The following is a 144,179-nucleotide window of genomic DNA, read 5'->3' on the forward strand; positions in this document are numbered from 1 at the left end:
AGTAGAATGAGATGGTTCCTGGAACTGTGAAAATGAGCACACTTTAAAATTCTCCAATAGTGTTAGACTGCGAAAAGTTTCATTACCTTGGTGACTTGTGAAAGATTCAGGTAGTACGAATAAAGTCAAGAGAAATTACTTCCCTGTGCAAGGGTCTTACAGTCTAGTCCAGGAACATTCAACTGGTACACAACGTGAAGTGTAAATGCTACGCTTCAATTCCTGAAGTAAATAATGTGAATGAAAAACATTGTATGACAAGGCAGGTGAGTGCTTGCTTGAAGAAAGGTAATATGTTCAATCATAAAACAAAGGCATTTTGTTAGCAGCAGGAATTGTGTTCTGGTCTAATGTATGATCTGTCCTGTGATAGAAACAGTGTTTACTAAAATCAGCAGAAACAGTATAAGAGGACAAGAGAAAAAGAAGTGTTAACAGGTGATCAGTGATGTGTACTTACTGGCCACTATGCCAACTTTAGCTTATTATTATCATCGTTAGAAATGATTTTATAATACTGAAAATGCAAGATATTTTATAATACTGAAAATGCAAGGATGAGGTCTTGCATGTATGGAGTTTATTGAAACAACTATTTCTTTCTGTTATGTGGATTTGAGCATTAAGAAAAAAGCAACAATAGACTCACTTCTAGTATGTAGTCATAGTTTAGATTTTAAAGAATATTTTCCTATCTGGACTGGAAACCTGTGAGACAAGTTTTACCTTTGAGAGGAATTTTCTCTGTAAGAATAAACCTTTGAAAAGAGGGCTTCAGTGAAGAATGTTAATATTACTTTTATCTGTAAAGCTCAGGAAAAAGGAACAAGAAATGGAGATTTTTTTTTCTGCCAGACATTTTTTTTTTTTAAACATTGGAGGTTGGTGAAAAACCTTTTTTTGGACTGCTACACAGACAGTGGGGAGACAGCTATGATGAGGTGCTTAAACCTCCTACTGGGAGATGTAATAATGATGATACAGCTTTGTCCCTCAGTTAGATAACTCCTTGTAAACAGCCAGGTGTGGGATTGAAAATAAATGATGAACTGGAGAAAAGATGGCTCAGGATTCAGTCAGAGCATTAGTTTTCTGGAACCATCTAGGAGCGACAGACTGATACAAAGCAGTAATTTTGGAAATGGGACTATGCCTTTAGATGGGAATGGGGACACATACAAGGAAATTCAAGGGAGGGAGAAAGCTTGACATTGACATTTTGACAAATTATATTGTCATTTTTATTGCCCAGTAGAGGATGAGTGCAGGAATAGACACCCAAGGACCTTTTCCATGGGCCTTTTTGAGGGCAAATTCCAGGAGTGAATCTATGAATTTTGATTTATTTCCACTGAATTTTGAGGACCCACAAATTCCAAAAATGTCTAAATATTTCTTTTGTTTAGAATCCACTTTTGTAGTTTCAGCTTTTACAGTTTTTCATTGAATTGGCATGACAACTGTTCTTGATCTTGACTCAAGGAGGTGAAAAAGAGCCTGGTAGTACCTATACATTTAATATATATTTGTTATGTGATTTATATAACTTTACACATAAAAATTGGTCAAGCACAGACAGCAGAAAGTAAAACCCATGTGCATTCAATTTCCAGACATACCTAAGGATGTGTACCAAACTTAAACTCATCCCAGATAAGATTAGGGATTTTGCTTAAAAGTCTAAGTGGAGCAACTAAATTTAGGAGAGTTGAATTCAGGTCCCGCATTTGTTAATTATGAGGATATATAACTTTTCAAAGGATATTATTCAGCTAAAGAAAGGACAAGCAATTTTGTCTTTATTTAAAACAACAAACTTTTCTGTATTAATCCCATGGTAAGTATCGTGAGGCAGTTCTGTAAGTAACAGTCATTTTTGTCAAGATGAATAGGATGGCCAGGTTTGTCCTTCCAATACCATTTGTACTGAGTCAGTCATTTGAGTCAGTCCATTTGTACTGAGTCACTTCATTGTAACAAAGTGCAGCTTCTCACTGCTAGAGCTTTGCCTTTTGTTACACCTCCAAAGTCTGAAAACACAGCCTTTGAGATTACAGTATTTTTCATGCTGTGATTTGGCAGTTGATAGACTCAACTTATCTCTATCAGTAAAGCAGAGCATTATTGATTCATAAAATAGATGGTGAAACTGAAAAAAAAAACTTTCACAGTTGAGATAACCTTATAATTTCTTTCTACGTGTCTAAGTGATTTTCATTTCCTAAGGCCATTACACGTTCTCTGGATTGGTCTTTGAAGGTAGTCTTTGCCTGTTTCTGCACCTTATTGAAGTTTGGCATAAGTTTTGTATGTAACTGTATGGTAACTAATAGCCTTACCTTATGTAGTGATATAAAATCCTATCAAACAAATGAATATTTAAAGTTTTCCTTACACAGATGTCTTTTGCAACTAGAAATATACCACTGATGCAAGTACAAATTCTACTATTCTAGTGCATTGATTTGGCTTATAAAAGGGCTTTTAGAAACCAATGAGAACCAGTAAACTTTAGGTTTCTGTGGGGTTGCTTTAATATATGTGAGAGGCCGGTCCCATAAAATATGTTCCATCATCCAAGGATTTCAACAGTCCATTCAGTTTTAAGCTTTGTTTAGTCAATAAACAAAGTATTGATTAAAAGATGGATTTCATTTTTTGTGGAGCAATACAGTATTGGATAATAACAGGTTCCTGCTGTAAGATTCTGATGAGAATATCACTTTACCTTTAAACTGAATTTCCTTAACACAGCCTGCTTTAAAGTCAGGATAATTTTAAATCTTCTATATAATTGTTACAATAAACTGTTGGCTATAAATATGTATCCAAACATAATCATAGTAGATGTAAATTGTTTTACTGTCAATGGCCCATGGACAGATACCAATGAGCTCAATGAGCTGTAAGTCAATATTGGCTTTATATTCATTAGATGATAGCATTCTACAGACATTGTGTTGAGCACTAAACTGTGATATTTCCTGAATAACATTAATGGCTTATACTTAAAGATTATACGACATCGCTCCCGTTTAAAATTGAGCCTAGTTGTACTTTGGTACTACAAAATAAGTTTTGTATTACTGAAAAACAGTAAAATTTATACAGCCATAATAGTCAGTGTGGCGGCTGTAATCTGATTATAAAATAATCTGCTAGCAAACAGAGCTAAATCTGGCAGTTAGTAATCATTCATTTGAAATTCATTAACTGAGTAACACTTGTGGATGCATCAGAAGTATTCTGTATAGTAGTAGAGTTGAGTGGGATGACTACATTGTACCATTTTAATGTTGATTGCTCAATATTTCACTTATCCAGACATAACTGTATTTTGTGCCTTTTTTTACAACAGAAGGGTACAGTGGTTGTGTAATCTTGATCAGGAAGAAATAAAAAATACGTGTGGATGCTGTAATGTCAGTAGGTTTTGGTACAACAGAAACCTGTATATGAGTTTCAAGACTGGACACAGATAATTCTTTTTTAATCAGCACATCTCATTTAGTATAAGCCTCAGTATTCCATATGTATCCAGATATAATGAAGGATTGTCGCAAGTCTTTAAGGGTCAAAGAAATGTAAGAGAAGAGCACAAAGCAGCACTTCATAGAATGAGGACCAAAATTTGGTTTTGTTGAAATTAATTTATGCCCTTGGAAGTCATAGAAACTAAGGCTGGAGATGACTAACAAAGGCCATCTACTCCAGTACTCATTATTCAGTGAAATGGCAACTATTCCTTGGAATTTAAGACTGGGAGGGGAAAACAGGACTGTCAGTGGATTTTACCATTGGATCCAACACAAAATAGATGATCATTATAAAGGTGTTCATAGCTTCTAGATATATTACAGACTATAAAATGCTGCCTGTGATCCTTTAGCAACATTAAGAACTATAGTACAAAACCAAACTGTAAAATGCTAGAAAGATCTGAAGGAATCCTGAGCAGTCTTGGTCCTAAAGCAAACCATGTCCAGTAATACACAACAGATCAAAACAGTCTATTGTACCCTGTCAATCTTGTCTGGGATGCAAAATTTTATGCCGGATGAATGATACATTTTAACCTAAGTATATTAGTGGGAGAGAAATGAAAGACTTTAGAAATTTAAATGCTATTGCAAATGCTTATACATCTGTCTATACATTCTTTCTTTAGCTGTGAACACTTCTGAGAAGATGTCAGAGAAAGGTGAAAGATACAGAAAAAACTATGGAGGGGAATAAAGTCTTTTCTGACCTCCATACATGATTAATAAAAATCCCAAATTGTGGCTTAACGCAGTATAAGTATGACTAAACCCCACAGATTCCTTTGAAGATACTGGTATATTGGATATCTTAACTTCTAATCCAAAGAATACTCCTTTTTTACATAGTTTCTTTCCTAAGAAACTCTTGTTAAACTCTATTTTAAATTAACCTAGATTGTTTGCTTGTACTGCCCAGTCTGGAAGATCATTCCAGAACTTTTTGTTTGTTTGTTTTGGTAGACAACTATTTTTAGTCTGCATTTTCTTACGGCCATCTGCTTGATCTTATAATAGTATTAATATTTAATTATTTAATTTAAAGAGTTCCTTTTCATCCTAGATGTATATCACACAATCACAGAATGGTTGAGGCTGGAAGACACCTCTGGAGGTCATCTGGTCCAACCCCTCTTCTCAAGCAGGGCCACCTAGAGCAGGTTACCCAGGACCATGTCCAGACGGCTTTTGAATATCTCCAAGGATGGAGACTCTTCAACCTCCCTGGGCAACCTATGCCAGCCCTCAGTCACCCTCACAGTAAAAAAGTGTTTCCTTATGTTTACATGGCACCTCCTGTTTTTCCCTTTATGCCCACTACTTCTGGTCCTGTCATTGGGCACCACTGAAAAAAGCCTGGTTCCATCTTTTTACGCCCTCCCTTTCGGTGTTTGTACCCATTGATAAGATTCCCCCTGAGTCTTTTCTTCTCTAGTGAGAAAGATATATATCTGGCCTGTCTTAGTAGAGATGATTTGTCCCATCTCAGCATTTGTTTGTGCCGTTAAACAGGCAAAGGTATTTTAATATCTTTTCTTTAAAGAAATAGTCTATTCACTATATCTTCCCAGTAGATCTGCTTCAGGCATGTTCCATGAACCTAGATTATCAAACTTGTGCAAAATATTTCAGGTGAGGGCTGATGGATCTTTTGATCTTAGAGTGTTTTTAATAATTCTTTTTCATTATTCAAAAGCATTGGCTATAAATTCCTGCCTGATACTTGTCTAATCCACTCTTAAAAAGCATCTTGTCCTAGTGATTCCTCACCCAGCCTTCTCCACAGGTTACCAGTCCTTCCAGCCATTGACTGGAAGTTCTAACTAAAACCTTCTATAAAGCAGATTAAATTATCCTTTACCTTACCCACAGGGGACACAGTGAACCATTTCTTCCCCTTGTCCAGCTCAGCATGATGTATACCTCCTTGCAAGTTTATGTCACTACCTAGGCAGTTCAGCAGGTAACCTGCACTACTAACCAAGATAGAAATTTTAAACCTAGAGAAATTTTTATTTCTTTATTAGTCAATCCTATCTTTGAGCAATGGTCCCTCCACCTGATATATCAAACCAAAATGTTAACAGATTGAAGAAGTACCTGCAGCCCACCTCTTTTAATGATGTAATTATTTCAGTAGGGATGTGTGCATTACATTATGAAAATAATAGCAACAGGAAAACTTTATTCTTACACTTTCATGTTCGGCCACTCCAGCTTATGGGTTGGAATGCTTCTTTGCTTTTTAAGAGCACAAAATGGAAACCAAAGCTGAAAATAGTTGACATTTTAAATGGTACTTTATTGATGGTATAATAATATATTTATGATTCTAAGCCAAGCAATTAGTCCTCTCTAGTAAATAGTAGTGTAAATTTAATATTAGAGGACTGTTTATTTAAGCATACAGAGAAATTGATGTTTTCTTTAAGGATTTGCAAAAGAATTAACATGAAAGAGGATAAAGTCAGAATAAGTAGTTCAACTACAAATTCAAAGTGATTATCATATTGCAGCATTCTTCCAGATTTTTTCAGTACTCTGCCAACTGCTGTGTCACCTGCTCCTTTTCCTCATACTACATACTCCTTACAGAATCAGATTGTCTTTCCAGAATTCCTTATGCAGTCTTCCTTTCTTTTGTTAGATAAGACCTGAATCTGTTTACGGACCTGAAACTACCTCACCCACATGGACCAGATTATTTTTTACTCTGTTTCATTGGTTTAGGCACAGATCTTGCTTTTAGAGGGAATATATTAGGTTGTAGTACTATGCAGTAGAGAGCCAATACATTATATACTTCACTGTTTAGGATAATTTCTCTGATATATCCTTACAGATGAGAAAAACACAATCATTGGATTTTCTGAACTACTGGGTTGGGGTTTTTTTTTAGGTTAGTGGAAACACTAAGTCTGAAACTTTTCATTTGTGCTGTGGTTCATCCATCTTTTCTCTTCATCTTCTTTCTTATTCATATCTGCCTGTTTACACTCTTTCCCTTGCTTAAAATAAAATTTTAAAACGCAATCTCACTGTTGCATTGTTATTTCTGATTCAACTCATCTGCCGCTGGTGTTACATGTACACATTTAGAAAAGGCAGTGTTGGATTGATGAAGGGAAAGTAGGCACTTTGTCTTCATCTTTTTTAGTTAGTTAAGCAGTGTGAGGATTTGGGACAGGGCTGAATCTTAATCATCTAATCGATCGGTTTTTAGGCTGGTTCCTTTTGCAGTTTCAGCCTGGGTTGACTTGCACTCTTCCAAAGAAATCTGAGCATGGTTTGGGAGTTAGCTGTGTCGATGGATCATTCCCAAAAGGTAGTTTGCATATGGCCATCATGATCTGGAGGGTAAAGAAGTTTAACAGTATGGCTGTATGTTGCTTCTAGGCTTGTGGGTCAGAATATAGCCCTGGCACTATTTATGAGTGTAGATTTATCCCTCCCCCCCGCCAAACTACAGCATACATCTCAAAGTTGCTTCCTAAAAAAGCTGCTCCTGTTGTTCCAGGGGCACCTAAGCTCCTCTCAAAGGTACGTACACTTCCTTCTCCTATTTTACCTCTGAAGCCTCATCACAACCTACCTAATCATACATAATACAGAAGCACATGAATGTGATTCTTTCTCTAGCCCAGGTGAAGTCCTTTCACTAACTTCACTATTGTAAGACCAGTTGCCTGAGCTGTGGAACTCACATATAAAATCATTACATTTCCTAAGCAGACAAATTCATATGTCTAAGGAGTTCCACCTCAATTCCCACTACTCGGTTATTAGGTCTCCCCAGAAGAAGAATGAATGTCTTCTGGTTTTACTGGTATTATCAAGTACTCAGTGGAGCAAGTACTGAAATGCAAAATATCTCCCTCAAGAGTGATATTTTTAAAATGTGCTGTAGAATCATTCCCTTTCTTCTCCTTCTTTACCCAACAAATAATTAAATTAGTTTCTTTCTTGAAACCAAAGAGTCAGTTTTCATATAACATAGACTGGATCTTCTTTCTTTTTCATAAAAAAACCCTACCCAGACTAAGGATCAGGAGCCATTTTTTAAGATCTACTAAACCCAATGAATTTTATGTGTACAATTTGATGCTAAGTGACAATGTCTAGCATCACTGAGTTTAAAAACATTGTTATTTTGTTTTCTTTAGAAACCAAGAAGAAGAAGTCTCCTTATTAGTCTATATTTTCTGAGTTTTGGCAGGGGGGTGGAGTAACTTTGTGGAATCTTAGTGCACTGAAGATTTGAAGGCAATATGTAGGGCACAATGACAAAAAATGATACCTCAGTTAGGAATCTGATATTATTGAAACAGTCTTCCATTTTTACCAAAAAGAAATTCTTTGGTCTCTGCACAGAAAAGCAACCCTGACATTACTCTTCTCCTTTCTTCTTTCTAGTAATACAGTATTTTTGGGGGGCCTGGCACATGAAGTTAATTATATTAGATGACAGATGAAAGGGTGGGAGACGTGATACTGTCCCCTGCTGCCTGAGAATTGTTCTAGCACACAGGAAGCTACAAAAATATCTTCCAAAAGGGGATTGGTAATGTTGGAAAGTCCTATGCAAATTGCACAGAAAGGAACAGATTACTCATTGAAAGAGCACATGTATGTGGAGAGAGGTTCCTGTACCTCTCATGTCCACACCGTGGTGGTACTACTCTCATTTTTTCTTTCCAACCTTGTTTCAATTCTGAAATGCTGTCTATCTGTTTCTTTTAAAAATGAGAAAGGAGAAAGGATTTCCGAGGCAACAGTAGTCTCTCCATTTTCTTGTTATTTCTTAAAACAGAATCCTCAATTCTTCCTGGTGTATCTGAACCTCTTTCAGACACACTGTCCCTGACAGTGTTCTGTTCTACGATGATAATAATGGTTACGCCTTGGTGACCCAGTCTCAGACAACCAAATGTTGCACTGTCCCTACACCAACCGTTATCTCTATCCCCAAATATGTACTGTGTAGCAGTAGATGTAATAGTAGAATAGAAACAGACAAAGGAGAAACTATAAAATAATGTTGGCTGGCTTTTAGGCTAAGTCTGCTCATCATCTGCTTAAGAGAGCTAGGATTGACAGTGATAGTAAATATACATTCAGCAGCTACTGACCACCCTTTTAGAGGACAACTGTAACAGATTTGAATTGCTCCACAACAGTGCACCTGCCAGTGTCTTCAGTGTTTGTACTTACAGTAAAGGCTAACGGCCATTTGTTATCTTTGGAAGGATGGACTGTTCTTTTGTATAGGACAATGAAGTTGGAACCAGTCTTCTTTTAGCAAAGACAATGAACCATGAAATTGGGCAGAGATAGCAGTGAATCAATGTAGTTCATACAGAAAAAAAGAGCCCAGTACTGGACAGCAAAAATGTTTGTGATTTTTTTTTATTTTGTTTTTTAATCTTCATCCTTTCTGCTGCCTGCTCTGCCTGTGGGCACTGTTGCCTTTCAAATGCTTTACATGTATTATATCAAAAAATTTAAGGACTTTTATATCTGAAATCTTGACTGATATCTGCATTAGAATTGTTTTGTAACAGAGAAGAAATCAGTATGTAAAGAAATATTATGTTGGTGTTCTCATGAGAACTTGGGCCCCATTCCTATTTGGATAGTCATTTTGTCTTTCATATTCTTCTCCTTCTTGTCTTGTATATCTCTTTCTGTCCTTATGTTTTCTCCGTGCCATCTTCTTCTTGAGAAATATAGCTCCCATGGCTTCCTAATTCCACTGTTTCTGTTTCCTGCAGGAAAATATAAGGTTAAGTGTTTTCCAGAGTCTAGAAACAGAGAAGCCAGATGGCCATTTGAGCAGAGAGAGCATCTGATGGCTACCTGCCTATCTGCTAGCTGTAGAAAGCGACTCCAGTGTGCTATGCTGGATACTCAGTGGAGCAGAGACAAGAACAGAGCTTTGACACCAGAATGAGGTACCAGATGAGATGCTGACAAAACCAATAATGACAGGCATTTGTCCAATATGTCCTATTTTCTCAAGTGAAAATAAAAATTCAGCAAAGGTTGACCATTTGTTGAGCCCTGCAGCCAGTACGCATTTTACTTTGTTTTATTACTAGTTTTACTAGTCAGGTTCATCAGCTGACTTCTCGTATGTCTCTGCTTTTGCTCAGTTGTGGTGCTCTTTGGGCTGATTCAGTTTTCAAATGAGCCAAAATAAAAAGAAATTACATTCCTACCATTAATAACATTTTTCAGAATACTACATCCATACCTATAGGTCGACAGTAAACAATCAGAGATGAAGACAGGGGACCTCTCTTCAAAGATGAAAGTAGGCTTTGATTGTCTTTCCCATTAAAAATAATTATATATACTTAGAGGAAAAAATCACTACCTGACTTTATCCTTATGAAAAAATGTCTGTTCTTCCCTGTGTAATTGATATCTAAGTTAAATGTGGTAGGTCTTTTCCATCTTGACTTTTTTTTGTGTTATGCCTACTGTTGCATGAATTTTAAAGCTTTTTGCCTTCACTTTCTGACTTATTCCAAGTTTTGTTGTGTGGGGTTTTGGGGTTTTTTGTTTGTTTGTTTGTTTTTTCCTTGCATTATCTTTTTTTAATTTGTCAGTGTGGTTGATACGCATATTAAAAGCAATTTTTTTGCTTAATTTTCCTCATGATTTAAGGCATTACTGAGATTCCTGAGACCCAAGGAGGTAAAATTGGCTTGATTCAGTATTTTCTGCTTAAGTACAACATGGAAAATATCACTTTTATGCAATTATAAAATGTGCTTTGCATAATTCTTGGAGCATGAACAAAACAGTTACACATAACTAAGAAGACAGTCTTCATGGACGTCTGATCACAATCAGAAGTGGCAAAAAGGAAGGACCTTCTTATTTAACCATAAGAATCAAATTCTTCAACCAATTTCTCTGGAGTTTGTTCATCAAGATTTCCTCCTGGTAGATCTTGAGGAAAACATGAAATAAATTTTGGAATAAAAATAAACAAAAGAAAACCACGCCATAGATTCAGAGTGAGCAGTGAGAAGACAGTACTGAATTAAGCTAAATTAGATTTAATAAGGTGTCTGACATAAATACAATATTGTGTTTATCATTAGTGGAGACAGCATCTGTTTTAACAGAAGATGGTGTATTTTAACTGCTACATATATATTTGGGAGGTGGCAAATACAGACTTGGAAAAAAGTTCCATCTTACTGATATGTGTCAGAGTTTCTGTATGTAGTATTTAAGAAAACCTTTCATTTTGCTTCGTGAGCATTATTTTATATTCATATTTTGTGGATTGTCTTTCTTGGTAGTTCAGAAACTTCAGCAACACCTCTATGACTCTAACTGGGGCTCGTGTTGTTGGCGAGATTCCTGTTTATTGCCAGATGGGAGTGCAAAGACAGCCTGTGATACCCTCAACAGAAGGTGCTGGTAGAGTTGCATGAAATCTGATGGAACAACTGAGGCCATCTAAGAACCAGCTCTGCAAATATGAGACTACTGGGTGAAGAAAGGGATTTTTAGGGGAGAGGAAGAAATGTGCAGGGAAAAGGAAGGATCACATCAAGACCAGTCTGAAATCTGGCTGTTTGGGGGTGATTATACACTCACAACCAGCTATTCAAAGTCAGAACAGCTGTATAAATGAAGTGACTTATGACAGAATGGTCTACAGGTGTCTTTGCTGCTCATCCTGCTAGTTATAGTTGTAAAGGCCTTTTCTTTAGCACAGATTAACAACATTCTTGTGTTTTTATCTCTGCATCTGTAATTAGGAAATGTCTGTGTTGCTCAGCAAAAGTAAGAGCTGGATAGATTCTCAGTGTGGTCATGGTGGGTTGACCTTGGCTGGCTGCCAGGTGCCCGCCAAGCAGCTTTCTCCGTCCTGATCCCCCCCCCCCCCCATGGGACACAGGGAGAAAATATGACGGAAAAGCTCATGGGTTGAGATAAGGACAGGGAGATCATTCACCAGTTACCATCATGGGCAGACCAGACTCAACTTAGGGAAATTAGTTTAATTTATTGTCAAGTATTTGTAACAGAGTAGAACAGCGAGAAAGACAAACAAAACTAAACCCACCTTCCCTCTCCCCCCGCAGTGCTGTTTCCCAAGCTCAACTTCACTCCTGACTCTTCTACCTCGCCCCCACCTCAAGCAGCCCAGGGGGATGGAAAATGGGGTTGCAGTCAGTTCGTAACGCTTTGTCTCTGCCAATCCTTCCTCCTCACGCTCTTGCCTTGCTCCACCATGGGGTCCTTCCCGCAGGATCCCATCCTTCGTGCACTGCTCCAGTGTGGGTCCTTCCCATGGGCTGCAGTTCTTCAGGAACTGCTCCAGCATGGGTCCCCCATGGGACACAATTCCTGCCAGAATATATGCTTCTGCATGGGCTGCAGAGAGAGAAATAAAGTTTTCAGCTGTCTTTAAAGAAGGCTGCGGTGACGTTTTGGAGTGTTTTTTAATTCTTTGACTTGAAGGTGAAGATTTTTGTCTCAGTAATATTTTTTACAGCAGATTGCCTTGAAATTATGAATGAGGATTAGAATTATCAGACTAATAGTGTATATAGAATGACAAGAAGCATTTCTGCTTTTAGAAATGGGAGGCTTTAGATAACGTATGCTCCCATGCCACTGTTACTAGAGATCCAAACTACTCTGATCTCCTGTGATTTTTAAATAGTGAATATAGAAAGCAAATAATGAGGTACAAATCAAATGTAATTTAGGATACTGTACTGGTTTTGGTTGGAATAGAGTTAATTTTCTTTGTAGAAGCTTTTGAAATGCTATGTTTTGGATTATTGTTGATAACACACTGATGCTTTACCTATTGCTGAGCAGTTCTTGCACAGCATCAAGGCCTTTTCTGTTTCTTGCATGACCCCACAAGCAAACAGCCTGGGGCTGCACAAGAAGTTGGGAGGCAACACGACTGGGACAAGTGACCTCAACTGACCAAAGGGATATCCCGTGCCATATAATGTCATGCTCTGCAATAAAAGCTGAATGAAACCCTGCTTTCCTGGAGATGGCTGAACACCTGCCTGCTGATGGGAAGTGCTGGATGAATTCCTTATTTTCCTTTCCTTGTGCACTCGGCTTTTGCTTTCCCTATTAAACTGTCTTTACGTCAACCCATGAGTTTTCTCACTTTTGCCCTTCCGATTCTCTCCCCCGTCCCACTGGGTGGGAGTGAGTGAGTGGCTGAGTGGGGCTGAGCTGCTTACTGGGGCTATCCCACAACAGATACCAAACCCACTGTACACATGCACAGCCTATTAAAATATATAAATGTAAAAACCTGCCTGTTTCTAATTACCATTGTATAAGATGGTAACTTAATAACTATTTAAGTTATCAGAAGTTAAGCAGATTGTGTCTGAAATCCTCGTTGCCTAATGTTTGTTTTCCACTTAACTTTCCATCTTGATTTTTAACCAAAAGTTTATTATTTAGCAAGATATCATCAGTTTCAAGGCACCTCTGGTCAAAAATTTTGGAAGTCATTGTTTTATAAAGACTGCTGAAAGTATAATCCCATGCAAACAAAGATTGCTAGAAAAGAAGTAATTCTGAACTTAAAAATCTGGGTATTCCAACTAGAAACATGGTGTGTAAAATATTCACATGAGCTGAAAGTTTATTTTAAAAGGAAGAATTGAATTCAAGCTATACTGGAATGACAACAATAACAAAACAAAACAACCCCTCAAAGTAAACAAAAAAACACAAAAAACCCCCACAAATAAACAAACTCAAAACAAATAAACCCACAATGTGTTATGGAACTCTAAATGGCAAATGAAAGCATAGGAAGAAAAATAAATACGATTATAATTATATAGAGGTAGTACAGTACTTGGGGTAATTTAGAACTGAATTATTATTGATAAATATGTACACTTGAAATCTGCTGTAATTTAAAGTAATATAAATCTGAAGAAACTTTCATACTGAACCAGTAGCTTCACTGACAGATGGTGTCTGAGAAAAGAACATGCCCCAAAGATTCATTTCAATGCATTCTTTGGACTTCTGGCACCCTGAAATGAGACTATACCTTTTCAGAATTTAAACAAGATCTACAAGAAAACCTTATCTGGTTATAATATAAAACATCTAGTGCAAATGTTTCCCCAGATATGTACATTATAAATGCTTTAAATCTAACGTCTTGATTTTAAAAAGGAACATGTCATAGCACATTTTTGTTTTGGTTGAGATATTAGACGACTTTATCACATAGGTTGGAAGATAAGCTCAGATGAGTGGTTATCACTGCCTAGTGAGTACCAGTGCTTATCAGCCACTTCTAATTCATGGTAAAATGTAAATGTGACATAATTTAGCTTGATATAGTCTTTTTTAGGATTGCTTTTAAAGAGTTTGTCAAAGAAGATATTTAAAGCTGGTTTAAGCATATCTTGGTGGTGGTTTTTTTTTTTTTTCTCTTCAGGATGACTTCAGATGACATGATAGCCTAGCACATTTATATTTATAATCACAGGTTTTCACATATCCAAGAACTACGGTATAATCTAATTTTGTTTATGTCAAATAAAAAAAGAAAGACCCCCCCCCCCCCAAACCCTTTTATGCTTCTATTTTTTTTTTATTTTGAAACATAATTTTGTAGAATTAAAATAATTTGTTACTAAAAATTAAATCATATATTTTCTGTATCTGGATTGTCAACACTATGTACATTTTTTCTAGAACAATTACACTGATTTTTATATTTCAGTGGTTAATTTTTATGTTTGAGTAAATAATTCATAACCAATTATTTACGGAAGAAACTCACTTCTTTCTTTTATATATGGATGACACTGGGTAGGAAGACTTACCTTTGGCAGAAGAGGATCAGGTTAGGGAGAACTTAAAAAAACTGGACATGCAGAAGTCCATGGGGCCTGATGGGATGCACCCACAACTGCTGAGGAAGTTGGCTGATGCCACTGTGAGGCCATTCTTGATTATCTTTGAAAGGCCACGATGACTGGGAGAGGTTCCTGAAGACTGGAAGAAAGAATATGTCACTCCCGTCACTCCAAGAAAGGCAAGAAGGATCTACAGAAGTGCTGTCAGCCTCACCTTAATCCCTGGGAAGGTGGTGGAGCAACTAATCCTGGGAAATAATTTCCAAACCCATGAAGGACACGAAGGTGACCTGGAATAGTCATAATGAATTTATGAAAGGGAAATCACACTTAACCAACTTGATGGCCTTGGTGACTGTGTTGGTGAATGAGGAGAGAGCAGTGCGTGTTGTTCACTTTGGATTTAGCAAGGCTTTTTACACTCTCCCATCAGATAGTTAGGGTTAGATAAGTGCTCCTTGAAGGGGATTGAAAACTGGCTGAACAGCTGAGTCCAGAGGGTTGTGATTAGTTGCACAAAGCCCAGCTGGACGCTGGTCACCAGTGGTGTACCCCAGGGGCTGATACTGAGAGAAATACTATTTAACATTTTGCTTTATGACCTAGGCGATGGGACCAAATGCACCCTCAGCAAGTTTGCAGATGATACAAAATTGGGAAGTATGATTGATATTCCAGATAGATCTGCTGCCTGGACAGCCCGGGGAATTGGGCTGAGAGTAATTGTACAAAATTCAGCAAAGGAAAATGCAAAGTTCTGATCCTGCAGACGAATAACCCCAGGCACTAGCACAGACTGGAGGCCAACTGGCAGGAAAGCAGCTCTGCAGAAAAGGACTTGGGGGTCCTGGTAAAAGACAAGCTGACCATGAGCCAGCAATGTGCCCTCCACCTCTGCTCAGCACTGACTACACACATCTGGAGGTCTTAGTCAGGTCTGGACTCCCCAGTACAAAAGAGACTGGGATGGACTGGAATGGGTCCAGCAAAGGGCCGCTAAAATGATGAAGGGACTGAAGCATCTTCCATTTGAGAAAAGGCTGAGAGAGCTGGGACTGCTCAGCCTAGAGAAGGCTCAGGGGGATCTCATCAATGGGCACAAATTAAACCACATGAAATTCAGTCTGAACACAAGAAAACACTTTTTTACTGTAGGAGTGGTCAAACTGTGGGACAAACGACCCAGAGAGGTTGTGGAGTCTCCACACTTAAGAGATATTAAAAACCCATCTGGACACAGCCCTGGGTAACCTGCTCTAGCTGACTCTGCTTGAGCAGGGGTGTTGGACTAGAGAATCTCCAGGGGTTCCTTGCAACCTCAGACATTCCGTAATTCTGTGATTCTGTGAAATAGATTTTCTACAATAGTATTTTTTGATGTAACAAAGTTATATCAAAACTGCAATCTAAGCAACAGCAGGCAACAACAAATATAAATATATACATTAAACTACTATTTATTTGGAAAAAATGATAGCAGATAATTTAGACTTTTGTTTTTTACTATTTTCATTATTTCTTATTTCTATTCAGTTTTTTGAAGTTAAGAACTATTGAACAGAAAAAGAAATACTCAGTTTTGAAAATGTCAAAGTAGTGTACCTCTTCCTGAAACAACTTGTTGAGGAGGTGGAGATGAGAACTGTGTGAAAACAGATCCTTCTTCATAGATTTTTTCAGTTGAAATAAACTACAATAAACTCAAGGAATTCTTGTGACATATAATTTTTCACAGAACAACCTCTCTGGATAATTCCTGAGATCTAGATGATCTATGTTTAGTCACCACTTCTTATGAGATTCTGAACCATACGATAGGTTTGTACAGTGTGGTGGCCCACCTGGGTCACTCTGTTTTCAGCACAACACAACAGAGCAGGCTATACACTGCTTCCCCTGACAAATAAGTCCCTGTTAATACATGCATTCATCGACATTCATTTTCAACAATATATCTGTTTCCCACTTCTTGGACTACTTCCTTTGTCGCTTCAGGAAATTTGGTAGCTCTGATGCAATTGTACTCACGACATCACTGAAGTTGGGTGGTACCTCCGGGGATCTTCTCGTCCCACTGCTGTCCTCAAGCAGGGTCAGCTACAGCAGGCTGCAAAGCATATTGGCCAGGTGGGTTTTGAACCTGCCTGGGCAACCCCTTCCAGTGTTTGACCACCCCTACAGTAAAAATGTTTTTTTCCTATGTTTAATTGGAATTTCCTGTATTTCAATTTGTGCTCATTGCCTCTTGTCCTATCACTGGGCACTACTGAGGAATGTCTGGCTCGCTTTCCTTTACTCCTCACAAGCATTGTCTTCTCCAGGCTAAAGAGTCCCATCGCAGTCAGCCCCTTCTCATATGAAAGATGCTCCAGACCCCTAATCATCTTCATGGCCCTTTGATGGACTTGGTCCCGTTATGTCCAGGATGTCCATGGCTCTCTTGTATGGCTCTCTTGCTCTTTTTTTGTTGTTGTTCCTTTTTTTTTTTTTTTTTTAACAGTAGGATTACTCTCTGTTACGTCTTTAGTACTGTCTCATTTATTAAGTGCATACTTTGTTTTATGTTGTCTAATTTTGATACCACAGTTTACGTCACATGGCATCTTTTCACTCTCAGGTTTAATGAGTCTGATTTCTTGAGTGGAAGAGTCATCAACCAGGCAATTTTATGAAATCATTCCTCTATTTCTTTCATGCTATTAATATTTACTTAACATTCACTAATTTTCAAATGTTTCTGCAGGCAGGGGCATGAAAACAGTTGTAGTTAACATATTTAAAAATGCATGCCAATACACACACAGAAGAAAGCACTGAATATGTGCCCAGATCTACTCCTCTGGGATTCGTTAACCAGACTGAAAGATTATGATGTGTTCTGTGTAAGGACCACCATATTTTTGCACTGGTCCCAGTGCCCCTTAGGAGGAAAATGTAACTCAGAGAGACTGTGGTTTCTTTCTTGTTGGAGAGTATTTTGACAGATCTGTGTCTAGTATAGAACACACTTTAATTTTGGGATAGTTGTTCTGTCAAGTGTATAGGAATAGTGGAATTAAAGTGGTGCTCAGACAATAACATATTTTGATCAGTGGGAAGGGAGTGAATAGGATCTCTTTTGACTCCAGACTTTTCATTTTTTTCCACTGCCTTCTGAATAGGATGTAAAGAGTGTATTTAATGGCTCATACAGATGCCCTGCGAGACATGACCAAGTTAGCCCTGTATGATTTAGTATCAACAAGCTATTTTCTGTATTTAGCTATGAAGTGCTTAAAATGTTCATTTTTAAATCCAGGACATTGTCTTTTGAACATATTTTGAAGCTTTGGCTCACAGTGAATAATCCTATGTAATGAGAGCTGTCTGACTGGAGTCAGCTCATTTGCAAAATGCTTCTCATCACAGTCTATTCCGGTCCTTGTAGCCCTCAGACTTTCTTTATCTTCCTCATATCTTTAATTTTAGAGCATGTCAGCATGCCTGAAGACGTTCAGTAGATTTAACACTTTTACTAATGTTTGCTGTTTGTACAGAGTTTAGCATGTATTGAAAATCTCAGTCACCTAGTGTGAGAGTTACACTGATTTTAGTTATGGTTTTTTGTAAGTCTTTGTGTTGGTATTTTAAGAAATATATTGTTAAAAGGGACTGGTGGCCAAAAAAAGTTAGGAAGAAGGAAGAAAATCTTGAAGAATCAGTTAACGGGTATGATTTTAGTTTAACAAGACTGCATTAGTATTATTCAAGAAAATGGGAAAGGAGACTTTGAACTTCTGTTTCTGTGTTAGTCTAACAGAAGACAGCTTTCATATAATTCAGAAAGGATTTATAGCCTGCTTGAGCAATAAAAAAATGTATCACAAAGCCCTGGTTCATAAAAATTCTCAATACAAGTAAACCAGAAGGAATTATATTGATCAAAAAGTCAAGCCTTAACAAGGAAAACAATGTGAATAGCTGCTTCCTTAATGAGCAATGAAGGGACTGATAATTTACCATAACCCAACTTTCTTATTGTAATCTATCTTAGGTTATAATGCAAAGTTGATCTCATGCAGAAAATTTTAAAGGGTACTATTCAGCATGACTCACAACCACTGCCTTTTTTCAGACATTCTGTTACTTGCCACGGACTAGTGCAGAGGTTTTCACCTCTTTAGTTAATCCTTTGCCCTGTGCCTGGATGATCTTAATTCAAGGGCTGGTTCTGCTCTCAAATCTACAATGAGGCTCTCTGAAGGGTATAACAAATAAATATCCAATTTTTACTAAATAGTAGACTATCTAACAGCTTATTTTTACTACAGTTTCTCTGACTGAGGTTAATGATTTTAGAATAAGGAAAGGAAAAGGAGAGACCAGTGGAAATCCAATTACAGATCTCATTTTAGTGTAGCGTTCAGATGAAGGGAGAAAATACTGAGAGGCAATTTGGAAGCCTGTAATAAAATGTAGCAAAACTTCTGAGAGCTGGAACATCACAAAAGCACATCATCTCCTTGTGCTAAACTTTTGAGGTGCAAGCAGTGCCACGTGTAATGAAATTGGGGACCTTATCAATGAGCTGACTTATGGACTATACATTATACAAAAAGATTTTTCATTTTATTTTATTCCTAAATGATACTGTGATCCCAAACTGTCCCTAAAAAGTTTGCAAATAGAAGCATAGAATCATAGAATATCTCATGTTGAAAGAGACCCATAAGGATCATTGAGTCCAACCCGCTGCTCCTCACAGGACTACCTAAAGTTAACCATATGCCTAAGAGCGTCGTCCAGACGCTCCTTGACCTCTGACAGCCTTGGTGCCGTGACCGCTTCCCTGGGGCGCCTGCTCCAGTGACCAACCACCCTCTCAGTGAAGAGCCTTTTCCTAATGTCCAGTCTGAACTTCCCCTGATGCAGCGTCATTCCATTTCCTCGTGTCCTATCACCAGTCACCAGAGAGAGGAGATCAGCACCTCCCTCTCTGCTCCCCCCTTACAGAATCTGCAGACTGCCATGAGATCACCCACCCCTCAGCATTCTCTTCACCAGGCTGAACAAACCAAGAGACCTCAGCCGCTCCTCAGAAGTCTTGCCCTCGAGGCCTTTCACCATCTTGGTTGCCCTCCTCTGGACACACTCTAATAGTTTGATCTCCTTCTTATATCGAGTCACCCCAAACTGCACACAGTATTCAAGGTGGGGCCACAGCAGTGCCAAGTGGGACAATCACCTCCCTCGACCAGCCAGCGATGCTGAGCTTGATGTACCCCAAGACACGGTTGGTTCTTCTGGCTGCCAGGGCACACTGTTGACTCATAGTCAACTTGCCATCAACCCAGACCCCCAGATCTTTTTCTGTGGGGCTGTTTTCCAGCCTCTCAGCCTCCAGTTTGTACGTATAACCAGGGTTGCCCCATCCCAGGTGGAGAATTCGGTACTTGCTCTTGTTAAATTTCATACAGTTGGTGATTGCCCAGCTCTCTAGTCTATCCAGACCTCGCTGTAAGACCCCTCTACCCTTGAGGAAGTCCAGAGCTTCTCCTAATTTAGTATCATCAGCAAACTTACTTATTGTACATTCAATTCCTGCGTCCAGATCATTTATAAAAACATTGAAGAGCACTGGTCCTAAAATTGAGCCCTGGGGAACCCCAGCGGTGACTGGCTCTCTGCCTGGTGTAACTCTATTTACTATAACCCTTTGAACCCCACTCATCAGCCAATTGCTCACCCAACATATTAAGGACTTGTCTAGCTGCATGCTGGACATTTCTTCCAGAAAAACAGTGTGAAAGACAGTCTCAGAAGCTTTGCTAAAATCCAAAACCCTACATCTACTGCCTTCCCTTGTTCAACCAAATGGGTGACTTTGTCCTGAAAGGAAATTAAGTTAGTTAAGCAGGACTTTCCCCTCACGAACCCGTGCTGGCTATGACCAATAACTGTGTTGTCTCTCAAGTGTTTTTCAAGAACTCCCCAAATAACCTCCGTAATTTTACCAGGCACTGAAGTGAAACTGACAGGCCTGTAATTACCAAGGTCTTCCTTCTTATCCTTCTTGAAAACTGGGACAACATATGCCACATTCCAGTCAACTGGGACCTTTCCAGACTCCCAAGACAATTGAAAAATAATGGTGAGAGGTCCCATGATGACATTGGCAAGCTCTTTCAGTACCCTGGGATGAAACCCATCAGGTCCCACAGATTTATGCGCATCCAGCTGGAGCAGCAAGTCTCGAACAAGTTCAGAGTGGGCTGGGTGTTTATCATTCCCCCAGTCACGGTCTTCCAACACAGGGCTCCAGGAGTCCCAGGGCTGGTGTCGAAGACAGAGGCGAAGAAGGCATTAAACATCTCTGCTTTGTCTACGTCCCTACTTGTGAGGTAACCGACCTCATCAAGTAACAGACCAATGTAATCTCTGATCTTCCTTTTGCTCTTAACATATTTTTAAAAAGCTCTTTTTGTTGTCCTTCACAGTACTGGCCAGCTTGAACTATAACTGAGCTTTGGCCACACAAATTTTCTCCCTACACTGGTGAAATCTATTGGAAAACCTTTGATAGACTTGATGAATGAGATTTTTCTTATCAAAAATTGAGATTTTTTTTTTTATGCAGCATGACTGTTTGGCATAAATCTGAAGCTAATACTTCAATTAACTACTTTCTTGTAAAGTACATAAAATGAATTCCCATTTATGTAAAATACTGTCTACTGTTTGCTTGCTTAGTCACTTATTGCACAAAATAGTGTTATTAAACTGTAGCGTTCGCCACATATCAAGGTGCCGCGATTAGATCACTGGTCGGCCCGGGCCAGGGAAAGAGACAGATAACACACACAGTGTGAGCGCCAACTTCCGCCTTTTATTGCGCAGTTAATTCCTTTTATACTAACAAGGGTAGGCAGGATTACAGACACATCATAAGGTTGCGACTAACCCTCTAACTTTCCGTGACATCGCGAGATCTTCCGAACGCCGAACCCTACATTAAACCATAATATAAAGAATTCCCATATTAGCCTTACCCTTCCCCTGCCTGCCCCATCCCAAATGAAAGACTTAATCAAATTGATTTAGCAACTTCAGTCCAGTCGTGAGAAGCTACATTAATGAGGTGAAAAACAGTTAAGTCACATAAGTAATTCCGAAAGAAAAGCACCTATTCTTACTCTCACAAACAGTTCATCAACAACTTTCAACAATTATCTTTACTGTAATGCTTTTGTCTAATAATTACATTATAATGTATTTTAATGTAATTTTTACAATGATGCTCCAGAAATTATACAGAAATAAATTATTAACTTACCTGTTTTAAAAAATAAACATGTTTATTTAAAGATAATAATAAAATAATAAAATAATAAATAAAAGACTATAAACCACCTTAACATTGTCTGTGGTAACATGCACTTGAAAAAACCTGGGATTTTCCAAAAGAGGTTTTAACTTTGCTAGAGTACATTTTGCAAAGAACAATTGAATATTCTGTCTACATGAAATATATGTCATATTAATTATTTAATTGAGTGGATTTATTTTTTGTTTCTCTGGTTTATACACAGACCAACAAAGAAAAGATAATGACATATAATGACATAATATGTAAGCTAAGTGAATTTGCTGCATTTGTTATTCTGTCAATATAATTTCTAATTAAAGAATTATAACAACATGCTATTAAGAGTCAAATATGACATAATGTGTTGACAGGCTACTTTATAAGATGGTACTTAATGGTTACCTATGGGACTGTGGAAGATTAACAAGGTTGTGGAAACTGGAAAAGGCATTTACAATGCATAACATTAAAAGGAAATAAATGTTTAAAAAGGAATGAGAGAGTTGTCCTATTGGAAATATATTATTGAAATATATACTTGGAAGCTGTGTATTTAGTTATAAGAAAGTTATAATGCTAAGTTATAAGAATATATTTAGTATAAGAATGTTTTGGTTCATTGTGTTGTGCCTATGATTGCGAAAAAACAAAATAATCAAACTTTTTGATCATTCCAAAGATGAGCAGGTGAATGGACAGTCACTAGCTTTCCTTTGTCAAGAGCTATTCACACTCTGGCTATTTTCTTTCAAAGGATGAAGAAGCAGGAATTGCAGGTGAGAAGTGGGAGACACCATATAGCTTCGTTTTTGCAATTCTTTTGATACTGTCTACAATATTTTCCCTGTAGGATTCCTATCAGGTGAGCAAAAAGCTGATTGTAAAGCTGTACAAAAAGAATAGTTATTAAAGGTTTACTGTCAAACTTGAAGAATGGACTGAGTAGAATTCCAAGGGAGTCTGTGATAGCTCTAGTAATGTTCAGCAGTTTTATTAACAGCCTCACTGATGGAATGGCAAGTACACTGATTAAATTTATGGATGACATCAACCTTCTGGAGTCTGTAAGCACGTTGAAGTTGAATTCAGAATAATTTTGAGAAAATGGAGAAACAGTCAGAAAAAAAGATGCAATTCTACAAGGACATCTGCAAGGTGGAACTAATCAGCTGCATGAAACGAGAACAGAGAATAATTGGCTAAGTTATTGAAGAAATTGGGTTATTTTATCTAGACAAAAAGGAGAAAGAAAGGAGATAATATAATGGCCTTTATATATGGAAGACACCTACCAAGAGAAAGGTAATAGACTGTTTTCTCCATGTCACCTGTAGATAGGTTAAGAAGTAAGAGACTGGCATTAGATCAAGCAGTTTTTATGTCAGGAAATTTTTTTTGTAACTGTAAGAATAGTTAAACATTAGAATACATTTGCTAAAGAGGCTATATGACCTCTATCACTGCAAGCATTTTTTAAAGAAATTAGGAATAACACAGACTAGCTGATCTTTCCAGGCTGATGGGGTAAACTATCTCACCTATTATTGACTCTTTTGGACACACATGCTTTGATTATAGGTATGTATGTATCTACACTTGAAGCCATGTGCTTCATTGGAGTAATGTTTCAGTTTGCTAATTTGTTTCTTTAATTAGAAACTAAGTAACATGACTTAATTTTAAACATAAACCTTTTTGACTGTTGCCAGTTAAAGCTTAGACTTCTACATGCACTGCTGTAACTTAACAGTTGTCAGCTACACTACATCAAGTATATGCATGCTCTTAGAGAAAAGGATATTGCCAGCTGTGCTGATTCTTATTTCAATTAATTTTCCTCTCTGGATTCACTTATGTTGCTCCAGAATATCTTGTTGGGGAAAAAAAAAAAATCAGAATCATGTCCAGAATATCTAAACTGGTTAATATTAAAACTGGTTAATTAGAAGGACATCCTTAGGATTGCTGCAGAAACTCAGATAGTTTGCATTCTACTGAGTACATAAAGACAGAAAGAGACAGAGTGATGTATCATACAGAGATGTATGGTATATAAAATCTTTTGGTTGGAATCTTTCGATATTTACCCCTAACACCTATGGAGCAAATGGTTGTGCTTAGAAAGTGCAGCCAATGAAAAGGCACACTGTTTGTCAATGTGTGCAAGCGTGTTCCCTCCTATTGCTCAGAAAACCTTGGCAGTTAAAAATGATAATTCATATAAATAGACTGTTTAGTAAACGTGACTAGATTCTATTTTTCATCCTTTTATCCTAGTAAGCTTGTGACACATAATTTCTTTGCAATAAATAGTAGATGACACATATGCACAAATTTCAGTTGTTAGTGTAAAGGCATTCAGGAATATAATAGGAGGTTATATATGTACGTAATATGATGCTACATTGATATGATACATCAGTAGATCATTTATAATGCTTTGATATTCATATCTGTCACTGTTTCACTTTGGCCCTCTAAAAGGAACTCAGAGGACAGGAGAAAACATGTATTTTAGCTTACCTTAGTGCCTGTATGGAAAGCAGGGTTTGGCAGTTCAGCACAAACACAGCAGTTGAAAGCAGCTGCAAAATATTCTCAGAGAATATTTGAAGCCATATGGAAGTATTAATAGGGAATGGGTCAGCTAGCAGATGACCTATTCTCAACACTAAAATAAAAGAACAAATTAGACTGAAGGGGCTGACAGAAGACAAATGTGGGTCTATGTTGGGGGCAGGACACAGTGCCTGTATCTCTTTGGATGTAGACTGTGGATTGATATTTTACTAGGGATTGGAGAGGTGGCTATTAGCAAGAAAACTGAAATACCATTAAGAGTGGTATTTCAGATAGGGAAAAACCCTATGTGATTCCTATGATCACTCATAAGTTACCAATAAAGACAGAGTCTAGATATTCTCTATCAGTGTCAGAAGAAATTGTGAAAGTGAATAAAGAAAATGGTAAATAAATAAATAAATAAACAAATAGAACTGTAGTTTTTTCCTCTTGGTAGAAAAGAGTTTTCTGCTTATTAAATAAGTATTGGTTTGGGGTTTGTGTTTGGTTTTCTGTACATAGCTAGCCTGAACTAAGAAATTGTCATTTCTCTTTTTTTTTAGCTGTCAAAATATATCCCCAGTGCTTTCTTGCTACAATATCAAATATAATTTTGTAGGATGTATAGAAACCACTTTTTTTTGCAATGATTCTTGGTTTTGGTTCAGTTCCTCAAGTGCTTGAAAATGTAGAATTCGCATCTGCATCTTTATTGATTCTTCCCTTATAAGTTGTGTCTCCCAATTTTTTTTCCTTAATCTGAAGGCAATAATCAAATATCCTACAACTTTTCCCCCTTTACTACATAATCTGTATGTGAAATGCCTGCTGCCTGTAATTAGTGGCTCTTGCTATATCTCATATACTTCTCATGCTTTCCAGCCTCCCAGCCAGAAGCTGCAGAAGTTACCAGAACTCAAGTAGGCCTCTCTACCTTTCTAACATTCCAGGAAACCAATTTTTTGACACAGCTGACATTGTTTGATAGGCTACATTTTTCTACAAATCACAATCTGGTCATGAAATATAATAACAACTCTGAGCTCAGAAAGTGCCACTCATAAAATGCTTTGGAGAACACTGTAGGATAAATTGCTTGTGATCAAGAATATTTAAGTGAAATAGCAAATGTATAATCCTTTAGACCACTTTCATATTCTAACGCAGGCTAAGATTTGTAGATAATAGCAGGAAATCTGATCCTTGGCTGATGGGCTCGGTTAGCAAAAGCCCTAGTTCTTGCTATTTCAAGTACCTGAGGATTATATTTAGGGTGCATTAAATATCCAGCTCATTCTGATCACAGTTATCTTAATAATTTTAAGACACTGTGCTAATTATCCCTCACTAAACATGAATAAGAAGTGTCAGGAAAATTATTATTATGACCTTTGCCATGTCTGCTCTTTTCATGATTTGTTGAGAATTTTACAAAGACAAAGAGTTTATGGAAGCCAGGGAAAAAGGAAACCCAGGAGACAACTATTTTACATACTAAGAAACAGAAGGAAATCAGTAGTGTATGAATATGGATATGGGACAAAGAATAATCTTACTGCAAATAGGCAACAGGAAAGGTAGGAACCAGGTCACAGGTATATAAAGAGGAAAGTAAAACTGATTTGGAGTGAGGCTGTAAAGTTTGCTTTTTTTTGTGCTGGGTATATGATCACACTGAATTAGCCCTATTCTGAGCCCAACAAGCTCAGATTTTGTAAGCAGGGGTCTTGGCTCGACAGTAAGAAAAGTCTTTATCTGGCCATTCTACTAATACTGTCAATGAAAAAAGGCAGGATCAGAACTGCTGACAAGGAAGTGGACCAAAGGGAATTAAACAACCAGAAATTATCAATTTAAAGAACCTGAGCAACGAATCAGAATTAATTAACATAAATATGTTTAAAAATTTCTACAGAGAATAAGCAAAGGTTACCAAATTTACAAAAAACCCTGGGTGTTATATTTATGCATTTCAGAAGACACAATGCAGAAAAAATAAATTTTCCAGTTAGTAATATTAATGGATAGCAGAAAAATGGAAGGTGGAAATGGAAAGCAAATTTGACCTCCAAATCAGTTAAGAATATAGAGGTGACCACATGAAAATTGTTACAGCTTGAAGTGCTTCAAAGAATGATGATGCGGAAACAAGTGACTCACATCTGGAAATAAAACCTTAAAATTGCAAATTTGAAAGGTTATTCTCTTTAACCTTTGATAGAGTTCCCTTTAAAGCTTTTCGATTGTAAACCAGTCACAGTTTCAAAGGGAAAGAAGTAATCAGCTACAAATTATGGTAGCAGTGTCAGGATGCTAAACATGGAAATGATAATTCTTTTTAAGATAAGCCAACTGTCACAGCCTGAGAGCATTAATGTTTTTAAAGGTAATATGTATCTACTTACTGTATTTCAGAGTAAAAAGAGCTAATAAATAGCATGTTTAAATTATATAACAACAGATATTGCTAGGAACAGCAGTTAGCTCTCATATAATAGAGAAAGTTTCTTTGAAAAAGTCCAACAATATACTATGTTTTGTATCTGTCATTTTCACATTTGAAAAGCATTAAAAGAAAAGCTAGAAAAAACATAATTAATTACTTCTAATGTTTTAAAATGTAAGCTGAAATCAGATGGACTGCTGGCATACAAAGAGTCTATTGTATAAGATAAATGCAGTCAGGATTGGCTCCTGAATTTTACATTTTAAGCCAATTTGAGCAAAAAATCAACAAGGACTATAGATAACCTAGCAGGTGAATGACTCTGGTGCTAGGTTTTAACTTGAACTGTATTTGCCTAGCTGACTCATAAGCCCCATGAAGAATGTTGGCTTACGACAGCATCATAATACATGGAAAATGGCAGCACTAATGGATACCAAAATGATAAAGATAGCGTTCTGTGGAGATGAATACCTCAGAAGAAAACTTTAAAAACCTGTAATTAAGAAAGTGTGATGTATTGCAATATGTTCAATTTTACATTGGAAGGTACTATATAAAGCACATGTATTGATTAACATAAATCCTGACTAACAGTTTGATCTATGGATAATAATGATTTGTATTACACATTTACATTTTACATTGTTTCTATCACTGCATCCCGTAATTAATAGTAATTCTCTCATTGGGGTATTAAAAAGAATAGTAAGTGGGAGGACAATTTGATTTCTGTGCTGGGAAAAAAAATAACCTTCAAGACCTTCTTTTCTACAAACCTTATATTTAGAGATCACTTTAGCTGCTGGCAATAAGTCTATTGCTGTAAATGGATGTAATGGAAAAATGCAATCAGATTAATTCTTCATTTAGAGAAATGGTAGATGGTAAATATTAACAAATAGAACAATTATTGGAGGGAAAACACTGTGTGCAAATGATGTAGGCAGTAGAGTGTAAGGTCTCAGTTCTGTAAAAAAATGTATTCATCAGTACATGGGACTATGCGCAATTTTAGCATTTGGTTTATGCAGAACCGTTGGCAGGACCAGGGTCTAGGCATATGTTTCATATTTCCCTAGCATTCATAGCTTGCTGCTTTGGATCTTAGAAAAGAGACAATGGGAATAATTTCTGTTTTGCAAACTTAAAATGCATGCTTTTTGACAAGATCGTGTGTGTGCTCTGGTCTTTGGAGCACTACTTTTCATATCAGTCTGTATTACAACCCCATATACATGAGCAATATTATACTGACTAGTGAACATACAGCAGGTAGGAACAATACATTGAGGGAAAGTGAGAATCTCCTGAGCTATTTCATAGAATCATAGAATGGTTTGGGTTGGAAGGGACCTTTAAAGCTCATCTAGTCCAACCCCCTGCCATGAGCAGGGACATCTTCAACTAGATCAGGTTGCTCAGAGCCCCGTCCAACCTGACCTGGAATGTTTCCAGGGATGGGGCATCGACCACCTCTCTGGGCAACCTGGGCCAGGATTTCACCACCCTCATTGTAAAAAATGTCTTCCTTGCATCTACTCAATATCTACCCTCTTTTAGTTTAAAACCATTACCCCTTGTCCTATTGCTACAGGCCCTGTTAAAAAGTCTGTTCCCATCTTTCTTATAAGCCCCCTTTAGGTACTGGCAGGCTGCGATAAGGTCTCCCTGGAGCCTTCTCTTCTCCAGGCTGAAGAACCCCAACTCTCTCAGCCTGTCTTCACAGGAGAGGTGCTCCAGCCCTCTGATCAGCTTTGTGTCCCTCCTCTGGACTTGCTCCAACAGGTCCGTGTCCTTCTCCTGTTGGGGGCCCCAGATCTGGACGCAGTACTGCAGGTGGGCTCTCACCAGAGCGGAGTAGACGGGAATAATCCCCTCCCTCGACCTGCTGGTCACGCTGCTTTGGATGCAGGGCAGGACACGGTCGGCTTTCTGGGCTGCGAGCGCACATTGCCGGGTCATGTCCAGCTTTTCATCCACCGGTACCCCCAAGTCCTTCTCCTGTATTGTTACCAGCGGTTGCCCTGACCCAGGTACAGGACCTCGCACTTGGCCTTGTTGAACCTCATGAGGTTCACATGGACCCACTTCGCGAGCTTGTCCAGGTCCCTTTGGATGGCATCCCGTCCCTCAGGTGTGTCAACCGCACCACTCAGCTTGGTGTCATGTGCAAATTTGCTGACGGTGCACGTTTGATCCCACTGTCTGTGTCATTGATGATGCCAGGTCCTCTTTCATGTTTCTGAAACACTGTGAGAAGTTAGAATGGTTTCTCATGGTTTCCCACCTGCTAGGTGTAAAAGCTGGTCCTTTGCAGACATGAGTATGGATGCAAAAAAGACTATGTTGGAAGGTAAACGTATTTTAAGCAACTATGACAGCATGTTTTTATCTTTCTGTAATACCTTACTGGAACTACATAAACACTTTATATCAACAAGCTTGCAGTAGTATTACAAATGGATTGACACTTTAAATATTACCTGAATACATTAGATCTCAAGAATGTTTTTTTACTTTTCTCTTACTTTCCCAGAGAGCAGTATAGAGCGATTCAAAAGAAGAGTATGCTCTCCTCCCAACACCTCTACATTTTTGTGTTTGTTTGGGTATTTTTGTTTTGTAGGGGTTTTACAGCAGCCATCACCACGGAATTCACCACACTGTAAAATTTATGTAGGGAGTTACCATACGCTTCATTACTGAAAATAGTTATGATTTAATGTTGATTAAATGTATCTACAGAAGAACTCCTGCTTTCACTGCAAGAGTGCTATAAACACTAGTGAAATAATATGTTCTTTCAGAAGCAGATATCCATGGCTGGCTTGATATACATCTGTTTACATCAAACCCAAGTGCATGCTAGATGCATAAATATTTACAGATGCTGCTAGAGGTCTCTTTTGTAACAACTATTAGGCTACAATAGCTAAATAAACTGCCAGCTATTATTAAAATAAACGGTAAATTGGATTCATAATTATTGAACAAAATATGAACATGTAGGTACTATTTTCCATTTTTCAGCATCTGCTGTGCAAAGTAAATGTAGACTGCAGCTATTCTGATCTAGCGTTGTGTATAATCCACATCACATTCAGATTGTAGTGATGTAAATAACTACAAGAGGTTCACAGTTATGAGATCAACTTAAACCTGTTACTTAAAGGAAAAAATAATTTAATGAAAAGCAATTTTCTTGTTATACTTTATGGCTATTTCTGAAGAAGAAATAACCTATGGTAACTGAAACGTGCTTGCTATACATATGCAAAAGTTGCAGCAGTTCTTGCAACGGTTAATGGATAAATCTTAATTCTTTAGGATGGGACTATGAGAGCTACAGATGCTTATACAGACATAGTGCGAGATCAGTAATAAAAGTGTCAGGAGCTGCTGAATGCTGTAGGCTGACAGGGCTGAGGCTGCCACAGCCGCGTGTCCCCAGGTCCGGCCAGTAGCGAGACGGAGCGTGTTCCCGATAGACACACGTGTACATGTACACACGGCTGGGCTCACGGGTTAACACACGTGACATGCTCAGCACTCACACAGACACAAACAGCACCGATGGCCTCATCCTGTTCCCCTCTCTACCTGATCAGAGCGAAGGTCCCTTCATGGGAAATACATATCCATATCTACAGTGTGGATCCTACCAGTCTGCCCAGTAACTGGGCCCTAGATGCCAGGACTCCCCAGTTACTGACTTGTGTATTATGAGTCCACACGACCCACAGCTCCACTCCAGTTGCAGACTCCCCTCAACCACAGACACACACACACGCACAGCCATGCACAGGTACATTATGGATCCTCCAAAGGAACTCTCCTAAGCTGCCTTAAGTTGTGTTATTTTAAATAATATTGAAGTGGATTTTCTGGTTCAGAGACAGGAGAAGGAATATTGTAAAAAGAAAGAAAGGCTCAGTAATACAAAGAGAAAGACTTGGAGAAGTCAAGATAAGACAGTAAGCAAAGGGAGTTCCTCAGGGTATGCAGAGATGAAGTATACCACAGAGGATTTAGTCTTGACCTTCATATGAAGTCATTGACTGTAAGCATTTTCTCAGATTTTTATGTTCCTTATTGATATATATGTGTTTCTACCCGGCAAAATAAGTACACAGCACCTGCTGAATCACTTATTTCAATACAAAATGAATTATGATTGCAATTCCAAATTTTTCACTCATATGCATACATACATTTGTGAAATAACCCTTTGGGTCAAGTTGGCACACAAATACAACAGTAATGGGTTCACTAGAAGATGGATATTCTGCTCCAAGACATATGCTGAGGCTTCTATTGGGCCCATTATTTTTTTTTTTCTGGTTTAATTCCATTGATTTCAACAGAGTTACATCAGCAGAGATATGACTCACTGACTTCAACAGGAGTAATGTCCATGCACCTAAAATCAAAGTTTTGAGCTTAGAAACAGTTCAGGAAGGACTGAAAACAACATGAGGCAGTACCATATTTTGGATTCCCTTTTCTGTCCTTTATATTCTCATGAGAAGTGTGTTATGTTGAAAAATACTTTGATTTACCTAAGCCAAGGATCTGTCCCAGTTTATTGTAATTAAGAATATGGATGAAAGGTGGTCATGATGGAGGTTATGATAATCAAGCTGGCTGATAATTTCTGTAGATAGCCTATCATGTGAGCTGGTAATTTTCCCTCTGTAGCTGAATAATGAATTATAATATCAAACTACCCTAAGTTCAGAGCTGCCTTGTAAATAAAGTTAGAATTAAGCGCTCTGAGATATGGTTGTTATCTATACAGTATGGCAATATTTACTGTCCTCAAATTATGTTCTCTATCAATGAATGCATAAAATACCATTAACATTACTAGGAGATATATTTATGCATCAAGGAGAGGGTATATTCTTCAAAAAGACAGTGAGCTTTGGAGCAAGATATTTTTAGACTGATCTCTGAATGATACAGTGTCAGCTATCAAAGTAATGTGTAACAAGCATGGAGTTAGAACTATTAAATGCCAGGCCACAATATGGCAATAGCTTTTAGATAAGATATTTTTGGTAAAACACACTGCCCATGAAAAGAGAGTTAACTGAAAGAATTCATAAGCAAAGCTAACAACTGGCTTTAATGTGTTATTATTAATAGCAGTATTTACTGTTTTGGCTTTGCTATAGTTCTACTGTATTGGCATTTTCCTTATGTAAACACATTGTTTTCTGCTGGATTTTCAAGTGAGGTGTAAATATTCAGAAAGTATTTGAACAGGATCTGGGACTGTGAAGGACTAAGTTTGTTGTTTGTTAGTCAGCCCAACAGACATAGGTAGGCCAATGAAAATAAAAATTACATGAAATGAGCGTTGCCTGTATTTGAGGCTAAAGCTATGCCGTAGGATGACAGAAAGCTGCAGAAGGTTGAGTGATTACATTTTGGAAACACATCCATGACTGTTTCCAAAATGAAGTTGTGAAACTTCCTTTCTCTGTTCTTCCTGGAAAGTTGTGGTGCTCTGTTAGTCCTTCCCAGCTGAGGCTTATTCAACATATTTTTAAAACATGGCTCCAGCTTGTCTGGAGATTTCTTGAATGAGCAAAAGGGTTCCTTTTACCTTACTGTTTTCCTCATAACTGAACACTGGTGCGTACATTTGCTTACTTCAGAGATGCTCATTAATGAAAGCAACAGTGAATCTCCAATCTTCTGGAAACTGTGAAGTGGTCTAATGAGACTTTGTAGGGTGATTATCAGACCGTTTTGTCTTCCAAAGAGAACAGTAATTTACTGAGGATTAAAGGCAAAAAACAGAATTCTCAGTACTGTTGCCACTTCAACTAAAATACAAAACGTATGCAAGGGTTTAGCTTCCACTTGGATGATGGACAAGAGACAGGAGATTGACAAGACTTGCATGAACCCATTTACGTTAATCTCATTAAAAAGAAACAAAGGCGATAATGTAGGCTCCAAAGCAATGAGTTATGTGTAAAAACTGAGCCACAAAGGGAAAGAGGCAATGACTCTCCCCAGGGTGCCTGGAACCTGTTCACATGATTCTGGAGGGATACTCTGCAGATTGCTAAGAAAAAAATAACGCAAAGGAGTGTTTTGTCTTTTCCTTATGCCTTGTAAAGAAAGTATCCTTCTGCAAGAAAATGGAAGGACTGGAACCAGTGCTTTATGGATATTGGCTTTATGAGCAATTTTAATTCTCAGAAACAGATCTTTCAAAAATGAAATAACCTACACAATGCAAAATACAATTATCTGAAAATTAAAATGCTGCTCCAAACAATTGAAACTGCTTAATGCAGTGGAAAGAGCACCCATCATTCAAAAATCAGGAGGGTAAATTTTTTTGTCACTGCTTTAACTAAATCATCATACAAACACCAAAATTAAATCTTGCTTCTCTGACTAAAACCAGCTTACACTTCCAACAGGACAGTTTATTTAAAACTTTCATATTCCCAAGATAGATTTTTCTCCTCTTGCTCCTTTGGTAAAAAAATTTAATGTCATTTAACACTTTCATCAAAATGCTTTTTTATTAAGCAGCTCTGGTTTTGACAGTATATGAGATATAACTTGTGCATTGTCATTTTCAATTAAGTTCCAATATTCCAATATTCCAATCCAGTTCCTAAGCACATTATTTTAATTTAAAAGGCAAACTCTTTTAAGTTCTAGAAAGGCATTAGTATTTTCACAGCCCACAGTACATGGACATGATCATAGCCAAGGTCTGTGCATGACCTTGTTGATTTTTGCCAACTTTGGAGAACAAAGTCCACAAGTAACAAAAGGCATGTAAAATTTAGCATGTGGGTTCTTAGCTTCAAAAGCTTAAGTTACAATTGATGTAGATACTGATACCTGAGCTGATAACTTAAGTTCCATTTATAACCAGTGAAGCAAAAGTGGAATTTCTAGGGTACAATTCAACACATCAAAACCTAGTAGATGGCTCGTGCCATAAAGTGTCCCTCTTTTTCTTACTATAAATGGAGCCTAGAATCAACACTCAAATGTGACAACTACACTGCAGATCTGAACTACAATGAATCCTATTGACGATGCAGAATTTTCCACAGTATTTCCCAAGAATTTCTGGATTCTTGCCCAAAGAACCATCTCCTTTAGTCCTGCAGTTCTTAAATCAGCTAAAAAACCCACTCTGAAGGTGTTGTGTCCGATACACGGTGTCTTCAGTGAACAAGACAGCTTACTTCAGTGCTATTGTCAGAAAACTTTGTGACCTGGGTTTTAGAATTGGAGACATCTTTCTATGTTTAAAATTCTTAAGTATTTTTTTGGAAATCTCTTAGGAATTTGTTCCCTCTCTTTGGGTTATTTCTTATCTCCTGTTTAATGGTTGTACTTAAGGGTACATTTGAATTATTACCTCAAATGGGTCGGGTAGTGCTCGTTGATGGTGAGACCAAGTGGCACAACCCTACTTGCAGCCCAAGAGTCAAGGGCAGCTGCATCCAGCTCACCACCTAAACCTGTATGACCACGCCTCATGTCTCGGTCAGCCTGGAGGAGCAGTCATTGGTCTCAGGCCATTTCCCAAGCTCCTTTCTGGTTTATAACTGGAAGAAAATGTAAAAGCCTGTTTTTCTATAATTATGCAAACAGAAGAAAAATTGCTCTGGCTATTCCTGCAGAAGTAGAAGGAGGGTGGGGTACGCCATATAAAAACTTTGGTAGACAGGAAAGATGGAAAAGCTACTTCTTTCTGTGCTATCCCTGAGATGAGAATTGGTGTAAATGAGCTAAGGGCAATGATAACCAGTGTATTCTCCACGTCAGTATTGTAATTATCAATGATTCATGTGAAAAGAAAACATTGCAAGTACCTTTATTTTGAACTTTGAAAATCGTAAAAAAAGAAAGGATGTTTACAAAACAGAAAAGCAGCAAAAAATTTATAAAATCTTTGCTTAGTCAACTTAATGTCTTCAAACACACAAGAGTTAAAATTACTTCTTTTCAAGAAGTACTTGACATTGTCTTAAGTTTCAATGTAAAATTAGAGGACCGTGTATTTAAATTATGCAATATCAATAGCATCTCTCCTACACTTTTGAAAGTATTTCAGTTTCTCATTATGCAGGGAGGATGATCTGACCTAAGAGGAGGACAGAAAAATTAAGAAAATAGAATAGAAATTATTTTAAGAGTCTCATTGAACTCCCACTGGAGTTGATGGGTAAATGCCTAGCTATTTCAGTGGGAGTGGTATTAGACCTATGATAAGCAGGTTATATTTTCTAATATACAGTATATAGTGGTCCCATAAAACGAGATTCAGAAACTAATTGACCTTCAGGTTGCTACATCTTGTAGAAAGCAAGAATAAGGCACCAAATACCTACAGGTCTTCCTAACTTTGGAGGGACTGGATCACATTTTTAAGGAGAATCAATGGGTCATGCAGTTTATAGTCACTTTTTTCACAAAACAATTGATGTAGATGTGAAGAAAAGAAACAAAACCTGTGGATTTAGTCAAGTGATTGTATTGCAGATATTTCTTAAAATATATCTTAGACTGGTCAAGTAGCACAAATGCCTGTCCTGGATGCTTTGGGGAGTCCTATAGCAAAAGTGAAATAAAATCTACTGTATGCTTGCTTCCTTTCTTTTTTTTTTCAGAGATACTTCTCCTTTTTACAGTTTTAAAAGATGAAGCTTTAAGTGCCATTATCTTGTCATGTAATTCTTGTTTCATCAGCTGGAAATGAGCATGAGTATAATCATTTGAGAATGGAGAAATAGCAGCTTTTGGGCATGAGTTGTATGACATTACAAATGTCAGCTGCTCCAGTATTCATTGTTTAATGCTCACTCCTACAGGATTATTACAATTTCTTTCATTGGGACTATGAATCCAATGTTTTAATAAAGGGTGTTGTAACTTGAAGACAATCAAATGGATTTTAGCGAATAGCTTTGGTGGTTGCCACTAATATTGCTGTAATTAGCTATCAATAACAAGAAGTTGAGAAAGGGCTACAGATGTACATACAAATAAGTTTAGAAACCCTTGGTGTGTAGAATGAAACTGGAGTCAAAGCCTAGAATAAGGATGTATGTGAAAGTGAACCATCTCAAGAGCATAGCGGAGGAGCCAGCCTGTAGAATAGCGGAGGCATTGCAAGTAGACAGGCACAGGATGGTGCCAGAGGTCTCAGGACTATACGTCCAAGTGGTCATTAGTGATACAGAACGCTGTAACAACCTAATGAAGCTGCCCATAGCTGATAGCATAGTTGGAAATATTTAGGACAACAACAACAGCAATTAATTGTACAGGTGTAACCGCTCCAGAATTGGTTATGTGAAATTAATGACCCTGATATCCCACAATGTAAGGTATTTAATTATCATTAAAGGGAAATACCTTTAATGTCTGTGTTTGGTTTAACATTCCACCCTTGAGGTTTGACTTCATTTTAAATGCAGCACAGGGTCTCATAAAAATCATAAATAAATAAAATAAAGTATTTGGTAATGCTTTTCTATATTACTCATGCAAATTTAGGCAAAGAAGGGTTAAAAGGCTGAACTGAATGGTGTCCTTTTACAAGTAAAATTACAAGTTTGTTTGGGTTTTTTTTCAAGGTGAGAAGTGGAATCACTTGCCAAATAAAGTACTATGTAGACTATTGCAGCTAATTTCTAAATTTTATTACTCAAAGCTATTCTATACACATTGTCAATATATCATGAGACTGAAGCTGCATAACAAGGAGTGCACAATGTTTTTAGGAATGTCTCACTCCTGTGCAATCTAGCACAAAGGAAAAAAAGTGTGCTCTTCAGAAGTATTATTAATTAATATTATTAATTCTTACCATTCAGCATGGAAGAAGTTCATATGATCATGAAAAACAACACTCCTGTAAAATTAATGACGTTATCTAAATAAAGCATTACTACTGCATAGATTGTTTATTCTCATATAATTTTCTGTTGCTCTGAATATAAATTTATTTTTGTATAGGTTTTTAAAACATTCTGCAATCACCCTTGTCTGTTTTTTTTCAGCATCACTCGGTATGTTGTTTTGTCTGGGTGTTTGATGGTCTGCTAGGCAAAGTGCTGACAAATTAGAGAGGGATTGATTTTGACCTTTTACAGCTTTGAATCTACGGATGTTTATGCACATGCTTGGCTTTCTGAGTGACTAGTCCCACTGATGTCAGTGTGCCCACTTTTGTTAAACTTAGAAAAATTTTTGCAGGGTCAGGATTTAATTCTGCAGAAATCCAAACGCAAACAGAAGAGGAGATGACTCAGCAGGTTTCTCTCATTGGTATTAACGAAGATTCAAAAGCAAATAAACTAGATCTACAAGTACTTGGCAGATTCCAGGGAAATTCAGTCTTTATTTGAAAAAGAGGACTTAAAAGCAAAATCATCCTCTTATTTTTAATGAAATTTTCTCTTACAGACAACCCTTTTCTTTGTATGCACAGGTGGAATTTCTGTACTTCTGAAGTACAGGTAATTTAATATGAAAATTAATTATTAATCAATTACCAAACAGCACATCTGATAATTTAAAAGCTAGGCTAATATTACACTTACATTAATTGCAAAGGATATTAGTGTTTAGAAGGAAATATTAATTGTAATTTTATTTCATTTAGTTTTAAATAATTTGCAAACTTCTGGAACTTAAAACAAAGTTGTATAACTCACTCAATTACATCCTAGAGAGCTGACCATTAAATTTAACCACATTCTCTATAATTTATGATTTAAAACTCTTATTATTGTAATTACTTCAAATAATTTGTTTACCTTTTGCTTATGTTTAAGTAAATCAATTTTCCTATAGAGTTTCAAGCTACAACAAAATACCTTGAAACAAAGAATGAACTAGTTAGATTTTAAAATATGCACAGAAGCTGTGGGGATAAAGTGAAATCCCAAACTACTAAGGTCATTCCTGTAAATTTCATCTTAAATAAAGGTCAAGCTACCAGCTCATGTCGAAGACAAAATGTTTTTACTACTCCCACTTGTGAAGTTCGATGTGGAATTGTGATATGGAACATGATCATCAACTTCCAGAGTCTGTGGGGAAATAAACTCTAATTCAAGTGACCATGGATAAAGCTACGCTTCAGGGAATAAGATGGCACCTATTTTCTTATCCTGAACATCAGCATATCAGCTGGACTTGAACAAAAGAGAGTTTTACAGCCTGCTTGGCACAGATGTTGGACATTAATCAATGTGACAATGCAAACACTTTAGCTGGATGCTTTGCAAATGTAATTCTAGCCAGTTTGCTCATATTAGTTCAATTTGTACAGAACGTGATTTTTTTTGGTACTTGCTTTGCATAAAAATAAGAAATAACAAAGTCTTCCTTTTCCTGAATATCTCATATGCAAAGGATGAGCTATGACATTTGATCTTTCCTGCAGGTAAGAATACGATTTTTTTTTGTCATTTTCAGACACCATTTTTTAATGTGCTGATCCTTTCTGGTATCAAATTAATATCGCAGCAGTGTGATGTATGGAGTACGGGGAGATCAAGGTGAATGTGGCCATTCTCATTAAAGCACACTGTTTGCTCTGAGGAAAAAAAAAAGAAAGATAAATTTCTAGTGGTGAATGATGTACATATTTCTGCAATATCTTGTAACTACAGTCCATTAGAAATTATGTCCATCACCATACAGCATGGTCTGTACTGGTTCTTATTTCTTGAGTTTACCAGGGTAACAAAGAGACCAGCTGACTGGGCAGCATGACTCCAGTTGACAACATTGCCTGACCTGTGTCAGTAGCTATCCGAATCAAACCTGCAGGTATCCAAATAGGAGAAATATTTTTCACGTTTGTGGCTTGTTGCTACAACACAACATCTAAAAATAAAGATATTCTATCAGTATCACAGCATGAAACCCTGTATTTTCCAAGAGTTTGTAAGAGCCAAAGGGGGGTTTGTTTACTTGTTTGGTTTTGCTTTTTTTGGTTTTCCTTCCATTGGTGCTGTAGGTTGGCAGGATTCTAGTAAGCTCATTATTTTATTTTCGTAGGGCTAGTGACAAATAGCAAGGGAACGATTTTTTTATAATGTTTATATACTTAGATTAAACAAATGCTATGAAAAATAGATATTCTAGTTGAATGTAGATTTCTTATATTCACTAACTGCTGTGAGGTTCTCAGCACATGTACTTTTATGGACAGGATATTTTTTAGTTTCATGTAAAACCACCTTATTGGGACACCCGTAATACATCCATGGTAATGTGAAGTTTAATGCAAGTGCAGGGCCAAAGTTTCCTCTTCACTTTTCCAGCCCATGCTGCAATGTAAGATCCCATGACCAAGCTAATAACGGTGCTTAAACTGGGTAGATAAACCTTAATATGTCTTTGAGCAATGAATTCACACTGCTAACTGTTATGCAGGTGTACACAGACTGAGGAAGAAAGTGCTGTGTTTGTTGTGTTTTGTTTTATTGTGATTTGTTCTGTTTTGTTTCAAAGTGAGGAACTGTCATTACAGGATAAGGCAAAAAAGTCAGTACAAATTCTCACAGTTGCTCTTCAATTTGACATTAGAAATGTGTTGTTGAATCAGGCTCTTATACATGAGAAGGGAATTTTCCATTGTCAATTTTTCTAACTGATAGAAGGTAGATTATTCTGTGTATAAATTATACTTTGTATCTATTATATTGATTTTGTTTTGGAAAATGTAGTCTAATTAATTATATTCAAAACAATGTGCATGTAGGTCTTTTTCATTGGATCCATATGAAACACCTACGTGAAAACAGAAAATACTACATAGATAATACATGTGCAATTACCACCCATGGGCTTCTTCAGTAATCAGTTTTTTGGGAAAGAGTGTTTCAGAAAAGGTGTCTGGTTTAACAGCTATGAATTGCCCCTTTGAAATGAGTTATTTTTTTCACCCTTGTTTAAAGCTGAAGCTTAGGGGAAAATACTACATATGTAATATATGTATAATTTTGATAAACTGTCTAGGTTTAAAATAACAGAATAACTGATATGCTCCTCCTATAGTACTGCTTATTCCAGACCCATTATTTTACTTGTCATTATTGCAAACTTCTTCTTCTCCCATTCTGAAGATGATAAGCCACTTGGAGCTTTTGACTCTGCTCCAAATCTTCATGCCTTTTAAATAATAGCAAAGACTACTGCCTTCATGCTTGTGGCTGTAATTCAAAATTGTATGTTTTCGGTAGATTTACATTATTAGCATACTCTGCGTGGGTAGGCAGGACTGTAAATATATGACATAGAATGTATATTACCATAATTTCTGAGTAAACAGTAACAAAATGTATATTTATTTTAACAGAGGAAATGTGTATTTGTTTATTTAGCAGTCATTCATCAAACGGTGCCAAGAAAGTGATCCGAAGTAGAAGTATTTTACTGTCTTCTGAACTAATGGTCCAAGTCTTATCACCTGGCAACACCGGCTCAGCTGTGATTCATGATATATAGATAAAATATAAGGCTACAGGCAGTAATCATAAAGACTAACTGGCCCCATGAGGCTAATCTCCCTTGGCTTCCTCAGTAATCCACGGACAAGGAGAGGTCCTTGGAAGAGTGATTCAGAGGAGGTGTCTAAATCAACCACTATGAATTGTCCTCTGGAAGACATATCTTTTTCCCTTGCTTAAAGAAGAAATCCAGGGAAATTAGCCTTAAGAGGCCAGTGTTTGCTTCTGTGAGTTCTCCTCAGAGATGAGGGTCTGGAGGATTCCAGTACGCAAAACCAGCACTCAAAGCGGAGACCCTATATGAACAAAACTACCATCCATTTAAAACTCCGCATTCTTAAAGGGATCCTTATGAAGAGGTCAGGATGTTAAATGTCCCCCGTTTGCTCTGCCCTGGAAGCATAACTGTGCAGTAAGCAACTGAACACTCAGACAAACAGAAAATAACTCATCTTCATGGTAATTCAAAAAGAAAGGTTGGTTTGGATAGCTCTCAGAGCAAAAAAGGTTTGTCACTGAATAACATTGTCGAACGTGCTTCAAAGGAAACTGGTGAAATTTCTTGACTGAGCCACAGAACATGAGGTTTTGATCCAATAAAACACCTAAACACATGCCTGACTGATATGTTAACATCTGTGGTACTATTTGTGCTTAGAATCCAGAACACATTAAATACTTGAAATGTCAGCTCAGGAATTTAAATCAACCAAAGGTAAAAATCATCTCAGGGATTGTCTAACCTGTTCACATTGGATAACACTGACAAACTGATTCAAAGTTCAGTCTCACTACTACATACATTGACTGTTTTCCTGAATAATAAAATACAATATATCATTGTTTATTTGTTCTGGAATAGTTCCACATTTTAGTTATTTTTTGCCAAACACATCAACCAATCTTATTTTTCATTTTTATTTTTCTCCTCTTGCAGCGTTCACTTTTTATTGATGATTTTAACAAGGTAAACCAATGCTTTTTATTTTTTTTCTCTCCCTCAGGAATATCTCAGCTGCCATAACACTCAGGACTCCGTCCCACTGCATGTATTAAGGATTTCAAACATTTCTGTTGTGCCTGCTGTTCCTGTGCCATGGCAGTGCAATACAGGCAGAACACCAGAGTCAAATGCGGTGATTTTGAACTCTTGCCTGCTGTTGAATATCATACGGACTGGAAACCACTGTAGCCACAGAGCCAACTGTCCTTTCCGAGGCAGAGGGAGACAAATGGGGTACGCAGAGAGCAGATGTCCACAGATCTACAGAGATGTAGCACTTGTTTCACATTAATCTCCAAGCACCAGAGGTTAAGAGGTTAGGCTTTCTGGCCTTTTCTCTATGTCACTTGGTATAAGTATGCAGCCAATTTCAGTTCACATAGTTTTGGTATTATCATTCTCTCCTCCTCCACATTCATACGCATTAACTCTTTTTCTTCTCCTTTTTTGTGCTACATTTACATAAGGTAATACAGCTGGCATGTTAATTTGTTAAAAGAATCAGGAAGCTTCTGCATTACTAAGGGACAAAGAGGATGAGCAAAGGAGAGTAGTAATTCTGGCTTTCATTGGACTATTTTGTAGGTTTATATTGGACATAGTGACATTGTAGAGTATATTTTCCTAATCATAGTTGTGCTAAGAATAGTCACAAAATGTCATTTAATAGGTAACATACTATTAGAAGTCGATGCACTTCACAGCTTTGAAACATTAATTATACATAATGCAATACAAATTAGGATCTACATTGCTGAGGTCTCCAATAAAAGAAAATGAAAACAAAGATCAACTATGACAAGCTCGTAAAATTATTCATCAAGAAATAGGATTTTATACAAAGTAAAAGATAAAAGAAGTCCACCTTCCATCCATGAAAGATGCATTCTCAATAAGGTAAAATTATTATCTCATTTCACCCATTAACAACTATGTAACAATAAAAAGAGTCAACATGGACACAATCAGAATATAAAACCACTTTTGTAATTATTCTCCATGTTTACTTCTAGAAAAATGGAAATTGTTGCCACTTGTAACTTCTTCATTGTTGTTACTGCTTTTGAGTAGTCTCCCAGTACACTGACTGGCTAGAGGGTATTAAAAATGCTACTTGGTTATAGTTGCAGTGGTAGATTCCAGTGCTTAAAAATTTAGTAGGACAGAGTCATCCATGTGATAACTCTGGGGGTCAGATACTGCCTGAGACAACCTCAAAGGCTCAGGAATAATAGGTAGGTCATTTATTTAAAATACCTAAGTATTAACCTTAGAAAAACATGCGTCTGCCTGTTTCATCTAATTCTGTTTTCTTTCTTTGATTTGTATCTGAGGAACTTTTTTACTGAAATATATAACTTGTGCCAGTAACAAAATTACTTACTAGAATTGAATTTACTTTTCACCCTTCTCCCCAGGTTAAGATACTGATATAATTAAAAAAGCACTGAAGCTTGATTCCACCAAAATTTCACTCAGGAAAAAAAAATATATAAGCACGATCAGTCATACTATGTTCAGCAGTATGAACACTAGGATACAGTTCCTCGTGTGTGTAGGAATTTTCAAGGCTGAGCTCTAAGTCCAGGTTTATACCAGAAAAATTTGCTTGCACATATATGATTTTACAATTAAGTTATGAACCCTTGTCCTTTACAAAGACAGAAGTTATAATGTCAAAGGTGGTGTTTTGCTAAAATAACTTATACAAGTTGCATGAAATGAAAAGGTTTTTTTGTTGTTTGTTATTTTGCCTGTGTTTCCAATGACCACACACATAGTAAATATTTGTTTAGGGAGCTTTGCCATCATACAATTGTAATTTTAAAAGGTCTTGGTCTAGTGTAGCTCTTTCAGGTACTTATGCCAGTAACTCTCATTGGAATTCCAAACAATAAAAGAAGAAAATCATCTACTGGATCATAGCATGAAGAAAAGGACCTTTCTGCTGTATTAATCCTTCACTCTTTCAGAAAACTTCTGTTCACCTGAAGTTAAATAAACAAGTGATATGTCTCCCAACTTATAGCAGAGAGATTATTAATTTGTGTGCATATAAAAAGATAGATCTATAAAATTTAGTACAGACAAGTATATCTTAATAATTTCCATATATTTATTTAGATACATACCAGATTTTCAAGTGTTAGAATCATGAACTTGATGGTACTTCAACTAATGACTTGGGAACTACGAGAACAAATGTATAGAGCAGCCCAGATGATCATTCTCAGAAGTGAGATGCTCAATATTTACTACAAATGCCAGAAGAGTTGGCTGTAGGATCACTGACAGCAATATTAATATTAAATGTGTATACAAACAGGTTGGCAGATAACTTCCAGATCATACGGTGGCATTCTCTGATGGCTTATTGCTAATTCCACAGTGTGCCATACTGACAAGCAGATGCATTAAAAGTGCAAAAGAGGAGGTAGAGGGGTGGGATCACCACCATGATGGAGAAGCACCTCTGTCCTCTTCCAGAAGTGCACATGGTTGTGGATGTTGATGGTCGGAAAGGAGATGAACTGCATCTGCCATGTCCGTTTGAAGTACCAGAGAGAAGCCATGGAGATACACAGAACATATATAAATTGCAGTCTCTATACTTGGAAAATGGGAAATGATAGTTATTTATTTGGTAAATCTCCATTTTTAACATCAAGATTCTTTTTTAAGTCTTTGTAGTTTTTTTGGGTTTGGTTTTCTTTCGTTTCTAAATCAATGGAACAGAAAGAGCTTGCTTGTTCCCTTATGAAGTTTAAAAATACCCTGAATTACACATTTACTCCCAAAACAAATCGAAATTACCATATCAGAAGGTTTTTTGCTTTGATTTGATTGCCCTTTAGATGCTGTGTTATTCCAGATTTTTTTTTTTGATTCAATAGAACTGCTTCACTAGTTTTGTTTTGTTTCCATATTTTCCTAGAAGGCATTCTAGATGGAAGGGTTGAGAGGCATCCTAACACTTTATTTAAAAGGCTATATTTCAAGCGATCAATTACTACATGGATTTGATGTAATATATAAATTCTGCCCTTTAAATAAGGCTGCTAATACCCATTCTCCCCCTCCAAACATTACATTCATCCTCTAATCAAAGCATATCTCAGACTCTAAGCCTTTGTGTCCAAGCTAGCTGATAAATCTATAAACATCAGTAAAAGAGTATATAGGACTTGTAAAGTATTTTCTGACACTAGTGTTTGGTTCAAAGTTGACTGTGGAACAAAGAGTTTGGGTTGGGTAATTTTGTGGCTTGTAGGTTATTGTCAAAATCTGAATAAAGATGCATAAGAAGCAGCATATTGAAAAATAAGCATTCATTCTTTCTGGGAAATTTGTAATTACATTCATATCATCATGCAGTTACATATCTCCCCTTTCTATTCTTTTTCTCTCTACGCTTACTGTTTCATAATTACAATTACAGGTTTAACTGGTACTTTTCTGGATGCCTTACTCTCACTGAATCGCTGAATTTACCCTAAAGAGGGCTATAGCATAGCATCAAATATCTCAGTGGATGCTGGTTTAAACTCCACCACTACCCCCCCCACCACCCCACTTCTTGGCTCTCAAGTTCAACTTTTAAAAAGCTGTATGTGTATTAGAGTACTTAAAGACCTGCAGCCTGAGTCTAGGAGGTACAACGTGTACTATTCAGATTATACAATTTGGGGTGGGGGTGGAACTACCATTAGGCCATCATTTTCTCTAACATAAAGGCTCAGACATATCAATCTTCCAGTCTAGGCATTCATCCATCTTTAAAATGACAACATAACATTTTTTTCCTACCAAAATGAATAGTAGTAGTATCTCATTGGAGCCCAGCAGCACTTTCACTTAAGCATGAATTAAAAAGTGTAACAAAAACATTGAAAAAATACTTCCCTTTCTATTTTCTCCGTGTTTTGACTTTTCTGGTCTTGCTGCAGCAGATGGTAAATGAGACTCAAAAGGGAAATCTCTATACATTAAAAGGAGATGTTTTGCTTCTTAGTAAATTTTTAAGGCAGTCACAGGCAAAGCCGGTGTGGTCATTCAGACAAAAATAAATCAGAAAATGGATAATTAATTCCTTATCACTTATTTGCTTATAAATACAAGCAAATCCTTAAAAATGTTTTGCATTTCTCACATAAAAACCCAACCACTTCACAAATGAACAGTGCCCATGCAGGGGAGGGAATCAACAGACTGCATCGTATTCTATATCTCTTAAATGCCATTTAGAAATTTATATTTTTAGATGTGGATAGTTTATTTAATAAGTAGTGCTGAGTCACTGTTAGCTGTGATATACCGTACCTTCCTCCCTGTATGGAGACCTTCTCTTGTGCAGCCGCAAAAGAAACCTTAAAAAAATTTCATAAGGTGTTATCTTCATTGAACTCAACTGCTCAACTCTAAATATCGGTATTCTAAAACAAACTTGGGATGTTTTTTAAATATTTTTGTGCTTAATTGCCACAAATCTGAAAAGACCAAACTAATAGACAGTGGCTACATGTCTTCTGAATTTTCTCCTTCTAAACCTGCCCAAGGCCATTGCATAAGAGCCGGAGCAGAATGTGTAAATACTGCACGCTGGTGTGACACCGGCTCCCAGCAGAAGGGATAGCTCTTCTGGATATCTGAATAGCATGTGTTTCCTCCATGAAATTAGTTTTCAGGTCTTTTAACATCACTGATAGAATCTCATTCATGAACTGAAGTAAAAGAGTATTATTTTGCTGCAGCAAAATGTTTCAAAACAACCAATGAATATATATATATATATGGGGAAGAAACCAGAGTGAAATGCAACAAAAGCTCCAAGGATTTATATGTAGGATAGCAAAAAAAAAGCTGTGAATATAGATCTGACACTATAATATGTAACTACAATAATAATTCAAAATAAACAATTACCTTCTCATCATTCTGTAGAGACCAGATATTTAAGGAGCAAGCTACCGTTATACTTACTTAAAGGCTTTTGTAATATGATTAAGTTCTTTTGAATATGAAGGGAAGTTTGAAGAGTTTAAAACCTCACCGAGCCCTCTTTGACAAATGTGTGCTGGCAAATGACAATGAATCAAAACCAGCTACAGGTCCAGAGTTAAAATGTTCATGGAGAGACAAAGACTTATTCAACAAACTGATGCTATTAATCCATACTGCTTGCTTCGGAAGAGGAGTTTTCAGTGAAAGGCTCCTTATTATCTCAGAATAACAAGTCTGCTGTATGCATATCTTTTTTCCACTCGCTGTGCCGTCTTTTTAGAAAATTAAAAAAGAACTCCACTTTGTTCTGAGGTGGAATGAAAACAAACTTCAAAATTAGTCAAGAAATAACAGGTTTGTTTTCCAGATAGCCTTAGGTCTTAGGAATCGATACATTGTAAGCTATATTACGTGTCTTAAAGTCAAGGGGAAAGTATATAGGCTAGAGAAGGAACTGGAAAACTTGTGCCAGAGTCTCCGCTGTTTTTATTACTGCTTAATTAAATTCCCTTAAAATTAAACTGTTTCTTAAATACGTCAGCACAAGTGAAAAGAGAATCAGGACCTCCTGTTCCAGAGGTTGGAGAATCTATAATTACTTCATAAAACTTTTTATATTTTCCAGTGTCTGGAATGTGTTGGATGTCTTTTGGCAAATTTTTAATTTAATGAGTCTTTCACCTATTCATAGCAGAAAATTATGGAAAGCAGAAATGGTAGCTGTCCAGGCATCAGGACATTGACACTCCCTTCAAATTATTTTGTTTAATGAAACAGTGTTGATACAGGACAACACTAGAGTAAACAACTTACATTACCTTCTTTAGGTAACATTTGTCCATCAAGTAGAGAGCAAAACACATCAGTGGGTCACCAAACCTGACAGGCAGTATTAATTAAAATACCAAAAAGCATTTTAGTGGTATTTCTTAAAAAGGTCTAAGCCTACAGGTAGATAGCAAGACATCATGAGGCTTTGGCAGTAGTAAATATATCAAAGGTAGTTATACATGGATAGAATTTTATTTTTTTTTTCCTGTTAATGGGTGGCAAAGTCTCTAGTGCAAAGTTAAATATGTGGTTGCCATTTGATCATGGGGACGATCGACAAATCCTGAAATGAGTCCAGCAGCAATGACTCTGGGCTTTGGAACAATATAGCCCCATTGATGTGCCTCCACTAATATACCCTTCTCTAAACCCAATGTTGCACGAATGTGGCTGAAGTATCTCAAATCTGAGTGGGCACCAAAGTGATTAAGTTTTGTGAGGTGCTCAGATAAAATGGTGATGGATCACAGAAGTATCTAAAGTAAATGGGCTTTATGACAGATAAATTTTCTGTCATTAGATCTTTTAGCTTCTGTCTCAACAAGATTCTTGAGCATCCATTCTTTGCATATCTGGATAGCCAGGTGTGTCAACATGATTTTTTCCACAGTTAGACTTAGATATTCTTAAATTTCTTTCAGAGCATTGGTCTTTCATGTCTACAACAGTAAGAAGAAGGCATTCCTTCCTCAAAGAAAAAAATATTAGAAGGCATTCATTCTTTAGTATAATGCACTTAAATATTATAGTCTGTATCTGTAAGCAGAAAAAAAAAAGATTGCATATTCTGCACTTTACTAATGCAATTGTGACTTTGTGCAAGTAACTGCAGTTTTGGGGGGTTTTGCTTTTAATATATAACTAAAAAGGCAGATGAACACATATCGCAACATATAATTTGTATCTTCAAATAAATTACTTGCAAGCGTCTTGCGATACAGATCAAAACCATACATTTAACTTAATATTCCTTTGTATTTAAAGCTGTTATGAAACTTGGTCATTATTTCTTCATCTGTAGCCTAATAGTTCCTTATGTTCTCGAAGTCACATACTAGCATCTGTTAATTGAAACTTAAATTACCCCTGTGGGTTGGATAAAGAATACCTAAGTTTCACTTCACTTGCAGTTGAAGCATAGCCAAATGTAGGTTAAATGTGGCAGATTTCTTCTGCTCAGCTGAATCAGAGCACATATTATCAAGAATGTATTTGGGGTTATTCTGAACGAGAACGTTCTTAGAACAGATGAGTAATATGCTCTGTCTCAGGCAAAACACCGAGGAATGCCAAGCTTCTCGTTGTGCTTATTCCAAAATAAATTAGCTGCAGGGGAACCGTCACCACTAGCACAATGCTGAGGTGTTATATAGGTCAGTACCGATTCTGATCGCAACACAGGTACATATAATTTTTGTGTATCAACACCACTTCCCAGAGTAATACCCAAAGTGCCATTGCTCTGTTTAGCCACTGAACCAGTCTGGGAGCTTGTTTTGAAAGGTATAACAAGATAACAGAAGAGATTACCAACCTCTGAGATTTTGAGCTTGCAGGCTGAATTAACAAAGACACTGTTATTTCAGCTCTGGAAAGGAAAGTACTTTAACACATTCTTAGTTTTAAATCAACAGTGCTTAACCCCAAATTAAACAGTTGGCTTTGTATGAGCTAGGCTGCAAGGCGCAGTGCCCTTTTTTGTAAATATGGAGATACACATTGTGCAATAGAAATTATGTGTGATTTTTAATTTCCTACTGCATACTCCATACCCTTGAATAACTCATAATTTCTAAGCCTTTCTGGAAACTTTCTTAGTGTATGATGTATATGCATTTGAACAGCATTTAGCTCTGAATTGCTTTGGTTTGTATGGAGATTATGTGTGTATGTGTGTGTTTGTGTATTTATATTTCTATTTCTAAAGCTACACTTGTGGTTTAAATGGTCTCATAATGAAAGGGAAGGATAGCAGAAATGAATTCTTATTTTTACCACTAAGATCTGATATAGGTTATACACAACCAATTTAAAGGATCAGGTTAGAACTATTTCTGGAACTTAGTGTCCCTCAAGTGGAAATTATTATCCTGGTTAAGATGTGCTCATTGGCATTGCGAATCCAACACGTTCGGCAGTTTATCGTCTTAGCTTCATGAGAGTTAGAGCTAAACTATATGACTTGTGATGGATGAGGAATGTGCTCGAAGAAAATTATCTCTTCTGAAATGAGGGAGGCCAGTAACTTCTTAAACTACAAAACCTCAGTCACTTGTGTCTGGCTGATCACACCCTATTTCTCTGTCCCTATATGTAGCATGGAGCTGTTTGTCTAATTCAAAGGATTGCCGGGAGAATTAATTACTTAGTATCTGAATACCTGAAGACGGAGAGAGCTGCATATAATGTTGTAAATCATGCTTATTGCAATACTTTGACTAGAATTGTTAATTATCATCCTTGGCTTGGACAAGATATTTTTCACCTCTTAATCTGGGAAGTCTCATTTGCAGCCTGGACAGGGCTTTTGTCATGATCTCAGCTGCTTTGCTAACTGAAACAGCACGTATAATGGGACCAGCTTTTCTCAGCGTAAACAAAATGCGTTATCTTTGCGTATTATCTCAGCCGTTTGCTTCCTGTCTAATAGTCTTAGCATTTAGGATCCGACTCCGTAGGTCAGCGCGTACCAGGGGCAGGCAGATTTCCCTTCCCAGGCTGCTAAACAGGGGATGGGGTGACTCACGAGCTGGCTGGTAGCTGTTAATAGAATTAGCAGAGGATGGAATAGCACTTTGTTGTAACTGCTTGCAGGAGTGTCAGGTTTATTCATAGCATCAGCTTTTGCTCCCCTGCTGTTTTGCTTGTGCCTTCCTTAAATAAAGCATAGGGCTACTTAGTGGGATCACACAGGCTCAACTAACTTTGGAAGATGTGGCAAGATTTCCTTCAGTTAGCATTTCCTTCTAATGCCTTAGCTAGCTGTTCCTTTGCAAAAAGCAGTTTAAAATCTCACCCACACGCACTTTTGGAGAGTTATTTAGTTCTGGCAGGAGAACAGTCACCACAGTTCATTTAGAAATTCTACTGTACACCATTGATGGGATCCTTTTAGTCCTTTTCACGGTCTTTGAACATCCAGGTTCTGAGAGAAAGTCAATCTAGGATGCTGAATGTCAGCTTTTAGAACTAACACGCTGTCCAGCATGAAATGCATATGAACAAGACAAAGGCACCAGCATACTTTTTTACAGGGTGCAGATTAAGATGCTGAGGGCCTATTTCCTTCAGGATATCTGAGGAAATTAAAGACTCTTCCTTTTCAGGAGGAGATTTGCATTGTGTTGGAGTGAAACAGTGTCTTAACTGCATAGGCAATATTTTAAAGATCTCTTATTTTCAGTTGTTATTGATTGAGTCACCAGAATTGCTAGGAGAAAGGGATCTATTTTTTATTATTTATTATTACTTTCTGCTTCTATACAGCCACTATCTATAGGTTTGAAACAGTATGTGTGTTGCTAAGAAGCCATTAAATCTCATAATAGTAGAAATCATTAATGTGTGGACTTCTTTTCTATTGTCATTCTAACATGATTTTTACTACCAAATTCAATCCTGACATACCTGCAGTAATCTTTTGCGCTGGAACTATTTCAGATTTTTTTGCATTAATGTGATATTTTAATTGACTATGCATACTAACAAATAAAAAGGTCTGAAAGCTGACATGACTGGTTTTTTTCAGGTATAGTTATCATTTAACTTTATTTAAAGGTGATTGAGAACATGGAGGCATTCAGTAGGGGCTCACATTTAGGGGGGAATTTAGACATTGATCAGAATCAGAAACATACTCTAAACATGCTGATCAAGTATGTGTCAGCTAAAGGGTGAATAAAACTCACAATATTTCTTCTTAAAAGTGATGTGATATAGAGTTAAGATGGATTACAGGCATTTTTTATTATGGAAAAAGCAATTTTCAGAGCAAAAATCAAACTAATTCAAGGTAATGCAGTTCATTTCTATGTAAATAATATGAAAGAAGCTTTATATTAATGGATGCCCATATGCAATTCTTTGTTTTGGAAACTAATTAGAAAGGATTTTACATTATGAGACACATTTTCAAAGCACTCTTAAAAATGCTACATAACCTCCTCCATATAATTTCTCTCTCTTTTTTCTTTTTTGTTAATGTTCCTTGCATTTTCTGTTCATTTGGTCACTTTCTTCTCTCTGTTCTGATATGACCTTGCTTTTCTCAATAATATTTTTCTCCTTTCCTTTTTTTCACCTCATTATTACTTATTCTTTATATTGCAGCAGTTCCTAGAACAGGGATTCTCAAACACAAAGAGTCATGATCCCACTTAGGATAATAAGTATAACCATGTAAACAGAAGTGTGGTTGCAAGTCTGGAAATGACCCCAGAAATAAGAATGGAAATGGGGATTGTAAGCCCTGAAGTGGAGCCAGAAGCAGAGAAGTTTTCAGAACATCAGCCAAAGGGTAAAATAATATGTATCCAACCCTATTCTGCAAAGTGCTGCAGACTCTACAGGGGAATAATTATAAGAATGAGAGAGAACTGAGAGATGGCACAAACAAGCAGGAGAAAATTTGGAGAGCAAAAACAAAAAAATGTGAGAGATTCTTGGCCAGTCAAGTAAATCCCAGGTTTTTTCTACCTCCACTTTCTTCTTGAACTCCTGTTCCCTCTCAAAATTATCACTAAATACTTCAAGATTTCAAATGCTCTTCTCTCTCTGCCCTCCCAGGTTGCACCTTTTCTCCATATCTTTGAGAAGAAAACCAAGGTTGGATGGTGTGGGAGGGAGCTTGCCTTTCAAACAGCCCAGTATCTTCTGCTGATACAGTGACAGCTATTAAACTGCCTACCCACTTCTCTACTAAGCCATGTCTTCATAGGGCAATACAGGCCATCTGGGGTCAGGCACCACACTGCCCTGCAGTAACACAACTCGCTTCAAAGAAAGAGAAAAAGGATGCTGACAGCTGACACTGCAGCTCTTCTATGGGAAAAGGCAAGATAAGGGACCTTGGAGTTCTATAAGAAATGGCAGAAACTTTGGATCCACCACTGAGTTAAATGTAAGAGGTTAGATAATTTTGCCAGAGTATTTGACAATTTTTTTCTAGCAGGCATGCCATAGAACATTTCTGATTGCAATCTCCATTTCTGTCAGAGCTAGAATTTGCAGCACCACCTGGACACAACACTGAAGAGATTGTTTGCATTTCAGTGACTATTTCGAGATAAAGTGTTGCTAATCAGTTCTTTAAGGGAATATCAGAAGACACAGGAGGCAAGGTTTGGAGTTTTGATCATAAATTCTTTATCTGTTTTGCATTTGTAATGAGCATCTTAAGGAATATCAGAGAATTATATCAAAATAAAAGATTTCCAGCAGAGTAGCGCATGTATTTTTATTGTATGTATTATGTATGTGATTTCTCTATTTATCCGTGTTAAATTTTGATCAGGTTAATATTACTGGAATCAGTAAAACTGACACATCTAACAGCAAAATGAGATGAGAGACATAGAAGTGTTTTTCCTTGAAGAAAGCTCGGAGTGGTTTGCTCAGGATCTCAAAGCAGCGCTGTTGATTTTTCTCTCTTCAGTTTCACTTGCTCTCCTTCACATTATTTATTTATATAACTCAAGAAAATAAAAGGTTAATTTGGGAGAAATCGGTACAAGCTTTAAAATCAATACACTGAGATGAAAAACTTAGCAGCAAGCATGTTGGGTAGTTTACTTCCATTTGGTGTGGCTGTCTGGAATGAAATGAATTATTTCCCATTAAATGCGACAGCTTTGGGGATAGAAATACACTGAGTCTAAGTGGCTTACTGAAGTGTATGTCAGTGTGGAAAAATTAATAGACCACCACACAAATTAGGTGGGGAAAAAAAAAAGAAGTTTTATAGACTGCAGCTATACTTTTCTTGCGGGGGGGGGGGGGGGGGGGGGGAGCCCCCCCCCCATCCTCAGTCTATCCCTGCTCATCTGTCGATCTTTGAAGTGGACCGTGAACACTGGAAGGAAAAAAGATAGCATAAACAGTGGGGGATGAGGGCAAGGACTACTTTATTGGGTCTACTAGGACTTCTTCACGCTCTGTTTTAGCAAACCCAGTTTGAGAGCATTTCAGCTCTCCAGTCTGTTAACAAATACCTTGCAAGGCCACGAGAGATTCATTGTTGTATCCTCATATATGACGTATGGTTTCACCAACTGTAGTGGACACACAGGGTGATCTCTCACCTTTTGTAGTGATGACACTGTTACGCTACCATTTCTCTCCAAGAAAAGTTCATGTGCAAAATTCCCAGCAGAGGAAGAAGTTACATTAATCCCACATTTACAAACAGAGAGCCACAGTGGTAGTGTCTCATCACAAACATGGTGTTTCCTTGTTCTATTTCCCTTTTGGTCTGGACATCTAGCACTGGAATTACTGTCTGACTCTAGTTTTGATTACTGTGCAATCCATGCCTTATCAACAGGCCAGTTCTGAGCTCTGGACATACTACCACTCCCAATATGATGAGCAGTGCTGTGTTTATATATGGTATTTTGTTGAAGAGTTATGTGCAGCTACCAAGTACAACTTGTAGACTTTGCTCACTATTCCCTACCCCTGTTTCTTTTTACCATCAACTGCCCATGGCTGGGGTGGTTCACTGGGCCAGGCAGTCAGGAATTACTGGGTTGGGGTCAAACCATTGAAGCCGTCAACAGGAGGAAGGTGGAAGCTCCACACCGCTGAGGATGGCTCCCATTAGCTGCCGGCACTGACCCTTCCCTCCTCACTGATGCCTGTCCAGCTGGTGAAAGCTCATTGAATATCATGCCAAAGTGAGGCATCGTAGCTTATTAGATCTGATTTATACTTACGTGTGTTAACCAACACATGATTGCTTTATACAGGAGTTCAGCCATCTCCAGGACAGCAGGGCTCCAGCACGCCCAACGCTCCCTTGGGAAGACAAACGCCATCACTCCCAACGTCCCCCCTTCCTTCTTCTTGCCCGCAGCTCTTCTTGCCGAGCATGACGTCCTCTGGTGTGGGATGTCCCTGGGGTCAGTCGGGGTCAGCTGTCCCGGCTGTGTCCCCTCTGACTCCTTGTGCCCCCCCAGCCTCCTCGCTGGTGGGGTGGGGGGAGAAGCAGAACAGCCCTTGGCTCTGGGCAGGCACTGCTCAGCGGGAACCAAAACGTCCCTGGGTTACCAGCACTGTTTCCAGCACAAATCCAAACCACAGCCCCATACCAGCTACTATAGAAAAAATTATGTCTATCCCAGCCAAAGCCAACACAGCCTGTAATCAGATAAGAAACCTGAGCTCAACTTGTGTCTGTGGATAAGAGTTCAAGTCTTTATGTTCCACATCTCCAAATGTCTTATTCTAAGGTGGCAGTACTATTAAGTCAATATTTAAAAAAAAAAAAAAAAAAATCTGTTCTCTGTATACAATAAAGAAGAATGCATTGGAATGAGAGATGCTGTATATAAGCCTGTCTGCCTTGTCTAACATTTTTTCAGAATGTTCATCTGAGGACTAATGGGTTCCAGTTCATCACACATTTTTTAATATTTTATCAGTGCTTTTATAAGGTAAAACACATAAGCAACACTTAAAGCCAACACCAAAACATAAGCCATATTTTGAAATTGGTTTGGATCAATTCCGAAAGAAGTGCAAAGAATGCCCTGGTCCTTCTTCCAGAATAAAGTCAAAGCTGGTGGCTAAAGTACTTTGAGTTACGGATTTCAATCCAATAAGTTAAAGATAGATATTAAGTCATCATTTCCATGAGCTAAAATAGAATGTTACTCTTCAGCTGCTGTGTGGGAAAAAAAAAAGCATTAATGTCAGCTCCACCTACCATTCTACTTCACCAGCAAATACTGTTTGGTTTTCATTTGCAAGAAATGTCAAAAGCACCTACTTTTAGGAGGTGGCTCTACTTTGTGAATCCCAAGTGCTGGGAAATGCTCAGACTCTGGAAACAATCTAGAGTTGAAGACTCATCACTGTCTTTTGTTTTTTTCTGCTTGCTAATGTAATCAAATTCCAGCTTGGGGTTTTTTTCAGAATTTTGTGACAGGCAAAAAAAGTATCTATATCAACATTCTCCAGGCATCCAACCTTTGTTGGAACTTTTCCAGAAAAGTTGTCAGGCCTTATTTTGCAGTGGGATCCTGCCCAGTCAGCAACCCATAGGCACTTAAAAGGATGATTGTTGCCCAAGGAGGCGATTTATCAACATCAGCAGTGCTGACTAATTCATTAATTGCATCAACTTCATGATTAGAAATGTATGAAATGTCTCACAGGAAATATTTTTTTGCTGATTCAGTATTTCATAGTGCCTGCATTTTTCTACCTGTGAAGAGTAATACCAGGCATTACATATTTCCAATACTACCTTCTCTGTAGTGCTCCTGTTTTTTCCTTACTCATTTTTCTCCCTGCTAGCCTAAGTGAACAGCAAATCTTTCCACGTCCTGTTACGTTAACATAGTATCTTATCATTTATACTAGAAATAGTAGAAGATACGGTGCTTTTTCAACTAATTTTTGGGTGTGATTCATATCAGCTAAATTTAGATGTCTACAGTGTTGACATCTACATCTGATCCAATCACCTTAGACTCACAGTAAACAGATGAATCACCTGAGATATTTTACATATCTGTGGTAATTATGGGATGAAACTTACTTGAAAGTACTAACATCTCTCCACTGACTACAGATAGAGTCTAAAGTGACTACCTCAAATATAGGAATCTATTTTTGCCTGGAAAAATTCCACATTCTGTGCCTTTTGTTATTTGCATTTCAGATGTTCTCTTAGTCATTTTAATTTCTGCTTTAGATTATACTTACTTTCCTTTTGTTGGCATCAATAAATATATATATATATCAATAAAATTAGTATCAATAAACTCTAATGATAATAAACTAATTATCGACATCAAGAAAATATTAAATTCTGCTATTTAACCATTCTTCATTGCACATAGACGTCGTATTGAGAACAGAATCTCTAAACTAATGCACTTATTTATATATTTCATGCATATATGTAAACACAGATGTGCCTTGATGTCCAGCTTATAAACACAGTGTCATACAGGCACTCTAAGTTTGATAACAGATCTTGAAAAAGAATTTGGACTATTACATTTGAGAATTAGAAGATGATCTGATTTCTGAAGTTTTGTATTCTAGGTGTATCCCAAATTACCCCAACCTAAGAAGTTAGTCACCTACTTCTCAAGCATATCTGAAGGGGATCAAGAAAGTAGGGAGTTGGCATTTTATTATCCTATGTTACCTTTATGTATGTCTAGTCAGCATAATGATTGCTCTGAGAACAGTGCAAATCATGGTACTATGATTGTGACAGTTCAACTCTTAGGTTGAAGTGAAGACAATGAAATACAGCTATTTATAACAACATACTGTTTAGAGCCTTTAGTGAGTAGGAGACGTTGGCCATAGGTTCACTGAAACCTGAGAAGATTTAAATGCATTTTTGGGGAACATGTCTAGTTATGAAGAGATATATTATTTTCTGGGAAATGAAAGCTGTATATCGGGTAGAGGAAACCAATGGACTCAAATTTTCCTTTAAACTATGTGAGTATTCAGATCACTCAATTAATGGTTAAGAACACCAACTACTTCTATTCTAAAACAAAGCATTTACTCATTCAGTTATGTTCTGAATGTAAAATGAATTTATTAGGAATATCGTGTTACTGGAGTTCATGCTAATGCTAAAGTCAAATATCCATGACCTGTCTGACCCATCCTCCTCCTGCATGTCTTCCTGTTTACCATGCAAGGTGCACAATTAATGTTTAAATTTATTCTTGAGCACCTAACTATCACAGCAGGGAGCCTAGATACTTGACTCAAGGCTATGGATTTCACTCTAGCAGGAACAGAGATGAATATGCATTCCCCAGCTGTAAACTGGGCTAATTGTATTTCCTTGCCCCAGAAAGCTGGGTCGGAAAACATTTTGTGAGGTTGAGAGAGACCCATGTACTGCTGTAGTGGAGACCAGGTGAGTACTTCAGGTAGAGTAAAGTTTTTATTATCCTGCCAATAAAGAACTTTCATATCATATTACAAATGCCCTGGTGGGCTGTCTAAGGTAGTGACTCTAGGCAGTGACAAATCACCTTTTGAAGAAAAGGGTTATCTTTGTATTGTCTGTGTGAGAAATAAGCACTATGTATTGCTATTGATCATCCCTGTCCAACCTATGAATGGCACTAATGAGGTCTGGAAGGAGTCACCTCCGACTCTAGCTAAAATGACCGTGCTAGTCTGTAGTTTTGTGAAAGGGATTATCCAGGAGAAGGAAGCATGTAGGATTGTATCCACCCTTACTGTGTCCAGAGAAACTCTAAATACAATTTGGGAAAGCAATTTTGTCTGTACTAAAAATAGACCAGGTTTTGTTTCTGTTTGCCTTGTGGTAAACCATTGGTACTGCAGGGACCACCCCAATAAAAAAAGAAAGTGTTAGGTTGTTGGCTGTTTTTTTGGTTTGGTTTGGTTTGGTTTGGTTTTGTGCTTTTTATTTGGTTGTTTGGTGTGTGTGTTTGGTTTTTCTTTTTTTTCTGGAGAGAATAGACACAGCGTGAGTTCCTGCTTCCTGCACAGAGAATACCAGCATACCAGCAGTTCACACACTGCAGAAAAGGAAAAATGGGAATCCAGAGACTGCCTTACTCTTCTAAAAATCACTGGATTAAAAGTCACAAAGTCTGTTAGGAGCAAGGACAAGAACTCCCAAGTGGCTCCTAAAAGCTAAGCTCTTTAATCTTTAGGCTATGGATGCATGTTATCTCATCTGCTTTCCTCTCTGGCTGAATGAATCATTTCTGGTCGCCCCGTTGTCCCACTCCAAAAAAGTACACTCAGAATCTTCACTAGCATCTTGCTTAGGGCAAGAAGTAAACATTCAGCTGAAGAGTTTTAGTACTTTAGCACAAGGATGAACTGGAGCACACAGTTTCAAGTTTCTAATCAAATAAATTAACAACTAGGCTAATATGCAAAGCAGAGAAACAGCATGTCATCAATGGATATTTTTATAAAGAAAAGAGTACGAAAATTCTTCACAGTCAAAGGGCAGACTAAGCTTGCTATGTGTGGAAAAGTCAACCAGATCCCTTTTTAACACTTAGGACTGGCTGAGCTAAGTGCTGACTTAAGCCATTTCATGCTGTGTTTTGATGCGATAATAAATATGGTTTTAGAGTACCTACTACTGGATCAGAAGACTTCAGCCACAGGACTATTTCACCAAGCAGGTTTATAAGCCTTTAAAGGAATAACTTTTTTCTTTGTTGGCCTTATGCTAGATAAAATATCACCTGTCTGTACTACTCTGTTTTTATGCTGCTTTAGGTGTCATCTATCGACTTACAGCAAGCATAAACCTTGGTTAAAATTACGAAGTCAGCATAAAATTCACATCATCTGCTCTGATTACCTGGGCAGAAATACAGTCCTGTGCTCCAACCTGATCTGCAGTGCTTTGTGATCCAGCAATAGATTTAGTATGAAATTATTATCAAATGGCATAACACAGATGACTACAAGACCACACCTTCATAGATCTGCCTCTTCTAAATCCTATTCTCAGGTATGGATTCAGGAACATAATTTCTCTGGCAGCTCAGAAAGTAAAAATGCCATGCGTCCTGACACCATAGTTGACTGTCTTGTCAGATGAGCTAAGGTTTGTGGGGCTATGTTATAAATGGGATCACTGGAGTGACCTGGGTTAGGTTAAAAAAAAAAAGTTCCTCTTTACTATTGTTGCTGTTCTTAAGCTCATTTTTTTAAAATCCAGTGAACCCATTTACAATATTCTCTGCACACAGCTGCATCAGAAGAGATTGAGAAAACAGCATAGTGCTGTGTAGGCTAAGAATAAATAACTGGGAGAGGGGAGGGAGCAGAAAGTTCTTACAGCTTTTGCCACTGGAGGAAAGCATCAATGAACACCACCCTTAGGCTCTTAATTCAGGTTTATGGATTTCACTTCCTAAGCTGGATGTCTAACTTTCAGACTCTCCAGCACTTAACATGATATATGTCCAAGTCCCTTAACTTCTTTATTGTCTCTAACCCTTGTTCCCTGTATCTGTAACATAATTTTTAACGGTTGCCCTGCCTATGGTAGCTGCCTGTGGTATCTATGGAGAGAGGAAGATTATAAGGAAATGCCTTAGATATCCACTTACAATAACAAAGGTTTCAAAAAGTGTCAGAACATGCTATATATTTTCACAGGAATGTGTACAAAAGAAGGTAGAATTCTTCCTTTGTTTATTTGTTCTATAAATAGATCCCTTTTAGAGACAATTTTAGCATAGGGTAGAACTGCGAATTCATTCCTCTACTACCATTATTCAAGTACCAAAGCTGAAAAATACACAAATACATGTTGCTTCAGCTTTAAATGTGATATTTTTGAAGGGTTTTTTTGGTAAGTTGTTTAGGGATTCAGTGTACTCCAACTCTGTAACAGTGATTGAGCAGCTGCTTACACTTCAGACATTGACATATTTTAGTACACTGCATATTTTTTTATTAACAATTAAAGTTAGAACCTTAGGCAAGATAGCTAATATGCTATTATTGCTATTTAGTATAATTAATCAGTGTGCTCATTGTTTGTATTAAGGTATAAGAAAGATATGGCTAATTTTTCAAAATGCACATCACCCATTTTTTCATAGTATACTTTTTGAAATGTGGCCACTATTCCATTAAAAGGATAGGCAAGGATAACTTTTGAGAAATTATAAACTCCGCTTAGGGGATTATAGACCTTTACCACGATCATTACTGTCACTTGAATAGACTGAGGCACCTACGTGCTGAAAAGAAGTGATCTTTAAGCTTTTTCTGCTGGCGAGCTCTAACCAGCTTTCTCCTCTGAATGCCAGGTGGGCTGCAGTGCACTGTGCCCTCCCACTTCTGGTGTACTTGTTTTACAAATTTCAGTCCACAACTGCAATTTAACAGAAGGGGAGTCTTTAAAGGAATTATAATAGATCCCAGATGGTAAGACAGAAGAGATGGCAATCTCTCCTGGCATCCATAGGTTTCTAAATTAACTCTAGGAGGTTTTCCCCTTGTCTAGCATTTTTAAGTTAATAGTTTCTGCCTTTTCAAGCACATTGAAAATTACATCTGTTCTAATTTTTATTTTATTTTTGGTGCTAGTTTTGAACTGGGTTTGAGTATATGACTATCTGAGGAGAAGAAGTGTATTATTCAGCTATATGGTAAATTCATATTTAGGGTTCGAGGGTTTGGTTAGACACATTTTTTTTTTGCCCATTGTTTTACTAAGTTATGTATTTAAAGAAATATTTGCATAGAGGCTTGGAGGCTTAGGATAACCTGTTCCTACATTCCTCATTTAAAATCCCATAATTTTAAAGAAAGAACCTGCTCACATCTGAAAAGCAACTTGAGAAATTCTTCTTTAAATCTCTTAAAACTCCCTCTAATATCATGCCTATCTACTCCTGTAGGTAGAACAGAACCAGACAGACAGCAAGCTGTGATTATTCCTTCCTTTTCATATTTTGCTCTCTTTTTATTAACTTTCATAGTCCTGCCATTCCCTCCATTTAACCTCTACTCATATTAGAAAAGACAAATGAACAAGAAAGGATTCAGCTACCAAAGCTCTGCCAATCATCACTGTTTTCATTTGCTTGGAAGTTATATCTCCAATCCCAACCCTCAACCTCTTTGTGCCTTTCAGATCATAAGCTTTGCTGGGCAAGAGCTCTCTATTTATCTGTATTTGCACAGCACACAGCGCTATCCTCACTGGGGCCTTTGGGTGCTACCGTCCTACAGTAATCACGTTCATTAGCGACAGCGAAGACAAGCTTTGTTTGAAAAGTTACAGGTATGTGCAGTGCAGGTCAGGCCTGGACCTCTGAGCCAGCCTTTCTGTTGAAGGTAGGTTGTTTTCCCTTTAGAGATTTGGAAGAGTTTTTTAACTTTTGGGTGCTGAAGGGGCTCACTCCCATGATTGAAACACCTCTACTTTTCAATACAGCTTTTTTTTTTCTTAAAACAGCAATAATTTAGGAAAAAAGAAAAGTGATATTTAACCATCTTTTCTTCACTGGGGCTTCCTATACTTTCTTTTAAAATCTCCACTTTCTAACCTTTAACTCACAGTAACACACAACACAAAGATGCCGCACAGGCATTTTGATACATACTCAGCTCAGGAGACTGAGCTGACGAAAATTTGGAGTGCAATGCTCAGGTAGTTAAAGGGATGCAGAAAGCTGACTTGGCCTCAGCTACATCAAGGTGTGATGCTATCAGTGAATAAATTCTAAAGCAAAACAGAAGGTGTTGACCTCAACCACCTCAAGAGAAAATCATATAAAAACAGAGACCAAAAAAAAAAAAAAAGACACTTTGAATTTAGTTAGGTGAAACTTAAAGTTTGTTTAGTGGGTGGCCTGCCAATTAATTTAGGCAGGAGAGAAATGTGTTAGGCAGGAGGCAAAGAAGAAGAACTATGTTTTCATGCTAAAAACCCTCTTAGAGGTATCTCTAGTTCTGGTCTCTGTTTCCAAGAGTTATTTATGCATATCATAGAAGGCATTTGTACTATAAAAACCACAACAAAACCAACAAGGAGAGCACATGCTCAGCACAAGTTTCCCACCTTCTGGGGTACTGCCCTCCTTGTTACAGTGTTGAGTTCATGTCTACAGTGGTACTCTCCACAAATGAATAACGATCATTTAGGCAGCTATGTTCAGGACAGGTTTTGGTCTTCTGAACCTGAAACGGATGGAAAATCTCGCGGTTTGGTGAGACGTTCACAAGCATCTCTGTGTTTTCTGTTGGTTGTGTCCAAGTAGCTCCTCTCAGTATTAGGAAATGGACCTTCACATCAGTGCTGTGTTATTCAACTAAGACACGCAGTATAGAACATATTCATGTTAAATATCACACTGGTTCATGAGGCTAACACATGAAGGCTTGTGTCAACTTCATCAAATCATATCTAGAGCTGTAGTGGTTCTGCCCCTATGTTCTTTACAGAAAGGACGATCAGTTGGGTGTTCTCAAACAGTGCATGAGGTAGGCGTCTTTACAGGCTTGGAAACCACAGGAGGCAGTCTGAATTGGGCCCTCAATTATTATTTTAATAAATGTTCAGTGATGGAAAATCTCTTGCTTTGCTGGTTGTTTATTTCAACAGTTAATTATTCTCACTGTTAAAAATCTGTGTTTTCTCATGTATTTGAATTTGTCTGGCTTCAGTTTCCAGCCCTTGATTCTTGTTACACTCTTCTCTGTTTTATTAATAAAAGCTTTAGTGCTTTCTACCCATGAAAGTACTTACGCACAGTAATTAGACCTGGCAGGGAAATTGTTCTCTTATCTCACAAAAGTTTTTGTCATTTTGAAAAATTCAAGAGAATAATTTCATGAGAGTCTGAAATGTAAGCCAAAACCAAATACAATTGTGCTTCACCATGTAAGAAACAATATTGAAATATGTTATGTAGATTTTGACTGCTGGATTTTTTTAGATTTATTTTTAATGCCATTATGGTTTTTCTAGATCTCATGCTCATTAAACAGAACCGATCAAGCTCTTTTAATTCTCTCAACCTTAAGGATTTTCCTCTACCCCCTGAAGTGTACCTGTAATTCTTTTTATTCATGGACTTGCTTAGTGACAGCACAGGTTTTTCAAATTTTTTGCTACTGATCTTAAAAGGGTTTTCATTTCAACTCAGAAGTGCTGTACATGGGCAAAAAGACCCACTTTCTAAACGCTGCTTTCTCTTTAATATATAAAAGAGTTAAATTAATCTTTTCCTCATAGCATTAGTTTTGGAGCTCATGCTGAGTGTTGTCTTTTAGTCTGCCCTCTGTTCCCTGTCTTTTTTTGTCTTAGTAGATTTCCAAATCTTTTTTACAATCTTTCCTTTGCACCAAGCAATCCTTCCATTTTGTAACAGGAATACACATTTTTAAACTTACATTAGGACATCGCAGTCAGACAGTACTGTTTTGATGGGTTTTTCCCAAGTAAGCTGTATGTGACCTGTAGTCACAGTCTCCTTATCCTTTATATTAGTTCCCCCATAGCCTTTTAGATCTGCTATCCTTGTTATACCTCTTCACTTTGTCTCAGAGACCATACGTTTTTCTCTTTTTATTTTTTTTTTAAATGCTATTCTTCTTTTGCTCTAATCCTGTGGACCAGCTGGCTAAAAGCCTCTCTAATATGCTTCCGTGATTCTCCTAGGAAGACCTTACCATTATTTGTCTTTCTCGTCAGATACTGTCTCAGACATTTCCCTTCAGCCAAATACTGATTTATATCAAACCATCAGAATTTACCACGAGATTTTCACTGACTTTAACTGGTTTGCCATTCTCAGTAAAGTTTTATTTATGTATATCAGAGAAAACAGGAAGGATAGACTCTAGCAGAAAAACAAAAGTCTGTTTTATCACTCTCTCATTATTACAATACTTTGTGTAGCAGATTTAATCATCTTCATCATTTTAACATGGTTTTCTGTCATCTGAATCAGATTCTGACATCAGAATGTTCCATTACTTGAACCTTAACAAGAGATTTCTTGTGTTTAAGAAAGAAGATGTGGAAAGGATTGTGAGTGACCTCTTTAGAATTTTTTGTTATTCTGCTCCTGGATTCACACATAGCTTTACCTCCTATTACTAAGTTCAACTGTAAATAACAACTTAATGCAATAACAACCTAAGGAAAGTATCAATCGAATATATTTATTAAAGCAGAAAGCAACATAATGTACATATTTAAGATTAAAATCTAGAGAAGATTATGGAGATGACTGAACCACCTAAGTGATGGTAAGAAAACAGCTACAGTTTTCCATATTTCCCTTAGGGTTCTCCTTTCTGTCATGTCTCTACAACACAGATATGTACAGTTTCACTTAACTGATGCAACCATACTAGCAAACTTACACTATTTACATCTTGCAGCATTATCTAAGTCTTTCCTTGCAAACGATCTTTCCAATTATTTATTTTTTTCGTTAAATTCAGAGGGGTTCAGAAGCACATCAAACTATTAATCCAGTCCTAAATGTGAATCCTAATACATTACATCTATTAAAACTTGGGCCTCTACTCACAGCAAAATGGATTTTTCTTGCACACTACATGACTACATAGGCATTTTGCTGTACAATCGAAGACCGCATTCCTGACTCTCGGAGAAAACTGGGTGAGCAAATGATCTTTTACCTGTGTTTTGCTGGCATGAAGCTATTAAGAAGCTCAGATATAAATTATCTCACACACAGATCTTATGAGGGGGTAGTTGCAAGGAAGCCTCCATGAAAAAATGGAAGAGCACAAGTTATAGTAAAAGAAAAATGACATCAACAAGACAAATGACAATGACAATAAGGTGAATACAGCAGCAAGAAGAACTAATCAGCAGCATATCTACATGACAGTACAAGTGACAACACCAAAGCTGCCAGCCCAGATGCCTGAGAATTCTGCCAGGGAGCCAAAAGCATTTGCTGAGGAAAAAATATCTGCACAGTTTGACATCTCTGCTGCAAAAGATAAGGAGGATGAACACTATAATGAGCTGAGAATAGTGTATGGCCTATCCCCAAAAAAGGCATATAGGTTTTTTTTTATTTTCAGTTGACAGAAAAGGCTGGTGGGAAAATACTGGAAAAAATGACACCCTCACTCTCCCACCCCCTGCCTTGTGTAATATGTTAAACTACCTCGGTATGGTTTTTTTCTAGTAATCAGTCACCATGAGCACAGGTATGTTTGGGACAAGGAAGCATCATATATTTAGTAAGTGAAGAGTTTTATGCTGAGTGTTTTTCTTTGTTTCACTCTAAATCATGCCCAACCTTACTTTATACAGTAACTTTTATCGTTCGTTTTCTTATGTCTTAATGATACCAAAGTATGAAACATACAAAGAAGTAAAAAGACTGTCAGAATAAAGCTTTTGAAGTGATAATGCTCACGTGTCAATTCAAAAACTACTTTCTCTTCCTGTTAACATAATGACCCCCCTTCAACCAAAAAGTCAATATGGTGTTCCTTTACTGTCAGAATAATTGGCTAGTCACTGCAATTATTTCTTGTACATCTAGCTGTATAATGGCAATTTAAAATTAAAACATACTTTTTCCATTGAGATTTAGAATAAGTGGGTGATTTTAGGATAATCAAATGTCAATGGAATTATTTCAGTTCCATTCTGATTTATTATAGCTATTAAAGCAGAAGGTAAAGCATAATAAAGCTATCTGCTTGGCATGTCCAAGAGCTATTTTTCAACACTAAATAACAACCATCTTAATTCTTTTCACCTGTAAAAATCAGAGGTACAGAAGAAATGATTGAAATCTGAAAATAATCTTTTCAATGTAATAATGTTATCTTTTTTATTTATGGTCATTTTAAATCAACAGAAAAGGTTTTTTAGTCTTCCTTGCCTACGGAATTATTTCACTGATTAGAACCTAGTTTTGAAAGGAGCTGACATTATGTGTGAAATCAGGGGAAAAAAGCCAGGTCATAAACTTACGAAAAACTGGCAACATGGTGGAAATAGGAAACTGACCTTTTATAGCAGCACTAATGAAAATCACTCTAATAACTACTCTAACCAGATCTATGAAAACAAATGCTCACAGACAATACATGTTTTAGAATATTTAGACACAGCTTACAGTGTGCATTAATGCCAGACATTATTCAAAATCCTTAGTGTTTTAGTGGGTTGATTAGGATTTTTAATATGTTCACGTTAATTCTCAGTGAAATGACAAAGCCAGTTAGCGGAGGGTTTGTACTCTGAAAAGTATTAAAGTGAGACAATGGATAAAAGAACACTTGAGTGTTTTTCATAGAGGAAAATTGCGCAAAGTATTTTAGCTCTGGGATTCAATAATACACACAGCTTGATATTTTAGAAGTTGTGCAAAAATCATTTTATCATGTTGAATGAACTCTTCAAGAGACCCAAGAAGGAGTATTAATCCATCACTCTGTTCTCTGTCCCAGAATAGTCAGTTGTTATTCTTCATGCTGCACAATAATGATTGCTCTTGTTTTACTTATCTGAAGTGAGACTGTTATTGTGGAAACCAGAAATCCAGAGAAGTTTCAATGGTTGCAAACATTTTGCAAATCAGGCAGCTAGCCTTGGAGAGACCGTTCGTTATGCTGTGTGGTAGGGACTCTAGCATTAAAGAAGTGATGGCAAAGCAGACACAGCAGTAACACAAAACTAGGTGCAGTATAGCACTTCCAGAACTACGTGGAAAGTAGGACCATGACTAGCAGAACCAGTAAAGTTCAGTTTCCTGAGGATTTGTGGTTTAGTTTGAGGATTCTCTGATGTCAAATAAGATTTGAAAGCACACAAAAACATTTTCTTCAGTAGTGAAATAACAGGATCTTTCTCTCTTTCAGCCAACTACCTATTTTTTCTAAATTTTCAAGAATTTAATATCTATCCAGATTATTAAAACAACCTAAGCAGATTGAATTGTTACTAGGATGACGTCTGAAAGACAGATACACACATAAAGCAGTTTTTAATTCTGTGTAGGGGTTTACAGATGTATGAGAGTCTAACACTGTCACAACCAAGAGAGATCTGGTCAATAAACTCAGTGGAGTCCAGCCAGTATTTCAGCTGACTTGTTGACTTGTTGATTGTGCTGACTAGGTCTCCTGTGCTGTCTTCAGCTGTTCGCCCTTCGGGGTCTAGTGACATTTAAGATGCCATAGAATACCCCGTCTAGCCTCCAGCTGTGACCCTGGGATGGCAGAGGTCTTCCATTGTATCACACTGTCCCATGTGTATGTCTTTCTTTGACAAAGAAGAGCATCTAAAATGGTGCTGAATATTTACACGTAGGCAACTCCAGTGAGACCCACTGACTGTAACAGAAGCCCAGATACCTATGGCATATATAGGCACTTATATCTAGACAACTTCATTTGTGCGTATAAATCTAAAATCTGAGTTCTCACCAGAAACACCCAGATGTACAGATCATGTAGTGAGGTGAGACCCATTCCCTTGGGATATCAACCAGAATTCATCAATATAGATTCTCAGAATTTGCTAGGTCTATACTTAGAACAATAATATTACAAGAATTTTTGCTGTAGAAAAATAAGCAAACAGACAAACAAAACCAGCAGCAGATTATCAAGTTATTGCAGTTACATATGATCTGTACTCTTATTGTTTAGTACATACAGAATACAGTATGGACATTTTTTTACTTGCTGAACATTTCCAGGCAAATAGGTATTGTAATGCATGTGCATAACAACACAGCTAAATAATGATAAAAATACTCAAGACACCAAGATATTTTATATTTTCCTTCACAGACTTCTGGAGGAGAAGTCTGACCACCTCACAGGGAAATTTTTAGTGTGGAAATCCACAAGATTTTTAGCAATGACTAGGATCAATCTTCTGTTTCAAAAAAAGTTGGCCTAAGTCTGAATGCATAAAATACCTGAACATTTCTTGATTGTGCTGTCCACATTACTACTATTGTCCTCCGTGAAATGAAGCTATGGTATTTGTTGCCAAATGTCACACTTTCTGACTGTAGGCTTTACTGAGAAATTCAGGCAGGGTTTAAGTAATAAGAGATGTGATAAGCACCTACGAAGAACCAGGAACCATAATTACAGCAGAAACCAGAATGCTACTGAGTTATATAAAGATGATACTTCACAAAAATCTTTTCTGGGCAGAATAGGAACATGAGGAGAAATAAAAATGTAGAAGACATTGACACAGACCAAAGTACAGAAATTAATTAGTAGAGCAACACAAGCCAGTAAATGTAAGAAAATCAATACAAACTCATGGTATCACATTTATTGGATCCCTGCCACCTGATAATGATTCATCATTATCTTCATCAAAGCTGAAACACCTTCTAGTTGTCACAAGTTTGATGGTAGAAAGTTAATCGAGCAACATGAATATATCACCTTGTAATTTTTAATACTAGTCTGATTGTCATAGTTAAAGATCTGGGATAGAAGTCCAAAGGCATCTATTGCTGATGACGTACATACCATTCACATGTGTTCCAGAAGTCCTGGATTAATTTAAAAGGCAGCAGTGAGAATTATTCTTCTTGAGAAAGTGATCTGGATATTGACGGTGACACCAATGAGACACAAACCTCAGAACAGTGTCATTCAGTTCAATGAAACAGAAAACCGGGAAAAAATCAAACCAAAAGAAGTGATATTAAATTGATCCCTTTATAAGTTTCCTGAGTATTTTGGATTCTGTATCACACTTTTTTGCATCCATATATTAATCCACATTATGACAGTTTAAGATGTTACTTTCTGTTTACTGTCTCTCACCAGCATATAGGTGCTGCTTAGTAACTTTGTCACTGTCCTTTTAGGATAAGAATAAAAATAACCATAGAACAGACAATTTCTGTTTCATCTAACTTTTATTCAAGTATATAATGACTTGTGCAAGCCTGTGGCATAAAACAGAAGTATTATGGAGATTACAAATCACTGCACTTATTCTTATAATATCCTGGGTTTTTTTAAGAATTGGAAAAATGTCTTATTGCACTTAGATCTACTGTTTCTCCTTTTCTATAAAAACAGTACTCAAGCAATAGATGTGTGAACAAATGTGCGAAGAGATACTGGTATAACTATGATAGAGCAGCTGATATTGGAAAGATATATTTAAGAATGACAGCATATAATGGGGATAAATCAAAGGAGGGGAGCACAGAACTTCTGAAAAATAACACTGAGACTTAAAAAGGAGGAATTTCAGGTACTACAAGACATCTGGTGACAGTTTATTCTAGCTCCGCTTCGAGCAGCTAACAAAGGTGCCCAAGTTATGAACCTTCGGTTCCTTCATGGTCCTTTATTTGTTTCAGAATTACTCAGTTCAGTGCATACAGTTAGGCAGGATTCATCCAGGCCTTTGAGAGCAATCAAATTAATCTAATGTTGGGATCTTAAAAGCTTAAATTGTAGGAATACTGCTGGGTGGAGATTTTACTGATAGTTTCCCTGAAAAAGGTAACAGTGGGTTTGAAAATACACATTGGAATCTATTTAAATTCAATATGAGTCTGAAATAAATGCTATCTGAACACCAGTTAATGGAAAAAATATGCTTGCAGAATCTTTTTTTTTTTACTTTCCCTTATTACAATATTCCTTACATCTGCATGGAAAATCAAAATTCCATTTTCAAGAATTCTAAGATTATTTCTTGTTGCAATGAAGAGTAATACTTGCATGTGCCAAATTACTCTCTGAAGGAACATTCTAGAAAAATATGCAAAACATTTCTGATAACATGATCTGACAGTGTTTTGTTGCAGTTTTGTATTGCTTGCTTTCTGATTCTCAATATTTTTTATAAAACATGAAATGTGATTTGGTTTGGGCTTGGGGTTTTTTTAGGTTTTTAAGGAGAAAACAGGTTTTCATTGTACAATGTCAAAAGGGATGTTTTGACCTTTTCAGTATCTGGATTGAAACCTGAGCTATTTGGTCTGATCTATTGTAGATTAAAAAGAAGACCTGCTGCACCTAAAGTACCTGTTAAACGGGTGCATGACATACAGTATGCACAGTCTGGATCTTCAGAAATAACTTATTTTTGTAGGGAATCATTTTTACTGTGGGTTCATAATCTCCAAGTTTCTGTTTAAGGTCTTTTCCTGAAATTTGTTCTAGGGGTAGGTCTAAACACCTGTGATGTAAGTTGAAATTCAGCTACTCTTGAAAAATATAAGGTTTATCAAAACACATATTTAATGTCGAGCTTCATGAATGGGTCGTGACAATCATATCCACTGAAGAATTCTATATATTTAGAAACACCATGGTCAATGAAGATAATTATTTTAATCACCCAGCTTGACTGTAAGTCATTAACATATACAATTGATCATATATATCAGTTGTAAATTATTTATATTTAAGTGAGTAATCCCATTGTTTTAGGATATTGCATTTATGGCTAAAAGCTTTTTTTTGGAGGTGTTTTTTTTTTTTAATTCTAATTAAATTAATTTAACATTTTGCTCTGAGGACATGGCCAAAGCACAATGCAATATAATACCCACCATTAGCTTCAGTTTGTTAATCTGCATTTCATTCTCCAGACAGAGGGGGATTAAGAGGCAAACAAAACAAAAATATCTAAATAGTTCTAATTCAGCGAAAACAGTATTAGTTCTATAGTAATGTCATGAATGCACCACCTGCCTTTGACAATCCAACATTAAGCCATTCCACGGGATTTCTGAATCCAAACAAACTTTGTGACTCATCTATTCTTATTTTCAAAAAAGTCATGACAAAGAACATATAAATTTCGTCAAGAAGTTTGTAACTTTGTCTAGTTTTCTGATATTTTGTTCAAAGCACTATATAACCTGTTGTATCAAGATTTTTTAAATTGTGGGTTAGACTTCTGTATTTTTTGATTGGAAAGCAGTCAATGCTAATTTTGGATGGACAAAGAATCACAAATGGTTATAGGCTTTAAATACCAACCTCTTCTAAGTTCATTTGACTGCAAAAGGAATTAAATTGGCCTTTGGTAATGCTGATCAGCTGGTTTCTGTGACCTTTCAACATATCCTGTTTGGAGTTAAGATGAAAAAAGAAGAATTCAAATGTGTAATGAGAACTGGCATATTATGACATTTAATAACTGAATAGAGAACAATGTAAAAAGTTTGATGATAATTAAAGCCAAAGTTTTATTCATTTGCCTGAGTTCAACAGATTTTTACGTCAATGTTAAAAATTCTTTGCAAAACATATTTCCCATTAGACCAAGAGAATTTATATTAAAAATAATCATATTTATAGCTTTGAATAACATCACAGAATTAGACTTTGTAGATAGAGATTTGTGTTTGTCATCTTCAGTTCTGGGAAATACCTGCTCCTTTCTTAATTACAGACATTAAAGAAACAAGCTCCCTGCATTTCCCAGGCCAATAAACAAACAATTATTATTTATTTAAATTGCTTAATTAGCTGTTATGTATCTGAAATAAGAAGGCAAAATAGATACTTTATAATCAATGCACATGAAAAAAATACATGGCATAATGCTGCAATGTAAATATGCAGCTCTTTCTAGATTTAGACAGGTTATCAGTAACTCTTCTCAGCCAAAAATTAATCAATGACTAGTCACTTCAATGTTTAGAGAAAGTGAACACAAAAGGGACTCAAGTCCAGCTGAAGTGAATTTATTTGTTTTACTTGCATGAATATTCATGAACATCGATTGTCAGTGTTCGGTGAATTCTGCTAGTTAAAAAATGTATATGATGACTCTTGGGGATCGCTGTTCATAGTAGAGGCCATCAGATGGGTTGCTTCAAGCTAGGCCATAGGAAATTGAAGCTTGCAAGAAATCCTAGCCTAAAAATCTATGAAGATTACTGTGCTAATATAGTATAGTTTGACTGAAGTGTGTTATATCATTATAAGCGTCAGTATAAAAGTCAGTTAAGAACTGGAGGCTGCCAAAATCATACACACCTAAGTAAAAAACATTGGAAAAGAGAAAGGAGTGAAACAAAGCAATGTGTCACAGTGATGGCTCTTCCCCCTTCCCTGACAAAGTCGCACTGAAATGGGGCTGTGCAATAGTCTAACAAGGAGTTCAGCTGGTCCCATGTTACGGAGTGTCTGATATGAAAATTCACAGTATAGGTCATTTTTGGAAGACTTGACGATGGCATTGGTAGAACATCTCTAAAGATTTATGTTCAAAGAACCCAGAACTGAAAGTATGAACTGTAAGTGCATACTGAAGATAAGCAAGAACCTTCTAGGAAGGTAGGACATGCTACATTAACTTAATCTTTTTATGAAGGCAGGCAAATAATTTCAGTTCAAATAAAAAGGATTGCTTGCCAGCTTTGGGTGTGTTTTGATAACTGGAATGCAGATACATATTACTGTTCACTTTATTTTTACTCATCTTCACAGAACTTTCTGAATATTCATTGTTATCACTAGAGTAGTAGTTCTTCCTGAAGTTAAGCGAAAATGGATTTTTATCACCCTATAAAAACCTTTCCTAAAAATAAATAATAATAAAAAAAGAATGTAAATTTCACATAGCTTTTTGTCAGAAGCTTGGCATCCTTAATTCTTGTTACACTTAATTCCAATATATTAAAGTATGTGAGTACCATTGTAATGGTTGGGATCCCCCATATATCTTATTATTAAAGAAATGTGACATAAAAAAATAAAAGAAATCTAAGGATAGTATAGATACTTCTAGGTTGTTTACCTGACATTTACTGGAAATTCCCAACTTGGAAGTAAATTTCCAAGCCTAGCACCACACTGCCCTGACACAGGGAGAGAACAATATGAACTTTGTCCAGGATTATTAGACTCTTTCCTCAATCAAAATGGATAAGAAAGGTGTCAAGCAAGAGATACAGCACCAGGAAAGAAAGAGAGGTCTGAGAGAAAAGATAGCTATAGCATACTAAATTTATTGTGCTGCTTGGAAGCCTGCACTATTCCACCCTTTTAGGTTACCGCTATCAAGGTTTTCCCTTAGTCACTCACACATAAAGGATAAATCTTATGAAGTTTCCAAAGATAAAAATAATTTTGGCCTAATTTTCTACTGTGCTGACACCCCCAGCTGCCTGTGAAATCAGTGCAGGTTTGGGGTGTTCATGACCTTTGAAAATCAGGCCACTTATTTTTAATTAAAAGACAAAGGAAGAAATGTGGGGAAAGAAGACATGTGTAACTATGTCTAGGCAGTTGGAGTTCTGCGACCTCTGCTTCTTACCCTCCTCATAATTGTTGTGCTGTTACCTTGTCCTCTCCTCATCTGTTTCTTGTATCCACCCAGTTTTACTCTTATGTCATAACTTTTGGGGGCAAGGGATATATTCTAATGGCAATGATACACAGGCGACAGCACAAACAGACATTGATATCTTGCTAAATACTTTCAGTCTTTCCATAATATCAATTAATAGCAATAATAATCAGACGACGACTTCATCACTTCAAAATCTGAAGCATTTTCAACAGGTACTGAGCAAAACAAAAAGAAGATTAACTCCACAGATTTAAAAGAGCAAAAGGATATCTGTGTCGGTGTCAATTCCGGACAATGCATAACATAGACTGTCGTCCAGTGACATTTGTATCACAACAGTTTAACTACAAGAGTTGGTAAAAATTGCTGCTGCTAGTATGGGCTTTTTAAAAGCAGTGGACTTTATAGATATGACTCTATACTTTCTCTGTGTTTGTATTTGTTCTTTCTATTAAATACACAGCTTTTTTATAGATATACTTGTTTTCTGAAAAAAATGTTGGAAGTAATTTTCAAATATTGCTGGTTGCCCCGACACAATTGCATTTCTTTTAGATTATTTGTGAGATAGTTATGACAAACATGGAGCTATTTTTAGGCAATTTACCTTGCATTTCATATTCATAGGTGAAATGTCCTGTAGACAGAAACATTGTATTGTGAAACCCTTCCCTCAGCTTTTTGGACTTCCTTTTTTAATTTTGGGTATTTGGCTTGCACATTTCTCATTCTGTATCTAAAAGTCACTCACTATATATAGGGCCTTAGATGCTACTGAATTTTTTTTCTGTTTGTGAAACTAATAATAACTGTTGTGTTGACAGGTATATCTGATGCTACATTACAATTTATAACATATCTAATGAAGTAAAGTAGTTGTATACACTTACAAAGTCTTTCCAGGTAAAACAGGCTAGAAAGCCTGAAGTCATGTAATTACAGTCAACAGATAATTTGAAAGTCATGAAAAATTGAGAAGAGAGAGAAATAAAAAAAGAAGTGGGGAAAAAAAAAAAGGAGTTGAAAGCAGTCTAAGAAAAGCCTGAGGCGTCTGAAGACAGTCATTACTGATGCAAGACAAGGGATATACTAAAGATAGGTAATGTCAAGTGGGAACTATAATGAGCCAGAGTTAAAGCATGGCTGCCTGCCTCCTAACAGCCAAATAAACTACTGTAGACCTGCTTAAGCTTTTTCTTTTGCTTATGGTTATCTTCAGCATAAAATAGGGTATTCTCCACCAAAATTCTGGGAGCAACGTCATTAATGCTAAATGGTTCTTGTAGGAAATGAGAAGAAAAAGATAGGGTGAAGGGAAAATCCCCAATGCATAATGGTTTATTAATAACCACAGGTATTTCTTAGATCTGGAATTATCAGCACAGGGAGTTAAAGCATATCAGTCAGCCTAAACATCCATTGTTAAATGAAGAACTTTTGGATGAAAGAAGAAGAGGAATAATTGTGTTTCTTAATCGTTCATTAGAATATTCCTATTATGTCTCTTGATCCCAAACCCAGTTTAGAAAAAGGTACTGGCACAAGGAACAATTTACAGATTGATCAGCAGTGGCACACATACAGTTGTGCCTATCTGGTATATAGCTGTTTGATTTTAAGTTTTTTTTACACAGCCAAATTTTCAAGTGAGAGCTGATGCAGACAGAAATAAAGTCATGTCTGTAGGCAGTAGCTGTAATGTTTCTTCCCAGTAAGAACCTAAGCACTCGAGCCAAGGCCACAGCTCTTACTCTCTGCTTATAACTGAGTTACGATCAAATTGCCTTCTATTATCAACACCGGAGACTTTTAGGAAAAAGACTAGTCTCCCTTAAAATTGATGGACACAGATGGTACTGCTAGCTGTGCCTTGTTTTATTTTTATTTTTTGGTCATGTAACGAATACAGGTCTTTTTAATTTCATCCAATTATATAAGAGGAAGGGGATGAGAAAGGGGTAGTTCATTTTTAATGACAGTAATTTTTTATGTAATTTGTTACCTCAACATAGATTTCAAAACTTTGGAATTAGATTTATTCAAATGATAATAACAGCAACACAGGTACTGGGCTGAGGCATTGAGCTCTTATCTACATGGTGACTTCACTGCGCACAGAGCTCTTAACATTGCTGATGATACCTCTTGTGTAGATACCCATTCTTAATTTTTAAATGAAAACCCGTAATCCTTCCACTTTAACCAGCCAAAGCTCTTTCACTCCATTCCGTGCAGTAAATGCAATAGAAATTTCTCCTGTGATTTCAAAAGAACATACAGTTCACTGAGAACGCAGAAATTTAGTCTTCTGTTTGGCTTCTTGCTTACATATTATTTCTCAGTTTCATTTAAGACTCTACTTTTCCTTTTTTTCCTATTGTCCCAGTTACTACTTCACTTGGGCAAAATACAGTGCTTATTTGTAAGTTGTTTCACTGTGACTCCATGAGAGCCTCCTTGATATACAAAACCACTCACTGAGCTACAGAAGTCATGCTTGGTCGACCTGTTCCTATAAATGCCATACGTCTTAATTTAATTGACAGGATTTTTGAATGCTACAGCAATGGGTGCTGAAGGAGAAAGCAAGAATGATCATAGCAACACTAATAACAGAAATAAAAATAATTTAACAATGTATGCTTAATGTCTTGGGATCCATCTGTATAAAAAGGGACCAGGCATACATGAAATTATTATTTTTTCTATTTTTAAAAATATGTATTCAATTACTGTGAATAACGTTTATATTTTCATAGATGAGAAAACAAACGAATATAGAACATGGAACCAGAAAAGTGACTATAACAACATTCATAACAGGCAGGAATCTGAGAGTCTAAATTTCCCTCTTTCATATTTTCCCTACTTCTCAACTGATTAGTTTTGACCTCAGAAGTTATCCTCTGGAGGTTCCTCTCAAAATAAATAGCTAAATAAATAAATAAATATTAGTTCTTCTTAGTTACATAAACATGAACCTCATATAATTTCAATGACACTGACTATTTTTCTCCCCCTTCAGACTGTTTCACACTGCAATACAATTAAGAAGGGTAGAATTTTGCTTAAACTTTCACATTCCATGACTTGGATTTATTGCCTCTAACTTCAGGCATTTTATTGAAATCCCTCAGTTAGAAGCCTAGTTGCTGTGCCCTTAGTCAAGGCAGAGAGAAAGGTGTGGGTGACTTTCTAGGAGCTGAATAATATTCAAGAGAACTTCTCTTTCTCTGTTGATTTCAGGGGAACTGTAGGTCATCTCCTCAGATTAGGCGTTTATGTCTGTTTCCAAGGTAAAATGACAGAAACACTAAAAAGCCACTAAACTGAGACATTATTTTTAGAGCTATTGCTCATGGCCTGAAGAGGTAGGTGGAAAGAGAAAGGAGCAGGCAGGTTTCCAAGTTTTTAGGGCTACTAATCTACGTGTTTCTTGGAAGGGACCCTCCTATGTCATTTAAACTTCTTTCCAGGTCAGACCTATAAAACACCAACCCCCCCCCCCCCCCCCCGATAAATTAAAAATTATGCATCTATTATACTCCCTGGGAAAGCCAGCTCTGCATTGCTGTTTTAATTCTTGTTTGCTTTGACAAGGCCAGTAAAGATGGCATTGATTGTGTTAAACTGACAAAAGGGTAAACCTGCTATTCTTCCAGCAGCAGAATGTAATTCAGAATGTAGCTTCTGTATATAAAGAATGGGCTTGCATTTTTAAAAAGTATCTGTAGTGAGTTACACTACTTAAACAATTCCAGGCTGCTGTAGCCAGCCTACTGTTGATAGTGCTTAACTAAAGTCAACAAAAAGAACTGTCTTACTGATACTGTTTGTTGAAATATTAATTCAAATTTCAGCTGTAAAAATAATAAGTCCTTTAATAAAGTAGCTCTGTTCTCTATCAAAGTTTGCAGATGTCTGTTCTGCCCAAACTGGAGTATGCAGATATAAGCAAACTTTACAATAAAGATTAAAACAAAATCAAAATGGAGATAACATTTGAAATTTCATAGTTTCTGTGTTTTAAATAGTATTGTTTAAATTGGTATTTCTTTTGAATATTTTTTTATTTCTTTTTTTTTTTCCTATGCCAAACATTTATTTGTGCATATCTGTTCTTAGACTCAAAAAAAGCCAAGCAGATACAAGTGTGACAAAAAGGCTTAAAATGTTAAACTGTGTTGTGCTCGGCTTGGATGATGGAACCAGTGGGCACTAAGTGCTTGGCAGTGCGATGCTGTGCCATTCCCTGTATGTATGCTGATAATCAAAGCATTGTATGGAGTGAATGCCACTTCAGTTTTATGAGCTTTTTATGTGACGTGGCATATCAAATCTGCCAAGCAGAGGACCATCTGGAAACAGGTCATCAGAATGGATTCTGACACCCTCTGACAGACAAGAGTGAGGACAAAGAACGGAATGGGGTACAGAAACCTACCCCACCCCCAGCACAACCTGGCCGTATGCCAATAGAGATTAAGTAAAACAAATCCAGTTTCGTTCTGTATACTGGAATAACGTGTTACTTGATAACAGGCATAGAATTACTCAAGTGAATTTAAAAAAATCATTTTAAAATGTACTCTCTTATGGAAAAGCTGGTTTTTGTTTTCTTTTTTCTTTCAGCTACAAAAGCACAAATCTTTCTGGGCATAACAGAAGTGTTATCCTTTTCTCCTCTTCTTTTTCTCCATCTAGGGAATAGAAATGTTTTTTAAAAGCTTCACAGCCTGATGTTCAACACACATTGTAGAAACACTCACAGACAGATTTTTGATAAGTGTTCTGAAGCCATTAGGCTACTGTAGTTCAGCTGAGAAGATATTACACAACCATAAATCACTGCAAAAGTAAACTTCTGCTCCAAATGTCATTCAGTTATTAAAATACCACAGCTCCTGATTGTTTGACCAAAATGAAGACCTATGAAAAGTGGTTATTTTCCCTTGATTGTTGGGTTCTTAAGAAAAATTTATCATTTATATAGACATTCTTATCAGAAGTGGATTATAGATGAAAAATCTTGATGCCAGAACTGAAGGGTTAAAATACCCGTTCAGTTGTAAGTCTTTGAGGACTGAAAACATGCTCTGTGCTTTGTATGACTGAGAAACAAACACAGACCCTCATTGAAGACAGTCACAGTCTAAAAACATGAACAAAACAAACCACAGAGTGGTCTGATGATACACCACAATTCTCCAAATAAATCAATTTAAGAACACATTTACACCAGCTCTGTGTTGAACTGAAATCACTCAGGTGGACATGATTATAGTTACAGTCTCTAGATTCGGTCTCAGGGACTATTATAAATCTCATTTTCGCTCGCTTGCTCGCTTTTTTGTTTGTTGTCTTCTTCCTGCGTATTTTTTGAACACTGCTTGGAAAACAAGCGTTTCCAAGCTCTAGAGAGGCTTGAGTGAGTTACAAGGTAGACTTAAAGTGGAGATGGTGTTGGAGAGCGGCAAGAGAAGTAAGGATTGCTGATTAGCCTAGCAATGAATGAAAACGGGTATTCTTAATTCTCTGAAGTTGGTTATTGCAGAGGGGAAAAGATCTAGACACGTTTCTTTTTCTCTCTCTTTTTTTTTTTAAATAAAACAGCTGGTATATTAAAAGGAAAATGATACCCCTAGGAAATCCAAGACCTCCTTTTTCCTAATGCGGTTCAGGTTTGCTCCTGAAGCTGCTGGTGCTGGTGTGATTTATGTGGATGCACTAGAACAGAAAAGTATTGACAGTATAACAGTTATGTCATATGCTGGTAACTCCAGGAAAGTTTTCCCTCATCTAATAACATACCGGATGTATTTTATTGTTTTCCCTTTTATACTTGGTTGGATATTGTAACTAATTATCTAAATTTTTTAAAACAGTAACTAAACTCTTCATTTATAATGTTGACTAAGAACAGGAGGAAGCAGAAATTTGTAGTTCAGTTCTTTTATGCAGCCAGACTCTAAAGGCCAAATGTCAGAATAATTGTATAAAATATTGAGGTGAAAATTCCAGGAGAAATAACTTCTTCAGGCATTACCCTCAAGTACTCCTGGAGAAATACTAGTTTGAAGTACAAAAGAAGCAGGAAAAGAGCTTTAGATCATGTACCAGTGCTGCAGAGCTCCTTGGGAAGGGTGGGAAGATGGGAACTCCTCTAGAGACAGAGCAGAAGACATTGAAGTGAACATGGATTCTGACATGAGTAAGCACTGTTCCCAAATAATTAACAGATCTCTTCCTTTCTTTGTCCCTTTAACCTAACCTAGTCCAACAGAACTGTTAGAGCAGTTAATTAAGACGTGAGAGAGAGACTGAGATTCTCTCTCTGGGTTAATTAATTATTGGTTAATCCAGGGTGATCCAAATGATCTCTAAAGGGCCATTACCAGTTTGTTGAGGAGTTTCTCTTTCTAAAATTCTATAATTCCTAATAAATATTTAATTGCTATATTTCCATAAAGGGGCAAGAGTTAGTAAATCGATCTTTTCCAAACAGAGATCAAGGGGAAAGGAGGTGAAAACTGAAGTGGGGTTCTTTTATTTTACTTATCCCATCCTCCTCTATAGAACCGAAGATTAATGGATGACATGCTGCTATTTTCTACTTCCAAATACAGAAATATAGAATTTAATCTTTTTGTTGCCATGACACCGACCAAAAAATGGGTCAGATGTGATGTTAAGGAAAGATTTTAACTGAATTTTGATATATCTATATGACCTCTTCTATGACATTTATACATATTAGTATATCTATAGTATGTACATATAGATCTCTCTATATTTATATTGTATATATTTGTTGATATAGAGGACAAATTTAATCCCCTCTTTTATAGATGGAGAACTGAAACACAAAGAAAATAAATACCTCCTCTAGGGTGAGAAGGGGAGGTGTTAGTGCAGCATATCAGCCCATCGTACCATGGTCTAGATGATCAGCAACCCATCTAGGGTTCAACACGAGAGATCTGCATTCCATGCTGAATGTAATTTTGGCATATGTGGTGAAGCAAATGGTTACCAGAATATTAGTGCTATGTTTCCTAAAGAGCAAACAACATGCAAAAGACAAGATAAAAGGGAAAAGTGGCTTGGACAGGAGGAGGTAGAGTTGCACATTGGAAATCAAACAAAGGAATCTTTAAATTATAGATTGTATGAAAGAGAAGTCAGTGAATGGATTTTAAAAGCATGCTGACTTATTTCCACTGATTTATGTAGGAAGATTTCTCCCAGTGCACAAAGATAATATACAATGGGTTTGAAGAAAGACAGAGAGGAGACAGGTTCATCTGCAGTAGATATGGAGCCTAATGAGAGCCTAAACAAATCAAAGCAGGGCAAAGAAAAAGGAAGAGTGACCTCTTAGACAAACTATGTGTGCAAAAACAGAGGAGAGAGAGGAAAAACTGGATTTGGACCAATCAGCTGAAAGACTCTTCTTGACAGCACAGGAAGGTGCAGTGTTGTCAAGTTTACTAGTGAAAAAAAGTACTGAAGTATGATATTTATTTTGGGCTGTATTACTTTTAAGTTGAACACGAGACCTGAGAAAGGAAATGTGTAAGAAATACGTGGCTTTGGTTAAAAGTAATGCAATGAATAGGAAAATAATCGTAAAGTTGGATGGAAGGTGTAAAAGGGTTCAAAAAGAGAACAAGGTGAGGAAAAAAGTGCTAAGGAAGAAGATAACTGCCTTAATGTCTGATTTGTGAAGTGCTGTTTGGATCTGTGTAGTTTCTCCTGCACATAGTAGAAAATAAGCTTATGAATAAATTCCAATGGCTTTGTTTAAAATGCTGTCATCTAATAACGTGCTATATCATACAGCAGGTAGAAAAAAGTGCTGAAAACTTGGCTAAAGTAATATTGTGTTAAGAAGTAAAGGCAGAGATTGCTAGGCACTTCTAGACCATTTATTCGTGGTGTAGGAAGCAGGGAAAACATGGACTCCATCTTAACTAAAACCAGTCCACTGCTAAACTTTTGTTGGTATAGCTTTTTCATCTATCTGCCAATATAATAAAAAAGAAGCTATAAATGAACCGGTTAGCTTGCTTGTTTTTTGTGGAGCCTCTTCCTGAAAAGATCTCTAGAATATTGTATTCCTCCCTAGAAACAAACTTTTAAACTTGTATAGGGAGCAATTAAAATTAGAGTGTGAGATGATGCTAAATGGGAACCAGGTGACAGTGAAAGAAAAGGCATTTTTCCACTCTCCACATCATTTGGTCTAAACCAGCAAAGGACAAATTGTTAGTGCAAACTTTGCACAAGGAAACTTCACATTTTCTGATAATAATTCAACAGTGTAATTCCAAATCACCACTTAACACCTTCTATTCCCTGAAACTTTTCCTTAGACTGGTTATAAGGGCAAATAGCATCCTTAATTCAAGGTATGTTTCTGCTGGTAATGGTACTATGGCTTTATGTTTTTCCTTTTATGGCAATTTAATGTAAAAGCATTTTGACAACAGATATAATTTGTCTTCGATGAAGCAAGAGGCTATGGCAGGCAGACTGGGAGGATCTCTCATGTACAGTGCCCCTGTATCTTTGTAAACATTTAACTTAATTATGAGGTTTTGGTGAATCATCCTTGAATGTGGTCTAAAATATGACTCATTAAAACCATATTTTGATCCCTTCATTTGTCTGAGTGCACAAAATAATTGTCTCCAACACTCATGCAAATCATGTATTCACTGCTCAAATTTAATGCTCAAGATTGAAAGATATAAAAAATGGATGAAGCTTTCTTTTCCACATAAAGTGTGTATGTGTGTGGAAAAGAGGGGGAAGGTGGAAGATTCTGACAAAAGTTTGTAACAAAAGTTGCTGCAGCCTGAAGCTGAAGTAACTAATCTCTTGGTGACTTATGTGGAGGTTTTATGTTCTGTCTTGCCTAGCAAGTCATAAAAAAATCATACCTTAGCTACTCCAGCCAGCTGCCACATTTATGAGTAAGGACTCATTCTACAAAATTACAGATAGGCAGGTATAGATACACCTATTTCTGTACAGCAGTCAGTAAACATTTATTCATGGCTGGCAGGTCAACTCAAATTACCTGCAAAAAAAAGTTCACTTCAGACATTTATTTGGGTGGAAGAAAAAGAAAAAAACCCTACAAAGAAACTGTATATGATATTGAGGGAAAATTAAAAGTGGTAAGACAAAAGTTTTAGTGGATTATGCCCCAGTCAGGCCTGAAAGGTGTTTGGTGAGTTAATTGACTAATATTTGGTTTACATTTTACATGCCAATTAAATCAATTCAAATAATGCACATACAGTTGTGTAGATATTCAGTTATAAATACAATAAACAAGTTTGGAATCCATACAGGCATAGTAAAGAAAAAGAAATAGGAAATTGATTCAATATTACATCTCCTAAGAAATTTAATTTAGTTTTGAGTAATTATTAATTAACTGTTTGCAAAGTGTTGCAAAATATTATGCCATACATATAATAAATGCTAAAAGTTATCACCGTGGTTAAGAATCGTACATTCATTAGCACTAGAGGTGACTTTAGCAGCAGTTAAGTGCACAAAGCTGTCAAAAAATACATATTTTTGTACATCTTGTGTATGATATTAACATGTAAACAAAAAATGAGGAAGACTGAGAATGTTAGGTAGCCTGTTAAGCCAAGTAGAGTGTTCCTTGAAATGTTTCCTGCTTTTTGTTTCTATACGCTACTGAGTGAAAAGTGCATTCCTGCTACCGTTTCATTTTATCTCAAGACATTAAGGAGTGAATTTCAGAAGTTAAAACCAGAGCAAGACACCTTGCTTTGCCTCAGTGCCTTCAGCCAAATATAAAAGGGGATTTAGATGTTGCTATGCCAGTTTTCACCTAAACTATTAATTAGGTCTCAAGGACTGCTAACAGAGCTCACAGGCCTCAGCTGGATGCCTCACTTTCCTCCAGACTGAATACAGTTCTCAACAACAGTTGCAAGCTGTGTGTTAGGACACTGGAAAGAAAAAAAAACAACAGAAGGAGTTAAAAAGGTGAAGACATGTAAAATTGTTTCTCCTGCATAGGTGCAAAGACAATTTGGTGCCTGTGAAACTGGGTTAGGTCCTGAATATTTTAAATATCCTTGGGCATTTGCAAGAAAAGTAAGATACATGTGTGGGCATGTACATACTTATGTATATGTACATGTTTAGTAATGTAAGTGCTTCTTGATTAGCAGTCTTAACTCCCACTCCAGGGGAATTTAAACACACAAGTTCCAATTTTCAGGAGAACACCCTAAAAACCATTCTGAGGGCTGGTGTTGGAGCTGAGAAGGGACACTGTCCTCCTGAAGAAGGAACACATTTTCTGTTGAGACAGTGTATTGGATTTGTGTGGCAAGGATTTGGTAGCAGGGGGGTTACAGGGGTGGCTTCTGTGAGAAGCTTCTAGAAGCTTCTTCCCCCACATCCAACAGAGCAAATGCCAGCCGGCTCCAAGACAGACCTGCCGCTGGCCAAAGCTGAGCCCTTGAGCGATGGTGGTACTGCCTTTGTGATAGAAAGACTAAAAAGTGCTGTGCAACAGCTGGAGAGAGGAGTGAGAAGCTGTGAGAGCCCCAGCCCTGCAGACCCCCAGGTCAGTGCAGAAGGAGGGCAGGAGGTGCTCCAGGCGCCAGAGCAGAGATTCCCCTGCAGCCCGTGGTGATGAAGACCATGGTGAGGCAGGCTGTCCCCCAGGGAGGTCCACGGTGGAGCAGATCTCCACCTGCAGCCCGGGGAGAGAGGAGCCCACGCCGGAGCAGGTGGGTGCCCAAAGGAGGCTGTGACCCCGTGGGAAGCCCACGCTGGAGCAGGTTTTCTGGCAGGACTTGTGACCCTGCGGGGGACCCACGCTGGAGCAGTCTGTGCCTGAAGGACTGCAGCCCCGGGAAAGGGACCCAAGTTGGAGAAGTTCATGGAGAACTGGGGAGGGTATGGAGCAGGGGAAGAATATGAGGAGGAAGGAGCAGCAGAGATAACGTGTGATGAACTGACCCCAACACCCATTCCCCATCCCCCTGCCCCACTGGCAGGGAGGAAATAGAGAAAATTGGGAGTGAAATTGAGCTCAGGAAGAAGGGAGGGGTGGGGGGAAGGGGTTTTAAGATTTGTTTTTACTTCTCATCATCCTACTCTGTTTAATTGGCAATAAATTTCCCCAAGTAGAGCCTGCTTTGCTTGTGACAGTAACTGCTGAGTGATGTCCCCATCCTTATCTTGACCCACGAGACTTTCATCATATAGTGTCTCCCCCACCCAGCTGAGCAGGGGACTGACAGAGTGGCTCGGTGAGCACCTGGGGGCCAGCCAAGGTCAACTCACAATGGACAGAAAGAGGAAGCTTGATAAAGAAACCTAAAAGTTAGGGTATCTAGTTAAAAGTGATAAACGTTTTTTGTGTGCCAAAGATGTCTTTTATGTATTTTAAGTTAGGCAAATATTAGATAAAAAGAGATAGAATCCATAATATGAGCATGAGCTGCATTATCTCCTTCTCAAAAAAAGTGCTTATACCACAGAATGGGACTGTTTTTTCCTGTGGCTTGCTCCTGTATTAAACCCATTTCAGAAATTGCTTCTGCTCACAAGGCGGGAAGACCTATACCACAAGGATGTCTGTCCCTACTTTTGAATGAAATGGAGTGTGACTTGCATTTTCTGCTGAACTCAGTGTTGACAATACATGCTAGCTTCGTCCAGAGCACGCCTAGTCGATGGGGCCCATGAGGGAACGTAGCACTAGCAATGCCTAAACCATGAACATCAAACAGCCCTATGAAGAAGACAGTTGCATCCTTTTTTTTGTGCGGTAGGTTTTGTGCTGATGCAGAGCTTTGACACTTAACAAGAATGCTTCTTAGGAACATCTGACCCGCTCAGTGCCATGGGAGACTGTAGGGAGCTGTGGTCTGCCCGGGAAACTCGGCTGCTGAGTTTGCATCTTAATTTTTGCAATTTTTGTCTCTTCTGGAGAGAGTCCTAATAAAGAGCTGGTGGTATCTCTATGCAGAATTCCATACTAGGTGAAGGATGAATTCTGACTATACCCCAAAGAGTTTCAGGATGCATTAGATGTCTCAAGTCTGTAATAATTTACACAGCCATAAGCAGACACCACTCTATCCCTGAGCTCTTCTTAAGGTTACACATTTCCAATCCCTTTATTTAATATTAAGTGTTAAAACATTTCTTTGCAGCTGTTCTAAATATGTAGAAGGGGGCTAAATTCACTGAGTCAGTTATTCATATCAAATTCTTCATTCAGTTCTTTGTGATATCTGACTGAACAATTGTTAGTAACAGTTTTGTTACTGTCTAGGTTTCTGTCCAAGCTTCTGTTATTGTCTAAGTTTCAGGGGATAATGGCTCTAACATGGCTCTGTACAGCTTCAGAGTAGAGAAAGGAGTTAAAGAGAATTCTGCACGGTATACAAGTTATCCAGCTGGGTGATTTTTCTGTCTGCCTGATCTAATTACCTTTATTACCACCTCCTCCGCAAATAAAGATTTTAGCTTGTCTTTTTGTGGATTCAAGAATGCAGGCATTTGATGGCTGCGAGAAATGCCTCCATTTCAGGGTTTGAAATCTTGAGCCGTGAATTTATTGAGACTCACGCGGAAGTCCACAACGATCTGATTGTGTTTTTTGGAGTGATTAGTGTGGATTTGCCTCAAACTGCTCCTGATGAGAAAGATGTGGGTGCATATTTACTTCTCTCTGTCTCTGCCTCTGCCTCTGCCTCTGTGTAGAACAGGATTTTTTTTCCCTTTTCCCCTGGTGCATTGTATCTCTGCTTGGTGTATCTAATTGATTTTTCTATTTCAGAGGATTGGAGCTTTGCCAGTCTTCTAGGGTCTGCCTGAAGCTTTTTATAGACCTCTCCTTCCTGCTCCCTTTGCTTTCCTTATGAGTCTTTTCCAATTGTCAGCTTTTCTGTACTTAAGTAATTTTTCATTTAATTTTTGTCTTGTTTAAGCAGGAGATGAAAGGAACTACTTCCTTCAGGTTGCTGCTTTGGTAGGCTTTCCAGGATAGGAGGGTGGATCTCTATTCTTTCTTAGAGTGACAGATAAAGACTAGATCAAGGGCCGGCTCTGCGGATGTCACAGGGAAGTCACAAGTAATTAAAGAGGGGCTGACGATGTATTAATGTGTGACAGAAACAACTGAAAAAACATCTAAAGCAGTTTATAGTAGTGTCACTGGGATGAGATTACAGGTTTTTGCACAGAACCTGGCTTATGCCCTCAGTAAGAACTAGACAACTTTGAAGACTTGCTAAGATGCATGTGGGGAGGGCTGCTGAGGTTGCTAAGGGTGGGAAGAAAGTGGTTCTTGGTGTTTTCCTTCTATAAATCCCTGCTGAGGTTTTCAGAAGGGCTGTGTTCCAACATGTATAATGTCTCTCTACCTAGGACCACTCCATGTTTTGATCTCCATACAGAGGGAAAACAAAGGTGAAAAAAATGGAAGAAAAAACTCAAAACCTGATTTTCTTTTCCTCCCAGGTATTTCAGACTGAAACATGGGTTTACGTGCACCCATATTCATTCAGGATTTTCAATAGCTTCATAATCTTAACTGAATTTGTACTCAGGTTTTAACGAGTGTAATAGAATCAACTTACTCTGGGGTCACAGAAGGTGTGAGGGAAGCTTTTCTCCAATTAAATTGCATTGTACCTTTATTTGACCTAGACCATGAGTTCAGTACTGATAACTGAAAACTAAAATAAAACTGGCATTTTAAACCTTATACACATGCTTAATAATGGGATTTTAGAGAAATTATACTGTACTAGTTGGACTGTTTTTCTTTAAAGTAGGTAAGGAAGAAATAAATATGAAGCTAAAATACATGTGCATAAAACTTATGCAGCATACAATATGATTTAATAGGTTACTGGAAATGAAATGAAGGTATTAACTGGTCAGAAATCAATATTATAGGAAGCTGCAAAAATGAAGGGCTTTTGTATTATTTACAGTAAGGTCGTAGTTCCATGTGCTGTTAAGTTCACTTTGAAATTTATTCAGTCATGGTACCAGGCTATTTGATCAAAGCACTGATGCAAAAGCAAAATGGGCAAAAGCATTCTGCTCAGTCAAAACTGATCTAAAATTTTTGAAAGGCTGACTTGTTCAGCACCCTTTTCATTATGCGCTTATCCTAATTCGTGACTAGGACCTTCTCTGGTATGCAGCAGACTTTTTGCATCATAACTTCTTTGTCTTTTATCAAAAATCTCATTCTCTATTGTCAGCAAGGTGTTGCTGCCCTCATTTGTGAGAACATACCCCCTCTGTACATTCACTCACTTAAGTCCAATTCTTCCTTTCTGTTGCAGGAAGATTTTTCTTCCCTAAGCCGTCTCGATGCCTATTGCTTCAGAGCTCAATGGCCAGACCCATGTGTCTCTATAACCTAAAGACATAATACTACTGATGATTTGCCAGTATGAACAGCCAGAATCATCCAGAACAGAAACTGGCCACTTAATGATTTGTGCACCCTTATGATTCCAGCTAGACTCAAGTATTAGATCTTCGCATGTGCTGGAAGAAAACCTCCTTAAAGGGAAGAACTTAGAGTTTGAAGGATGGGATAACTATTATACCATCTCTATACACTGTTATTGGAATACAGATTTGATAAATCTGGACTGCTAGGATGTTGTGTCTGTGTTGCAAGAAGAATAACATCCCTTGTTGGTATGCAGACTGCTGCCCTCCAACCTGAGCCAGGAACCAAGAGTTTGAGCAATTATTACCAGGAAGGAAACAAACAAAAAAAGTTTTAGGAAAAAAAGATTTTAAAATAACTTTATGGACAATATTTATTCTGTAATTCATTCAGTGAAAGAAAACAACCAGAAATACCGTATGAAAGAAATAGCTCTGACTTCATAAGCCATTAAAAAGAAAAAAAAAAATCTTAATACTGAAGTACATATAGATTTATAAGATATTAAGAAACACAAATAGGTGATTGTCTTCTTAGAGCTAAAGCTTGTCTACCCAGCAGATGTTAGTTGGGAAGGTACAAAAGACTTTTTTAATCCCTGCAGTTGGGAACCTCAAAATGAACTTCCATCTAGTTCCAGAAGAAACAGTCCAGAAAGGCTGTGGAGCATCCAGTGCTGCAGATCTTCAAAACTTGGCTGGCCAGGGTCCAGAGGGACCAGATCTAATTTTGAGCAGGAAGTTGGACTACATCATCTCCAAAAATCCTTCCAAGACTCAGTGATTAGAATATGATTTCAGAGCAGAATCTTACCTGGGCTGTCCTTTGGCTTGGGGAAAAAAAAAAAAAAATTATAACAGTCTGCTGATGATCTTCCCTACTTTGTTAGAATGCAGACCTCTTGAAAAAATGCCCACATTCCAGAAACTGAGCAGGATACCTCCAACAGAATAGATGAGACCTTGTAGGTGGTGCCATTTATAAATATTTTTGTGTGCACAAACTATCCAGTGAATACACGAAATACACGCAATCACAGAATGGGCAGATTAGGTCCACACAAACAGGAGGAAAGCAGAAGTCCTCAGATGCCTCAGTGGAACTAATGCATGCTTGCATTCAGCATAAGAAGAAAAATATATGAGAGTTAAGGTAGATGATAGCAGGTGATGGAAAAACTTGCCATGGTCCTGCGGGGTTTCACTTCAAGGGCCCTCCTCCTCAGACCTCAGAGATTTTTAATTTACTGCACTTTACAAGTATCTGCAAATAACTCTAAATAAAGTGTTTCTTGAAGTTAAGATCCATTTTTTGGCAGTGCATTTTTTGTTTTGTTTTTATTTGTAAAAGCTTGCACTTTTTTTTTGTCCAGCAGATAAATTTCCTTTAGCACGTCTAAGTGAATGAAAGGTTTATGGGGCTGATCTGCTGTGCAGGGAAGAGGTCTTTATGGGCAGGAAAGTAACAAACACAGATCTGCAGAGCTAGGCTAAAAAAGACCTGGGAACAGTCTAGAAAGCAGTCAAAAGTCAAGATTTGTACAGCATTTTTTTTCACCTTACAAATCAACAAAATACATAGCAATAGTCACAGATCTTGCATGGAATAATCTGCCAGAGCCTTAAGTACAATTTGGCCCTGCTGGTTCTCCTAGGCACACGAATGAGTGGCAGCAGGCCCTGGTTGAGGCTGGTGTTTCAGAACAAGTTCCCACTCCCAGCTTTCTGCCATCTGCTCCCCTTCGGTCTGCAGGAACCAGCGGATGAACAGGGCCAACCTTGAGTCCGACAGAGAAAAAAAACCCACTTTGTTTTCAGATGCCTGCACACCATTGTCACTGGTGAAGCTGAAGGACAGCTGAAGCAGTAATTGAGGAAGTTTTGGTGGAAGTCAATGTTCCCAGTCAACGACTTCATTTGCCGCAGCATCATGCATTAGGTGTGATCACTGCATAGCACAGCGGAGACAACGTAGAAGTGCCTGAACTGATTTTCTACAGGGTTCATGGAAAAGACGGGACCGGTAATAGTTCTACTGGAAACCTGGGAAAGACAGTAATAGTGAGATAAATTTGAGGATGGGAAGTCCCTTTCAATAGGGCATGCATTTGTCTTCTTACATTCTTTGGCTGGGCAAGACTTGTGGAAATAAGAGCATCAGAAACCTGGCACAGCAATTAATGACAGCTATAAGATGTCATGCTGATCCATAAAGGCTTGAAATATGGCAGGGGACTATCCTTTCTCTTAATGAACCATCGTAAGAGTGTGGTGGGAAGAAGAGGACAAAACTGAGTTAGGCAGTGGTAGGAATCTCTTTTAATTTCTTCTGCCTCTCTACCAAAACAATAGGTGTAAGAACGTTGTGGGTAGCACCACCCAAATTATCTCACCAGTTATTATATTGGCAGTGGCTAAGTGACTAGCAGTGAAGTTGGTGAGGTAGGAATTAAAGTTATTGGCTTTCAGAGAACCACAGAAAATGGCATTTTCATGTTTGTCATCTTCTTGCCAGTTAATATATACTTCCAAACCCATCACTTTTCCTATCAAAAAGGAAATAGAGTTAGGTTATGTGATTAAAGACTGCTCTCCACAAACATCAGGGGACAAGAAGCACAATGGCAGGCAGGGGAACTCCAATAGCCCGGTCAGAGACACAATTCTTCTTACTGGGATTCTCCCAAGCAGATCTCTGAACAGGCCAAAGTCCATCTGGTTACATCTAAGGTTGCTGTCCTGCTTTTTGCCTCCTTCCCTCCTCTCAGAACCCTCAACTCTACTATCTTGTGATCACTGCAGCCTACACGACCTCTCACTTTCACATCCCTGAGGAGTTTTTCCTCATTTGTAAGCATGAGGTTCAGCAGCGAGTCTCCCCTTGCCACCTCCTCTGTCACCTGTATTAGGAACTTGTCATCAACGGACATGAGAAACCTGGACTGCTTGTGCCCTGCCGTGTTGTCCTTCGAGCAGGTATTAGAGTGGTCCAAGTCGCCCATGAGGAACAGGGCCTGCAAATGTGAGGCTTCTTCCAGTTGTCTGAAGAAGGCCTCATCTACTTCTTTGTGCCCAGGCGGTCCGTAGCAGACCCCCAGACCTTGGTTCGTCCTTTATCCCCACCCCTAAGCCCTCAGTTGGCTCATCATCCCCCTCTGGGCAAAGGTCTGCGCGTCCCCACTGCTCTCTCACGTGGGGGTCACCTCCCTCCCCTGCCCTCCTGGCCTCTCCTTCCTCCAAAGCTCGTACCCGTCCGTGGCGGTGCTCCAGCCACGCAAGCCGTACCGCCACGTCTCCATGATGCCAGGAATTCGCACAGCACTCTGACCGCTAATTCCTCCCCGTTTCTCCCCATGCTGTTAGTGCACGTGCGCTCCAGAGAGCCACCCACTCATGCCCATGGCCCAGAAAAGGTAGAATCCAGATGACCCTACCCTGGCAAAATAACCGTAATGGATTATGCTTACTCTTGGTTTTGAAGGGAATTTCTCAGCTATAGAACTGTCTGTTGGAGGCTTAATTCTCTCTCTCTTTTTTTCCTTTTTTTAGCTCAAGTCAGAATTCATAAGATAGCAGAACAATCTCTTTAAGGAAAAACTCAGGAAAATGCAGTAACATGTTCATAGATCAAAGAAAAAATGTTTTATTTTCCCTGAACTAATAAACAAATATGTTTTGTATGCCAGGCATAATGTAAACTACAGATACTAGAAGGCAAAACCCAAAGAAACAGCTGTCTTACTGACCATTCATAGGCTGAAAGGAGCTGTGAAAGAAGTTTAATTCAAGACTACCTTGAATATTATTAGAAGGAAGAAAGAAGGAGAAATTAATTTAATTTATTGCATTTATTTTATATACACATATCTTCCATAAGCTGTGCTGTTGGGTTTTTTTTTCCTTCTCTTTTCTTACAAAGGATAATAGAAAATCCCCTGTATGAAGAAAGAGGTTCAAGAACAAGGTGGACAGCTACATTTTGATGTGTTTAATTTCCTTTTCCTTTAGCTGAGTTCATAATGCTCAATAAAATGTTGTCACTTTATTCTTCATCTATACTGTATGTGAAAAGCTTTTGAAATAAAGGATAGTTTAAAACTTCACTAAGTTCATGTCATTTTTTCTGGTCAAGAAATAAATCAGAGTTGGTAGACAGTTGATAGCAATATGTCACTAAAATGTAAAAACTTAAAAATCATATAATTTCAAATAAAGAACCATTTTATATGTAGCATATTAGCAATAACACATGAAACAATAAACTGATATCAAAACAAAAAAACCACATAGTATTCATTAATAAAAGGTATCTATAATTTAGAATATGTCTGCTTTTGTAGATGAATAGTGAATTTCACTGAGAGGTAGGTTTGTCATAATTTATAGGATGTATTTCTCTGTGAAAAGCTAACTAGTGCTCAAATATGTGACAATATTTATATTTTAATCACTATGTGATGGAGAAGAAGGACAAAAAGTATTACTGGAAAGGGTATCATCCTGGCTCTCAGGATTTTCCAAGGCATATACAAATCATACACAAAATTTCTACTCATGTCACAAATGAGCTTTATTTCTTCTAACCTCTATAACTTCTTAAATTAGAAAAAACCCAAATGTGTTCTAGAGCCCTAGGTCTTATGTCTCACTTGTTAAGTCGCCCTGCATGAACAAATTTTCAGTGTCTTCTGAAGAAGAGGTTCTCCAGCAGACCTTACTGCAGTTCCAGCTGCAGTGAATCGTCAGGGCAGGTCTTAAAGACTTTGAGGAACTCTTTTAAAATTCCTTCTAGGACACTACTCTCCTGTTTTGTTTTGTTTTGGTTGGTTGGTTTTGTGTGGTTTTTTTGTAGCATTCCCTGTATAGATAAACTGGAGAAATGTACGATGAATGATTAGGATAATTATATCAACTCCATTCTCGTCTGTACAGATTGAGTGAAGTGGGTTAAAAAGACAGACTACTCAGACTGAGAGGACTGAGCAAGCCTTTTTTCCTGTTGAAATCTGAAGATACGATCTTCATATTCTATTCACATCATCAAAATATGAATGGAAATTGTCATGCTTCTTATCTCACCTGTGTTTAAAGTTAAGCTTATCCCCACCTCATGATCTCATCAGAAGTCTCTATGCCTGTCAGTTTGAATACTATCTGCTATTAAAATTTCTCTACTAGTCCCTCATCTGCCATTACATTATATTTAAATCTCTACAGCTCTCTATTCTTTGCTTTCACAGTAGTGATGTGTTGTAGCTCTTTACTGTACTCAGATTTTCACGTGTATCTGATCTGCAAAATTATTTTATGCGACGTAGCTTACATGACTGATTTAAACTTTGTCATCAGCCTCCACAGTCCCATCCTGGTTCATAGTTAAGTTTTTCACAAAACATGTATTTCTGGATACTGCTAACAGTGAACTGAGAAAAGCATAATTTTCTTCCTCAACCTCTCAATGCTTGTCTTTCCAGATATTCTTCCTTCTTTAATATCTGGAATGAACCTCGAGTACTCTAATTACTACAGTCAATCTATATTACTTGGTTTAATCATGAGAAGAGGCTAAGCTGCATGATGATTTACTTCTGTGCAGCTCCATATAAATCAACTGGTGTCAGAAGAAAAGATTTCTCTTACTATTTTTCTCTCTTGCTATACTTCATAGGTTACCTTACAGATAAAGCTATAAGACAGTGCTATTGGATCTAACCTTGATACGTGAAATGGTTACAGTGCCATAATACAAGACAAAAAAAAGGCAAAGAAAAAATAATCTGTACATTTAACCTTAATTTCCAAACAATAGAAAGATGTGTTTAGAGAACAGAACTTCGAGATGATGTTTCATACAACAATGGAGTATCACATAAATCACTTATTGCTTGGAACTTTACATACAGACCTTAAAAAGACAAAGAGATTTGTCTTTGTGGTTCTCAGCTATTTCTCAAAAACACTAAAAGTCAGCAGAATATGAGATAGAAACCTTACAGTACTTACTACATACAGATATAATCTTCCATGGAAATGGAAATGTTTTGTTCAAATTTACTGCTGGTGATAAATGCTAAAATGGTCTTTAATTAAATTACTTACAGTTTGCACCTAGCCTAATTAGCAAAACTATTTATTTATAGGAGAATGGTGGATAATACAACACTGCTAATTCTGGTAAGCTGTGCTGGTTTTGGCTGGGATAGAGTCAATTTTCTTCCCAGTAGCTGGTATGGGGCTGTGGTTTGGATTTGTGCTGGAAACAGTGCTGATAACCCAGGGACGTTTTGGTTCCCGCTGAGCAGTGCTTGCCCAGAGCCAAGGGCTGTTCTGCTTCTCCCCCCACCCCACCAGCGAGGAGGCTGGGGGGGCACAAGGAGTCGGGGGGGGACACAGCCGGGACAGCTGACCCCGACTGACCCCAGGGACATCCCACACCAGAGGACGTCATGCTCAGCATGTAAAGCTGGGGAAAGAAGGAGGAAGGGGGGACGTTGGGAGTGATGGCGTTTGTCTTCCCAAGGGAGCGTTGGGCGTGCTGGAGCCCTGCTGTCCTGGAGATGGCTGAACTCCTGCCTGCCCGTGGGAAGTGGGGAATGGATTCCCTGATTTGCTTCGCTTGCGTGCGCGGCTTTTGCTTTCCGTATTAAACCGTCTTTATCTCAACCCAAGAGTTTTTGCACTTTTATCCTTCCGATTCTCTCCTCCCATCCCACCGAGGGGGAGTGAGTGAGCAGCTGGGTAGGCTTAGTCACTGGCTGGGGTTTAAACCACAACATAAGCCTTGAACAAGTTTCTAAGAATGCCATTAGGTAAAACAGTGAGTCTAGCGATTACTTTGAACTCAGTACATCTGGGAAACAATCTTGTGGGTTGATGGCTGTACAGAAGAAAGAATAAGGTAAAGAAAATAAGTTGAATGTCTTTTTCCAGTATTTACATTGTTATGATGCCTAGCCCTGAACATTTTTCTGGCACTAGTTTATTATATTATTTTTCATCCCTTTCTTATTAGTTGATTATGCATTGATTGCCTTGATATTTTGTTGATTTTGCATAATAAAATCAATAAAACTTACTGGACATTGCCCCATAATTGTTTGATATATGCTGTCACTACAACTTGCTATACTGTTTAAATAACTGTAATTTGATCTGCTGTTTTAAACAATCACAGAGGCTTTCTCAAGAGATGCAATACTTCGTAATGCTTGCCTATACAGTCAGGGGTGAGACTCAGACACTCACTTAGGTAGAGTTGATGTCACTGAGAAACTCCATGGAGCCTCACTGCATTCCGCATTCTGTCTGCTTTGTGAAGAATTCCATCGCTCCTTTTAGGAGGACAAGACGTCCCACCAAAGGCTGCATGTTCCTTGACGGGAGCAGCTTCATATTGCGTGTGAGTTAAGCAAGGTCAGTAAGGTACCCTGAATCCAGCTCTGACAGGCTAGAACTTCTGTGTCACCCAGCAGTCAGGCTACCATTTAAAAATAGCAGTCAAGAATAATTTATATATCGTAATGAAATTCAAATTGAAAAGTGATTGTAATAATCAAATCCCAAGGTTCCATGATTGATGTGTGTCAGAAAGGGGCAGAAACTTGTTTATTTTTCCAGAGGAAAAAAAAAATATCAAAACCAAAAATGGCCCCCCCAAAATCTCTTAGTGTGTCAATAAATTTAGTCAAAGTAAAACATAAGGCTTTACATAAATAAACAAATAATCAAAATAAATTAGTGATCTATAAGTGAAAGACTGGATTTCTTTTTATGTCATTGGACAGCAGGCCTTAGGACAATGCCAGAATCAGGCTTCTGGCTGGATATCAAAAGACCTTGACTGTTCCCCATTCCCACACCTACAATATAGCTGTGGTCACCATAATTACGTATCAGCAATAACACAATCTGAGAGAGGATCAACAAGGAAGAAGATATTATTTTATCATAGTTATCTCATTTCTTATATCAAACTTTTTTCATGCTGTCTTAGCAACAGAAAATACTTCATGTTGACTGAGGTTAGCTGCCACAGAGAATATTAAGGGATAAATCCTGTACGTATTCTAGGGATGTATTTTACTTAACTGACTTTATCTGCATTACAATGGGAGAAAAATATGCATATCTGTCTTGAAAACTATTGAGAAATGGCAAAACAGTGGACAGAAAAGTATTAATACAAAATATAAGTTTGCACTTATAAATAGTATTATAGTGAGAAAAAGGAAGTTGAAAAATGATCATTTATTAAGATATCAGGTATGATTTAGTATAACTCCAAGGATACATAATACAAACCAATAAAATTTTGTTCATAAAAGAAACAACAAGCAACAACACGTAGCTGTATAAACTGGATTTCTGTGTTTGAAAGAGGTAATTTTTACTATCCAGTACCGCAGAGAGCAGAGAATCAAGAACATCACACAGACAGCTTCACAATTAAAATATATATTAAAAATATTATTAACTCTAGGTGCATTTGGAGAGAACTTTAAAAAATGAACAAGGCTTAATTATCTTCAGTGCCTCATGGAAGTCAATGCAGTGAGAGCAGAAGAATCAAAGCTGCATGAGTAACAAACCCAGCATGTGGCGTCAAGTCATTACAAACTCCATTGAGATCCCCCTTGGTGGTATTGCTAAATCTAAAAACTGGGTGGAATATATGAAATAATTGACTCTTGGTTGGTTATCTATTTATAGAATCAGTTTCCTAATGAAAACCTTTAAAAAAGTGAAGAATTCATTTGGATAATCGCAAACAGCTGAATCCAAAGTTATTCCACTTTAAAAAGCCTAGAGAGAGGCCTAAAGAGAGAACGGTGGCATTTAAGACTCTAAGGAAACAATTCTTAAACAAAACACAGAAAAAATGTTCCTGGTTTTAACTGACATTAGTCTATTAAAATAAACGGAATTTTTCTGATTTGTGTATGGCACAGAATGGGCATTGGAATAATATCAGAAGGAGCTATATTTATCTAAATATAAAACATAAGAAAATTCCTCTACATGTACAAAAAAGTTTCCAAAAATCTTCAGACTGGTTTAAGCCTATTCGTTTTCATATTTGGCTAGTTTTGGCTGGGTTAGAGTTAATTTTTTCCATAGTAGCTGGTATGAGGCTGTGGTTCGGATTTGTGCTGAAAACAGTGCTTTTGCTTTCCCTGTTAAACTGTCTTTATCTCAGTCCACGAGTTTTCTCACTTTTACCCTTCTGATTCGCTCCCCCATCCCACCGGGATGGAGGCGAGTGAGCAGCTGCATGGGGCTTTGTTGCTGTCTGGGGTTTAACCAGGACACATGCTAGTTGAATAAATGAGAAAATATTCCTTTGAGAAATGGACGGTGGATATTTGCAATGCTGTTTCACGATGAATCACTTAAAGCCTTGCTCCTGCCCTCTTCACAAAGCAGACGGTGGACCCATTGTGGGCTAGTTGTGAAATCTGGCAGTGAAGTCTGTGAGATGGGTTAAAAGTGGGGAAGTAAAATTTTCCCTTCCTGGAATAGCCTCTACATTTACCCACCTCTTATTGTTAACGTAAATTTAAATGATCTGGAGCTTGTTCTCCCACTGAAGGATATAAAAGCCATTGTTAAGAATGTCAAAAGGTTATTTGAAAGTCCTAAATAGACTTTGTGGTATTGCTTAGGTTTTGTTTTTCTTTTTTATTCCACAAAGTTACTTTGCAGTTGAGAAAAGCAGATGTCACACTAAACAGCGCACACCAAATAGTTCTACCGAATTTTGCAGTTACGTTGCATGACTGCCTGGACCCTGCACCACCTTGCATGTATAGTGGGTTTTTTTAAGAAAATAAGTCTTATATGGTGGCTTTAGAGTTAGAAAGAGCTCAACTACATGAGCTTTACACTTTCTATGAAGATACATAAAAGAGAGTGTAACAGAAATTTAAGAGTTTAGTGAGAAGATTTACATATTACAACTGTGTTGGTGAATTATCTGGTGCTTTTTCAGATTTTGTGGGATACTCTTTATTTTAAAGTTGTACAGAAGATAATGTGTTAGCATATCCAGAGAAACATACTGGAAATTGTGTCAAACTTTATTTTGGAAAGATAAAAACAATGTAAATCTAACTGAACTTTATTTAGAGTTCTTCTCACAGGCAGAAGTTACTTTCCCTAAGGATATAATTACTTTTTTTCTTTTCTTTGTTAGTTCTAATACACAAAGATATGGATTGCTTGTTTGCATGAACTGAAGGAAGCAAAATGAATTTCATTTCAGCCAAATAGAAAGCCATAACTTAAGAAAAAGAATGCAGAACATAACTGGAGAATGTGTAGTACCTAACTGTGTACTTACAGCTTTACCAGTGAGTTATAGACTCTGAAAAGAACTTGGCAGTCTTTGAAGCCTACCTTCTAACCATATACTCCTTAGTCAGCCTTACAGCCAACACCAGTTGTTTAATCCTTATGGAAGCTATTAGTTGCAGTAAGAAATTAAAATTATTTCTGTAAGTATGACCAGTTTCTGTCCAGGTCTAGTGCCCATAATGTGTGTACTATGTTGACAAATTGAAGCAGGTTTAGATATAGCATCAGATCACTGAGAAATTAGAAAATATGCCTTGTGATAAAAGGTCTTAAGGATCTTAACCTACGCAGTTTATAAAGGAGAAAATATGTTGATCATCCTGTTAGCGTTTTCATTTGCCACAAACCTCTTATAAGGAAGGTTTCCGAGGTGTACACCCAGCAGTCCGAGCCTGTACAGCGAATTTTCCTGGAAGTTATATTGAAAGAAGGTATAATATGCACAAATATGACGAAAAGACCAAAAGGATTAAAAAAGAATTATTTGAACCTTTAAATTTTAAACAGGGACAGGTAGGAAACAGAGAAGGTCTGTAAACAGCTCTTCTGCAGCCTTGCAGGTTATTTTCTCAGCCAAATAAGGAGCCTTCTGCGTTTCAGAAAAGTCTCTGCAGCTCCCTCTGGTTCTTAGCAAGCAAGCTAGCTGGCTGCTGGCTGCTGCTTTCAGCGTCTCTTGGACTTCACGGGAGCTGGAGCTTCAGCGTCGTGCTGTGATTCCCTCTCTAACGACCTCCCAAGCGCGGTGCGGTCTGGACGCGTTTCCCTGCTAAGCAGGTTCAGTCACTCCCTGGGGACAAGGCACAACCTGTCGTCCCTCCGGATTGTCAGCGGTGTGAAAGAAATGATATGACACTCGCCCGAGAAGTCCAACAGACCGTCACACCACCGTTGAAGATTTGCAAGTAGGAAGTAGATCATCTCAGACTAAAAACAGGGTCATAATTTAAACACCGAGTACGGCGGACCAGTAAAGAGCTGGCCATAGAATATTCTTCCTATTTCTAAATTTCTAAATCAAGTTCTGGGATTCTTTTATATAGTTCAAAGAAAAGAATTACTTTACATTCTTTGACCTGTATTATGCAGAACTGGAAAGTTACATCATCTAAATATCAAACTATTTAAATTGTCGAAGATTATGATAGATTTTTTATTTATACTTTCTAATGTTTTGCTATTGTCTTCAGTGCTTGTGAACAGTGGCAAAATCTTAAAATTCCCACTGTAAACACTTCTGCATTTTCTGTAACCTTTTACAAAAGTCCATTCTGAAAGCTACAGATTACTATGCTTATTACTATTCTAATGCTTACCCTGAAATGGTGAGATATTTGAGTATTTGAGAAGGCAGCTATAAAATACATGAATAAATGAATCTTCAATTTAAGTTGCAGTACCTTATGAAGGGAGGAGACATAAAAAAGATTTTAATTTCTTGAGAGTAAACTTTTATATTATACTACAGACACAAATTGTTCCCATGCAACCTTGTAACTCTAAGTTATTACTTTTTGATGTACATGAGAACATAATAACCATAATTTTTCCTTATTACACATCTATGTAAACCTCTGTGGTTGACATATGTTTCTGATTAAAAACTCCCCCCTAAAATATTTAATGTTTCATAACATGTTTGAGTCCATCTAAGGCAGAACTGCACCACATTTTCTTATACAAACTAGGCTTCCCAATTACTAAAAGAATGTAGGGTTTTTCCCTATTTGAACATAATTTTTGCTGATTGTTATTCATTACCCTGCTGTTTAGGTAACAAAAATCACAGAACAATGATCTACAAAGTTTAAGTAAGTTTTGTGATACAATTTGGAGGCATTTTTTTCAGCTGATGATTACTTCACAAGCAGCGAATTTCCAATTTCTTATTTATAGAAACATTCACATTGTAGGACTGCAAATGCTTTGTGGACTTTCTAACCATGAGACCAAAATATGCCATTTTAATGAAACTCCTTGTCAATGAGGTTAGATACTGAAAGAAAAAAGAGAAATAAGCAATGCTGTATAACTTCATTTTAGGATTCTTGCTGCAACATTAAGCAAATGAAAAAAAAGACATTTATATCATTAGCAACTTTATGAATTTTTTAATAAAGTATCTTAATCAAAAATGTCTATTTCAGAAAGATTTTTTTTGCCCAAAAGTCAGTGCAATCAGAATTCCTTTTTTTATTTTCTGTATTTTCAATATATTGTTGTGCTTCTAATTGACAGTATTATCAAAATGCTTGAAAATTTTATATTTAGCAGATCTTGGTGTTCACTAGCACCACTGGTGTGTTCACTAACACAAAATGCTCATGTAGAAAAAAAGGAACGAAATGAAAAATGCTGATTCAAAATCTGTGATATCACTAACATTTGATATTGTCATTTCTCACAGGAGGTGGCGTCTTTTTTTTTTCCCTTTAGGTGTTGAAAAACAAATGAGGTAGATCTTCCCTGCTTTGCAGCTACTGTTTATATGAACAAAATGTACAACAGTTTTTCTAGTACCAGCTTTCAAACAGGTACACTTTGTTTTCTTGCTAGTGCTCAGTGTCTCCTAGGAGATGGATTGCATTGTCAAAGGGTATGCAAAACTAAAAATCAAGACAGAAGTTATTAACTGGCTGAGGTTGTTCTTAATGTCTACCTTCCCCTCAAGCAAAGCAGGGAATCTGAATCGTAAGAGCAAGAACACAGACATGGAAAGGAAAGAAAAATTAATTCAACCATCTGTTTTGCATCTAACTGAATGAAAGAATACCAGGAAAGAAGGAAATTCAAGTAGAAGAAGGGGGGGAAGGAAAAAAAAGGAAGACTTCATAAAATAAAAGCAATTAATAAGTAAGGAGAGTATTTACCAAATAATAAATAGCCCCATGAGTTAAGAAATTAGCACCACGAGGTAGCACCGCCAAAACAGCAGGACTCTGGAGATCTCAGCACACTTCAGCCAGAGGACCTGGAAGACGCCTGCGGGGAGGAGACCAACAACCTGTGGCTCTCAAGGCCTAGCATCCCAAGAAAGCTGCCCAGAAAACGTGGAGGAAAGCAGGATAGTTTGTTTAGAGTTTTTACTTTTACAGAGGTTAATGGACTCCAGAGCATTGTCACAACGCATTTCGGTTTGACAAATCAATATTTTCCAGTGAAAAATTGCTCCATTTGGGGAATTCCTGGCTAGGATTATTTAGACTGGTTTTCAAGAAAAACAGACACTTTAAATATTAGCTGTTCCACTCACTTTTTGATATAAAAAATTTTGAAGTGCCTAAAGAATAAAAAAAAAAGCAGTTGTCAACTGTAGTGATGCATTATTATTACATTTTTGAGAGGGTTTATACAAAGAAGTATGATTTTTCTCCTTTTTGCACTGAAATAATTTTTCACTAAATATATTAGTCCTCCGGAGAATGATATTTTGTAAAATGTGGTGGTTTTCCCTCACGTTTGTAGCGTGCCCTCTTTTTTCTCTCTCACGCACACATACACAAAAAAAGCCACGTGCACATACATGCACATGCACACTCCTGCCTGCTCTTCCAGAGGCTTAACTGACAGCCAGTCTTGTTCCAAAAGCCACCATTTTATAAGAAGGATACATTTTCTTTTTCCCCACAGCACTAAATGACTCAAAAAGGGTCGGCTTCAACATAGCTGTCATTGCGCTGCCTCGCATTTCTGCCCACTTGCCTCGTTTGCAACAGGGAGGGTGACGAGAAATTGGGAAGGACGAGTGGGTGGCGGTGGTTGGTTTCTATTTGGAGGAAACTATTTGGAAAACTGTAGAGTTCTTTTATCTGTCAATGATATAACAGAGTCTGACATGCCTAGCAGTAGGCAGAAGCAGCTGTCAGTAGTAGTATAATTTATTAGTATCTCTTTTTGAATAAGAGGGCTGACAGACTAACATGGGAGCAAAGGGGAAATGTGCCAAGTCATCGGCTCGCACCTCAGGCTCAGACTGCCGATAGCCCACCGTGGAGTGTACACAGCATTAAATATGTATTGATTAATTCAGTGGCACAGTCCGCCGACCGCATTGTCAGTGATAAGGAAAATGCACGAGGCATCGCTTCCTCTTGTAGCTGCGAGAGAGTCCCACGCCCAACACCCTGACTTCCAAAATCCTCACCAGGAATAGCTGAGTTGTCTACAAACAAGATAGCCTGGAGGAAGATTTTTTTTTTTTTTTTGTACGTGTTGTAAAGCAAAACCAAATTGACAATGAAAAAAAAAGACGTGTGATGGATAAAGAAAGTGATTTAAAAACCACACAGGCAGTAATTATTACCTAATAATTATACAGTAAGAAAATCAATTTGATTGATGACATTGTGCTGCTGTTGTTTAAAATCTAGAGTGAGTATCACCCAAAAAAAAAGAGGAAATCAATTGTCCGTGCTTATTAGATAAATATCAGAAAGCGGTAGCTAACAGAAAACACCTGCTTTTTTAGTTCTTCCTACTACTTTGGGAAGTGCCAGAAGGAAGGTGACTCCTCAGAGTGACCCCGCACAGCTCGACACATGGGGTCCATGCCAACACAGACTTGTGGTAGCTACTAAATACTCTTTAAAAAGACACCGCTTCACGTCACTGTTAAAAAGCCAACATCTCCTCACGTTACTTCCTGCAGTATGTAAGTTATCTTTGTGGCTGGGTTTTTGAGGGGAGTTTTTTTGAAGGAGTTTGTTTTTTTTTAACCCAGCCGTAGCAGTTCATGAACAAAAAGTAATTATAGTAACTCCATGGTAACAGCTGGTAAATAATAACGTCTTAATGGGGAATCCTGAATGTGTTATACTGGGGGACAATCAAAATACAAAAGACCAAGCAATCTTTAGGAATTTATGCCTCCAAGTATCATGAACATGATTGCAGGCAAGAGCTGCTTCAGTATTTCAGGTTCATTATCTTAAAGAGCTTATTGTGAGCCTTTTCAAAGTCTTTGCCATGCAAGAGGGAAGCAGAAACTGAATTAACAACTGCCTCAACTTGATAATGAAGCCAAAGAACAATTCCTAATTCAATCTATTGTTAATTGATACTGTGCTATTAATGTGGGAGAAAAAGGTAGCAGTGATTTAGGGGAAGGTTTAAGTGGTAATGGTTTTGTTCAGGTTCTCTGTGGTCCTACAAAAAGAGTGAAGCCTTATGGTGAAGGGGTTTTGTACAATTCTCTCCTTTTAAGCTTCTCAGCTGGTGGAAAATATGCATCTTTAACAAGAACTGCACGAATCGTGATTTTATGCAGCTAAGATCTGAAAAATGCATTTCAATGAAATGCATGCAAAGATTTTGCTGATTCTAAAAGTTGAGCAGGTTCAGCTTGTGCTTGCTGGACTTTCAGAAACAGGCATCTATATTAACATTTCTGCACTGGACTCAGTCTTCTCCTCTACCCTTTCCCAGTGATAGAAAAACTAAAGGTACTATTTAGTAATCTTATCAATTAAATACATGAAGAAACCTGATTATAATTTAATTTCAATAATAATTGTAACAATTTTAATTGGAATATTGGATTTACTTTTCAAACTAACAAAAAAAAGTGAGCAATTTTAAAGCCTCAACTTCATAGCTATATACACCTTGGAGATTACATTAAAATTTCTGGAAAACGTATTATTCCATAACTAGTAATTTTAGTTTCTTACAACTTCCTTCGAAGTAGTTTGTACTGGTGACCATTCAATAGAGTGTTTGTCACTGAGCCTTTGACCTGATCTGTTCTCTCAGTTCCTGTATTGCTAAGGCTACATATTTTTCAGATGAGTGTTAATTGATTTGTTGTACTGGGAATGTTGGACAACTTTCTTCATGCTCTACATGTGGGAGGAAAGAGCTTTCTGTACCTGACTCAGAGCTGTCAAGTGGTCCTTGTCGGTGGGGGGGGGTGGGTGTCTCCTCAGGTATTTAATGGCAGTCTTGTCTCCCAATGGGTAGATTATAGATCATCCTATGGAAATGTTAAATAATCTGAAATGCATACTCTTAAAGACATACAACTTTGTTCTCCATATGTACCATATTCAGAAATTCTAAATCAATCTTTCTCTTTGGGATGGAAGTGGAGCCTTTATTCTGGGAACACTGTAGGCTTTGCAGAGGCAGAGATTGTGCCATTACCAATCTTTCATATGTATAGGCATTTTTGAAGCTGAAAAGTGACACAGAGTGTATCAGCCTCATTGAGAAGCAACAGTCTGTGTAAAAATGCCCTCTTGTATAAAAATATTTTTCTGCAGCTGATAAGAATATTCAGATTTTATTTCAGCCTCCCAAAAACTTTTAGACAATTCATTTGTAGTCTTGGTTTTGTGATCACATCTTAATTCTGGTGTGTGCTTTTATCTCCAAACTACTGAAAAACAAATGTAAGAAACACTATAATAAAAAACCAAACTAGAAATACAGCCTTAGCTTTATAGTATAAGGAAAAAAGAACATTTGGTTCTGAAAATTTTCAGAAGCAATTTTCTCAAGGATTTCAAGGTAAAAAAAGAAAAAAGTCTTTATTCCAGAACCATGAAAGCTTGAATGGAATCCCCCAAACTACTCAAAGATAGAATGTTGAATTAATTTCTTACACTTATTAGGAAGAAAATATATAGCAGGCAAAGGAATGGTGATTATATGCCAACTATCTATCCTAAATCCAGAGCAAGTCAGATGCTATAAAAGAGCATTTTTTTTTTTTTTCTTAACTGTGTTATTTAGGGACCTTAACAAATGGGTCACTGGTCCCCTCATCACAGTTAATGTTAGGTTATGTGAGAAAAGGCTTGTCTCCACACACATGAAGGAGAACAAGGTCCCAGTGGTGAGCAGGGGATCCCAGTATCCCAGTCAGAGATATGAACCCCTGCCCTGGATGCCCAGGGCTGCCCTAGGGGAGGTTCAGCCCTGGGGACCGGGGACACCCCAGGGCAAGGACAGCTTTCGAAGGCATCTCACGTGTGGGGGGGGTCTGAGCGCCAGCGTGGGACCGTGGGGCGGAGGGGCCGTGTGGTTGGGGGGCAGCGACCGGAGACCCGGGGTTCAGCTCCTGGTGCAGCCATAGGTCTGGGCCAGCTACTGGGGAGACCTGTTTCCATGTGTCCATGCAACTGGGAGATCAGGGGATCCAGGGACCAGCTATTGGGTCTCTAAGGCCAGTTACTGGAGGCGTCCACGTTGTATATATCTATAAATATGTATATATATTCTGCTAATGAGCTTTTATGCTGATTCAAGGGAACAGCACGAAGCTGTTGGTGCTGTCTGCATTTGAGGAACTGCTGCGTTTTTCTGTCTGCATTGATCTGTGCAGCCAACCACGTGTATATGTACTGTGTGTGTATGTATAGGTGTGCCTGTTGGGAACAGACACCCCGCTTCACTCCTGGCTGGACCGGGGGACATGGAGCTGCGGCAGCCTTGCCTCTGTGGAAGTACCAGATTCAGCAACTTCTAACAGTTAAGACCCATGGGACAAATGTACAATTTAAACGTCATTACCTTCCTTCCAAGAAAAACCAGAAGAATTTCTCGTAAATTGGTTTTATGTGGATGCTGAGAAATCTTTGCTTAACCAGAAAATCTCTTTTGTAAATAATGACTTCAGAGACCTTCAGGCAATTTATAGCTGGCTGAAATGCACATACAAACAGGGAGAGGGGTTTTAGATTTAAAGCAAGATGTTAAGTCTCCAGGGCCCCAGTCCATAAAGGTATTTGGCAGTTAAGTTTTCCTTAGGGGGGGTCAATGTAGACATCAGTTATTGGGGAAGACAGAGTGCATATGTCTTATCATTGTTCAGACTAAGACTCCTTAGGGTGAGTGGGTATTTGTCTTGGGAAGACTCATTTTTGAAGACAGCATTCAAACAATCAGCTAAAATGAGACCTCATTGCAGCAATGTATACTTACTGCCCATTTTAATTTCTCAGAGCTTTGTATGGAGCTTGAGATCAGCAGCTATTTGACCTGAGTGACAACAACTTGTCTTTGTAAGAGGATGCGCACCTATTTGATCTGTTTTCTGTCATCTTCATGATAATGAACTCTCTCTGGGCAAATACAGTCTTCCCAGTAAGGTCCCCCTGTGCAGTTCAAGAATCCATGTGTATACAAAGACTTCTTTTTTGTATATCCTTTCTGTTGTTTCCCTCTCCAGTGTAAATAATTCACACCTGAACTGCTTGTTGTGTATAAAGAAAATTTAAGTGAAAGCTCCAAGTTGTCTGAGATGCTTAGTTGCTCAAGGGATTTTTTAATCGTCATCTGAGCCCTCTGAGATACAGTCAAATAACCTACATCCCAAGTACAATGCACCATCATTCCCAAATGTATACATTATTTTATGAGCTTACACCAAGTGTGACAATTTCAGTGCATATAAAAAAAAGTCATGATTGAATGGCCCTTGAGACCCACCCTACATTTTCCTTTCATGAAATTATTGCAATGAGAATACACAGCTATATTCTTTTCAGACTTTACAAAAAAAGGATTTTTTAAAGATGATTTCTACAACAGAAAGTCTCTGCACAGCACTGCTTTATTAGTTCTCTAGCACACTTTTATCAGCTTCCTCCTGAGAGCAACTCTATTACCATTTCTCTTTGGAGAAGTACAACCTTTCCTTATAATCCTAAGGTCACATAGCTCAGTTGAGTGCTTAGCTTTTAGGTGGTGTCTCTTTGAGCCGAGTCTATACCTTGGCTATGAAATAACCTTATCCTTACTGACTGGCTGATTTGAAAGGGCTTCCCCTTCCATCAGTTCTGCATGCGACCCATAAATGTAGGGAAGCTTGTAAACTTCTTCACATACTTACCTGCAGGTAAGGGGCAATTTGTTTTGGTAGGACAAGACCAGAGATTTTTCAAAGGGAAAGGAAAAACTAAGTATCTGTTGGGGTGAGCATCTCTACGTGTCACCCCTCGCACTCCTCATCCCTGGCTGCCAGCCCCCCCAGAGGTGGGATATATTTGCCACTTGCTGCTCCTTTCATCTTTCCTCGGGGTGGATGTGGTTACACTGTGCCATTGGGTTTTATCGCCTGTTTTCATAGGTTGTTGCTGTCTTTTTTTTTTAGATCGAGAATTTATGCCATCTCTTGGCTGTCTATCACTTTTAGGTCAGGCATATTTCTCCCTTGTTGCTTTTGATGAGGTAACTTTTACTGTTCTGTAGCTATCACTGTCAATACACTAAACTGAAGATGTCATTCTGATAGGGGACAGAGAAGGAAAGAGAGGGAATTCCTAAATTTTTAAACCCTGGGAAATCTACCATAGAATTTGTCTTTAAAATTCAGAATATTTCTGATCTCCTAGTTCCTTTTGAGGAATTAGAAACGAGCCCAGCCTTCCTTCTGCCATCTTCAGCATACTTACTCGAGAGTGAGAGCCTGGAATTTCAACAAATATTTTGGTACCCATTTTTCTTCCCTCTTTCTTTCTCAAAATGAGAATATCTCATTTGAGAGACACTGTCTTCATCACTTGAAGATATTGTAATATTGGCAAATGCTTACAGGTTAAAATTCATATTTTTCCTACTTTTCCAGGCTTTTAAATTCAATGTAATTTTTTTATCTAGTTCTGTTAGATAGTTCTCAATCTTCATCAGGGTACATCCCTCCCTGTCCATTATGCCTTGCCATCCTTTCTTTGTTTCTTGTTGTGAGACTCCCTGGATAAGGATGTAGCTCAATTCCTCGCTGATGGGAAAAAGGCAATCTACTTTACAGGTTTCAAGCATTCATTCAAACAAAAAAAAAGAGATTCTGACACAAATTAAAGGTGGTCAGAAGTTCCTACTGCAAACATCAGAGGGACTAATTTCAGCTCTTTTCTTTCCTTCTACTCTCACTTTAGAGGGACTGAACAGAGGGAGCTTACAGCTCCTGATAAAACAATTTGCTATCCTCTTCACTTTTGCAACCCAGAAATGGTCTGTAAACTACAGTTTAGATAACTGTGTTTAAATCCTGTGTCTGAAGTAATCCCTGCAGTTTCTGTAATGAATAATTCCAGATTTCCTACCTCACACCTCTCTGAGGTGAAAGGATGCTGTTCTGTACCAATTCATGTACACCATTTCCACTTCTCTTGCATTGTTTCCTATGTGATAATACACAAGTTTGCCTCAATAGCCCCAAACTGGTAACACAAAGAAAAAAATACTCATTTAAAAAGAGCTCTCATTGATAATATACATGACTAGCTCTTTTATGCAGTTATATTTTCAGCCACTTGAGTGCTTTGATGTTTTTGACATTTTTCAGATTCCTTATAACAGTGCTAACAGAACACTTCAAACTTCAGATGAAGAGTAAGCCTGAGGGCCTAGTGGCAGCAAGCTTGTGAACTGAAATTAGCACACTGTGAAGTGCATGCTTGCCATCATTTAGAACTATGGTGAACAAACAGTTACCCATTAAAAGTCAATGTCAATACATAAGACATTTGTAAAGGCTTGACTATATTTTGGATCAAACCCAGTAAAGTATTTCTGGCAGAATTTTAGTCTTTCAAAGAGTCAAAAGTTCATTTCAAAAGAAATCCTTAGCAAATTCAGAAAAACCTTGCTTAAATCTAGAGCAATTATCCTCTAATTTCCACTCTTTTTTTCTGACTATTGTTTCTGTCCTTTACTATTATCCAAAATAAAATAAAATAAAATAAAATATTTTAATTAATGGAATCAGACATTTTTCCATTATTGCTTTGATAGCTTCTGCATAATTTTTCTATCAAACAATCTGTGCATTTTTATTCTTTCAATACACTATATATATTCATTGATACTAATGCTGGGTCTTCAGTGTATTTATATTTTGAACCTTTAATCCATTCAAGCAATATAATTTGTAGATCAGACTGAGTCTAAATTTTAAGCTATGTGTTCATAGTTCATAAAACTTCATTACGATGCATTTTTAGATCAGCTAAGCTGATGTTCTATATATCAAAGTCCCATTGACCTCCTATATACCAAGGTCCCTAATGTGCTCACATTTGACCAAGCACTTTACTTTATATTCTTTTTAGAAAAAAGAGCAGCGGTATGCTGTAGGTCAACCAAATGAAAGATCAAGGTGCCACCAATCCCCTAGAATCTTTCTATGGTAGGGTTTCATTTATACAACATATGCCAAAATGATACTAACCTGCCATACAAATTCTCTGTTGCAGACAGCTTCTTAATCATGACTAAAAGATCCCTTCATAACCATAAACTAACTGATTAACATGAGCTTTAGTATGTAAGCAAGATTAGGTTTCTGAGAAACAGGATTGTCTACATAATCTCCTATGTTAGTTACCTTTGGTGAATGTTTTTCTCTGATAGTGACTAGTCTCTGATATGAAAAAGGATGGAGAAAATAACATAAAATAAGATCTATTTGACTAACTTTGCATCAAGAGAAAAATGATTTCTCAAACTTACAGACAACTAGATGAAGCCTTTAAACAGGAAATTTTTTCACAGTAATTACATTTATGCAAATCAGTGGATATCTGATTCATAAGTACAGATATACACAGCTGAAGACCAGGGGATGCTCACAACCAAGAACCCAAATCCTTTGTATCTTTAAACATTTTGTTTCCCAAACTGCAGTAAAACTTACACTTTGCTAAAGAAATCTAATCTCTCCTAGGAAGATTTCAGCCAAAAGTAACACTAGATCCTTAGCACTCTATTTAATATCTAATTACCTCACAGCTAGGAAATTACATCTTATTTCAAGGTTGAGTTTGTCTAATTTTAGTTTTAAGCTCCTGGATCTCGTTACGTGTTTGTCATGAGCTGTGAAGAACCTCTGTTCACTAATATTTTTTGCCATGTTCCTTCATTTAGTGACTGAGTCACCTCTTGAAGTTCTCTTTGGTAAAGTCAAACTTTTTAAGACTTACATCATAAGATTTATTTTCCAGTCCAAGAATCTTTTCTTTCATAATATTTATAAATCATTCTGATGTTCCATATTTCCTTTAAAGAATGGGCATAAAAATTAGACCCAGCATGGTATTCCAGTGGGTACAATAGCTTTGCTACAAAATGACCAAAGCAGGAGCATTTCCCTGTGTATAAATTTTACTCCCACTTTTCTATATCCAGGAATCTCATTAATGCTCATTACATTAAAGTAGAGGCTTATGCTGAGATTATTAGGTCTCTTAGTCACTGCCTTCCAAGACAGTCTTTCACGCTGTCCTTATTTGATTTTCCTCAGTGGAATGGTTTGTATTTCGCTATTGAATACACTTTTTGTTAGAATGTGACCAGCCCACTGCATCTGAGAGGCAGGATGGTCAGTCAGAAGGAATCACACTGATCTGTTGGAAAAGCATGAGTTTCTAGAACTAAAGTAAGCAAGCAGAAGATGGATACTCATGGAAAACCAGATCTTTCTTACACACTCTCCACCACATTTGAAATTCCATATGCAATGCATGGAAAGATTTACGTCCCTCCTATAGCAATAACAAATCCAGTAAACTGGTCAGGGAGCCTTGTAGTTGTAGACTCACAGAACCACAGAATGGTAGAGGCTGGAAGGAACCTCTGGAGGTCACCTGGTCCAACCGTCCTGCTCAAGCAGGGTCACCTAGACCTTATTGACCAGGACCATGTGTAGACGGCTTTTGAATATCTCCAAGGATGGAGACTCCACAACCTCCCTGGGCAACCTGTGCCAGTGCTTGGTTACCCTCACAGTAAAAAAAGTGTTCCCTGATGTTCAGAGGGAACCTCCTGTGTTTCAGTTTGTGCCCATCACCTCTGTCACTGGGTGTCATTGAGAGGAGCCTAACTCTTTTCTTTGCACCCTCCCTTCAGGTATTTATGTCCATTGATAAGATCCCCCTAAGCCTGCTCGTCTCCAGGCTGAACAGCCCCAGCTCTCTCAGCCTTTTGTCATAGGAGAGATGCTCCGGTCCCTTCACCACCTTTGTGGCCCTTTGTTGGACTCTGCCCAGTATGTCCATATCTCTCTTGTGCTGGGGAGTCCAGAACAGGACCCAGTACTCCAGACATGGCCTCACCAGAGCTGAGTAGAGGGGAAGGACCACCTCCCTCAACCCTCCAGCAAAACTCCTCCTAATACAGCCCAGGATACTATCAGCCGCCTTTGCCTCAAGGGCACATTCCTGGCTCATGTTCCATTAGGATCCTTTGGTCGTTTTCTGCGAACTCCTCCCAGTTTTGTATTAATTAACTAATAGAAAACATCAAGGAGATGGCTGGTTTTAAAGATCAAACCTCTACAAGCTTTAGCTACCAAACTGGTAACAAGAACTCTGTAAGGGAAAAAGATCCACAGTTCTGTGAATAACCTTTCTTGAAATTAGTTGTCTGTCAGGTGAATCCTTCATTATTTAAAAAAAAACCATAAAAAAAAGTGGAGGGATACCACTTTCTCTCTCCCATTTTCCCTGACCCCACACACTAGAGTTGTAAGGAAAGCCATTTACTTATGGAACTTAATAAAGGAGAGATAAAAATGTTAAAGCGTTATGGGGAAAAAATAGTACAACCAAAATAAATAGGTTGGCACCTAAGGAAGTGCTTTCAGTAAGGACCATATCATAAGCAGTTGTGCTGTGTTTTCACAGACAACTTCAAAAAGCATGAGAACCCCCCAGCCTTTTAGCCGGGGTGCTGACAAGTGAAGAATTTCTGAGTGCTCAGTCTTCCTTTTCCCCTCTGTGCATGACCTCAGCCAAAGCTGCCATGGGTAGAAGTGTCCTTTCCCATTAAAGAGTAATCAAAAGGACTACAGAAAGAAAAATATTAGGGGCAAGGCCAAAGAGCAAGGGACAGGCATTAATTGGTGAAGGTGAAAGTGATACATGTCCATGAATTAATATCTAATGACACATACAAAGGTCTTTAGTGTGCATTAAATTTAGACCCTCTCTTACTGTTAATTCATGGTGTGAAAGCCTAATGAAGCTCTGAATTTTAACTGAGCATAAATATGTATGAATATATATGATAAGTATATAAACGGGGCTCTATTATCTCTGGTGGTTATTTTAGAGGAATGTTCAGCTTATTCAGAACTTGTGGAGATGCAAACTAAACATTGTTATTTGGTCATATTTGTTCTGAGGGATACTAACCCATGGCTTCTAACACAGCAAACATAATATAAAATATAGATACTTCTTTTGCAAGGTTTTATTACTCACTCCAGTTATTATTTAGCAATACTGATTGTAACTTACAGCTCACCTACGCTTTCTTCATGACTTTTCTTAAAGTTAGGAATGACTTTTTTTAGGTAGTCAAGGATAGTTCTAAGCTACAACTTGATGTGGGATGGCAGATTCCAATCATTGAACAGAATTTTCAAATTGTTAACCTCCTTAGAACATCGAAAACAACAACAATAAAAATAATGCTCAAGGGTTATTAGCAACAGTGAAAAAGGCTGGTTTACAACTAACACTGATCTTTGGTAAAACTGCATAAAATCAAAAGTGTGTCCGTTATTTGAAGGATATTCAACACAGAGGGAGAAATGCCTGAGATGAATAAACCTTTCTTTCCAGAATGCAACAGACTTCAAAGCTTCAGGTTTTATATTAAACCTTTCAGTGCTTCCAGCTTCTCACTTTGCTGTTGAATAATTTTATTAGGTTGAACTTCAATAATTTCACCAACAACTGGAAAATTTATGAAATCATAATTATAACTTCCTCTTTTCTTAAACAAATGATAGTATATATTCTGTAATTGAGATGGTAAGTGGCTATAAAGGGTCCCACTTCAAACTGTAAGATGCATTTTAATTTGCTTATTATTTTGCCAGAATTTAATCAATTGAGCTGACATTTTCTATGCTTGATCTCTAGCACACACTGTTACAGGAAAAAAAACGAAAAAAAAATCATCCTGTAAGCTCATTATTACTGTGAAGAAAGACAGATAAAAATACATTTATTCCCAATACTAAATTTCTTACACCTATGCATGGAGTTCTAGCGCATCCGTGCTTTGTATCTGGAACGTGGCAGTGGGTATCTCCAGTGCAAAGCACATACCCATCAGTGGCATACCTACGCAATTCCCTTCAGTTACAAATGTCTGAGATTTGTTGCTTGCATGTATTCCGTAGGAAAAGTGTAATCAAATTATCTGATAATTCAGTCAGTTGAGCAAATTCGGGCTTCACCGACCTTCACCAGAAGAGGACGTGCTCTCAACTATTGCTAACCTTGAGTTCCAGCAGAGCTATAGCAGTTAACAGGCATGTCTTCAGGTGGCAGAATGGTATGGTATATAGGAAATCCTGGAGGAGATTGTATGGTTTTGGCTTGCTGGTATGACTAGTGATGGACAATTGACAGCCTTTTCACTAAATTCCTCATATCCCAGCATTATTTGGAGGGAAAATCTTTATTCGGTCTACTCAATAATTAAGAATGAGTATAATATCATTGCAGTTGACAAGGAAAATACCACATTGAAAGCCTAGCTTTAAAACTTGTTGATGACCTGCACAGTAAAGGAGCTGTCAGCATTAGTCCGTGGGATGGAATTTGCTTTTTCTATTTTTCCTTAAGCAAATTGACTTAGGAATTTACAAAACAAAGAAGTATACTGAAGGAACATATCAGCTACAAAGTCTATCTCAGATATTTAAGGGTGCCAGAATTACTGTTTTTAAGGCATTAATAACTGCCCCTCCCTGGGCAGGGGCTTGGTGAAGCAATCTCTAATTCAATATTTCATTTTTTCTTCTATTTCTCTGATTGGCCTCTGCAACTTGCAATGTGTAGGTTAGGTAGCACAAGAGGGAATGACACAGCCACCCAGTATTTTTTTATTTCTTCCTTTTTTTAATGCGCAACACTTCCTGTGAATGACTCACCACCCCTTTGGGAGCAGAACACCAATACTATGACATTTTACTATTAAAACAATAAACCATATTAGCCCTGCTTCTTGGCCGCTCAATTCTTTTTCAACCTTATTGAATTTAAAATGAAGGTAGCATGTAAAAATGGGCCCGGCTGAAACCATTTTTGAAGGTGTTATACTTTGTGTTGATCTGCTCATTACACATGCGAAAGAGAAAATCTGTAGATCCTGAGGAGTTACTCTGTTGTACCTTAAAAAAAAATGTGGTGGTGTCTGCAAAATGTAGACATTTTGGACTGACATTTATGGTATTATGTAGCTCTAGTTGACTTCTTTGGCTAAGTATATAAATAAATAAAAAAATAAATTACATGAATAGTTGAAGAGTGAGTTTGAGTGAATAAACACAATGGAAAACTTTTCCTGGGGAAACAATGAGGTTCAGTCAAAGTTAATAAGACTTTGTAACAGTTATCTAATAAAATTGGGTGTAGATTTAAATGAAAGTCTAACTATACAAAAATTATTGTACAGATTTAAGTGTAGTCATCTGTGTTTAACATATTCATAAATGGTAAACAACACATGTATCCACCTGTAAAATGCTGGCTAACAGACACCTTAGAACAGGTGCAAAACCACAACGGAAATATTGTTCCTTCCAGTACCAGCATGAACATTTCTGAATCAATAGCTCTATCACAGTTTGATCAGGTCTTTTATGTGATGTATTTACCATCACGACTCCACTTAATTCCTAACAATCTGCACTAACCATAACTGAAATAGTATTCCAGCTTAAAAGATAAATTATGTATAATTATTTAATAAAATATTGGTATACCTAATTTAAGTAATAACAACTATTTCTTGTTTTAATATTAATGAACTGAAAAAATATTTTATATTCATTATCTTTAAGATGCTCAACATTTCATGTAACCAATCCAACCTTTTTTTTTAACAATATTGACATTGCTATTAATCTAGCAGAAAAATACCTTCTCCAAATGGCAACTGATGTCATCATTCTCCTGGAAAAATTAAAGATTTAAATTAAAGACAGTCAGAAAGAAAACATTTAGAAAACAAACACGTAGCATAACTTTGAGAAATAAATGGAGGCTGACACAATAATGATGGTTTTCTGTGCTTTCATCTTACATTTTTCTGGTTGTCTTGTTTGCTTCTTTGTTTACAAGGCCATATACACAATATTATTCTCATAAATCTACCTCCAATGCTTGATTTTTAGTTACTGAGTAGGCATAGGTGCTATTGACTTCAGCGTTGCTATTCGACATTTCTGAAATGACATTCTTGTTAAAGCACTGGGAAATTTAGATTGCATAGATTGTGAGAGTCTGGCCCTCATAGATGTGTTTGCTTTACTAATGAATGTCAGGAGCAGGCAAAATGACTGATAGTTGGGAAAGCATCTATGTATTGAAGCAAGTTAAATGAAAGGAAAACAAAGCAAAAAGCAAGAGGCAGCGTAGCCAAATGGGAAATAGCACCGAGAACCTGAAACGAGGGAAGGTGAGAGTGACAATCAAGGCAACAAAGAGGAGACCTGTGGTGTACCCTGCAGTTAAGTATGAATTAGACAAAAAGGTGAAAATCACGTGAATAGCATCCACTGAAGACATGTTGCTAAGATATCACCTACCTCCACATAAACGTGACACCTAAAGCCCTAGGCTGCTACAATACAAAATCCATATAATGGGGTTTACATCTACTGGAGAAGGAAAGTGGAAGCCCTCCGGGTGACTGGGGTGTAGGTAGAAGCCAGCACTGAGAAGTGAATTGGAAGGTTTTTTCCTCTTGGCTTAAAAATGTGGCCAGGGCAGAGGATGCTACTGGAGGTGTGGGAAATGGAATTCTTTACCAGCATATCCTCCGAGTGGGAGAGACAAGCGGTCTGGCTTCTGGGGAGCTGCTGAAGTTCGGTGGCCAGAAATGACATGGTGTTGCTCTGGCGAGAGCCTGGTAATAGGCTTTACGGACTGAAATTCATTGGAAAACGATAGCAAGTAAATTTAAAACGTATATACCAAATGTGTATTTATAAGATACAATTATCCTTTCGCAAGCTGGAATTCACAGTCAGTCTGGCAATACCATATTAATTCTATCAAGTTTCTATTTCTTCTGGGGTTGATCTGAACTTGCATTTGAGCTGAAATTTGCATTTTTACTTTTTTACTCAGGCAAATAAATAAACATATTTTTAAAATTTTGCCCTAACAAAATTCCCTCTAAGCTATTTTCCATTAGTACTCCTGAAAACAGGTTATCCAGACTGTGTAGAAAATACACTGTTGTGGAGTTCTTCCAATTCATGATGGAGCTCTGCAAAAAGGTGTCTTTTAACTTGTCAAAATAAAAGTGTAGGAAACACTAATTAAAAATGTAACAGTTGAAGGAATATGAAAAGTTATCCATAAAGGAGATGTAGACAGCTGTGTGATTATTTCCCTTATTTGTAAATTTTTTTTGTATAAGCCAAATTCCAGCCCTTATTAGCTGTAGTTTATTTCCAACACAAATAGAACGGTAAGTTATCTTGCTTTGTAGAAGGATATACCTTTGGGAATATAATGAAAGATGTTCCTTGAAAGAAAAGCACTTGAAGAAGCTTTTTTTTTTGTTTGCTTTTTTTTTTTTTTAATTTTGCAATGAATCTGTGAGCCAAAGAACAGAAAATGCATGTGTGCTGCTTCTTTATTTTGTCTTCTTGGAAGAAAATCTGAATACCTGGAGTTACATTAGCTATACAAGTCCCTGTGCCTTCACTGGGGCTTGAAAGCTGACGAGTGAGAGGAGTTTGTTTATGCTACTACCCCCTTTCCGACCTCGCTAGGAGAACAAGTAATCTAATACTATGCCTTTGACATAATTATTGGAATACACTTAAAATAGATTCTGCTATTTCCATAAATTTAAATTTATATTATAAATAAATAAATAATTAAATAAATCCAAACCTATGCACAAGAATCGGTACTTACCTCAAATTACTTATTTTTCAGTCATTTTCCCTCTTACATTACCCTTTCTTTATGTTTCTCTCTGTTCATCTCTCTGCAGTACAGCTATGTCTATTGTACTGCACAAGAGTGCAGCTACTGAAGATTTTTTCCTTTGATCCTTTTAACACAGTGAAAAAATGTACATTCCTTCCCAACAGCATAATTGTCCTTTTTTTTTTTTTCTCAGCTCAGTATGAGAACCAAGGCTCCTGTAGTACGAGCAGTTGACAAAATAAAGATGAAAAGTCTATACATCTTTTCCATTTTTCTTTACAATACCAGTAATATTAGCAGAGGAGATCATATAACAAGCCCTGTAACTGCAGAGCAAACCAGATCCCTCTTAAATGGCACATCCCGGTGGAAGCAGAATGTGCCAATTAAATGATCATCCCAATTACAAGAGGCTCATGGGGATACATTGTGCTGGTGTGGTTTATAATCGCTTTCATTTCATGGATTGATTAAAACAAGCAACAGCATCAGCTCCCCATCTTGATTACTTAATAGGGATGATTTATTTTGTATCCATACAGGGATTCTTTCCTGTATCTGTGACAAAAATAGTGGAACTGTTTGTACAGTATGTGCCAAAACAAAAAATAACATTTTTACTCCCATGTGGCTCAGCTGAATTCTTTACGGTTTGCTGATGAAAACTCCATTGTCTGAGTAATACATTTTAATATCAGGGAAAGAATTAGATATTGAGCTCCATCTTGATCCCAGAGGAATTAACTGGAAGTATTTACCCTTGAACTGAGAGCAAAGCTTAGCATGTTTTAAACACAGAAGGTGAAATCAATGACCAAAATTATGAGACCTCAGTGGAATCAGAATTTTATTCAGAAAAAATGCATGGAACTTATCACCTAAACCCAGAAATAAACTAATCCATCCTGTCCTCAAGCCAGATATCTGTCTCTGGAGAAACTTAGAAGTACTGTGCACACTTAGGGAAAAAATTAATTTTCTCACTGTTAAGGAAGAGGTTGTTTACATGTCTATAACTGTGTTTTACTGGATTTTACCCCTCAAAAACCTAAAAGAGCTCCCAAAAAGAAAAAGAAAAAAACCAAACCAACACAGATACTTTTATATATTTTCACAATCAGGATAATTCAAAAAGTAAGCTTTGTTACAGAAATGGGCACGTGTGACTGAAGCAAGCTAGTTATCTTATTGAATGCTTTTGGTGGTATGTCACTGACTTTTTAAAATTGGCTGAATCAAGCCAAATAGTGAGGTTATTCTTATCACCCACTTCGGGCCTTTCATTCTGGTGTGATGCAGAATACCTAAAATAAGTCCTTCTTTCTTATAGAATCAGTAGATGACTCCAAGAAGCTAAATTAGATGCCTTAAATTACATGTTGTGATTACCTTGCTGAGAGTCAACAGGGAGGTGTACAGCTGTATGTGTTATTGATCGTGATTGTACACTAGATACTCATCGCACTCTGGAAACTTAAACCCCCACATTAGAGGAAACTTCAAAGTAAAACACTACGGTACTCATCACCTTTCTCTACCTTCAAAATAAGCCAGAAGCTAATCAGAAGTTTCTACACTCATGACTTGACATTTCTCTTTTTTTAATGGAATACATAATTTCAATTTTGGGCACAGTCTTTATTTTAAATGACCTTTACTCTGGTTATTAAGACCCTTATTAAATCTTACCATTAACTCCAAGGATCTTCAAGATTAAAGTAAGAACATACTTTGGTGGATTAAACATGGGTCTGGGACCCTAAACTTACTTTTGTTTTAATAAATTACGTTTTAATAAATTATTATACAAGAGAACATATACACTTATTTTTATAGTAACTTTCAGATCACTGTTTATAAAAAACTTTAATAGAATAAGTATCAACAGTAAATGTAAAACAATATGAATAAAACAGAAGAGACAATCAAAGGCTAAGGAAAAATATTTCCACTGCCATTTAAAATGTGTAAAACTCAGTAAAACATTGAGATAAGGTAGAAGTGATACATAAGAATGTGACTGCAAAGGAGAGGTTCTTGTGCTGATAGGGATGAGAATGTGCGGGGTGAATACGCAGGGAGCATGTAGACAAAAGAAAGGTTTAGAAGAAATTATGAGATGAAATCCTGCCTAGAAAAGTGCCTTTTCTCTTTCACAGGACTAGCATTGCACCCAAACTCAGTAAAAGCAGGAGACATCACGGCAGGTTCCCAATATTCATCCTAACACATTTACTTGCATGTAAAGTCCTTCACTACCTCTTATCCTTATCCTTCCTACATATACCTATATAATAGATTGGCAGAACCATTTTATCTTCCTCCTCTTTGTGGATCATCATTAGAGGCTGCTGTACCTCCTTTCCTAGCTTTCCATCTTTTCCTTGTCTTTTTAAAAGAAAGCTCCTTTAGGAGACACTCCTGTCATGAATAGGGATCCAAGAATAACTGCTTTTATGTTTAGCCCTCAGCAGTTTAATGTTCCTTTCCAGTCCCAAGGGTAACAACCTGTTCCTTTTATCCCTTATATTTTATCTTTCTGTACAACCACTGCTTCTAGCACCATTTTTCTAATATTACTGCTTATCCTTGTATAGCCTGCTTTGGAATGTAGTATGTTATCAGTTAAATACAGCTCCTGAAATTTCATTTTCTTTTCTCTCCAGGTATCAAAATCTAGTTAAGTAGTCCATTACAAGGGTTTCACCCCCATGGTAGGTTTCTTGGCTTTCATGACTCTCGAGGGGGAAATTTTCAACGCGGTGAATGAGGAATTACATGTGCAACTGCCATTGCTGTTAATGGCAGCGGTGGGGCGATTTCCTACACTTCACATTGTCACTTCACCCTTTGATGTCTAGGGCATGCTTCAGGGCAAAAACTAAGTTGTAAAACATTATAATTGACAATAGAATTTGAAAGAAATACATTTATGATTTCTTAAATTTAACTTACATTGATTGACTTCTTAAGATACACAAGAAAGCTGCAAAAAAATTATATAATCAGACGGATAAATCAGAAGGATACCAGAAACAAACCTTCCAATATCTATTTCTAACATGTGCAGTTTCTAGTGGTATCTAACGGCTTCCAAATTCCTAAGTCAGTATGCTTGTTGCAAACTTTCCTAAAGATATTTATATTCCTGATATTTAGATCCAGCATATTGAATATGCACAGATGTAATTTGATTACTTGATATTTCACAGAATCCTTTCTTTTTCACTGGAAAAAAAAATCAGTTGTAAACATTGCTGCTTCAGAAAGGAATAATGTTGCCCTATGTTTATTGGAAGCTAGAGTTTACAAAAACAGATTAAAATAAACCATTTAAAAGAATTGAAGGAGAAGGTTTTTGTTTCTACAAAGAAAAGAAAAAGGAAAAAAAAAACCCCTAATAACTTCCAGTGTATGACTACAGAAGTATTGTGGCATCCACCTCCAGAAAAGCTCTCATACACATATTTAACATTAGGGATATGATTTGTCAGATTACTCAAAGTTAGACTTTTGTTAAAAGCTATTGTGGATCAAGCTCTGCTAAATTATCAGTAAATTATCAGCAACATCAGTTGGATCTCTATATGCCAACTTCCCTAATAGTATTCAATGCCAGCAGTGGTATTGCTAGGTGTATAAATGGTATTCTACACTTTGAAATACAACTAGCAAGTCATGACTATAAGGCACAAAACTGCAAAACATTTGATGAAGTTATAAACTGACATGCCATCATTTTACATACTTAGGCGACAAAAATGAAAACATTTATTTCATTAAATTGCTTACTGAGGAAAAAAACTTATATTCTCATACTTGTTATTTCCCTACTAAACTAACAACTATTCTATACCCATGCCCCTTCTGGAAAGAAAAAAGGGGGAAAAAAATGTAAAAATCATTTAAGAATCCTGTCTACCCTTTTTATCTACTGCAGTTTGCTTTTTAGCTTGAGTTACCTCAATTTAGTAGATAAACTCATGACAACTGTTTACTTGTAAGGGAAATTCAGAGGTTAACAACTATGATGGGTGGCAGGATAAATCAGAAGTACCTCTACTGAAATCTCTGCAATGACATCTTCTCTATACTGTGGAAGCGATGGGAAAGCAAGGTTCTCTCTATAAAGTATAGCACAGAACCACGACCAAGAAAGCAATACAGAAATAACTAAGGGATGAGACACAGTGCATGGCAAACTTCCCTTCTAGGACTTGGGTAAGCACTTATGCATCAGCCTGCAGGTAATCTTTTGTTCACAGGTCACTTCTCTTCAAAGACAATATGAAATGTAAATTATGTGGCTTTTATTTTTCTAACCTTCTATTTAGTACAAAAGTCAGAAAAGAAAAAATAGTCACCTTCTGTACCATTTTTATGCTTTTAATGTACTTGGATACAGATTTTATACAGTTCTGTATAGCTAGAACAGGCACATACCAAGAGCACTGTGGATATTTATAGACACTGGAGTGAATTCATCCAGAATGGGACAGCTTTATAGCCGATGCAAATTCTCCTGCTGAACTAGAAGAGAGAGGGAAATCCATGGTAGAACATCTCACAGCTTGGTGTTTAATGGTTAACATAGGAGAGCAAGGCAGTTTCCATTGTTGCTGTCTGTCAGGATTTTTAAGAAGTTGTTGCATAATCCTCCTTTTGTGTTGCCCACTGGGGGAAATGAGTGCTATTCAGTTTTATGATTGTGACTATTCATGTAAAAAAATTTCTGACTTGTATACGGGAATATTTATAGGAATTAGTTTTAAAATGTTCATATGATACAAAACCATGAGGAGGGGTTGATAACAGCAGGGGGGACATCCAGAGGGACATGGATAGGCTGGAGAAAGAAATGGGTTGATAGGAACCTCAGCAGGGGGAAGTGCCAAGTTCTGCACCTGGGGAGAAATAACCCCATGTACTAGTACAGGCTGGGGACCGACCATCTGTAAAGCAGCGTTGCAAAAAAAAAGACCTGGTGGTCCAGGTGGACAACAGGTTGAACATAAGCCAGGACTTTTGCAACATCCTGGGCTGCGTTAGGAAGAGCATGACCAGCACTTCAAGAGAGGTGCTCCTTGCCCTCTGGTCAACCCTGATGAGACATGTCTGGAGTGCCAGGTCCACGTCTGGGCTCCCCAGTACATGAGAGACGTGGGTGTACTGGAGCAAGTCCAGCAAAGACGATAAAGGGATTAGAGCATCTCTCCTATGAGGAAAGACAAAGAGAGCTGGGACCATTTAACTTCAAGTAGAGAAGGCTGATGGAGGATCTTAGCAATGTATCTAAAGAGCGGGTGGAAGGAGCACAGGAGATAGAGCCAGACTGTTCTCAGTGGTTCCTGCTGAAAGGACAAGAAGCAATGGGCACAACTGAAATACAGGAGATGCCATTTAACCATTGGAAGAAAACTCTTTTTGGTGAGGAGGGTCAAATAATAGGACTGGAACAGGTTGTCCAGAGAGGCTTGGTGTTGTGTTCTTGGAGGTATTCAAAACCCAGCTGGACGTAGTCCTGAGCAACCTGCTGCAGCTGGTCCTGCTTGAGCACGGGGGAATGGGACTGGACGACCTCCAGAGGCTGCTTCTGACATCAACCAGTCTGCCGTTCTGTTATTCTACGGACAGGTAACAATGGCTGAAGTGCTTCTGAAACCACTTGGCCTCTGGAAATTACAGTCCTACAGGATACAAACAAGCAGCCAGAGCTGAAGAGTGAATATTCATACAGAGAAAAAAAAAAACAAAACCAAACCAAAAACCAAAAGCTCCTACAAGTATGACAACACATGTTTCTACAAACAAATAATATACTTCAGGGTAAAATAACCTCCATCTTGGATATTCCAAACCAAGAAGAGATTAAATGTTGTTGGTAAATTATTGGTTTGGATAGTTACCTTATCCACAAAAAGCGTACTGATAATTTTCTGCTATTTTAAAGACAAATGTTCACGAGAACTTGCAGTTTCCTATACCTGTTCTCCCACTTTTTTTTTTGTTTCTAACTGAACTCCTATAGTGCCTATTGAATGGTGGTAAAACTGGATTTTAAGTGCAAATAGCTGTGCTGGCAATTTATCTCACCATCACCTGCTCCTGCCACATTGAGAGAGGAAAGTGATTTATATGGATTTATAATACAACAAAAAATACAACTACCACAGAAACTGTGCCATGGGTTTTTTATACTTCACCCACCTGCTCAGTAAGTGGGAGATAATGCTTTAAGAATTTGATGAATGGAAACCAGGTTCTATTCTAGTCAGACAGTGGTTTTGGGCACCGAATCCATGTCATTCCCAACTATACACCGTCTGGATGATGGATAATGCCAAGCTACTGGGCACATTTTATTCCCCAGTGTAAGAAAACAGTGGTGAGAGAATTAGGAAAATGCCCAGAGACTGCAGATTTTCCTTTGAGGACTACCCACGCACAATGAGATAGAGCGAGCTGCCTCTTCACATTGCTAACTGTATCATTTCACTAACACCAACATATTTATCCCAGATGTGCTGCTGTCGGCGTGACTGCCATGTGTGCTCTCTGCCATCTCTCTTGAGGTGCAGTGGTACAGGATTCTGTCACTTAGATACAGTTATGAAGACTGTACAAGTGCTGCCTTCCAACCCAGAGGCTAAATGAATAATTTTCATAAATTCCGTTATTAAAATGCTTTTAAAATTATGAAACAAATCTCTTATACTTACCAACGATGGCTATTTTTCTGGAATTTTTTTGTTGGGTTTTTTTATATTATTTTTTATATACATATAAAAAAATATTTTAAAGACTATGAGACAATCAAATCCACTGTATGAAAATCTTACAGGTTAAAATATTTACCAGGAAGAAAAAGACATTGCAAACCAAAACCATGCATCTATTTCAAAGTGCCAGGAATATTTGGCATGGTATAAGAAGAAGGAAGCATTAACAAGCCATTTAATACTTTCCATTGTGTAGTTAAACTTCCAAAAGAAGATGAAAACACAAAGTACAAGAATCTGTCAAAACAGACATTGGTTAACATACACAAAAAGACTCTTTCCAAAAGAAAATTAAAGTTTTGATGAGATGGAGAAACAGAAGATAATGAGGACTCCTTTACACTATCTTCAGGGTATACAGCTGTAGGGAAAGGTAGACATACAGTACAACAATTTTTTAATAGGCTGCACTGAGGCACCCACGTAGCCTTTACAAGAGAATAACTACGTGATGAGTGTTCCCACGTATCAGCTGGCTGTACATCATTACAATAAATTATTAAGAATGTGTGGAATAATTTCTGATTAATAAACATGATCAGATAGCCTTTGAACATTAAGTTGAATTTTGAAGTGGGAGTATTTGCCCCTACACTTCAACATATCCGTTCTTTTGCAATCTCAGAAATGCCAACATGCATTTGAATGGCTTTCCTTTCACTTGTTACAGGAATTCATCTATACTCATCTATTCAAGGGCACAAGCTGTGAGTCAACCTCATCTCTCACATACTCTGATGTAAATAAAGAATATACTCTGAAGTCTATGCAAATATAGTTTCACTCCACATGCATATTTTGGATGCTCTGCCGTGATCTGTCTTTGGAATTTCTCACTTGAAACAGACAGCAGATTCTACAGTGCCTTTTGGTCTACATAATCCGTCTGATGCATTTCTGCTGTTCTAGCAAGATCAACCTTATGAATCAGTGACATCAACTTAAAGCTTAGGAAATATATCTAAACAAACTGTATTTCTGGGTTTTGTTCGGAGGCTGCTGAAAACATTTAGATGGGTGCTTCATGCTACTTAAAAGTAAATAAATAATAATTACATAAGTATGAAAGTTCTAAAGACCCAGAAACTTTTTCTCAATGAAAAGAGTATCACAAAAAAATACAGTAAAAAGTATTGGTCAGCTGAAATGTAGATTAGTAGGAAAAAATGGGTTGAGGCTAAAATGTCATGTATGGCATGACAGGGTATAGGAGAGGAAGAGTTCAATTCTCCACGTGCTTCCTCCATAGGCTGAAGCACATCTGAAGTCCCTACATTTAGGAAAGTGTAAAGACTGCTTCTCCAAGGTTACTTAAAATGCTACTAATGCCAACCTTCTTCCTCCCTGCTTCCAATGAACTATCAGAACAAAATCACCTGTATCAGGTGAGAACAAGAAAAGCCAACATACTACGTTTAGGATTTTCCTCTCCCCTTCAAACTATAAATGTGTTTGGAGAACTGAGCCTTGATAGGCTTGAGTTTACACAGGAAAAATATCTAACAAACACAAAAGAACTTCATAATATTACTACTATTAAAAGTGCAAGATACCTGGCAGTCTGCTTGCTCATGTTTACTTGGATTTGCAATGCCACTGAAAACTAAACATTGCGTTTTCCATCAGTTCTCACCTCATGTTGTTCAACATCAGAAAAGATATTTTTTTCCTGTAGGGTTGGAGACTTTCTCAGTGACTAGTGTTGTTACTGCATATGGTAATTTTATGTAATATGAATAATGTGTAAAACTCCATAAAACGATGAGAAATAAACTCAAACCCACCTCAGTCATAGAGTGTTAAAGAAAAATGTATTTCACTGTTTCAGAAAAACATCTGCATTACCTAAAAAGAAAAAAGAAAAGGAATATTGCTTTTGTGAATCATACAGCATTTCAAAAAACTGATGCAGCCAGTATTTTGTAGAGGGATGTGTGAAAATGAGTTTCATTAAATGCTCATTCTCATGCAAAAAAACCCTAAATATTTGCTTTTAAAATTGTCAGGATGGTAACTGAACTTTTAAAGATACACATCTTGCATTTGTTTTTTTTTAATTAACAGTCTGATTCATATTTAGATAAAGGGTTTTGATACAGAAGCAGATTGGAACCAGTCATTTAAAATACACGTCTCATTTCAACTGGGGGGAAAAAAAAAAAAGCTTTATAAATTTAATAACTTACTAGACCATAAATGCCAGCCTGGCAGATAACTAGGAATGATTTCTTTTATCGTCACTGAAGGTGAACCATCTATATTGTAGTTCACAGTATTGTGACTACACTGATATTCTAGGGGTTGATACCTTGGGGTTCCTAGCTCCATAAGTTAAGACGTGGCTGGTGTCTGGCACTTTATGAGGAAGTCTGCCCAGCACTTGATCCAGATTTCCTCCAGAGCCTACGTGCTGTTCCCCAAAATGTAATTGCTATTCTGTCTAGGGGGTTTCCTGGTATGGGAATAGGCTACTGTTCACAAGAGCAGTATTTCTGTAGCATAAAAAGAGATATATGTTGCATCCCCTTGGTTGAAAAACTAGAGCAGAGAGAGAGAAAGTTGGCAGAATTACATCCATACTTCTGTTGTGAGTAGTTAACTGTCCCAGGACCTAACAATATTTTCATTTTTTAGGGAACTAATTAATTCAGTCCAAAAGTCTTCATTTCGTAAATGAACACACGTGTACTTCAGACAACCAGGGACCCAGGGGAGAGCTGAGAAGCTAAATTATTGTACAGATGTAATGCATGCTTAAAGTAAAATAAGCTCTGCTAGGTACCAGCAGCCAATACCGCATTAGCATGGAGCTTTCGATTAGCAAATTCACAATGCTGATATCCACCTAGATTGTACTGTTTATTTGAAGTGAATTATATGACAAACTGGCGACAGGTAACTGCTTAGATTAAGTACAGCCTTTGACTTTGTATAGATACATATGCCATGCTCTTCCTTTGAAAAATAGGAAGCTCACCTTCCATTTTCAGATATGCTGTTTCGAATGCATGCTAACAAATTGCCAGTAAATTTTTAGAGCTCAAAGCACTTTTGTATTCCTGTAATGAGCTCAGTGAAATACTAAGCTCAGCTAAGCAAGGAAGGGGAAAAATGTCTCAGCAACTTCCTTAGTCATTTCAGATTAGTTTCAGAGCATCCTTTTACTTTTTTTTAATCATATGTAGAAAAAATGACTCCTTCCCTTTTGTCTTCTTCCCGTGTTACATTTATATTGTTTTTTTAGGTCTATCTAGTCCCGTACAGGTGCTGAAGATTATCCTACTCTTCCAGACACTACTCTGAAACATGAGGGTAGCAAGCTCCAGGTTTTCCTGGTTAGCATAAGCAGATTAACTTGTCAGTTTAATGGGACTGAATGATGAGGCGCTACTTCTTGTTGGAGACCATATGGCTGTGGTTCTACTTGTAGGTTAAACACTGCCTGAAATACTCCTGGGTACTGAAACTCAATCATTTCTGCTGCTAAACTGCTAAGGAGGTCTGATGTTTTCAGTCTGTGCAAACTAGAACTCTCCGAAATGATTCCTGGCCATAGTCTGGGAGCTAGAATACTCTATAGACCATTTCCAGTGCATTTAACATGCAGCCACGCTCTTCTGGAGGCTAAAACATTTTACTAAGGTAGATACAGGCTGCATTTTACCAGCTGCTTTCAGTGTTTGGTGACACGACGAGGAACGTTTCAGTTACTCCTCCAAAGGTAGTCCGTGGGCTCACCCGAGGAAAGGAGGTTTTGGTCAGGGAGTTCTTGTAGTTTAAGAATTGACAAAGTAGATGATGAGAAAACTGATCTCAAGAGAGAGAGGTTAGAGAAAGGCAAATGAAAAAAAAGAGCCTCTACATGCACAGCTGAACAGTGTGGATTGAAGTGGGTTGATGGAAGTTTGGCCTCTAGGACTGAGCTCCTTATAAACACGGTGTGGTTAAGAATTGAATCTGCTCCTGATCTTTTGTACCTGGATGGGATACGGAGCCTTCCAGGACTCTGGTTTTGTTCACTCCCTCCGTATTTCCAGAGGAAGAGCCCAAGGCGGTAAGTGTGCCAGAGACCTTCAGATAATGTTTCCTTTAAAGTTCTTTATATCACTTTTGGAAAACTTGGATTTTTTAAAGAAGATACTATGTTTTTTTCAGCTTTTAATCCTTGAAATATATCAGGAGTGCCAATCAGCTCTGCTATTCCCTTCTCTTCTTAGAAGTTCTTAGGAGCTTCAGAATAGTAAATCTAAAGTTTCACCTGTTTAAATTAATAGCTGGAGTACTAAAACTTTTCCTGAAGTTTTTTATCTCCAAAATTTATTTAAGGGCAGATGAAAACAAGCAACCAAACAAACAAATCTTCATTTTAACTTCCTGACTTGAGTTTTTTTCACTTTGCAATTAAAATTTTACTCTCTTGCTGTTATGATACTGTTACTTCACTGGTTGGCTAGTTGCCTAACTATAAAAGACATGAATTTCTAATTTAAAAGTCAAATAGAAGGTAAGAAAATTCCTGTATTTTTCTGTTATTCATCATGAAGAAGCAAAAAAAAAGACCAAATCTAACCTTTTCTCTTCAGATATCACTTTCCCGAATACTTATTCACCATGCACAGTTTCACTGTGCAAAGAAAGATGCACACTTTAGACAGTTTTGTGGAACGAAACCAGACCTCTGAACCTTTTAAAATGTACACATCACTAGTTTTTTCCACCAGTAAACTATTTAACTGAAGCAAGGAATATGGAAACACCCCTAGATTTATGGCTGGAGGGGTCAGAGGCCAGACGAATGAAGAATCTCAGGTTTTGCAATGCCAGAAAATAAGTACTTGGCCCAGGCAGGCAGCCTGACCTAGGTTCTCGCTTTTGTTTAGTGTTTCTTTGTATACTGAGCTTGTACAGGGGCCTTGGTAGATGAATTCAGAGCAAGCAAGGCACTGAGCTCTCTCCTGGGACTGCCTTGGGAGCCTGCACTTCCAGCCACTTAAGCCAGTCAGCACAAAATAGCAGGAACACAGGAATATTTGAATCTAGCAGGTGCTAGATTAGTTTCACAGTTAAGTAGGGATATTTTTTTTTCTCTTCATTTGTTCAATAAAGCTAGAACAATAAGTCCTGGCTTTAGAATCAGTCCAACCTCCTTTCTCATTTTCTGTGTCACTTTTCTACAGGTTAGCTTAAAATCTGAAGTCTTCTCTGGCTGCATGACTTACAATGAAAGTACCAAAATGCAGCAGACCATCCTTTCTCTCAGGAGACACCTACTTGACATCCCTTTTATTGCTAATGGTAGAATTTAAATGTCTGACTGCGTTCTGCATGTAGTTTTGCTGATTGCTCTTTGAAACAGTTTCCTAAAGAGAAAGGACTTGTTAAAATTTTGTCCCTGCTCCCTCCCCATAAGCACACACCTTTGCTGAACTATGCAGAGTGCTGGGAAAGACTTATAAATATCTAGTATTGGTGGGGAAAAAAAAACCCACAAACAACTTCAAAATTATGTTTCTAGATCATAAAAGGCTACATAATAATTAAGCAGTGGATTTTGGAAAGGGATTTTTTCTCTTGTGTTGAAAGGAGCTGACATCTTATATTCCAATCACACGATTCTAATGTTTTCAGACTACACCTGCATTATCTTTAAAGGTGACTCTGTGTTTTTGAGGACTGAGAGCTTCGGGTAAAAAAGCCTGAGCTTGGCAGAAAAGACAGTCTGAAGCACTTTGGATTTTTTCCCAGATCTGCTGTATCTCTTTCATGCTTTATAGTGACATCAGCATTTTATACCTCAATATTTATTCTAGGGAGGAAATAATTCTCAAAGCAAAATAAACAATGATATCATTAAATTGGCAACTTTGCCAAGGAAGACAAACAAGAAGCCCCTATATATGGTGCATATAGCACGGGCTGAAAGAAATATCTATTTGTCAAAAGACATTTCCTTTCTTTTGGGTTTTGGGAGGGGGGAGCTTTTGAGAGATTTTATCAAATTTTAAAAATGCAGTGATTCACACATTGCTTACTGAGTTCTGATAAGAAGTTCCTGAATATGTTGCAAGCTGGCAAAATGTAAAGCAGGGAGCACTCATCTTGTTCAAAAGCTGTTATTTTCTGGTATTGCATACATCAAACCTCCTGCTGGCATTCAATAACCTAACTACCAAAAAAAAAAAATAGAGATAAAACCAAAATATATTTTTAAAAGAGTGTCACAAACTTCCGTGTCTACGTATGACTTAGGCAATGTCATAGAAAAGTTGACAATACAGTAGCTGGAATAGAATTTGGCTGAGCCGACATCTGACAAGTTTTGCCAGGGAGAACCATGAGCTACACGAGCTGGTGTGTCCAATATTCAGACCAGAGTCCTCCAAGGAGCTCCTGGAAGCAGAACACGAGTCAGCACTCCCACGTCTTCCCCAAGGACTTCGATAGTGCTGCAGTGTGGGGGTGAATTGGTTGATGTCCTGTCTAGGATAAGACAAAATCAAGTTCCTGATGATCTCCACTTCTCTGTGTTACTGTACTGTGTCCTGCAGCCGCTTGTTTGCCTTGGCTGTATTTCTAACTGGTTAAAAGGATCCTGGTTTGGTGTTTCTGTTTCTCTTCAATTCTTACATCCAGCTTCTTACCAGATTTTTCAGTCCTAATTTATTTAACTCCCAATAGCTTGCAAAGACACTTTTCTCTTCAATTTTGTGTGTTGTGTAGATTTTTCACTTCTGCTTTTATTTTGGAAAATGCGCATTTATCTCAAAAACAAGAATGTAGAAATATACCTAAACAATTTTTAACACAGGAGTAACTGTTAGCCACCTTAAAAATACATGCAACAACAGAGCCACAGCTATACTCACCTGTGTTACAATCACACAGCATATGCACGATCATTCATTACCTCATGTACAAGAGAGGGAGAGATTTCTAAATATTTTGCAGGGATGGTGGTAGGAACAATCCATTTGTGCTAGTTAAAATAAATGCAATGCCCATATTTCTTCATCGTTTTCTCTCAAAGAAAACACACGCATTCTCTTTTTGCTCCTGGTAAGGCACACATAACAAGTTTTAAGGATGAGCCAATGGAAAATGATGAGATGTATAATTTGACACTCAACCCAAGAATATCCAGGAGTTCTGTAGTCTATAGTCATAGATGTGAGAATGTTCATGTGTGTGATTTATTTTAAAACAGTTTAGGAAAAGTGAAATATAATGTCTGCTGCATATTGTAAAAAACCTCCTAAAATATTTGGTTGATTTTATTATTTTAGTATGGATTTGAATTTTAATTATATCAAAGTTTGTTGTGACGCATACCATATATATGCAGCACTAGCTCCCTACAAGAGACAGACTATTTTTTTTTTCACCTAACTGATCAAAAGGGAAAACTTACTATTGGTTAATTTGGCACATTTACTAATCATTCAATTTTATTGTGAAATAAAAAAGACTATTTAAGAAGCTGACTTAGAGTAAAATAATTCAAAAAGCTATATTTTTTCTTTGTTTTCCATATATTTCAGCAGCAGCTCCACCAATGAAGTCATTGTGAATTTCTTTCTCTTATAGCTCATTTGGGAAGCTGCAAATAGGAAGCAGTTTTATAACTGCTTCTTTATTCAACAGAGGCCTGCCCCAGAAAGTGTTAACACAGTAACTATGGATAGATCACGTAGAGACAAATGGGAAGGGTAGCCCAGTTTCTGTTACTACAACAGTAACTTTATAGATAGATTAGGGTAGCTATTGTGTTCCTATACAGAATGAAACTATGATTATATAGGAAATAGAAAAGTGCTCTGGTAACATCATTTTTATGATTTATATGCACGCTCACAGTTCCAGCTCTTACTCCTACATACAAGTTTCCCTCTTCCTCTTCCTCTGCTCTTTAATTATATATTTATAGAAGTTAAACTGTTGCTGAACTGGAAGGCAGCAAATTTAGATTGCAAAAGGAGATATGAGAAAAAATAGCTTGTCTTCAGATAAAAGACTGCTTTAAAGTCAACATCTGTTCGCAGAAGTATTTCACAAACTTCCAGATCCTTACAAAGCCCTCATCCCAGATAACGTGTAGTCTCATAGACTGTTTAAGTGAAATCATGGGGCAGAATTTTGCCAAAACTTTTAATATGATCGGTCTGCTCTAGATGTGAGGCAGCCTCTGGAAGTTCTTGGTTTTTCTTTGACTGTAGAGGGAACTTTGGGATGCTTCAGCTCAGTGACTGAAATTAAAAGGGAAGTGTCCAGTTGTCATAGCTTAACATGAGCACGCGACTAAACCTGTTTGGGGGTTATGCTACCACCATGAATACTGTAAATTGTATAGCAATATAAAGCTCATTTTAATGTCTTATATTTCTTTTTATAAGATTTTGATCACCTCTAAGCAAACTTGTTTTTCACTGTGTCTCCTGATCACTCTTTTTCTTGAAACTCTGTTTTCCTTATACCTGTGTCTGGACTGTGATATTCTAGGCTGCTGAACCAACTCTTCTGTATTTAAATTCCATCACTTGCCTAGTGCCCTTCAGCAGGGATTTAGAATAAGGTACAGAAAATACATTTGTACTTCTAAAAAAGGAATGAGACTTTTATAATCATTAAACTAGAGAGTACTGCAGATCCAGAAAGGAGTCCGCAGTAAAACCTAACGGATGGTATTCACAGAAGACATCGATTGTCTAAAGCTGAATGAGAGCAGCCAGCACGGGGCAACCAAAGGACATTGTCCCTGACCAACCAGATTGGTTTCTATGATGAGCTGACTGGCTGGGTGGTCAGAGGGAGGGCAGTGGATGCTGCAATCCTCAATTTTTGCAAGGCCTTGGACACAGCATCCTGCAGTGTCCTTAGAGCCACGTTGGTTAAGGCGTAGGCTGCATAAGAGGATGACAAAATTGGTGGAAAAGTGGTGAGACTGCTTGGTTCACACCATGGTGATCAATGCTACAAAATCCGCTAGCACCAGCTAGTTACTACTGGTATCCTTCAGGGATTGCTACTGGTACCAGTTCAGCTGGGGCGTTCTCCAGGAATCCACCATTCCCTTAACAGTGGTGTCTTTGTATGGATGTCGACCAGCTCAGAATTAGGAGTGGGTTGAGGCAGCAAGCCCTGAAATAACACTAGGAAACAAATTGGAAGACTGTTTCATCCTCTTGGATGAGGGGCATTATATGGTTGTTGGTGGTAAGACAGCACTGGGGTATGGTCATCTGGGCATCCTTTCCCGGGGGTTCACAGACAGACCTGCAGGTGAGGAAGTGGGATTTGTGGGACAGCCTACCTTCCCACAGCTCTGAATCACATGCGTGATAAGGACATTTAGTCCTGTTTGTTTCTGCTTGCTTCTGTCCCCTTGCATGAGTGAGAAAAAACCACTGAGGAGTAAGGATACCTCGGTGTTACGTATTATCATGCTTAGATGGGAACAAGCATGTAATGCAATGGAAAACAGCTGGGGGAAAGCATCACTCAACAGTTATCTGATGGCAATGTAGTCTTAATTGTTTTGTAATTTCTAATGCTGCCCTAATTGATTTAGCATAAACAAAAGATTTATTTTGCATGCACAGTCATATCAGATACATATATGTCTTCAAACACTGAGATATATAGCATTTATGGGTAAGGCAAGCATTTAATCAACTATTCACAGGTGGCTTTCTGTGTCTCTCCAGCTAAGAAGCTTTGTCCTTAGGGTATGTCTTTACAGTACTCCAGAAGCAGATAAACTGATCATGAAACTCTGTTTTGGTTAATCATTTTGTATAATATAAATGTTCAGCTGCAGTCACTTTAGTAGCAATGATTCTTGATTAAAAACTTTTGTCAATCATAAAATTAAAATCCATAAGGAAGCTTCACAATAAACATTGTTTATTCTTTGTTTTTTTCTTAGCCAAAATTAAATTAGAATCTCTTTCTTAATATATTTTGTATTGCTAGAATTTCTCTCTTTCACCTAGTAGGGAAAATTTATGAAGGCTGAATTCAAGCAGGCTATATGGGCTGCTGTTCAGCAAGATTCTGCACTGGAATAGTACATTCTAAGATGTAAGATACTTATTTGCTTTTATTAGGGGTCAGCTCAAAAGTTTGGGGTTTAAGAAATCTGTCACTCAGTTAAAGAAATTAAATTGTTTTAATAACCAGAGTTACAGGCAATTTTGTGCTGGAAAATCAAACCTCTGTGTCTGAAGCATGAGTTCAAATTGTAATTCTATGTGGGTTGGCTTTTGGACTACAAAGACATCTTATACTGATACCATAAACTCTCAGCTAATAGTGATGCGGTAAAGAAAAGGGTGATTCTCCTGAGAAGGAATTTGCTTCACAAATCTTAGGGGCAGTTTGGACTTGCGGCGTGTTGACAAGCTCAAGGCAGAATTTCAGCTGGAGTTTGGACACCAAGGTAGCCAACGTATCTGTTGGGAGGTGGAGCCGACATCTCCAGTTTCCTTTTGTTGGGTTTGTTTACTCTGTTTGACGACAAGAAAAGCTCACCGCTATTTCTGCTGCTGCTAAGAAGATGTTGAAAAAGCCTGCATACTCGTACGACCTGTCAGCTGAGGCTGTTACTGACATTTAAGAAAGTTCCTGGTAGTCAAATGACCTTGAACCTGACGTGCTAACTGGCAAAAATGTAAGTTACATAAATTACTCTGCAGTGTTTAGATACATGAGGTACTCTGCCAAAGAAGAGGTACTAGCTAATATGGAGGAAAAAAATCCAATAACTGAAGGCTACAAGGAGGACATGAAACAAATCTGTTTAAACTATCAGAGAGGTCAGTCTGATTCATAAACAAGCTATGTGACAGCAGTCTTTTACAGGTGCCTGCGAGATGAGTACACCACAGAATAATTTCATAAGGTATTTGCTTTACCCTTTGACATGCCAGCCTCTTCAGAGAATTATGTCTTATATGTCAAGATGGATATTGAGTAAACAGGTACTTTAAAACTAGGCAGATGAAAAATAAGAGGGTACAATTGTGAGCTCACTGTCTACAAGCAATTACCTGTGCCGTGGAAGAGCAAGGCACAGTTTTACCCCTGATCCCACAGGGAAGACTCCTATGGCTTTTCTCTTACAGGCAAAGTGTCTCATCCCCATTTGTTTGTACTTCACAGGGAGAACAGGCTGAAACCTCACTACTTCTATTCTCCCCTTGGGTGTCAGGAGCTAAAACCAGTTAAATAACCATTAAATAGGCATTCAATACAGAAAGCTAAGGATTGTGATGCTCAGCTCTGGAATATCTAAAACCAAAGCATTCAGATCCATCAGTAAAAATTAGTGCTGGCTTTGGCACCTATTTGTGAGAGCATCAGCACTTTGATGGCCTTTCCCAACAGGAATAGTAGGAAAGTGAAGGGATGATGGGGTGCCCCAAAGCAAATAGACTGTAGGAAACACCAAAAGGAGCAAAAAGTCTGAAGTTCCACCCTTCTGGAGACCTTCACAACATCAACAATTGTATCAACAAATTATAGTGTTCACTGAAACTCAAAAGGCTGAAATGGCTTCTCTTATATACATAGATTGCCTATCTTCCATCTATAGACTAGAATACTCACCCCGAGTGGAATATTTATCTTAAAAAGTATACCCACAAACTCTGCAAGAAAAGGGGAAAAAGAAATTTTTTATCACACTTATTCCTTGCTTCTTTTCTCAGCGCAGTTCATAAACAGTTGGACTACCATAACCAAACAGTGTACAAGAGATAGGAATGAATGAATACAGCTTCTGGGTTCTAAAACATCGTGTTGTAGTAAAATAAATAAATGAATAAATAAATAAATTCTTACTTTTATCTTTCTTTTATCTAATGTTTATTGTGGCTTTAGCATATTTGGCAGACCACAGTCATTCAATATTCTCTGCAGAACTGTGATCCTAAGTAAAAAAGATCTGCTAGTAATAAATGCAGGGATTTTAATCTGCAAGCTGATTTTCCTTTTTAAATTTTTTTTTCTCTTTTTTTTCTTTTTTGCCTTTTATCTTTCCAGGATGATTTGAGGCTTTCTCAATCAATTACTTCCTTTGGATATTACTCTATCGTAAAGATCCCCACAGTCTATCAAATCACTGCAATTGGAAATAAACTAGAATGAACCCAGAAAGACAATGATGGCAGGTAGAAATCCAACTACAGCTGTTGATGCATTTATTGTAGATGATACAAGCAATGGAAAAAACTCCTGTATCTTGTTGAAAACTTTGGTCTGTTTCTTTTCACTAATGTCAATAAAGGGATAGTTCCATAGATCTGAAGAATTTCCTTTTTTCTAAGGAACAACCTTATTAAAATTTCAGTAATTCTCTACCTCCTCCAATGCCTCTTGCAGGAAAAAACTGCCATTTTACATGACCAGTTCTGTACTAAGGTCTTCTGTTTTAATGTTGTTTCATAGAAAATACAGTCTTTAGAGACTGTGATTAAATTCATACATATGTACTCTGACAGTTTGTTCCTCTAGAAAAGACACGAGAGGTTAAGCACTTTCTAATGATCCTGATTTTACCACTATGAAAAGGGCAACTTCCCTATCCCAATATAACAGAGACTAATAATGTTAATAAAATTCTTGCAAAAGGGATTCCATATGATTATGATGGACATAGGAGATGCCTTTTGAGCAAATTTTGCTATTTTCTTTCTAAACAGACTCTTCTAGATGTCTTGGTAGGACAGATTCTCTTCTGGCATGTATGTATATCTATATCACCCAGGGACTGAATTTCTTAGAAAATTGCAGGTATTCATCTCCCAGAAAGCAATTTAATTTAGATATTTATATTGCCAATGGCTGATAGCTGCTTAAGATATATACATGAGTCAGTGTCTTATTTTATTCTGAATTACTGAATCAATACTGTCAGGTTGTACTGTTATTAATTTGGCCTAGACCTTTCAACCATGCCTGCTTGCACAGATTTTGGCACTTATGTGAAGCGCACTGAGTTCTGAATGGAGGATATAATAAATATTTTGCTATTCTCTCAACTGTCTACTTTCTTTGTGCCCCAGAGAGTTGACTAAATGAATCCATATATATATTTTATCTACTGGGAATGAAAACTTGCTGTGCTTCAAAGATGCATAAACATAAATTTCCACATTTATTACCAACTCATTACAGTAAGGATTAATTAATACTTGTATGCAAAAAGTTTTCTATGGAGTAGAATATTGCATTGGTAATTATATCAAACAGGTTCTTCATAGTATTGTGGCACTTGGTTTTGTATACAGAATGGTATAAAACAATCCTTCCTGTTGTATCTTTGCATCCACAGTTACACATAGTGCAGGACAATATTAAATGGCTTCGTGCCGTTTTGCTTGCAAACATTAATTTTTCAATGCCAGCTTTATCTTTAGGGACTGCTACGTTTGGTTTGTGTTTGCATTTTTCAGCCAATATAATTCAGAAGATTCACAAATTCACTTTCACATGTACACACACTTACTTTCAATGACCAGCTAAGTTATAGCAAGATATTCTGTAGAGGGGGGGAGGGAATAAAAACTTGTTCAATAATTGTGTGTTTGCACTAATGCTCTTTTTAGTAATATGCCAGAAAATTCATGAAAAATCCATTTATAGTATTTTGATTATAATAAGTAAAAAAAAAAAAAATTTGCAGGCAAGACATTTATATCATCAGAGCTGGAAGTAATGATAACAAAATACTCCTGCATATTTAACAGACCAATTTCAAAACGCATTTGCAATAATGTAATTTATTGATTCTCTATATGCTGTGTGCATAAAATAGATGTACTGTAAGAATCAGATCTCATTAAATTAAGCCTTCAAACCTAGCAACCTAAATATGAAAAGGAGCATTGAAGCTAAATTATTTAAAATGTTTCATCAGAAAAATATTCTGACTGTGGCTCTTTGTGATTTTAGGACATATTACACTTCTATGAAAACCGCTATTATGACAGATTAGAAAATACAACGGTTAAATGCAGAGCTTATTGTGTCATTGCATTACACACAGGGTTGCATGAGCAACTTCTCCCATGTTAACCAACCATGCTAAAAATCTTTATTTTCCATATGTAATCTATACTCAGCACTGAAAAATTATAATAATTTCCTCAGGATCATAAATTAAATAATACGGAGCATTATGATATGATAAGGAAGCAACCCTTGCAGAAGTAACAAGCTGTGGATATTAACTATAAATTTTGCTGCAGGTACTTTAAACAAATTGAGAAACAGATCACTGCAAAAGATTAATAGAAAGCCCCAAATGTTTCTTTCCTAAAAAGCCTTCTATTAAATTACATGCGCGAGAATCTGCAGGAAGCAGCTACAACAATTTTGAGTGCAGATGAGGACTACCACCGCAGACGTTGGAAGCCATATTGCAGAAAGGCGCAAGAAGAGTTTGCTTTTCTGTAGACCACTGCTGTCTATTTAGTCTTTACATAGTGGTAAAACCACCAATATCTTTTTGGATTCAGCCTGGGCCCACATCTTCTCGGTGATGTACCAGAGAAGCAGGCATGACAAAGTCTCTTCTCTCACAGCCTTCCCAATATCCTAGATAAAGGATACTTGTTGGTCATCAACTTAAAATTATATCTGAAAAACAACACAAAGAGGTATTGCGAAATTATTTTTTTGTTGTTATTACCGAGATTGAAGTGACTTCAAACTTAACATATCCTATGCATAACTCACACTGCCAGGAGGTCCCCTTCTTGCTCACCTGTTCTGTTCTATAAATACCATAGCTCTTAATATGTCGTGAGAAATCCAAGCCTACACCCAGCAGTGAAATTCTGTTAATGGTCTCTGACATAAAAGGGATTACTTACTCTGTCATGAACAGGACCATAAAAACCTTGGATTAGTTGAAATTTAACTGGTTTCTCCAAGAGCAACTTGGTAATTAAAAATAACAATCTTCAACCCATCGCCTTCAGCTTCAACAAAGGATTGCTCCTACAGGGGCTTTATTTTGCAGACACAAATTCTTCTCATCTCCTGGAACAGACAGTTACTTACAAACATTTGTACACTACAGCAGTCAGCAACAGGCATAAGTCAACAGGAATCACTCAACATTTGCTAGAGTGTTCCAAAGCCAGTTATTAAGTTTATGGATTACTTTTGCTACTGTGTTCGAACAACATCCTTATAATCTGCCAAAGCCATATCATACGTTTTAACCCTTCCAAACTATGTGAAATGAAAAATGGAATCCCAATTGGGATTTTTAAGCTTGACCTGTTCTCTGAAATATATGATGCTGTCACTAAAAAGTCAATGTCTGACAAAAGTTAAACACATACTGGTACCTGAAACAGCTGCAGTAACTCAGATTCCAGTGCTTGCTAAAAAATCGCAGTAAATTTTGACTTTTTATAGATGATTGATGTGAATATATTTGTTGGGAATTCAACAGAAAATCATGTCCTGACATAAGAAAATCATTAACTGAAAAATAATGTAGGTAACTTTTAAGTTATTAATCTTTAACTGTCTTTTTTATTTCCTTTCTCTGATTTCTCCCTGGGTGAGGAGACGGAGGAGGGAATTAGAAGCACAAGGAAAGCAAAAAAAATTACTGGTGAAAATGCCCTTGGCTGCACATAAAATATATTTTGAATAGCATGGGGATAAATTTAAGACTGAAAATTCAATGAAAAAATAAACTAATGTAATTATTGACAGCAGTTGTAGAAGGAGGGGAAGCAAGAAGTGACTTCAGAAATAGCTTTCACTTTCATCTCTTTGTCCACATTTTGATATTCAGTAATCTAGCCTTCAAATGTCCAGCGGGGTTGGACTAGGTGTCTATTATTTAGCTGAGTATCCCATTTCTGACACTAGCACTTGTATACGTTCTTTAAGAAGAGCATGTGAGCATGGCTGCCTCCCGCAGTCCTTTACCCATCTATTCCTCTAATACCCACAGTTGTTCTCTAAGGATATTCCTGCTACTTCTCCCTAGTAGCTGCGTATGAATCTGCTGTCCAATAATCTGTCTAATTTTTTTTTTTTTTAAACATACTGATATTACTGGCCTCCACAACCTCTTGTGGCACCACATTCCAGAAATTCACTGGGGAAAGAAGTATTTTCTTTTTTCTGTTTTAAATTGATTATTGATCTCCTACTAGTTTCAGTGAATTCCATTTAGTTTGATTATGGAGGGATTTGGAGATTAACAGTTTTATTTTTGCCCTATCCTCCATCACACAATTTTCTAAAACGCTATTATATCCCTCAGCTGCCTTCTATCAAAATTGTAAAGTTCCAACCACTTTATTCTTTCCTTGTAAGGCAGCCGTTACACCTCTTTAACTATTGTAGTGGTACCTCCTCTAACTCTGCCTTGTCTTTCCTGAGATGCTAAGAGCTGCACATAACGCTCACTGTAGAGTCTTGCAAAAGTCTTATATGTAGTAAAATTATACCCTGCCTCTGTTTTCATATAATTTTTAATGAAGTACAATGTTTGCTTGACTCTTTGGTGGTGGTGTTTTAAAAAGAACTGGCGAGAGTGTTCCTAAAACCTTTTTCTTGCGTTTCAACTGCTAGTTTAAACTCCAGCATCATGTAAACATAGTTTAAATTATTTTCCCCTAGGTGTATTATCTTACATTTGAAACTCATGAAAACTGATGCGGTACCTTTTCATTTATTCATTCCATTTTATGAGGTCCTGTGCATTTACCTTGTCATCAGTATAAAACGTGAATTCCCAAAAGACCCTTAGTATCATTTGTCAACCTGGAGGTTTTGTTGCACACTGTCTTCTTCTGGTCATTAATGAAGTTGATGAATGAGTGCTGGTACCAAGGCAACGCTTGAAGAACGCTGGCACCTGAGTGAGATGGAATTTCCCTCCACTGAACCACCTATTGCTTCATAACACTTTTCTCTCTCTACAAAGAATTCCCTATTTCTGTTTTAGTTCAAATATGAGTTGTCTGTGATATTGGAGAAATTAATAAAAAATTTTGTTCAGGTGCATAATGTTCAGTAGATTTCTGCTAGATTATATATTATGTTTGCTACCTTGACATTAAACAAAAGTTTATTTATCTATGAGATATATATTTATAGAGGAAGAGAAAAATACTATTAGCAAATTAAATATATGTAGTCCTATGACTACTTTATTGCATAATTTTTGTGGAAAGCAATTAGTTAGTGGTAAAAATTACTCTGTTTATTCACTTTTACAAAAGCTTCCTTTTTTTTTTTTTTAAATATAGGTAATGTAAAAACTTCATCTGTGAAGAGAATCATACCATCTTCCTCACTACAGGAAAGTTGGGGAACAGTTGTGTTTTGTCACACAAAGAGTTGCTGAGAGCATGTGTTATATATGCAAATATAAACATATATATGTATAATAAGGTCTGTTCAGCTACAGAAATGAATTAATATTTTCCAAAGAGCAGCATGATTGTATCAGGTAGAATTAATTAATCACTGAAACTTTACAGGAAAGTATCTCTTTTGCTATCAGCAAAGCTACACTGGAATACCACTGAACAGATATAGTGAAAGTCTACATTTGTACCTCCAGTGCAGCAATGTAACTATTATTGGCTGCAGAGGAGGGTGAAATTTTTGTTTTAGAAAAAAAAGAATTGACCATTTGCACACACACACAAAAAAATTCTTGTTTATCTGCCTAATTATTTTCTGAAGGAATATTACACCAAGTGAATGAGCAAATAGTGGATCATGTGATCTTTAACATCTAGTCCTTTATTCTGTAAAAAAAAGGAGCTGAAATCAGAGCTTGAAGGAAAACATTTTATACAAAAGAAATACTTTTTTATCAAAGTAGTATCTGATCTTTTCAGGCCTTCATTGAAAAAGCATGCATAAAAGAAAGAACTGCTGACAAAAGGAAATAATCTGTTTTCCTTTGGCTGGATTCTTAGAACCTTAAAACAGAGTTGGATTTGTTCAGCCATGGTTCCTCCAGCCTGATGAGGTCAACGAATACCACTAGCTGGATGCACCTACTGAGTTTCTGTACTCTCAGGTTAACCACTCGCGGTGGGGATCCGTGCACAGGTGTTGGCAGCAGGCTCTGCAGGGCGGTCTCTGCCGTGCCGGACACAGCCAGCGTGGTCTCCAACAGACCCACGGCAGGGAACAGCTGAGCCCCTCAGCCAAGACGGTGCTGTATCTGGGAAAATGTAGTTAGGAAAGGGCAAAACGCCAGCGCTTGGCCTTGTTGAACCTCATGAGATTCGCATGGGCCCACTCCTCAAGCCTGTCCAGGTCCATCTGGATGGAATCCCATCCCTCAGGTGTGTCAGCTGCACCACTCAGCTTGGTGACACTCACAAACTTGCTGAGGGTGCACTCGATCCCACTGTCTATGCCATTATATAAAGATGTTAAATGGTACTGGTCCCAATATGGGCCCCTGAGGGACACCAGTTGTTGACTGATCTCCATTTGGACATTAAGCCGTTGACTGCAACTCTTTGGACATGGTCATCCAGCCAATTCCTTATCCATTGAATAGTCCATCCATCAGATCCATATCCCTCCAATCGAGCAACACGGATGTTGTATGGGATCATGTCAAAGGCCTTACAGAAGTCACGGTAGATGACCTTAGTTGCTCTTCCTTTATTGACCAACGCAGTCTCCTCATCACAGAAGGATGATCAGATTAGTCAGGCACGGTTTGCCCTTTGTGAAGCCATGTTGGTTGTTTCTAATCAATTCCCCATCATGCATATGCCTTGAGGTAGCTTCCAGGAGGATCTGTTCCACATTCTTACCGCGCACGGAGGTGAGGCTGACAGGTCGGTAGTTTCCATGGTCCTCCTTTTTACCCTTTTTAAAAATAAGTGCCATGTTTCCATTTTTCCAGTCATGGGGGACTTTCCCTGACTGCTATGACTTTTGGAATATGACGGAGAGCAGCTTGGCAACTACATCACCCAATTCCCACAAGACCTTGGGATGCATCTCACTGGGTCCCATGACTTCTGTATGTACAGGTTCCTCAGAAATATAGATAAAGTAAATGAATTATGGGTAAAAATTAATGTATAAATGAAATACAGATAAAATACTGATAAAGTCCATTGATTAAAAATAAATAAGCCATTTTAAAATTAATTTTTAATGTCTGTAGTATGTAAATATACTGATTTAAAAATAAGATCAGTATTCTTACAATTACCTAATTTCAAGCACTACGATCCATATTATATCATGAAATATCCTTATTTTGGAAACTTTTTGACTACCTAGAGCTTCCAGTGGTTGACAGTTATATGAGAAACTCAAATCAAAATCAGTCAAGTTTGTAGAATCTCTGGAATTTCTTTGAAAAGTTGATAGGTTCCTTTAGATGCTCGTATATGGATTTAATTCTGTTCAAAAGTTCTATCTTTTGACCTTAGTGCCATGTCTGAGACCCCACTGAGAATTAGTGGCTTGGACAAAAATGGAATTCCTGGCCTGATCAGTCCATGACATTCTGCTACTGCCTATGTGTCAAATTTAATGGCTTGTGACAGGTCGGTTAAAGCTAAAGAACTCAAGGTTTGTATGACAGATTGGTTGTTTATGAAGTGAATTGCTATGTGTACATAATGTAATCATTTGCATAGTTAATTTATTATTGTTGTGAGCATTACATTGGCTTGTGTAAATCATACCAGTTTGCTGTTCAGATAAAAATGGATATTGATGGATTTGTTTTGACTCTGTGCAGGTTGGCCCTGACCAGAAATTTGTCTGGATGGAATTCTTTGCTGTCTGGCATCAGCTGGCAGAGTACATCTGCATGTCAAATCTGAGGATCTGAGTCAGTGGACACAGGCAAAACTGCTTAGGTCTTGATAGTAGCAGAGTTCAAACTTCTGCTCGCTGCTCTGGAAGAAGAAGGATGAGTAGAAAGAGGGTTGACAGACCACCTCCATAGCTCAGGGCTGTCACCAATAGGCGTTGGGCAGCTAGCGAGTGCATATATTCAAGTTTTATAAATACATGCTTCAGGCAAAACAGTTTCTGCACAAAAGCCTGATAGGAGTGTAGATCCAAAACACTGATATTTAGTGCAATTTCCTGGAATGTGGGAGACTGAAATTTATGTCTATTTTACAAAGGGTGATTTTAAAATAGGTGTCTGGTTTTATTCTGTAACCATCATAGTCACTATATCACTGGATATATAGTGGAATGCATCTTTATGTTTTGTTTTCTTTCTTTTTTTCCTGGCATACGGTTATCTTAGTTTATATGTCTAATGTTGATCTGGGTTTATCTCTTTTCCTGTTGAAGAGTTAGGCCTATGTGTTCCTTTTAGGCATACTGTTCAGTATTTACACTTGGATATCTCAGATAATTCTTCATTCAACTTAGTCCAGGTGTTTGAATTCTTTCCTGAGCCTATATGAACTTCCCAGAGACCTATAAATGTGT

Source organism: Haliaeetus leucocephalus, unplaced genomic scaffold (genome assembly GCF_000737465.1).
Source record: "Haliaeetus leucocephalus isolate CR32 unplaced genomic scaffold, Haliaeetus_leucocephalus-4.0 Scaffold195, whole genome shotgun sequence".
Taxonomy (NCBI): Eukaryota; Metazoa; Chordata; class Aves; order Accipitriformes; family Accipitridae; genus Haliaeetus; species Haliaeetus leucocephalus.